The sequence below is a fragment of the Aedes aegypti genome, chromosome 3 (genome assembly GCF_002204515.2).
Source record: "Aedes aegypti strain LVP_AGWG chromosome 3, AaegL5.0 Primary Assembly, whole genome shotgun sequence".
In the NCBI taxonomy this organism is placed as follows: domain Eukaryota; kingdom Metazoa; phylum Arthropoda; class Insecta; order Diptera; family Culicidae; genus Aedes; species Aedes aegypti.
In genome coordinates this window covers 315,319,170-315,463,348 of record NC_035109.1, presented here as the reverse complement: position 1 = coordinate 315,463,348, position 144,179 = coordinate 315,319,170, and the positions used below count along the sequence as shown (strand labels likewise).

Genomic DNA, 144,179 nt, shown 5'->3' with positions numbered 1-144,179 from the left:
TCCCCTGTATTTAAACAATGTCAAATATGGTTAATATCATCCTCCCAAAGTTTGAAGTGATTTGAAAAAAAAATTTGACTGTGCACGCGCCATCTGTGAATAGTCAAATTTCTTTCAAAACTCTCCAAGCTTTGGGAGGATGACATTTATCGTATTTGATATCGTTTAAGCATATCGGAGCGACAACTTCAAAATTTGCAACAGTCTAATGCACATGCTTGCTAAAATTTTCTTATAGCACATCTTTATCAAGTTGTAAACGAATTAAGTAACCATCAGATTTGCATTAAGCGTACGAAGGATATGATACCAAAGCATCTTCTTCTTCTTCAGACAGAGCCTGCTTCACAGCTTAGTGTTCATACGAGCGATTCCAAATTGTTGGGCATTTTTTCGTGAATAACGGTTCCAGACATTCCGTGATTGATGGCATAGGTATAGCGAACGCAGTCAGTCAGTGTGTGAAATCAGCGATCCGTACATTGCTTCAATTCGACACAAAAATCAACAACGAAAACGATGACGCCGAGCAGGAGCAGCTCTTTTGCCATACGTCGTCAATTAGCGGAATTGCGTTGGGTGAGACCGGCTCAGACAGACTGTCGCACGTTGTGGACACCAGGTAGCTAAACGGAACGGACAGAATTTTAGGTTACAACATGAGTATGCTTGGAAGTTTTACAACAGTTGGGGTGTCACATGAGTGCATGTCAATTGAGTACTTATGTTGTGTCTTCTTCGAAGTGTTCCCTATGTCTAGAATTTATTGTTCAGTATTGAAGAAGTTCAAGTATAATAAGTACGAGAAGTTTATACGAAACAAATAAACACCTTCAGTCGGATGCTTCTGACTGTTATAAGTTGCAACGGGTATTTTTTTTTCTCAACGGCAACCAGAACTCAAAGATTTCTTCTACGCTCAACGTTTAGATTGTATTTTATATCTTTCTAACCCTTGAAAGAGATTGAGAATGCAATCGAAACGTTGGGCGTATAAGAAATATTGTAGTTTTCTGATTTCCGTTGAGACTGAAAGTCGCTAGGGAAATCCCGGTGCAAATGATCAACTTCGAAGATATTTTGCGTTGAAAAAAACGGGGGTGGGACATTTCGCATAAAGACGTTTCGCATACATAAGGACGTTTCGCATACATAAGGACGTTTCGCATACATAAGGACGTTTCGCTTACATAAGGACCTTTCGCATACATAAGGACGTTTCGCATACGGACGTTTGGCATAATCAGAATTATATGCCTTCTTTGAAATGCTACCTGATCTTGTATGAAACTGCTTTATGCAAAACGTCCTTATGCGAAACGTCTTTATGCGAAATGGATCATATTTTCCGAAACATTATGAACTGTTTCTTGCGTTGCGTAGTATTTCGTATATTGATTACCGTAATTTCGGGTGAAATTGATCATTTTTCACGGTTTTTCTGGTCTGATTTTTTAAATGTTATCAAAACCATACAACTAAATGCAGGAAAACAAGTACGACGATGAACCTCATTGGCTCATGTACCGAAATTTTCTAACAAATTTGATGTTAGTGCTAAAAATCATCTCTTAAATAAAACATCGGTAAATCCCACTTCGGGGTGAAATTGATCACTTGTCAATATGATTATTGTTAGCTTTGAAATCAACTCTACATCCTTAATTTGGGACGCAAACCGGACCCAATGGATCCGGATTCCGTCGCTCGCTCACAAGGAGCATGCAACAGATTCAACGGATCCAACACTACTCTCCCTTGAAAATCAAACTCCTTTGAGAAGATTAACTCCGAATTTCATTAACCCGAGTGTCATCACCCTGAACGCACTATTACACTGAATGCTCTTATTCCGAATATATAATTACCTTGTATGACATCGTCCCGTGATAATGGCATTCGAAGTAATTTTCTTCCATTTTGTGTCGCTGCTTTCTACGTTGTTAATTTTATTATATTCCATACTAGACTGGCCCAGCTCAGTATGGGAGAAAAATAAAGTTGTATGATTCCACGGGGCACCCCCCAGGATTATTTCTTGGGGTTAGAGGAAGCCTTTCTGAAAAATTCAGCTCATTTGGTCGTTCCATGAGCTGACGCATTTGAATTGAAGTTAATATGGGATTTTCAGCTCAAACATATGAGCAACAGCACATCATCTACTGTTTGGTTCAGGAAAATTAATGATCGCGTTCAATTGGACCCAGAATGTCAAAAACACTACTTGATATAATAGCGAAGAATATTGTAGAAGATTGTAGCATGATCAAAATTAATAAAGTTGGTGTTTTAACCATCTGAAGTATATCATGCAATACTGCTTGTATTTCTTCAACATAGCTTGAAGGTAACCACTAAGCGCATCATAGCCACCTATGACGCTGGGCGAGCTGAGGCACATGTCGCATGCATATAGGTGACTGTACGGGAGTGCTGATCTAAGCCTAACTTTCAACAACTGAAAAAGTAATGAAAATGAGATTAAATCCAGATACAATCTTCTGCAATTATGTTTTTTAGGGTATCAACTAGTGTATTTGTCATTCTAGGCTTAATTGAACACGAACAATTAGTATACGGAACGAAACAGTGACATAGGATCAATTTTCAATATATTTGAGACGAATATCCCATACAAACTTCATATCGATTGCGCCAGCTGGTGGAGCAACCAATTGAGTTGAAATTTTGAGAGTGCGTTTTTCTTATCCTAAGGCTCATATCTAGGGGGTGCCCCGTTAAGTTTTACAACTTTTTTGTTTAAGGGCCAGTCTATTCCATACACTGCTATCCATAACCTAAAACTTAACTTGTAAAGGATTCCTTGACGTATACTTCGCTTCGATGTACAACAGGTAACAATCAATTGTATATAATGTAATCAATCGTGAGTACATGGGTTCACCAAGCTAACCAGAATATTTAGCTACAAGAACTAATTTGGTTACATGATGAAGTTAGCTCCGTAGTTCCTTAAAACACTTGAGCCTATGGAAAATCAGTTAATTGTGAAATACTTTGGCGGCATATAAGTGCAATGTGCCATTGAAAACATTTGAGTATGCTCAAAAGTAAAAGAATGCCTCATTAATCTATTGGAAATTAGTGTTTTCAATGGTTACGCTTCCAAAAGGACGTAAGTCCAAATTTCGTCTATCTTCTCATTCAAAACTTCTCCCAGAAGTTACAAATAACTATATAAACCAACTTTGGTACAAATTTTAGTATTCTATCTATCCTGATAATCACGGCCAATGAAAACTCGTTTTAATATCTCAGATTTCCTTTAAATTAATAGACTTACACATTCAAAAGAGCGTAACTTTTAAATATCTCAGATTTCCTTTGAATTAATGGACTTACACATTCAAATGAGCGTAACTTCAAAACGGGCCATCCGATTTTTTTTAAATTTTGCCCGGACATGCAGCTTAGCTATAGAAATCGACTGGTGAGTACAGATTTGATGGAGATTTTTTTCTGATAATAACGATCAGAGGAGCATCGTGCCGGAGAGTACACAGCTGATCGGCAAGACCATATTGGGGGTGTGGGTTTGAATTCCTCCGGTGGTGTATCTTATTGCATTGAAATTTTCCTTGACATCCCTGTGCATAAAAGCATATGTACATGAATGGTAAATTGACAAGGAAAGCTCTGAGTCAATGAAAGGATTGTTTTATTGAAAGCCAATTCACAAAATTCAGAAAGCTGGAGGACGCAAAAATGTTGTGGGTTGTTGTTCTCAAAATGTTACACCTCATACAAAATTTGTAGAATTTCCTTACAAAAAGTGTTACGACCCAAGCAACCAATAGTTCGGATTGTACTTAAGCAGTGAACTCCAGAGTTCACTTTTGGTACAAATCTAGTTTCAGTGAAACTTTTTCGCTGATTAAGAGAACACCATGGATATTAAATGAACTTCATTCTCAGAGAAGTAACTTGAAAGTTCAGAACAAGTTTGAACTGAACTTCTTTTGTACTTGAAGGTAACAATCAAACTTAAACGAACTTTATGTAAACTGTAAAGTTCGGTTAACTACTTAAAAAGGGAGCTGATTAAGCCAAAACATGCCCTTTTATCCGAACTTTTGGTTGCTTGGGGAGTTTCAAAAATGGCAAGTTTTGGCGTTAATAATTTCGTGAATGATTTCTTGACCTACGAAAGTGCGAAGATAGGTGCCAACCAAATATTTCGAAAGAAAAGCTGACATATAAAAGAAGGAGAAATATATGATGAACATTTCAACTACGAATTTAATGTACCATTAGTTACCAGTTTACATTAGAGGCGCATACATGAATGGTCAATCCTTCATAAAAGCATGGTCAACATTTTTGCCCTCAAAACAGGATACGGCACCGTATCTCATACTTTTCGGGGTAATGGCTTTCGGTGTAGTGACCCATTCGGGGTAGTGGCGTTCTTGGTAGTGGCGTTCGGGGTAGTGGCTTTCGGGGTAATGGAATGGAGCCCATTTGATCAGCTATTATTACACTGCGGAACATTTATTGTCTCAAGCATCAAAATACCGCTACTTACTTAATTTTGGTAGCTGAAGCCATCACCGTTTTCGAAAATATCGTAGCTTGTCTAGTTTTTTTTGGCTGTTGAAAATGCATTATTTAGCGATTTCAATCTACTTGAATGCAAGTTTACAAACTTGTATGGCAATTTATATGCTTAATTTATCACAGAATTCCAACTTTACGTGTCAAAGAACACTTGAATAGCAATTCAAACCATATTCCTACATGGTGTCCAATTCTGCATTATCGGTGGATTAGATCACTGAAAAGTTGGTTTGAATTGTATGTAAACATGTATAAAAGCAATATTTTATATAATTTTGACCTGTAGCTCTAAATTGTGATGTACTGGATCATTTCTGAAAGCGTCAACAGATTCAATCATCCCAAATTTACTAAAACCACATGATTTGATCCTTGAGTTCAATATAGCAAACAGTTAAAATTCCTTACCAATACCTCACTGAGGTATTTCTGATTGCTTTAAACAATTATACAACAAAAAATATTTACTAGTTATGCATTTTTTCTCGGGCACTGTATGTCACCTCAATATATTGCGTGAAAGGAGTCAGCTGTTTTTCCAATATGTATCTGTTGAGCCGATTGAGCCTTTGTTAACGACTGAGCAACTGTTTGTATAGCTTAATTTATAGCTAAACAGAAGATAATTAAATTGACTGCAACTGCACAACCACGCTCACCATCGATCAGATATCGTTTGAGTTATAAAGTGACAAACATAATAAAAAAAAGTATCCACATTCCCCATCCATTAAAGCCAACTGGTCTGCATGCATGGCGTTCCTGTTTATAGACACTTTGGAAGCTTTCATATTGTGTATGTGTATATTCGTAGCTGTCCGCTATCAGTCGACTTAATTGTTATGTCATTGTCACCGTAACTATTTTGCTGAAGCTGCAGCTAGCTTTAGAGTGCAGGTGAAATGAGTTCCAGCTTTTGAAGGGGCTGGATTTTTGGGGACTGACCGCCGCAAGCTGATAACTGAACAGCACCCCGTCAAACGTCATTTGAACTAGGTTCCTTTTTGGGATGTGCTGTTATGCCATGTCATTTTTTCAATAATTTTAATGAACCAGCATTGTCTTTTCTTCAAACATAGTCATAAATGTTTCTCTTTTCGAGTTTTTTGGTGCAATTATTTGAATTTCAAAACACAATGCCATTTTCTGGAAATAAAGACAACTACTCATCACTTACGGTTAATGTTTTACACCTTACACCTTATTGATGCCCCATTGAAAGGCTTTTACTACAGTGCGATCCGTAACAACATGACAATAAAATCAGTCATTCCGCATCGATGATTCGATGGCCCATCAAAAACAGCTGACAAGCCAATTACGGAGGAGTCTGTAGAATTTTAAGCAGGACATTTCGCACATCTCGCACATTTTCCCTCTCAGTCCAGTTTGAACAGAGAGTGAAATGTGTGTCTAATAAAAACCATAACCATACTTTACGATAAAATTAAGGTTAACGATGGTGAGGGTGAGATCTGAGGAACATTTGATCATCAAAGGGGAGAAGCCGTTAATTAACAATGAACTGGGGAGGAGTGGTGGACTCGAACAGTAGAAGGGTCTGTAGAGTAGTCGTGGCAGCTGGTGATTCTGGAATACCCTTAAAAAAAGAAATTTGACACCCATATTGGTATAATTCCGGACATATTCCTAATTGGCCATTCCCCTAGGGCATCTGGAACCTACTATAGAGTGATTAGTGCATCTAATTCTTCTGACTATGCTTGCTGAAACATCATCTTGAAGTTTGATGCCTAGTTAGATATGGTCTCGAAAAATATATAATAAACATATAAAAAATAAACATACAAACATGGCTGATCATATGTTAAGGAACCAGTACACGGAACTGGCCATATTCAATTTTTAAATGGATCTAGTTTCATGGAAAATTGGAAATACATCTATACAACTTCACACAGCACAAAAATACAAGCAACATCAAAAAAACGTGATTTAAACATGGCCTCGGAGATTTTTTCAAAACCCCCTTCTTTAACGTACGTCCAAAACTACTAAACCATCCAAACTGTATATTGCAAAAGTAAATATCTCAAATGTATACATATAAACTGGAAAACAAGAATATCTAAAACATACTCCGGATAATCGAGTCAAAAATTCCGAATAATCGAGTCGCCGGATAATCGAGTTCGACCTGTAATACAAATCCTACAATTAATCTATGGAGGGCATCCGTAAATTTTGACGATTTTTAATAATTCCTGCACACATTTCTTATACCTAAGATGAAAAAACCATCATCATTTTGAAAATTTTTAAATCCAGTTTTTTTTTGCTCAAAACCGAAGCAATGTTCATAAAAATCTATCACTGTATTGGACTTGCCATCTGCAATCCAGTTTTTTTTTTTCATTTTTCATGATTGCCGATGATTGAATGATGGATACTTGAGCCTTAAGATAAACACACAGGGGAATTGTGGATAAAATTAACAGAGGGGGCGGGTTAAAATGGACATGTTTGTGTTGTACGATAATTACATTAAAAATCTATGCAAAACATAGTACCGTCCCAAATTCTAGATCTAGAACTGCCAGAACCTGGAAAAGTGACCAATAACAAAGTAGGTCTCTTCATTTTCTCACTTGATGTAAATTTTCACTCGTCTAATTTACGGTTTTTATGAGTGAAAATTTCACACGAAATGTTTCAATATTTGCTGTTCAAAAGTTCCCACTTTCAAAGCTTGTCTTGAGGTTGAAGTAAACATAACTTTGATATTTTTCAACCGATTTCAAAACTTTTAGCATCAATATTAAATTTATAAAAACTTTGTAGAACATCAAATTTGGCTAAAATCAAAACAAGTTTCAGTTAAAAGTAATTTATTCCAAATTTTTCCTCATTTCACTAAAAGTCTCAACTTTGTTTGACCATAACTTCATGAATACTCAACCGATTTCAAATCTTTTTACATGCTTTTGAAGCTTATTCAATTGTTTTAAAACCTTTCATACATCACAATTTACTAAAAAAATGTCTTGACCATGTTATTCAGCAAAAACTGCACAAAAACATATTTTTTAAGGATAAATGCCAGTATTTTTTTTTTTTTCAAATTTTTGCCAGTTAAATCTCTAATCTCTTTGCAACAATTTCTGAATTGTTTTGAATCAAAAATATGTTTGCTTATGCTTATGTTGAAAAATGTATGAACTATTCAACTCGTAATTAAGGCAAAATGCTTTATAAATTTAAGTTTTAGAAATAAAATGCAATTTCCGGCAAAAAAAACTTAATAATCCAAAAAAAATGATTTTTTTTCATTAAAAAATCATGTTTTTGGGTAGTTTTTGTTGAATAACTAAGTCAAAACCGTTATTTAGAAAAATGTTTTGTATGAAAGGTTTGAAAACAACTAAATTGTCTTCAAGAACATGTAAAAAGATTAAGAATCGATTGAGTATTAAGAGGGCTATGGTCAAACAAATTTGAATTTTTTTGTAAAATGAGGAAAAATTTGGATAGAAGTATTTTTAACTAAGACTAGTTTTGATTTTAGACAAATTTGATGTTCTAACAAGTTTTTCATAAATTTAATTTTGAAGATAATGGTTCTAAAAGTTTTAAAATTGGTAGGAAAATAACAAAGTCATGTTTACTTCACTGAAGGTCATAACTTGAAAAGAGCACCTTCAAGACGCTTGCGCCACCTCTAAATGTTAATATTTTTTCCCTACGTTGTGTTACAGACTAAAAATATATCACAGTGATTTGTAGTGTGTTCACGTGGAGGTAGTGATGAAAGAGCTCTGAGCCGACTATGCATCCCGAAGCAGCGGCGGTTTGTCCGAACAGTATCATTACGTAATAAAATATGTGTATCTAATGCAGTTAATCCAAAGACAAATTAAAGACCCCGATGTCCCTTGCAGTTGCTAAAAATTTTTTGGCTCATAAGGTAATCTAGAATGCGGTGAAAAGTGTACAGCTATCTGTCAAACTTGGGTACCTTTTGTACTACCGAGGGACCAAATGCAGTACTAGAAGTGGTACACAATCTGAGCCCGAGTGTGACGGACCTGGTTAATCGATCGCCGTTTCCAGACATGTCCTTAGCCTGTCCAAAATACATAATTTACCCTAACCGAATTTAGTCATATATAATATGATAAAACTCAATTATAACATATGTGTTACTAGGGTTACGTTTGCCGGAAATTGAATTCAAACGGCTGTTTTGGTGTTATGAAATAGGGGATTTAGGGACAAAATGTCGAAAGACAAAACGTCGAAAGGACAAAACGTCGAAAGCGATGTATTTCCATGTATCATGTCAAAATTCCGAATTAAAGAATATCATTTGGTATTGCAGTAATGTAGCTGAAAAAGTATCAGCATACTTTCTGCATATGAGCACACCTAGTGATGCTTTTCCGTATCAATATCAACTATGAAAACTGAGTTTAATTACTTTGAAATTGCGAGCTGGAATGTCATCATGGCTGCCAAAACGAATGACAGGCCACTTAGCCTTAATTTATTACCTAACCAGTTACATACATTACTATTGGAAACAATTGCAAACATTTTGATGGATTTCAATGAAATCGAATGAAACGAAATTCTTACTCTTTCATTTCACCTTTCTTGTTCGTTGCTTTCAATCGGACAACCAAAGCCTTCGTGTTTCACAAAATGCTTTCGAAAATGCACAGCCCTGAGTTTACATTCCCATTTCAAAGTTACCCCAAAACGGAAAATAGGTTTTCGATTAAATGAAAAATTATAATTCCATTCAAAATCAATCGTAAAGCAATCTTTCAACTGTAATCGATAACTGAGATACCAGTACTTGTTTTAAAAATATATATAAAAAATGTTCATCACAGAATGCAGATATATTCAGAATTTAATCCGAAAAATTATCAAAGATACCCCGTTTTACGGTACCTCAATACTTTTAAGTATAAACTCAAAAAGTAGATGAAAAAAAGTCGAGTCCAGTACACGACACTGAAGACGGCCTTACAGTTGAGGTCGAAATACGCGTATCTGTCAAACTCTAGTGGAATTAAATGGTATAGTACTAAATTCGGTTTTTTTCCGTACGGCAGGCGTTATGAAACGTTACGGAAATTCACTCTAGTCAACTGTCAACTGGATACAGCTCAAGTAAATAGTCCATTTTACGAAACGACAACAGTATTGATATTGCTGTTACTTTCACATGTTACGACACCGCCTCCCGTCAAAATTTAATTCATAAAATGAGCGATTAGCTGTTTCAAAACGGCTCGTAAAATGGAGTATTGGACTGTTGAAGCATTCCTTGGCCACTACTTGCCTTATCCTTTTGCACGGTACTTACGAAGTGGATACTTGCCATGTTACGACACGGCTCTCTAACGGTTTGGCATCCAAAGGAATCCAAAAAGCTGCGGCTAAACGTGCCATCGATTATGGAATGTTTTTGAGGTCCGCATCGATAATGTACCAGATTCCGAGAATCACTCTCGCCAGGTGGATTAAATCTCCTCTGAAAAAAAGACTGAGGCTCAAGGGAAGCCCTATTTTCCGTTACACAGGAAAACAAACTGGTGCAGCACACCCTAGATCCGGAATCACGCTTCTAAGGGATTACTATGAAACATATGCGGAAGTTATATGAGTTGGTCGAGAAAAACTATGTACAGTGACCCGTTTAATTATCTCAAATTCATGTTTGTTTTACCCCCAACATCTGTTCATATTACCCCCATTAAAATATCCAATATCCCTGGGATTTGACTTTCCAAGAAAGGGGAAATGAAGTTGCCATTTCCTGGAAAATCCCGTGATCCCAGAAAATTCTCATATAAGTGAAATTAAAGCGAATTTCACGGAATTTTCTTACTTAATTTATTCGTATTGCATGTACACTCCCGTGCAAAAGTTTGGGTTCACCCCCTCTAAAACATACAAAAGTGTTCTGTCCATATCTCAGTAAATATACGTCCAATTGAAACTCTTTAAGCCGCATTAGAAAGGCAAAGAGTTATTCTTACTTCGTATGTATTTTTCTAAAAACATTTTTTAAATTTTATTTACAAAATTTTTACTTAAAGTTGTGACATTTTTCAAAAAACACACTTAAAAATCATATCTAATTTCCTCAGCATTGGATCGACCAAAATTTTAAATCGAAGTGGCTTTAGAATCTTAATCTCATATTCTTTGAAGAGTAATTCAAAGTATTCAAAATCAATGAAACAGTCAGTCAAGTCATCGTGCAAAACTTTGGGTTCACTCCTCAGTATGATGCAAATCGTGCAAAAGTTTGGGTTCACCTGAGCCGCACGCACATAATTTTTGTCAATATCTCTACCATTTTTCAATCGATTTTAATAGTTTAAAACTTTTTCGAGTGCAAATAATGATTGTTTTGAGATTTCACAAATTTGTCATGTTTAAAATATGTTCTGGTGAACCCAAACTTTTGCACGATACACCATACTGAGGGGTGAACCCAAACTTTTGCACGATGACTTCAATGACTGTTTCATTGATTTTAAATAGTTATCAGATTTTTCCGCAAAAATTTCGTGAGTGCTCTTCAAAGAATATAAGATTACGATTCTAATGACACTTTGATTAAAAATTTTGGTCGATCTAATGCTAAGGAAATTAGATATGATTTTAAAATGTGTTTTTTGAAAAATGTCACAACTTTAAGTAAAAATTTTGTAAACAAAATTTAAAAAATGCTTTTGGACAAATACATACGAAGTAAGAATAACTCTTTGCCTTTCGAATGCGGTTTAGAGAGTTTCAATTGGACGTGTAATCACAGAGATATGGACTGAACACTTTTGCATGTTTTTTAGGGGGTGAACCCAAACTTATGCACGGGAGTGTATATGTATTTATTAAATACCAGTTGTGGTAATCCCATTATCCCTCAGTATAAATCAGCGTTAAAGAGAAATTTTAAACGTGGGGTTGTAGCGGTACCCAAGGAGGAAAGAATAACTCGGCAATAACTTATGCATACCATATTTTGGTATCATACCCCAATTAGGTATTGTACAGTTATCAATACCTCATTTTGGTATTATAATGGTATTTGAAAAAAATAATAAAAACAATTAAAAATACTTCATTTTGGTATTCGATAGGTATTAAGGACTGCTGGAGGTATTGAACTATTATTGAAAAATTTCACTTTTATATGAAAATCCATCAAGTATTATTTAGGTATTGCAATACCTGAACTAATTATCAGCTTGGTATTTGTAGAATATGCAGAAGGTATTATTTGAGGTATTTTACCTCTTATGCAGGGCTCATTCATACCTCATTCAGGTTGTAAGTATTGGAAATTATCTGGTATGGAATACCTCAATTTGGTATTCAGTAGTTATTTTCTTCTGCTCGGGTAGAAGCGTAGCTACAGTTGTGTTCAGAATCAAAAGAATGAAAGCCGATTTCCATACAAAATTCTTAAGTTTGACATGCTGTAATTTTCTTCCCCTATGAGCAATCGGTATGAAATTTTGACAGAGATATAAATATGCATAAATAATGCAAATATGGTCAATTTAATTATCACAAATTTTGAATTTTAACAATGCCGTTGAAAAAGTTATAAAAGTAAAAGTTTTTCATTTGTAATATTTTTGTTCAGGAACAATTTTGTAAAAAATGAGCATGTTTATAAAATTGAAAATTGACTGGAAATTGTTAAAACGATAAGTAAAGATAAATTTAAAATCTCAAAATACAGCACAAATTTAACTTATTAAAACTACAATTTTTTTGCGATGTCACCTGGTGCTTAACTTTTTATCCGGTACTGTAAAAACTCCAAATTTTGTGATAATAAAATTGGCCATAGGGGAAGGTGTGGTAAAATGAACACCTTAAGGATAACATCTTGTTTCTGATAGAAAAACGAGAAATTTCTATAGATCTATCGCACAACATCAAAAGTAGGGATGTTATCTAAGGCAGCGACACGAATTCAGACTAAAATTGCTAAATTTTCACATATTTTTATCATTAGCAAAAGAAGGTGCAAATGTTCATTTTGCCTGCATTATGTAGGTAAAATACACAGCTGTTGGTGGTAAAATAAACATCTTGCGAAAAACGTGAGCAAAATGAATACTTTTGAAATTTTTAATTGCATTCCCGAGAATAATTAAGGATTCTAGCCCATTCAAAAAGAAATTTAAAGGTATCAGATTTGACATCATATCATAACGATATTCACCTCATTGAAAAACCTCAAGACCTTCGAGCGAAAAGTTACGTCAGTTCTAATTTTCAAACGGTATTTTCTAAATTGTTAGTTGTTGTTAGTATTTTCACTTCAATTTAACTTCGTATCAACCCGAATACTCCGATTTATGTTTCAAATCGTCCGTACGTGATAAAAAAAATTCGTTGAAATTTATTTTTTCTCGGTTAAAAGCACGGTGATCGTCTTACCACCACTTCCCCTATATGTAGTTCTCTGTCAAAATTCCATACTGATTGCTCATAGAAGAGGAAAGTTACAGCATGTCAAACTTGAGCATTTTGTATGGAATTCGGCTTTCACTACTATTAATCTGAACACAACTGTATTCAGCAAAACCAAGCTGAGAGTCGTGGGTTCAAGTTCCACCGGACCGGGATCTTTCCGGGTTGAAAATTTTCTGGAAGGCATAGAATATATTCGTACTTGTTACACGATAAATGTAATCAATTGGAAAATAAAAGCTCTTGGTTAATAATTGTGGAAGTGCTCACAAGAAAACTTTTGGGACGTAATACCAGAAAAAAACTAAAGTGAATCGTGGAGGTTCCAAAGTAGTTTTTCAATCTATGAAATTATGTTTTTTTTAATCATTGTGACTGTATAAGTTCCATAAGTAAATTAGTAAATCCATCACTAGGTGTGCTTAACGTCGGTAATAAAATTGTTTTACTAATGCAATCAGCAGCCAACAGAGCATATCTCTGCACATGCTGCAGCGAATCCGATTTGAGATTTTTTCGGGTGATAAATTTGCTGATTGATTGGTATTGAGCTACCAAAACCGCAAGTCCGACGATGATACAGCACCCAAACCACACGCAACTGCTACGGCTTATGCGCTCGGCAACGCGGGAGGGCCCCTACAACAATACAAACAAAACGATTGCATGACGGTGGAAATTATAGTTTTGTTTTTGAAATCAGTCGCAAAGGCGGCTTCTTGTTATTTGAGAAGATTGTGTGAATCACGGTGATCAAGCCATTAGATAAAGATCGTCATGTCCAACCCTTACAACTCGAATGTAAACCAATGACCCAAGAGTTTTGAACGATGGAATTGTCACTCCTAAAACCGTTGGGTCATAGATGAATCTGGAAGAATACACGATTCATCTTAGTTACGTGACTGGTCGTTTCGCTTTTGGTACCTTTGTAGGAAACCCGTGATCATCTATCCATAACAATGATGAACCTAAACGACCATTAAACAGATCGATTCGGTCACACACATGGGATTCTCCCTTTTCTCCCGAATTGTGGGATTCACCATGAGGGACCAGTTTCGAGTGGAAATGCATCCGAACTGGGAAATCCTGATTTACGCATGCTGTGTGAATGGCCGTTGCGTTGATGGTAGGTGATTTTACCGGATTATCTTTTTAATATGCATATTTGTTATTTCTGAACTTGGTATACCAGTTTTTTTGTGATTTTTAGTTGAATTTTTACTGACGTTTGCAGCTTGTGAGTGTTTACCTCAGTTTAAGAACGATCAATAAACACACAAACAAATACTCAAAAATTGAAACACAGACAGAAACTCAGAGCTAATCATAGAGAGTTTGACGCCAAGTATGTGTGGCTGTTTAGATGTACCGTCAAACCAGTAGTCGGGTTGAGAATGGGTTCCACTTCTAGTACCGCATTTGGTCCCTTGGTACTGCAAAACGTACCCAAGTTTGACAGATCGCAGTACACTTTTACGTTGTATGCCCTAAAATGTTGGACAACTACAAGGAACATGGAGGTCTTTGGTCAAACGGAGTAACTTGCAACAGGGGTAAAAGTTGCAACACATCGACATGTAATCGAATTGACGTTTCTTGTAGCATTGAATAAAATTATTTCTATTCATTACAACGGTTATTGAATTTTGATAAAGAACAGCAGATTTTGGCGAAAATTTGAGTATTGTTTCTATTTTGGTTGGTTTGCTGCAGTGAAAATCATATCACGTAATGGATTGTATAAAAACAAGAATTAACATAGCCATAGTACCGCACTAACCAATTAGAAGTATAGTTATAGTTATTTAATTGTGTACAAGAAGACTAGATAACAATTTTGTTAATTTCATGCCTCAACACTAGACTGGCCCAGCTCAGTATGGGAGAAAAATAAAGTTGTATAATTCCACGGGGCACCCCTCAGGTTTATTCCTTAGCATTAGAGGAAGACTTCCTGAAAATTTCAGCTCTTTTGGTCGTTCCATGAGCTGGCGCAATTGAATTGAAGTTAATATGGAATTTTCAGCTCAAACATATGGGAAACAGCACATCATCTCCGATTTGGGTTAGGAAAATTGGTGCTCGTGTTCAATTGAACCCAGAATGTCAAAAACATTACTGCTGATCTAAGCCCAACTTTCTTCAACTGAAAGGTTAAAGAAAATGAGCTCAAATCTAGATACAACCTTCTGCAACTATGTTCATTAGGGTTTCAACTAGTGAATTTGTCATTCTGGGCTCAATTGAATGTGATTAACTAGTATATGGAACGAAACAATGAAATAAGGTCAATTTTCAGTGTGTTTGAAATGAATATTCCATACAAACTTCGAACTGAATGCGCCAGCTGGGGAAGCAACCAAATGAGTTGAAATTTTGAGAGAGCTTTTTTTTAACCTTACGCACATATCTAGAGGAAGCCCCGTTGAGTTTTACAACTTTTTTGTTTAAGGGCCAGTCTACTCAACACTTACGAAGTAGCTTGCCGTACCATAAATTCGGGTGAAATTGTTCACCGTGTCACTCAATTTTCTTTCTACTAATAGAGCAGCAATATCAATGCATCCTACAGTAAAATAATGTTGTTTGTTTTAACTATTCTGCCCATAAAAGCACTGTCCCATATGGAGTTTCGAACCAACACCTTTTTTCATCGCAATATGTATGGTTTAATATATACTTGACTATGCACATAAAAATTTACATACTTTGTTTGAAAATGTTGCGAAAATATATGAGCTTCGTGCAGTCCCATATTGAAAAATAAAGGCATAAGAGTCTCTATATGCACTTTCAACCCATTTAGCAACTGCAAAACGTAAATTGTGCTCAAGATTTCATTTTTTGCAGATCAGTAGAAGTAAAATGAATAATCTATGTGGTGATGCTTAATGAATAAGGCGTGCAGAAATATACTACAAAATTATGAAAATTTGTATGAGAAAACAAACTTTAAACTTTGAGCGCTATTTTCTCAATGCCTTCTTATTCCATATGGGACTGTTATGCCTTTATGAGCAGTATTGTAGTATTGGATTCTGAAGTTTGTTGTGTTAAAGAATGTTTATTTCTATGAAAGAAATTGAAAATTCCAGAATCATGTTGAGTGTGGTTTTGGCAGACACATATGAACTTCTGGTTTTAAACAATGATTTCGGCATGGCGTCAGCCTGAAATTTTGTGAGGATATTGCATTGTAAAGAATTTGGAAAACATATTCGGGTTCAGGAAGCCCAAATAAAGTATCAAAACTAACAATACAGGTGTGTTCAGGCCTGGATTTGGGGGGATGCCAAGGGAGCAAATGTCCCGGGCTCCCTGATCAAAGGGGCCCCCACAAAGTAGAAAAAATGAAAAACAAATTTATGAATTATTCCTTACATTAATTATATACAATTTCAAATAGGAATCCGATACGACTTCTGAAAGAGATAATGTGATATGATATTATATTATTTTATAGTAAGTATTGAATTCCATACGATTTCTATCTGAATATTTCAGTTTCAACGAATCTCCTTCTATTCCCTAATGAAAACCATCAGGGTTATATCAAAATATTTAAAACCCATCTCGGGTTAATATTAATATTAATACAGTGCTCTAGGTCCTGGAATGGTCTTGAAAAGACGAATATATTGGATATTTCATATGTTTTCTAGAATTAACTATCAGGGTACTGAAACTACTTATCTATCAAACACACCTGAAATTCGACCTATTTCCATATTATGCTGCACTTATTTCTCCATTTGTACCAGATTCTTATAATTTTTATTAATATTTGGATTTTTCTAAATATTGTAATTTTTTACTAATTGCTTAAATTTACTATAATCTTGACGAGTGCTGGGAATGGTAATAGTAGTAGGCTTGAACTTTGCGAAAATCACGTGGCTCTTCCCAGTACAGTAGATCAAAAACGTGAATCTCATCAAGTAGCCTATGTTGAGTGCATGAATTTTTTAAGGCTAAGTAGCCCGTCATTCGTTTTGGCAACAATGATGACTCTTCAGCTTGCAATATCAAAGTGATAAAATTCAGTCTTGATAGTTTATATTGACTTGAAAAAAGTATCACTGTACGCGCTAACATGGATAAAGTATGCTGATACTTTTTCAGCTGTGTCAGTGCAAAACCAACGGATTTTCTTTGATTCTAAATCGTGAGATGAAATAGCACCATTCATCAACGACGCGTACAAATTTCAATGACGACCTACTTCGCCTTAAATCGTTAGTGTCACTGAAGGCTCTGAATGCGGGAAATGCAACGGGAAATAGAACATTTTTCTACAGAAATTTTGGGTTGCCCTTAGCAACGGGTGTTTTGTAATTTTTAAAGGCTCTTTACCTACAGCAGCGATGGACCAAATGCACGAGTTCACTGATTTGACGTTTGAGCGGTGTCGAATTCACTAGTTTCCATGGTCACGTAAATAATACGGCATCGCTGAAACGTCAATGAGTGAACGCGTGCATTGGTCCATAGGCGTGAGTTTCACTGGCTTCGCTGACTGCGATTGGCTTTGTTTTGCTACTGTAGAATGAATTTCATATTTTTTCCCAACCCTGATCTTGACCCAAATCCACTAGATTGCAATTTTTACCAAGCGCTTAGAATTTACCATAATTTTGACCCAAATCTACAGAATTTAAGTGCAATTATATTCTCTTGAAGGGAATGGCAGAGAAACTCCAAATAATAGGCACAGTTTAACAGAAACGAAAAGCTTAGGTTTATTAGGTGTTAACTGAACGGAGTTTGATTATGGAATAAACCAGTTTGTTAATTTTCACCAACAGGTAACTGGTTGTTGCTAGGGGATCCTAACAACTCAATTTAGGGAGGCGACGCCCGATTGCCTACTACGCCAACACCCCCTCTCAATCGGCCAATCCTAGGCCCTGGCACAGCTTCTCCAAGTGTACCGCGTCCACCGGTTTAGTGAACAAATCCGCCAATTGGTTTTCGGTACTTATATACTTCACTGCTACTCGTCCGTTTGCAATGTGGTCTCTGATGAAGTGGTGCTTGATATCTATATGCTTTGATCTCTTGCTTTCACAATTTTTCGCCATACCTATAGCGCCTTGGTTATCTTCAAAGATCACGACCGGATCCGATGGACGCTTCAGCTGAAGATCTGCCATTACTCCTGACAACCAGATGGCTTCCGAAACAGCAGAACTCAAGGACACGTACTCCGCTTCGCTTGACCACGATACAGCATTTCCGAATACAGTGAACACGAAGCCACTGACTGATTTCCTATCTTCTGCATCCGACGCCCAATCTGCATCAGCATATCCGACCAACGGGTCCGCTGATTCGTTGCGTACGAACTTCAAGTGCTTTGCTTTTGTTCCTTTTAAATATCGTACCACACGTTTGAGGCACTACCAATGGTTGGTTGTTGGCTTCTGTTGATAACGGCCGAGGAATCCGACGGGAAAGCACAGGTCAGGCCTAGTGCACAGCATCAAATACATAATTTTCCCCAGAAGCTCACGATACGGTTCCTGAGTCGCCTCACCTTTACGGGAAACTGTCAGATTTCTCCATAGATGTCTTGTTAGGGTTACAATCCGTCATCTTGAAGCGTATCAATAATTTGTCGATATTCATTTCTTGAGAAAGCTTCATAGAACAGTTTTCACGATCGTACTCTAGCTTCATACCTAGGAAACGACTGATTTTTCCGCAGTCCGTCATCTTGAAACTTGAAGCTTTCTTCAAGTTTTCGATTGTTTCAATCTTCCTTCCAGCGATGAGTAAATCGTCCACATACAGAATTATGTAAATTTCGTCTCCTGGTACTACCCGGACATAGAGGCAGTAGTCATGTAGCGATCGTCGGAAGCCCAAGCTCAGCAACCGATCGTTGATTTTTTGTTCCAGCACTTGGGGATTGCTTGAGCCCATACAGTGACTTGAGCAAACGGCACACTGTATTGGGAGGTGCTGTTACGCCTTCAGGAATCGCCATATATAACTCTTCCTTCAGGTCGCCGTGCAAGAACGCCGTCTTGACGTCCATTTGATGGAAGTGGAATCCTTGTTGGACACCCGCAGCGAGAACCGTTCTGATAGTGGCAAGTCTTGCTACAGGAGCGAATGTCTCTTCGTAATCGACTCCAGCCTTCTGCAGGAATCCTTTCACCACCAGTCTCGCCTTATGTTTGATCGCGTTGCCAGCCGCATCATCTTTCAACCGAAACACCCACTTCGATTTAAGGGGCCTAACTCCTTGTGGGCAGCTTGACAAACGCCAGACCTTATTCTCTTCCATGGAACGTAGTTCGTCTCGCACAGCAGCCATCCACATGGCTCGATCAGCATGCTCTGTCAGCTCATCAAACGACTCTGGAATATCTGCGGAAATCGATTCGCCAGAAATAGCTCTATAACCGGTAAAATAGTCGAATAACTTACCGGGGAGCCTGCGCTCCCGTCCGCTAGACCTCGACGACAATTCTCTCGGAATTTCGCGTCTTTCTGTGGGCGAAGGGAGCACGTTTTCCGGTGCTTCAATCGAGTCTTCATCATTTACGTCCTTTTCTTCATTTGCTTGGTCGATTTCATCTATAGTGGCCAACTGGTTATTTTCCCCCTCTTGCTCGAGCGGGAAGTGGACGACCAACGGAACATCATCTTCTTGACTCATTACAGCGTACGGAAAACACGACTCATCAAACTTGACGTCTCGAGCAATTGTTACATGTCGTGCCACCGGGTCCCACATGCGGTAACCGTTGGGTGCGTACCCAACCATGACCATTTCTTTACTTTTGGCATCTAACTTACGTCTTTGCTGCTTCGGAATCTTGCATCCGAAAACTCGAAGTTTTTCCAAATCCGGTCTGACACCGAACCACAGTTCTGCAGGGGTAACACCAGAGGGAAGTGCGCTTGTTGGACTTCGATTCATCAAGTAAACGCACGCAAGGGCAGCTTCGGACCATAAACGCTTCGGAACTTTAGATTGAATGAGCACGGAACGAATTTTCTCTACCAAGGTCCGGTTGAACCTCTCCGCTACACCATTCTGCTGAGGAGTGTACGCAACCGTTGTCTCTAGTTGGATTCCTTTCGTTCTGTAGTACTGCAACTGATTCGTCGAACAGTATTCCCTGCCTTGATCACTTGTAATTCTTGAAATGGGTTTTCCCATCATGGCCGTTACTTTCGCCTCGTAGTCTTGAAACTTCTCAAATACACCAGATTTGCGCTTCAGCAAGTAAATCATTGAGAAATGGGTATGGTCATCGATGAAGCTCACTATGTATCGTGAACCATCCCATGCCGGCGGATCGATCGGCCCACAAACATCAGAATGTATCCGCTCCAAAGGCCGGCTGGTCCTAACACGCGTTCCATTAAACGGTTCTCGGCATTGCTTTGCTTGTACACATGCATCACAAAAATCAATTTGACTTGCTATTTCATCCATACCTTTCAGCATTCCTTTCCGTGCCATGGTCTCCAATCCGCGATGGCCGATATGCCCGAGTCGACGATGCCAAAGGTTTCCGATAGCTACCTCGCAATGATTGACTTTCACTTCTTCTAGCAACAGCTCGAGCTCGTACAGGTTGCCTCGAAGATGTCCAGTTGCCAACAACTTGCCGTTCTTTTTCAAGACAGCTACGCTTCCAGAGAACAAAACGTCGATCCCAGCACTGGCCATTTTTCTGACGGACATCAGATTTTCACGTAGCTCCGGGATATACAGCACTTTCTTCAAGTTAAAGTGTACTCCTTTGTTGCTTGTCGCGTTGATTTCGCCTATCTATTCAGCAAGCATAGCTTCACCTTCCTTAGCGACCTTTATCTCCACACTATTGGTCATCTTCTCCAGCACGGCAAAAACGTTCTTCTCGCCAACCAGGTGGTCACTGCATCCGGAATCAAGCTTGAACATTACTCGTCCAGGCCTTTTCTCCGCAACGTTTGCATCGGCCATGAAACTTACACCATCCTTCTTCGCTGAATTTACTTCCCGCTGGTGACAATCCTTCTTCATGTGGCCACGGCGTCCACATTTGTGGCATTTACCCTGGAATTTCTGGAACTTCTTCTTCGAATCGATCGTGAACGCTGCCGACTTGTCTTCAACTGAATCACCTTGCCGATCCGATCGCTTCCTTTCTTCAGCCAACCGTCGCTGCTTGACAAGATCCAGATTCAAATCTTCCTCAGCAACATTCTCCAGGGCCGTAACAAGCGGATCGAAAGAATCTGGAAGCGTCAAAAAGAGCTGCGACACCAGATCACTTTCAGCCAAGGTTGCTCCAGCCGTCTTCAACTTCCTCACGAGTCGAATTCCAATAAATGCGTCTGCATATCGGCTCCTTCCTTCATCCGCAAACGGGCCAACTGCTTCCTGACGATCGTTTGACTCGCCACGGACTTCTTCGCATAAGCCGATTCCAGACTAGTCCACATCTCCTTCGTGGTCGTCTTCTCTCGAACGATTTCAAGGCATTCGTCCGATAGACAACTCACCAGCAATGCCTTGGAGATCCAGTCCATTTCTTCAAACTTCGTCTTTTCTGCTTCTCCTGGCGGTGCCGTTCTGCTCAACACATCCGCAACGCCTTTTGCTTCGAGAAACAGGCGTACACGGTAGCTCCAGTTTTGAAAGTCTGCTCCACTCCCACGCAGCAACGGGATGTTGCACGTAACGTCCTTAGCGGTGGTGCCCATAACCTCTTGAAGGGAATGGCAGGGAAACTCCAAATAATAGGCACAGTTTAACAGAAACGAAAAGCTTAGGTTTATTAGGTGTTAACTGAACGGAGTTTGAGTTGAGTTAAAATTTATGTTACGTAAAAACAACTTAACATTTTTTTTAACTGTTTGTTTGTATATCAAAATTCATGGTAATTATTTGTATTTTTGTTTCGACAATATATCAATTGTTGAAGTCTAGTCAAAGCGTTAGAGGAGAAATGGAGCTTTACACTTTTTTTAACCTGAAGAGCTACTAAAACTCGAGGCTTTAGCCTGTTAGTCTGTAAATCAAGAAGCAAAGCAATTATATGTAGTTTTTGACGTTGGATAACGTCTTACGGCAACATATGGGGGTACAATTCAGAAAAACGAAAAATTGAGCATGTAACGAAAAATGGTCAGGTTTTGACCGCTAATAACTCAGTCATTTATCGATAGATTTTCAATATTTATCCATGAATCGATTGGAAATTTATCTACGCGTCGATCCAAATGGAGGACACTATTGATTATTAGCAACAAACTATTGAAATATCGTAAAACGTTGACCCCTTTCTTATCTAACCAATCACGTTCAAGCACATTTTTCGGTTCCGCTTCCCACTATAAAAGCGCACCGCACCCTGCTTCTTCCCTCATTCTTCTTTTTGCCGTCAGACTGTGAACACGGTCGGCGAGCAAATTTCGAGAGTCATTCGCGTCCTCAGTTCAGTTTTCAATAGGACGCGAATACAACACGCATTAGAACCGAAGAACCACGCATTTCGGAGCCGCAGCAACTGAAGCCGCTCATTTGAGTGCACCAGCCAGCATAATCGTTTTCGGCCAGAAATCGTCGCTACCAGCCAGTGCTCCGCTGTCATTGCCATGCGGGAGGCTAGCGCGGTCATTCTGGTTCATTAGATCGAGCGGCACAGCCGTCACCGTCCGTGTAATATTCCCTAATTTGTACGATATGGCTGAAGAAAATCGACCAAAGCCGCTTGTTGAAGCGCACATCGTCATCCGCACCGCAAATCTCATCGGGCGAGGCAGATTGAAACCAGTGCGCCGTCAAAATGTGTCCGTGTTACGCAAATTCAACAACTCAATCGGCACTTTTCAGAGCCAACAAATGTGTTTTAAAGAGTTATTTGTATAATATTCCCTAATGTGTTTACCACATACTTGCTATAATCTCTTAATTCATCTCATAGCATCATACAATAATTGATTTATTACGAATAATTGACAATACGGCAATTTGAAGCTGTTTCCGAGGATGCTGCTGCAGTGCCGTCGGGTTGCAATAACAGCATAATGCTAATCTGTACATCCCTTACACAGACATCAGTTTCATATAGCCTATTTCCCAGATAAGAAAACGAAGAATATGAAAGGAGGAGCATCATTTGCTAATCTAAGGGTATAAAGCATCCCTCCTTCGTTGAATCTGGTCTCATTCTGTTTTCGCTTTCGAGCTGGTAAGAGCTCCTCCAAACCTGCTCAGCTCCTCGCCACCAGAGGCAAGCTGTTGTACGAGATGGCTGAAGAAAATCGACCAAAGCCGCTTGTTGAAGCGCACATCGTCATCCGCACCGCAAATCTCATCGGGCGAGGAGGATTGAAACCAGTGCGCCGTCAAAATGTGTCCGTGTTACGCAAATTCAACAACTCAATCGGCCCTTTTGAGAGCCAGCAAATGTGTTTTAAAGAGTTATTTGTATAATATTCCCTAATGTGTTTACCACATACTTGCTATAATCTCTTAATTCATCTCATAGCATCATACAATAATTGATTTATTACGAATAATTGACAATACGGCAATTTGAAGCTGTTTCCGAGGATGCTGCTGCAGTGCCGTCGGGTTGCAATAACAGCATAATGCTAATCTGTACATCCCTTACCCAGACATCAGTTTCATATAGCCTATTTCCCAGATAAGAAAACGAAGAATATGAAAGGAGGAGCATCATCTGCTATTCTAAGGGTATAAAGCATCCCTCCTTCGTTGAATCTGGTTTCATTCTGTTTTCGCTTTCGAGCTGGTAAGAGCTCCTCCAAACCTGCTCAGCTCCTCGCCACCAGAGGCAAGCTGTTGTACGAGATGGCTGAAGAAAATCGACCAAAGCCGCTTGTTGAAGCGCACATCGTCATCCGCACCGCAAATCTCATCGGGCAAGGAGGATTGAAACCAGTGCGCCGTCAAAATGTGTCCGTGTTACGCAAATTCAATCGGCCCTTTTGAGAGCCTACAAATGTGTTTTAAAGAGTTGATTGTGTAATATTCCCTAATTTGTTCGAGATGGCTGAAGAAAATCGACCAAAGCCGCTTGTTGAAGCGCACATCGTCATCCGCACCGCAAATCTCATCGGGCGAGGAGGATTGAAACCAGTGCGCCGTCAAAATGTGTCCGTGTTACGCAAATTCAACAACTCAATCGGCCCTTTTGAGAGCCAGCAAATGTGTTTTAAAGAGTTATTTGTATAATATTCCCTAATGTGTTTACCACATACTTGCTATAATCTCTTAATTCATCTCATAGCATCATACAATAATTGATTTATTACGAATAATTGACAATACGGCAATTTGAAGCTGTTTCCGAGGATGCTGCTGCAGTGCCGTCGGGTTGCAATAACAGCATAATGCTAATCTGTACATCCCTTACCCAGACATCAGTTTCATATAGCCTATTTCCCAGATAAGAAAACGAAGAATATGAAAGGAGGAGCATCATCTGCTATTCTAAGGGTATAAAGCATCCCTCCTTCGTTGAATCTGGTTTCATTCTGTTTTCGCTTTCGAGCTGGTAAGAGCTCCTCCAAACCTGCTCAGCTCCTCGCCACCAGAGGCAAGCTGTTGTACGAGATGGCTGAAGAAAATCGACCAAAGCCGCTTGTTGAAGCGCACATCGTCATCCGCACCGCAAATCTCATCGGGCAAGGAGGATTGAAACCAGTGCGCCGTCAAAATGTGTCCGTGTTACGCAAATTCAATCGGCCCTTTTGAGAGCCTACAAATGTGTTTTAAAGAGTTGATTGTGTAATATTCCCTAATTTGTTCGAGATGGCTGAAGAAAATCGACCAAAGCCGCTTGTTGAAGCGCACATCGTCATCCGCACCGCAAATCTCATCGGGCGAGGAGGATTGAAACCAGTGCGCCGTCAAAATGTGTCCGTGTTACGCAAATTCAACAATTCAATCGGCCCTTTTGAGAGCCAACAAATGTGTTTTAAAGAGTTATTTGTATAATATTCCCTAATGTGTTTACCACATACTTGCTACAATCTCTTAATTCATCTCATAGCATCATACAATAATTGATTTATTACGAATAATTGACAATACGGCAATTTGAAGCTGTTTCCGAGGATGCTGCTGCAGTGCCGTTGGGTTGCAATAACAGCATAATGCTAATCTGTACATCCCTTACCCAGACATCAGTTTCATATAGCCTATTTCCCAGATAAGAAAACGAAGAATATGAAAGGAGGAGCATCATCTGCTATTCTAAGGGTATAAAGCGTCCCTCCTTTATTGAATCTGGTTTCATTCTGTTTTCGCTTTCGAGCTGGTAAGAGCTCCTCGCTACCAGAGGCAAGCTGTTGTACGAGATGGCTGAAGAAAATCGACCAAAGCCGCTTGTTGAAGCGCACATCGTCATGCGCATCGCAAATCTCATCGGGCGAGGAGGATTGAAACCAGTGCGCCGTCAAAATGTGTCCGTGTTACGCAAATTCAACAATTCATTCGGCCCTTTTTCAGAGCCAACAAATGTGTGTTAAAGAGTTGTTTGTGTAATATTCCTTAATTTGTTCGAGATGGCTGAAGAAAATCGACCAAAGCCGCCAAAATGTGTCCGTGTTACGCAAATTCAACAATTCAATCGGCCCTTTTGAGAGCCAACAAATGTGTTTTAAAGAGTTATTTGTATAATATTCCCTAATGTGTTTACCACATACTTGCTACAATCTCTTAATTCATCTCATAGCATCATACAATAATTGATTTATTACGAATAATTGACAATACGGCAATTTGAAGCTGTTTCCGAGGATGCTGCTGCAGTGCCGTTGGGTTGCAATAACAGCATAATGCTAATCTGTACATCCCTTACCCAGACATCAGTTTCATATAGCCTATTTCCCAGATAAGAAAACGAAGAATATGAAAGGAGGAGCATCATCTGCTATTCTAAGGGTATAAAGCGTCCCTCCTTTATTGAATCTGGTTTCATTCTGTTTTCGCTTTCGAGCTGGTAAGAGCTCCTCGCTACCAGAGGCAAGCTGTTGTACGAGATGGCTGAAGAAAATCGACCAAAGCCGCTTGTTGAAGCGCACATCGTCATGCGCATCGCAAATCTCATCGGGCGAGGAGGATTGAAACCAGTGCGCCGTCAAAATGTGTCCGTGTTACGCAAATTCAACAATTCATTCGGCCCTTTTTCAGAGCCAACAAATGTGTGTTAAAGAGTTGTTTGTGTAATATTCCTTAATTTGTTCGAGATGGCTGAAGAAAATCGACCAAAGCCGCCAAAATGTGTCCGTGTTACGCAAATTCAACAATTCAATCGGCCCTTTCCAGAGCCAACAAATGTGTTTTAAAGAGTTAATTGTGTAATATTCCCTAATGTGTTTACCACATACTTGCTATAATTTCTTAATTCATCTCATAGCAGCATACAACAATTGATTTATTACGAATAATTGACAATACGGCAATTTGAGGATGTTTCCGAGGACGCTGCTGCTGTGCCGTTGGGATGCAATATATTTTCTATTGTTAAGGAATGATTCAAATATTACCTAACGCAAAATTTTATTTTAAACATATATCTTTTCTTAATTCACAAACCATTACATTCTGGATGATAACTAAAAGAAGATTGCAATTATGACATTTGACTATAATACAAATGCAGCAAATTAAATGGCGTAGTTAACGTCATGCGGTCGTGTCTTGTACACAACCCCACTGATTTTTTGTCAGTACCTAGAAATCTTTCATAAGTTCGTGACGGTCCTATATCAGGAAATAGAAGAAGCTAACGTTATCCAACGTCAACTTGGCGGTCGTATCTCGGAAACAACCTCTTACTTTTTTGACAATAATTTGCTTTTAGATGCCTGGTGAACATGTTTGAGCGAGAAATAAATATTAGATAACACTTCAACTTTATTTTAATTAAAAAACTAGGATACATCCTATTATTCAACCTTTTTTATACTTTGACTCCAAACGATAACATGTTTTTTTTTAACCTTAGAATGCATAAGATGTTTGGACATGAATGAACGAATTCACGAATCACCACATTACATTTTGGTTTTAAAAACAAACAGTAACGAAATTACTTGTTTTCGAAATATTAGTAAAATAAATTTAAGTATAATAAAACTTTATATTTCAAATCATAAATTTTCAATGGACTTCTATTAGCTGATTGATGTAAAAAACGAGTCTTTGTTTTATTTATTTGATTGGATAACATCAACAGAAAAAAAAAACAGATTCCAATGATGTATAACACATTCTATAACAAACATTCAAATACAATTTCATTATTCACCAAGGAATGAAAGAAAAATAGTTTCAAACTTTCGCCAGATCGTTTGTGGGGCGTGGAAGTCGAAAAAAAAAATATTTAATTTTTTGATTTGCAGCCAAAAGCTTTTGAATAATATACATTTTGAATGCACTCAAAAATTTTATTTTCTGGCCGTTCATATTTACCCGACTTCTGTAATAAAATTTAGATCGACAAACCAAGATGTTATCGAATTAAATTTTGATTTATTGGCAATAACATAGTATAAGAAACGGGTTTTTGTAGTTTTCTAAATTGAAATAAATTTAGAGTGTAATCCAAATAATATATTTCTGCTAAGAACTGTTCATTTAAGAAAGTGGACACGTGTTTTTTACAGTAAACTGTTTATTTTCGAACAAATTCATGAGTTTACCTAAAATACATGGAAATCAACGTAATTTCGATCAAATTCACATAAATTTGAACATTTATTGAGCATTGCTGGAGAATGCTCTTACTTTTCTTTTGATACCTCCCATAAAATTCTGCACAACTTTTTTCGGAACTTTTCGAACTGCTTTTTGAACTGCTGACCACATTTTCTTGAAAAAATCGATGGAGCTTGCTTCTCTTCCATCCTTCTTAAGATGCCGTTTGATTATTGCCCAATATGTTTCAATGAGGCGTAGTTCTGAGCAATTTGATGGATTCGATCATTTTTCTACAAATTCGACTTATTCCTTCTTGAGCATCTCCAAAGTAGCTGAAGCATAGTGAGCAGATGCTAGGTCTGGCAAAAACAATGGAGGCATGGTATGCTTTCAGTAGATGGGCAGAAGCCATTTTTTAATGCATTCAGTTCTGTAATTTTCGCCGTTGATTGAACCCGTCGTGAAATATGTAGTACTTTCATACCGCAGGAGAAAATTGCTTGCCATACCAAATCATTTTTCCCAAATTTTTCTGTTGGGATGTATCGTACGTCGTCAGAAATATCTGTTTTGGCCACAGCGTTGAAAAAATTCAATTTGGACACTTCGCGATTTAAGTCAAATCTCGGAACGGCAGTTTTTCTGTACACCATTTGTGCAGAAAAAAATTGAGAGTCGTAATGTCAATTCGACCCATCGTTTAGAATTTATAATTTTTTTTATGTCAACTTTTGTCTGCTGTCAAAATAAACACTTGAGATCACACTGAAACAAAACTTTATTTGTTTTTATGGAATTTTTACACCAAAATGCTAATATTTAGGTGTCCACTTTCTTAAATGAACAGTCCTTAGCGTTGGGCGATTTTCAATCGATGTTCCGAAAATCGATGTTTTCATTCCGATTAATCTATTTTTTGAATCAATGTTTGAAGCACCTAAAATCGGGTGAATCGATTCTCTTCATTCGATTTTTTGATTCGATTCATTTTGTTGAAATCGTTAAATATTTCTTAATAAGTTTGTGGAGAAGAAACCACATTTTGAACTAGCCTTGAAGTAGTAAATTCGATTGATTTTCAAAACTGATTTAATTGAAATATGTTGAAATCGAACACAAATGCATTTGGTCTCATTTCAAACTTCATAAATTTCAATTTTCATCCGATTCGAGTCGATTCAAAAACATCGATGCAAAGGGTCCGATTAAATCGGTGAATCGATTTGACAGTTCAAATGTGAATCGATTCAGTAACATCGATGTTCTGGACAAATTTGCCCAACGCTAATTTCTGCACAAATATATTCAATAGATTTCTGCAGTCGAGAAATCTACCAGTTATTGCTTTGAATTTCGCTTTATAGGCAATTAAAAAATATTTTGAGTGTAATCAAAAATTTATATTTCTGCCCAAAAATGTTTGCTGGGCTTCTATAATCAAATTAATTTATAGGAAAAAAAGTTTAAAAAATAGGGTTTTTCGAGTTTTTTTGAGTAAAGCAAATTTTGAGTGCAAACAAAAAATTCTATTTCAACCCAAAAATGTTAATTGTGGTTTTGGATCATATTTTTACCAAAAAAAAACATAAATCATAACCTTATAGATTGTTACATTACTTACGTTGCTTAATTTGTGCCTCAAATCCCTAACAAATTATACTAGAAGAATCTTTTGTTGAAAAAATAGGTTTACTGTCTTTTCAAATAAATTTTAAATGCATAATGTTCTCGAATAGTGTCTAATTTCTCTTCTGTAAAAATATGAAAATCGCTTAGAAAACGACGGAGACATGCATTGAAAAAGTTGGACTTTTCACTTTTTCTGGACCCTCAGTTGTAGGCTTAGATTTTCTCCCCCGTGGCAGTAAAAGAGTTGAACGTTTCCAACCGAAAATATTTTCGACAGCATCTACTGTTTCTAAAGGATCAGCTGACTTAAATTTTGTCTTAATAAGTGCAAAATTAATTCTATAGAGCTATCAGATATCGACGACACACTTTAAAGGATTTTGTTAGATCCTCACCATAAACTTTATTTGTTTTTTGCTGAAACTGTATTTATTTTATGGGAACGTAACTATTGATAACAATTTCTGGATTGAAACACAATTGTGGCATACCTTGGGCGTTAACGGGTTAAGGTATTTCTCGTTGAAAGGGAGTTTAAAATACCGGCCATGCGACGATGGGTTTTTCTCGACTTCCCAGGACATAGAGTATCAGCAGACATGAAAAACCGAAAATGATAAAAAAAATATCGTTTTCGCTCGAAATTACGGTACTTAAGATAATGCATATCCTAAAACCAAACTGATAATAAGATCAGGTAAGGTACAGGAAAGTGTACTAGTGGGGTAAGTGAATCATTTGTCCATATTCAGCATAAACACTTGAATTTGAATATTTTGAATATTTTCGCACCGTTGCTTCGTTTTTGGTTATAGTCTCACAGTCACACTGATACCACTGCGAAATTGGTACTGCACATGCACTAGCACAAGCAAACTTGTTAACTGCAAAAAAAAAATCCATTTCAAAATTGTTTTCTATCAATCCAAAATGACGACATAATGGACATGGTACACTTCTCCGTACTTTTTAATGGGATAGAGTAAGGGGATCAAATATTATTATCATATAAAAAAACGGAAATATACATAGTATTTTGACACAATAAAGATTTTTTATTTTAAAATTATCAAAATTTGTAACATTGCACTAATAACACTAATCAGAGTAATATCATTCTTACTATACATGATGACATCACATTTGTTTAGAGAATAGATTATATTTATAATTGGTGATCCACTAACTCCACGCGAACAATTTATTTACTATATTCAAGACATTAAGGTTCAAAATTAATGTTAAGTACATTCAAATGGCACAATCTCTTTTTTGCATTCGATAAAAAGGTGTGAGTTTATTTAGAACAACGACAGTCACAATGAATCAAAAAACCCCCAATCATAACATCACTCAATGGTTGAAACTAAGCCGGTGGCAAAAAAACAAATCACATTCTATGCATTCTTCATAGATCACTACCTATACCTACTTATTTGTCTTTGCGGATGAAGAGACCTTCTGCGCGCGAATTCCACTCGAGCGGAAACCTTCACGATGCACGCCAACCGACTTGCATCCGAGCGAACGCGAAAGCTTTGAAACGACCTAGCGGACCTAGGCCGCAAAGCGCGAGCTCGGCATCGACCTCTACGACGACGGATTCGAACAATCATCGGAGAGTGCAATTCGCTCAAAACAATCATAAGAAGGCGCGAAAGGATTCTAGACGCCACCGATGTCGACGCATTCAAAACCTCGTGCTCTATTATGGCACTCTCGCGTGCGGAGCGGCGCGCGATCTCTTCTCCGGGCACGAACAATTTTTATAGCAACCCGATTTTGAAAAGTCGGGTCGCGATATCTATTCGCTCTCTCAGAGCGACTCGGGTTTCTCTCCATCTCCAAGCCACCCACCACGTTGCGAGCGTCGTCAGCTGTTCGTTGGAAAAGCTCTCGGCGCTCAGCTCCTTCGACGCCTCTCTCGTGGGTGCGGTAAAGGGGCGACGTGACGGCGTGGAAAATGCACCCGAACGACGACGGCGCAGCTCAAGCGCAAAAAAAAGCTCCGCATGATTTTCGTGAGCCCCCAACCCCAAGGAGGTGGCTAATGTGTGCTGTATACACTCTAAAAACCATACCCGCCGTATAAAACAGATTCGACCAGGTCGTCGTGATCACAGTTCATTCTGGGCTTCTGAACCTACGGGTGTCGGGAAGCAATTGGTACTAGTTGGTGGTTTGTTACACGGGCTTTTTTATCCTGCGAGAGAATCATTCCGTTTTGGAACTCGGATTCGAGTGATCTAGTGACCCAGTGATTTTGATCGGAACTTTACACGGAGAAAAAAGGACGAGAAGGATTTCTCGTTTGTGTGTCTTTTTGGATTAGTAGCAGCGTTCAACGACGAGTGTTGTTCTGATCAAGGTGAGCATCTTCTGGGGAATATATCAACAGTTGGAAGAGATTGTGAAGAGTGGATGAATATAACAAACTCAAAAGGACATGTTCTGTTTGAACCATAGTGACCTACATTGCAGCAGTATTTTGGTATAGTAGAGTGAAAGCCGGACGTGTTTAAAATTACAGATCGGAAAAGAGTTTCGATCTGGAAACAATTCAGTAGTTGCTGTAGCTGAGTAAGCTGTAGTAGGCTGAGAAGTGATGGTTGAAGGCAACAATTTAATAGTAATTTAAAGCAGAAATACTTCTTGTGACATTTGGACCTACATCAAAACATGCATGCAACCAGGTTAAGTGTGATGCTAATTTCTAAAAATCAAGCACAAATGCACTGTTAAAAATATAAAATGTGTTTATATTTGCAATATGAAAGTCGTTATAGTGTGTCTTAAGGAATGAACGGAACTTTCAGTACGAACTAGATGTACTGCAGATCATCACAATTTTGTTTTGTGTGATAACAGTGTATGCATTCTGAGCCAACGTTAGTGTTTGAAATTTACTCAGAAATTTGAAAATATCTTTGAATTAATTGCAGTCAATAAGACGGTAAAAAAAGTTGGAAAGATATGTTTGAAATAAGAGAATTTTTCTTAACGTTCAAGGATCCGTCATCGTAATCATCGTCATCATCGACGTCATCAGTATAGTATACAGTATAGAATACAGTGAGCACATTTTCATGTGAATTTTCTTGATTTTGAACGAAAAAACTGCTTTTGAAAATTCAAAAATATGGATCCTGCCCCCTTAAATATTTGACGCTATATTGAATATGTACAGCAAAGTACAAACGTTTTAACAAAAGTATTCAAGCTTTCAGAAATTAAGAAGTAGTGTTTGGTTTGTTGTGTTTTTATATATTAAATTTCAAAATCAAAAACAACTAGTCTCAATCTTGAAGAAACGCTGTTCTGTTTAGTATCAAGTGTAATTCAAGATAACTTTAGCTGATCATCTAGTTTTGTATCGGAAATGTTATTAAAATATATCTTCGAATTCATATTTCGAAACAAGAAACAAACAGCAAACGGATTATGATATGAAATTATCTTGTTAAAAAAATATCGACTTGTGTTCTTAGTATAAACAACTGATATCACCAGTTTTGGTAAAAATTAAGGAATTAGTAGGTATCGCTCATAGAAGTATACGTTTGCGCATCGAATTAGTATTCAATTCTGAAAGCAACGATTGAGACTGATCAAAGATTTAAAGTACAACCCGAGCAAACGTACATAACTGAATGAATAAACAAGTTATTGGCTTTGTTAAATGTAGAATTATAATAACATTGAAAAATAACTGTAATTTATTCCTGAAATAGCATGGTAATGTCAAACTGAGTTGACATAACAAACCTGTACCATAGAGTTTATTTGCAATTCAAATTATTCAATTTCATATAATCATGATATTTTAGAAACATATTTTAATTGTTGTTCTCTTTTGTCATAGCTCTCAATTCAACCAAGTCAATGACAAATTCAGTAACCAACAACTTAATTTGCAATTTCTAAGCATTTTGCTTCATCTCGATTCTATTGGCAAATTGCCAAATCATGTATATCTGTTGGATAATTAAATTGATGGCCTTTTAAAGCAATTTTCTACCCTATTTCCGCCCAACCATTTTGAACTGCGGTCAAAATAGAATATAAATCAGTAAGTGAAAAGCGTTTCTTTTGAATAAATGAACAAGTTGATTGCTTCTAAGCATCCTGCTCAAGATTACGTCAGAACCTTGTTCAGGGTTCTCAGAGTCTCTTTTGCTGTGGACTCAATGTGAATGATATCAAGAAATTGGACAGGATTCTGTTGGAACACCAAGTTTTTTTTTGAAAATCTTGCTCAAGCTAAGTGAGAATCATATCTTGGATTCTGTAAGAAAGATTTACGGAATGATTGCGTGAATTGTGTCTAGAATTTTGTCAGAATCATGACTAAGCTTTGTTCTGAAAACCAGTTTTCAAATCTGTGTGAATGATGTTTGGGATTTTTTTTACAGATCCGTTGTCCAATGTTTCCAATCTAGTAAAAATCATGTCCACGATTTTGTAAAACAAAAGTCCAAATTTTGTGAGGAATTAGCAATATTTTTAAGAAAACTGTCCAGAATTCCGCGTGAATCCCTCTAAATTGTGTGGAACACATAAGCCTGCATAAGCAAAAAAAAAAAATAGATTTAAACGGCACGTATTTCCAGCTCAAATCATGTCAAGCCATTTGTAATGTATTATTCAACGATAAATCATGCAAACAAAGCTATTATAATCAACATTGCATACAAAAACCTACATATTGAACGCGAAACATTTTCTCTCAAAGAAGGGGCTTCGTTGCAGTGCGGTTAGTGTTATCAAGCATTTAGCCGCATCGAGTCAAGGGGTGTGGGTTCGATTCCCCCTTCAGTGCGGAAAACTTTTCGTTGGAAATGTAATTCGACTGTGCCACTGGGCGTTGCATGCTAGTCCGTTGTCTAGTGTGGTGCTTCCTTCAAGAGGCAAATCGTCCACTGGAAGCATTGACGTGTAGTGTCTTTTTTTAAGAATGTTGCAAGCGAAACCGTTCGCCTTAAATGAGGCTACGCAAAAAAAATCAATCATAAATAATGCACATGAAATGACCGAGCTGTCGATCCATCCATGTGCATTATTTTTGACAGAATGTTCAGCGTATAATCATGTAAACCGAATATTCTTGTTTGCAATTTCACTTTCAAGATGCAAGAAGCTTAGAACATTGGCGAGTGTGGGGTGCAAGATCATTAATTGTTTCAGTTTCAATCAATATTGCAAGCATTTTTGTATGCAATGAGACAGTTTACAATATTTATCGTTGTATATTGAGTTACAACTCGTTTTAGATGAGCATCATAAAAGTTTAACATGGAAAAATTTGTGTAAATTTGATTGTTTTGCTAACCAAAACTTTAAGAGAAGCATTAAGATTTCTGGCCTAGCTGTTCAAATGGACCTATATAACAATGAGATATTCCCTCCTATCTTGCTCTCTTTCAATGATAACAGTGCAATCCTAATGCTTTTGAGAAGTCTTTCATTATAGATCAAAACAGAAGAAGTTAATGCGGCTCATTTTTTTTTTTTTTTTTTTTTTTTTTGATAAAGAAAAAATAAACAAATAGAGCCTCTCAATGTCAGATAGGTTCTTTTGAAGAGTTATGCGAGATTCATTTATAGAAAAATACAGAACGGAATGAAAAATTGAAATGAATCGCCTTGGTATGTTCGAGCTTAAGTTTGAAAGATCAGTAAACGAACCAGATATGAGAAGAGTCTTCAAACTCTTCGTGGGTCGCACAAAATGAAGCCGCGGGCCGGATGGACGTAACTGGCTCTGAAGAAGACAGCAAATGGTACTTGAACTATGCGTATTTGACAAAGGATAAATATTGTGCTCAGCAAAAAATCCACGGAATGCATTATCAGAAAATGTCGATATACCATCGCAGTGATAATAAAAACAACCAAATAATTTAGATTTAGAAAATTTGGAACATTCAATCCTTCAAGAACGAAAAAAATTAAAGCCCCGGCAACCATTGTCTATGGTTGATATGCCCCCGAAGCCAAACTATTTAACAAAGATTTGATAAACTGGCAACATCAGTCATAATAAATTATCGTATATTTTTTAAATACATCTAATGGTCAAAATATGAGAAAGAGAGGCATCTAAAAATATTTTTGCACAAATATACAAATCGCAAGAGTTATATATTTCATTAAAACTTTCATTAAAATTGTGAATAATGCCAATATTATTAAGTTTTTACACGAAAACGAATAGCCTTTATCCAAAATTAATTTCAGTTTTTGCTTAAAAAATGTCAAGACTTCAATCAAATGATTTAGAACATTTATAGAAGATAATACAGTTATATTTTTTATTTATGCATTTGAAATTTTGAATTCTGTAATGCATCCTGATTTAGGTTAAATTTTTTTGGAGTACCTAGGGTATTTTAAAATGGAAATGATAGGAAAACTACAAGAAACCTCATCGAAAACATTAAAAACGTAATGATTCTCTTGACATAATGTATCACCTGTTTCAGTTTAGAGACTATTGTGGATATTCTGGGAACATTGTCACCGGATATCGGCTCCGGTTGGGATACTAGAGGAGCATCATACACTGATACCTTTCGACGGCTCAAAATTCAAGATTTTCCATCCAGAAATGCATCAGTGTCATGAATTTTAAAGTGGTTCTGACCATTTTCGGATATATGGTTACTAGTCCCGATAGGGCTCCAAATGGCCACCTTCTGACCAGTGGATTAGAACAGTGTTGTAACAAATTTTGTTACTCTGTTAGCGTGTATTATCGAACAAAATTTGTTATAATTTTGGCTGGTTAGTAGTTAAAATAACAAAAATTGTAACACAATTCCCTTTACACTAAACGAAATTGAAACAAAATTTGTTATAATTTAAACAAAAATGTTACTCATTATGTTTCAAATAGAACAAAAATATAACTCATTTTGTTATTTCCTATAACTGAATTAAAACACAATTTATTATTTTCTTTACATGAATAAAAGCGCACATTGCTTTCAGATTTTTTAAAACGAATTGTGAAATAATTATGTTTTAAATTGAAACAAGTTTGGAACCGCCTTTGTTATTTGATTTTGATTTAATTATGTTACAGTCGCCTCTCCACATCTCGATATTGAAGGGACCATCGAGATAGGGAGAGATCGAGACAAAGAACACATTTTAAATGAATACTAGATTGAAAATCACTCCGTTACCAAGAAAATAATAAACAAGCGGACGTCACCTCGTGCTCCCAAACTGTTTTGAATCAGTGAAATCGGGTCTAGTAACCTTTGATAATAGGAATATCGACATACGGAGAGAAAAACTGGAACGAAAATCAACCAAGTGCACATCGAGATAGGGAGATATCGAGATATGGAGGACATCGAGATACGGAGAGTGAAAATGTATGCAGAATGAAGGGACCGAAAAAATCATCGACATAGGGAGAGATATCGAGATATAGAACGTCGAGATGTGGAGAGTCGACTGTATAATTTCCTCCATCAACTCTAAGTGCTTCTAACAAAAATGAAACAAAGTTTGTTATTCGTAACAAATCTGGATATAATTGTGATATGTACAATGTTGTTGTCATCCACTGGTCGGGTTATAAATTTTGTTTTGCCGTTGACGTGCGACGGCTTGAATTTCATGATTTTTCACATACAAATGAATTAACATCCTCTTATATCCGTCCTGTTCTTTTTGAAACTACGTCCCAACCGTCAGTTTTTTTTATCCGTAACAGAGCCTACTTCTCGGCTTAGTATTGACCTGAGATCATTCTTTGCAAATTCACCATGTTTGCATTTGTATGCAATAATCTCTAAACGTAAACAGGGGATGTTCTGAGAAGTAGACCCGACCATTGAATTACAGCTTAATTATTACAGAATTTGTTACTTAGATTGGACGTTTTTTGTAACAAAATATGTTACAATTTTGACTGGTTAGTAGTTGCAATAACAAAAATTATAACAATTGCCCTTGAATAAAATTGAAACAAAATGTGTTATAATTTGAACAAAAATATAACTCATTATGTTATAAATTAAACAAAGATATAACTTATTGTGTTATCTTCCATAACTGACTTATAACCAAATTTGTTATTTTCATAGCATGCAATAAAACTGACCATATATGAGCAACTACTCTCAGAAACTTTATAACAAATTGTGTTATAATTATAATTATAATTATAATTAAAACAAATTTAAAACAGCCTTTGTTACAATAACTGATTTTGTTTTAATTGTGTTATAGCTTCCTCAACCAACTGGGAGGGCTACTAACAAAAATAAAACATAATTTGTTATTTGTAACTAATTGGGATATAATTTTGTTGTAATCCACTGGTCGGGGATGAATTGAACATTGATTTACCGTTTTGATTCATATTACGAACAGCTTCAAATTCCTCTTCTTAGTATGGGAAACATTTTTAACGAATATTTCAATTTTTGCCGTTCAAAAGTTCTCACTTTTGGGGCTCATTTTAATAGGCATGTCCGATAGTTACATATGGATATCGTAACTATAACATAGTTCAACATTTTTAATGCGCGTATAAAATATATAACTGATTTTGCCTTAAAATTTTATCTGAATCGATTAAACGTTGGCGAGGTAACATAATTTTGAATCTTCGATATCGGCACCCAGTACTGCAAGGGGTAATCGAATAAATACGATATAATTTTACAGATTTCGGCGTAAAACTATCAGTTAAAATCTCCCAAAACTACAGTTATTTAGATAGCCTAAATTACAAGCTGAATTCTCAAAAATAATTGAGTGTGCTATATTTTAAAATATGTTCATTTATGTATCAAACTTAAATTTTGAAAGAAGGAACCAAAATTTCTTTATCTTTTGTTAAAAGCATTTTTATGATTAAGTAGGCTATCAAAGTGTTGCCCCCAATGTTATCCCTTACTGGCTGAATTTTATCAGAACTATCTAAATTAGAAGCTTGTAGTACCGTACGACTTTATAGCTACCGCAGAACAGATTTCTTTTTTCAAAACCGCAATGTAGAAAACTAGTTCATTGAATTAGGGTAATTTTTGGCAATCAAAATTAAAACGTTAAAATCACAGTTAGTTTCTATTGAAACATATCAATGAAAACATTCAAATGTTTCTTTGTTCAATGAGATTTCCGAGACTGAATAAACAATTTCGCCAGGAAAATCATTAATTGAAACAAATACAGTCGACTCTGCACAACTGCTATGAATACGTAAATTCCTCTACTTTATCTAGAGTTTTAAGTATATTACCCTATCGTGTGTAAAGTGTTTACATCTCCATGACTTATTTCATGCTATCGTTGCTGTATTCATTCCAAGTGATCTGCCTCACAACTGTCCAACCATCAATAACACCCCCAAAACAACAGGTGGTATGGTTTTAAACCATCAATCACAAATTTTGCACTTCAAGTATCGTCCCAATTCATGTGGCATCGATTCCATCTTCTCAGAAAGCATCGATAACACTCAACAATTGCACACGCACCTAACTGTGACTCGCAAATAGATCGACAAAAAACTGCATCAACCGTTTCGCAAGCTTCTTGAAAAAAATATGACAAATTGTTCGATTGACGTTCGAATCGAATAAGAATTGAGGTGTACATCAAACGATGGTTTTGCACGTCACCCCCAAAAAACAAAAACCATTGTTCGACCAGACAAACCATTATTTTTTGGTTTCATTGCCAACCACTCTCAGATGGGGGGTGGGCGATAAGATAGGGTTTGCAAAAAAATATCAAAATCACCACCCCGTGTCTGTTTCGTAAGCTCCCAGTCAGTTACACGACAAACGGCACCCTAACGACAGCGGTTATCTCATGTCGCCGAGCGCAGATGCAGGTGTGATTTAGTTATGTCTCAGACAACCTATCTAGAGCAGCGGCCCAAGCGATTCACGGTTCGCCGAATTTCAACGCATGCTGCGATAAATCACTTTTAAGTGTACTTCACCCCAAAACTTGCGTGCTTTCCCTTCCCGTATCGTACGAAGAAAAGTGACTCGATCTTTCGTTGTTTCCATCATATGCTGAACGAATCAACACGAATTTATCCACGGCCCCAGTCGTCAAACGACCGAAACAGAGAAAGGTGATATAATCCCACCGAATAAGCGGACTAAATTGTTCGAAAAAATTTAAAACAAATCAACGGCAACGGGTCGTGTGCGGCGGCGCGGCTCCGCACAAAGTGACGTTTATCCACTTATTGCAGGATTTGTTTTTGAATAATTTGGAACCCTCAAAATCCCTGGAGGGGGGGTGTTGAGTAGATAGAGAGACATTCAAATACGAATTGCTAATTCAATTTTCACACGTAATTTCGCACTGAGGTCGGTCAGTTGGTTTGAAAAAGTGATGAACTGATGCAACATTTTGAGAGCATGATTGCTGGCTTAAAAAATTCCAACATAAGTTATTAGTGACTTAATTTATTGGAATGTAAACATGGCACCTACAGTAGACATTCGATAAAGTGTGGAGCAATCAATCACAATACTTTTTAACTACAGTCGACTTTGTGGGCTTCGTGGCCGTGCGGTTAGCGGCGCCAGTCGTTTAGGCGTATTGTGCCACGGGGTGTGGGTTCGATTCCCGCTCCAGTCGGTGGAAACTTTTCGTCAAACGAAAAATTCATCACTGGGCTACTGGGTGTTCTGTGTGTTGTCCGTTGCCTAATGTTTGTAATCGTTCAGTCTGCACTTTGGCTGAAGACGATGTAAATTGACTTTTTTAAATTGACTTTTTTCCACATCTGGATGTTCTACATCTCGATATATGTTCCAATATCAATGATTTTTTCGATTCCGATTTCTGCATACATTTTCACTCTCCGTATCTAGATATCCTTCTTGTCTTGATATCTCCCTATCTCGAAAAGATTTTCAATCCCAATTTGCTATCCGTATATCAATATGCCTATTATCAAAGGTTACTAGATTAGATTTTAGGAATTCAAAACTATTTGCAAAGACGAAATTACGTTTTGTTTGTTTTTAATTTTCCTGGTTATGGAGTGATTTTCAATCTAGTATTCATTAAAAATTTGTTCTATGTCTAGATATCTCTCTTGATATCGAGATGTGGAGAGTCGACTGTACAAGTTTGATCATTGCCATAGTATCACGCTTATCGCAGATCGCTATATGTCAAACAGGTAAACTCAATATGCAAAGATGAACGTCAAAGAATTTTAATTATTTTATGTCAAATCATGAATCGTTGATATCCATCATACGTTGAAGTTATCGAATTTCATTCGTTATGTAACTGTAAAGTTGTAATTCTTCTAGTACAACTGAGATTCATTTATCTAAACTTATGAATTATATATGAATTCATACATAAGAAGCTTAATTTTTATTTCGTGCCAAATACTGTACATTTATATTTACAACTAGTGGTCCCAGCAAACTTCGTCTTGCCATCAAGTAGGCTGTTGAAAAATGTCATGGAACCTCCCATACAAAATAACATATACGTACTCCCCCGTTTTACCAAATTTACCGAAAACTTCCCTAATTTTTTTCGTCACACGAACACGTCGGAACCCTTCAAGAAGACAACAGTAAAAGAATTGTGCAAATCGGTTGTCCCGTTCTCAAGCCATTTCGTGACATACAAACACCACTCCATTTTTATTTATATAGATAACCTTCAGGAGGATGGATCAAGTATCTTCATACATAAAAAAGGGTGTCCGCATAATTTTCGAAGGTACTTAATCAAAGACCATGTAAACATAACGGTGTCAGAGCAGATTATGTTGTTATTTATTGGGTGCGAATATGATATAAAGAGATATGGTCCCAATTTATAAACCGTGCCCCTGCTGCCAGCATAACCCGAGCAGAAAACAAAAACAACCTAAGAGCCGATTTCTACATCAAACGTAATGATTTACGATTGTAATATGATGCTACGAACTGTGTGCGTGATGACAATTGTCACATGAAGGCATAACTAAATGATGAATTCAATTTACAATTACGGTTCAGGATAAGTTAGGCCGAATGTCGTTGATTTATCATTCACAGTATTGGGCAATACATTGATTATCACGTGTGAAGAAGTTACATCCTCGTTTCTCTGGTATAAATATTGAATAGTTAAGAGAGATTCATGGTTTTGATAATTTCCAAAACAGCCAGATTGGAAATAAATGATTAACAGATTTTAATTAAGGTGAAGATGAATCGAAGCCAAACCTCAAATTTTCAAGAGCACGGATCTGGAGAACCGAACACCCGTTTGAGCTGAAAACTTAATCGATTGGTCACCACCAGCGAGTGACCAATCGATTAAGTTTTCAGTTTAAACGGATGTTTGGTTCTCCAGATCCGTGCTCTTGAAAATTTGAGGTTTGGCTTCGATTTATCTTCACCTTAAGTAGATGAAAAACCGAATTTAGTACTATACCATTTAATTCCACTAGAGATTGTATCCTTTGACAGATACGCGTATTTCGACCTCAACTGTAAGGCCGTCTTCAGTGTCGTGTACTAGACTCGACTTCTGAATTTGAATTGATCAATTCTGCTCAATTTTTCGAAGAACCGAGAGTTCAAAGGTGTCGCATTAGAGTGGAGCTTATTACCAAAAATCTTTCGTCGTCATAATTAACAAAGTAAAAATGATTAACAGCGTAACAAATATGACATTTTTGCGTGTCTCCAGGATCATGAATGAATCTGATGCCGTTCTTAGAAATATTTCAGCACGTTCCAATTTTTAGCTACAGATTGCCATAGCTGTATAAAACACTGGTTTCATCGATGTTAACATAAAATTTCAAGCATTATTTATCTTATTTTCGTAAACTTTCAATTCAGATATACATAATTTGGTTGAAATTGCACGATTAAATTGATTATTTCAATTTAATTTGATTATTTCAACATGCAGTCTCCTCAGAAATTTCTTCGTTTCTCTTATATGGCAAAATATAATACTTTTCTGAACCATCAAAACATAACTTTTGAGCATCGATAAAATTATGAACTTTTTGATAAGTATTGTTATACACCTAAAGTTTGGATTATGTGGCAAATTAAGCAAATAAATTTCTATACAAGCAGACAAACTTGCATGCAAGATGCATCTTCTTCTTTATGGCATTACATCCCTATTGGGACAGAGCCTGCTTCTCAGCTTAGTGTTCTTATGAGCACTTCCACAGTTATTAACTGAGAGCTTACTGTGCCAATGACCATTTTTGCATGCGTATATCGTGTGGCAGGTACGAAGATACTCTGGGAAGATACTCCCTGGGAAGTCGAGAAAATTTCCAACCCGAAAAGACCCTCGACCGATGGGATTCGAACCCACGACCCTCAGCTTGGTCTTGCTGAATAGCTGCGCGTTTACCGCTACGGCTATCTGGGCCCCAAGTTGCATGAAATTGTCAAATTTCGCATTTTCAAAAGCCAATACTTCAAAAACTAGCCGTGCTATGATATTTCTGGAAATGACAATTGATTCAGCAGACCTTATTAAAGTAAATAGCGGTATTTTGGTGATTGAGACATAAATGTGTTCCGTAATGTTATCGGTCTCGAAATAACATCCTGTGAAAATATTAGAAATAGTTTGTGAAGATTCAGAGGTGGCGCAAAAGGCGTAAGTGCATTTTCGTCATTTTAAACGATTCTTTACAATTTTGGTATGGTTTTTAGGTTTTTTGAATGATTTTAAAACCCGTAAGAGCAAAAAATCACCTCAAAATTGCGATTTTTTTGACGAAACATCTTCCTGTGATTTTCGCCCTTGGAAAGATTACGCTGCATACTTCCATAAACCCGGATGGCGATGAAAATGAATGGAGAGAACTTCATGCTAGTAAAGTGAAAAACAAAAAAAGAGAAAGCGAAAGAAGAAAGAAAACATAAAAATGTGGTGTAGGGCGGATTAATTAGGTGAGAGAGTATAACTGGTATTAATTCAATTTAAACTGAAGGAACAAGAAAATATCTCTGTGTATATATGGAATGTTGTTATATAAATTGAAATAAAAGCTTTTAAAACCAATGAAGCAAGTTGAACCAAAGTTAATTTAGAAAGAATATCAGTTGAAACACTTCCATCATCCAGAGGTATTGACAAGAATTTCTTTTATAGTTCTGAAAAAAGTGTTAATCGTTATTCTTACATGATCTTCGTTGATCTTCATGATTTCTGTCATTTTTAATATGGATCGTGCCATGACCTTCTTTTTAATTCATTTAAAATGATCGCTACAAATGTCTACATGATTTCTGAACTTATTGCCAAAACCTCAAGCATTTGCTTTAAAGAACGTCTGTAGGAGTTTATGAAATACTAGTCCAGCAAAACATTGCATTTCTATCGATATTTTACAACCATTGCAAATTGAACATTCAAAAAAATACGCTTCACAGCAACATGCATGTACAAAATTTGTAAGGTTTTTTTTCAATAAAATGTTAGATTTCAATACAAATAATGTAAAAAACCTTTTTTTTCTGTATATGCAATGACATGTTGAATATTCTTGAGGTTTTCATGTAAAATTGCATTGAAATTCTACAATCACTGGTTGGATGAATAAGTTCAACATAACTTTGAAAGTACCGTAATCCGGGGGCAAATTGAACTTTTTGCCATAATTTCCTTTAAAATTAAAAAATTGACAATTTTTTCGGTAAAATCAGTACTTCATTGATCTCTATCAGTTTATGTAATCGATTTTTTATGAAATAAAATTTTACATATTATAAAATTAGTTTCAATATCAAAAATTGAAAATGACATTGAAATTGATCACTATATAATAAGGCATATTTAGGTATGTAAAATTTCCCTATCTACTAAATTTGGGTCACCTGAATCTGAAAATGATGTCAAAATGCTTACAACTCGCGTAAATCATAATTTTACTGCAAAATTAAATTATGTAAATCTGCCTAATACGCCTAAATGTATGCAATTTCCATAGAAATAAGCATGTTATTCAACAATAAATGGTTTTACGAGCAAAACACTATTCTTGTAATGCTGTACGATTTCAAAAATGAGTACAGCAGTTCACACTAAAGCTAACACAACATTTTTAACACTCAAAGTTCACATGCAGGCTTAGCGCCAGCGGATTGTTTAATACCGACATTTCCAACAGTATTGCTAACACCCTCAAAAACTGTGAATATTTCTATGCAACCCTGACTCTTATAAAAATGAAATAGATTGAAACCATCATAAGACATCTATAAACAAGAAAACATGGAATGTTTCACCGAAACAATTTCACCGCTTCCTTGCCGAAATTTTCCACAGCGACTCCCATTTTGAATGATATTTCTTTTCAACGGAAAAAGCACTTTTTTAAGCGGTTCCTTCCAGGAGTTGCACATGCATCAAGATAGTCCAAGAAATTTCTTTTTAGCAGCGAATCAGGGTTTAAGGGACGAAAATCTATTGAAAAGAAGTGCAGTTTTTTAATGCCCTATTCCAGGTGTAATTACTTGGAAATGTTGTTGCCTTAATTTTATTCCTTTACCTTGGTACTTCTGCCAGCGCTGACTTAGAAACGATACTGTCATCTTTCATGAAGGGAACCATGAAAAATCAATGGCATATGTCTAGCTCATCACATAACAAATTTGCCTGGCAAGATTCTTGATTGAATCTCATGATAAGATCTTAGCGACTACGATGGTTTTATAATCTGAATTTCGAAAGAAGCTCTCCTACATACACTGAGCCAAAAATACTTAGGGTTTCCATACACCGTGACTTATGAACCAGTCAAATTGTGGTTTCATTGAACGCTCAAACATTTCAAAAATTAGATCATAAGTTTCGTAAGTGAGATCTATAACTTTCTTGAAAACCATGATTTGAAATCACATTCATATCAATTACTAACATAAGTGCTTTCGATTATGGTTGCATGTTTGACGAATTTGTAACACATGCTAATTAAACATGTTGATTTATGTTCTTGCCTGGAATAATAGGCATACATTGTTTTCATCAAGACGGTAATTTGTAAAACAAACTTTGATTGACTTATGAAAATTAGTAATAAAAATTTCAACCCAAATCATAAGTCAAACTTACAAGTTTCAACAATAATCATTGTGGCGTAATTTAACATAATTATTTATTCTGAAATTGTTAAGTTTTTTTGCCTCGGTAGTAGTAGTGGGTAGTACCAACGCGGTTCATCGTAGATAGATCCTATCCAAAGGATTTTCGCAGATTGTTCCTTCTGGTGCCTTTCAATTATTCATCTCAAGATCTCTGAAAAAAAAACTTCAGAACATCCTCACAAGTTTATTTTCCAAGTCTTTCGGATGATCATTAGCGGATATTAGACACCTTAAAGCCACTCGTTCTCTTTGTAATTCGAGATGGTCCAAAACTTCTCGATCGGACGAATTTTCGACGAGCTCGGTGGATTGTAGTTTTTTTTTGTTATAAAAACAACTTGGTTAGCTTTGTACTAGTCTAACACATATCGTGCGTTGTGACAGAATACCAAATCCAGCCAAAACAGCGTCTTCTTTTCGTTGAAACCGCAGGAAGGTCAGCTAGTGCTCCTAGAAGAGCTCTTCTTGAAAGATTTGCCCATTGGCGTTACCCGTTGCAATGAAAGGCTGGCACATCTGGCCAAATCTATAGATGACCTGTCTAATCAAGTACTTTTTGGAGAATTTGTACTGTCTCTTTCTTAGCTCCGCAAACCAGATTGAAATTTCCGATAGCTGTACATCGTGGATCGAAAGATTCGGTCATCACTTGAACGAATTCAACGCCTTCCTGGCCTTCACCGAGTCAGTTGTTTTCGGTGTTCTGTCACTGCCTGACTGTCACTAGGATGTTCTGATCTGCTCGAATGACTTCACCACTCGGGATATCGTCGAATGATAAACCTCCAGATGATTCCCGGTCCATCTGTTCTAGGTCCGATGATATTGACTCAACACGCTTAAAAGTTACAAGCCAATCAATCTCATTTCTTGAGTTACTTATGTAACTTATAGTTGCTTGGGAAGATTATGGATTAACTTGTGAATATCATACACTCAATCCCAGCATTACTTCAATTAACTGATACGAACATACCCAAAACACGATCATGAAAAGAGGACAAACTTCAACTGGAAATCTTGAAACTCATTCAGCCTTCTTTGCCAAACCTTTCCTTTTCCACATTCCCATACAAGGATTGTGCAATCCAGCTATCAACGGCGAAGGTTGCAATCCTCTTATGTTGCAACCTTCATCACGTGAAAGCCCACCATTAGGATCTGTCTAATATACCCAGTAGTTACAAAAAAAGCTCCAATTAATCTTGAATCATAATCAAAGCAGGATCGACCGGTTCACCGGCATCCTCAGCCCCGAGAAGGCATCTCGTCAAACCCACCTGACCCAGTTTCCACCTGACCCAGTTTCCACCTGACAAATGAGACACTAGTACGTTGCCGCTACTCCAATTCGCAACACAAATTGCAACTGGATCTATTGGCAGTGTCCTCCGACTCTAGGGGCAATGCTCTCCGGGTCTCCATTATCGGTTATATAATTCCGCAAACACGTTGAAGTCGTTGCTCTCGCGACACCCCAAACCCTCGCATAATCGATCCCGGGCGGTGGTGGTGATTGACATGTTAGAGTGAATTTGCTGTCGAACAAGACATCGCACGTTGAACTCCGCGCGGCAATGTCCACGCCTCGATTTGCAAAAAAAAAAACTCGTGCGACCATGTGGGAAATTTTATAGTAGCCCCGATCAAACGACGGGGACCGAATGATTGTTATGATTTATTGACTCACAAATCGTCAGTGGTTGGGATTAGCTATTGGGCACCTTTTACTGGACTATTTTCTTTCAGGTCGGTGCAACCGGTTGGGTGCACTCCGCCAAAGTGCCCCAATAGATCGTAATGAATTAAGGGGCGGTACCGCGAGATATTTCGATTAATAAAATGTGGAGCATGTTTTACAAGTGACGCACGACTGTTATTCAATCGACCAACAAAGTAGACAGAATACCAAAACCAGCCGGCGAAATTGGACCCAATCTCGATTAATAGGTAGCCAGATCGAACTGTTCCGATCAGGCCATGTGGGATCGATTTCAAGTTTACCAATTTGCCACTCAATTAAGCCATTTTTGGAAACACATACAGCAGTGGGTGATCTGCTTTTGAATCGGATTTTAACCTTCGCGGTTCCATTCTCGTGCTCCGTCCGTGCAGAGGCTTGTTGCTACAGATCAAAGCATGCCGGACGGCACGACGCGACAGCGTGTAAATCCTTTCGCTACCCTCAAGATCGTTTTCGCTTTCACTGGATGACCTCTCGGAGAATATTGCATTTTTTTCATGGGTGTGGCTAGGGGGCGAGGAAAAAAAATCACTACTGGAATAAATGTTGTATTTGAGGTGAAACAGTTTGGAATCTAACTTCTAAGATTGCACTGAAACTTCAAAAGCAATAATCTCGTGAAGGAAGCATCCAATAACAGTGCACTTTTTATTTTGGCTTTGTGCCTTAGCAGAAAGCTTGAAATAAGAAGATCAGGAACCATCTTTGGATTCCGAGATGTTTCAGCTAAAGTTTTTCGAAGAATGTCTCCATCAATCACATTCGTAGAATATTGCGTCACGATAGGTTTCTTGGAAAAACTTTGAAGTTCATCAAACAATCAAGCTTCTGGAAAAGATCTTACCCGAAATTATTCGAAAACCTGATCAACAACCCCCAATAGATCTTGAAAAAATCTATCAAACATATGATATTGAATTCAAAATGTTTTTGCAAAGAATATCACCAGCAGATTCACTACATCGATATAAACGTATTGAGAAATTCCTCGAATTCTTTGAATGAGGCATGGATTTTTCAAGAGAAAGATCCACATATTTCTTCTAGGAATTCCTCCTGGAATTCCTCTTTATGTTTCTCTAGAAATTTATCCTTATAATCTTCAATAGTTTCTCCAATAACTACTGCAGGGATTCTTCTAGTGTGAAATCAACAATACCTTAAGTTATTTTATCTTTTTCAATAACTCTAAGGATCGTCCTAGAAGATCCCAGAAAGACCCTCCCTTCAGCAATGCATTATTTCGAGAATTTTTTTCAAAGCTTAGGCTCCAAATATCCAAGACTGTTACAACTTGCGAAACATTGCCGATCATGGACTGATACGGATGCGATGTTTTCCTTTGCTTGTTTTCATGCTTCAAAATCAATCGAGATCGAATTCTGCAATGCCTGGTTATGATTCATAAACTGTTACACTCTCTTAATATGGTTCGATCGGCTTATTCGAAACAAAATCCAAATTCTGTGATTATTTTTAAATTGTAGCAAAAGCAAACCTGGAAATTTATCAAGTATTCGTCCTAGTGGGCTCTTTAAGAATATTTTACTCCATATTCTTCAAGATTTTTTTTGTCACGCATTATCTACTCCTGCACGAACTATATCCAACTTTCCTATCTAGTAATTGTTCATTAAGAGATTACTTTTTTTACTTATTTATTTAATCCATCCAGGTTTAACTTTAGTAATTTCTCAAGATAATCCTATAGAAATTGCTCCTGATATTGCCATTTTCCTTGACCACTGGAGTCAAAGGTCGGTTTAGCTTCCTGTCTCAATCGTGGATTTCCACTACACCCTACAAAAATCACCTTTGGTCTGCATCAATCACCTCGCTTTTTTCACCTTGTCCACCAACAAATCAATATAGAGTCAGAATTAGGACGAATGTGACAACTAATACATTCTAAAAGCAATTTGAAGTTTAGCGGATATAATTTCAATTCTATATTATTTTCCCGATCGTTTTAATTGCATGATGCATTTTTATTGGATCCATTACAATATTATTTTTGTAGCAAAGCATTCAACATGTTAAAATAAATAAAAATGCATTATGCGCCATTCATCAAAATTAAGAACTGCGCCCCCCGACTTTCTAGGTTTAACAGCAGCCATTGCACCTTTTGACCTCGTCCTTCTGGTTTGACTATCATCAGCTTCGCCGTTTTGCTACATACTTTCACACGAATCTTTATCACTATCGCCCTTCTGTCATACTCAGTTTCAAATGCGCCCTGCTGCCACAGTCAATCTCAAATGCGCCCGGTTACCGCAAGGGGGAAGATGGGCGAAATTGACATCAGAGTTCGTACCGAAAGAGAATATCAAATGCGCCTTTACGTTTTTTTTCACTTATTTTGCGAAAAACGTTATTTTTAAAGAACAGCTGTGCACTATATGATTGTAATTTATCAAATTAACTGTTAGGTGACCAAAACTCAGTTTGTTTACATTTGTCAGTTAGGCCATTATTCTAGTACTGTATATAAATATCATAGACCAATCCAATAGTGGTTTCCGCGCTCGTGTACATACACGTTACATGTCACCAACACTACTTATAGAGTACTGGCGGAAAGATCAGCTGTTCCCAGCAACTTCAAACGGCAGTATTTTCAACCAGCAAATTTGCGCACGTGTTCGTGACACCACTCGGCGAGAGCTCAATTGCCTGCGTAGTAGGCTAAATTTTCTTTGTTTGCTGTGAGAACTGTCACAACATTGTTTTTGTTTGCTGTGAGAAAGCAAACATGAACAGAATTGCAGCCGATCATTCACTTCCTTGTTGGACTGACGTTGACCGAAAGTACAAATGACGTCAGACAATGTTAGATTGATCGTGCATTGGTATTAGTGGAGACGTTTCAAATCAGCTGATCGGGAAGCTCTTCGACAGTTCTTCTATTGAAATGTCAAAACCAGTCCTCCACCGATGTACACAAATGCATAGACATTGATCACATTAAAAAAGGCCTAGATCCTAGGCCTATTGCATCGAAAACAGAAACCGGAGGAAAGTGAAAGAGTAGTTGATTTGAAAATTTTGACATATTCTAGATTGAAATCAGCAGTGGTTATTGGTAAAAACCGACTGTTTGGTAAATGACCGTTTCGAATAGTTGTGTTTGTTAGGAAAATCCATCCAAAATAGTTCTCTTGGGATTCTGGCATCAATTGGTCCATAAACTCTTCAAAGGATCCGTACTTAAATCCCGATTTCTTAAAATTTTCATGGAAATTTCTGTGTTTCGATACCTTTGAAAACTCCTCCAAGGACACTGTAAGAGGTTCTCGGCAAGAAAATTTCTCTAAGAACATCTCCAAACATTGTCTTCGGTAGAGATTCACCGAGGAATTCCTGCAGAGATATTACTTGAATTGTTCCCAAAAATTACTCCATGAATTGTTCCAGAAAACTGTTATAAAAAGTTTTAGCTACATAAAAAAATGCAAATTATCTCAGATTATTTGATTACTTAGGAACTCCCCTTTAATAATTTTCTGAAAATTTCTTTTCGGATTATATACGGAATTTCTGCACATTATTTTGTGAGATATCACTGAAGATTTTTCCAAGAACTTATTCTAGAAATTCTCCCTCGAGCACTTTTAAAGATATCTATGAAAGTCCCTCGATCATTTTCACAATAATATCGACAATTGCCAAGGATTCCTTTGGCAAATAATCCAGGAAGTTAATCAAAAGTACCTCTTCAGGTATTCTTTCAAGTGTTAAATTTGTTTTTTCTCATGGAATTAAAACAAACTTAATCTTTAACAAAATCTAACTGCCTACTCCCGGCATCAGTTCTGCGATATCTTCAAATAAACAAACTGAAATGCTTCCAAGGACACTTAGGAAATGTATTCAAAGATTTTTCATACAATGTTCATTTCGAGTTTTTTTTATCATATTTTCATTTATACCTCTAAGAACACACCAACAAACGGAATCTATTTTGTTTAGAAAAGTATTACTCCTTGATTTACACAAATTATTGTATGGAATATTTTTAGACAAAAATTCTGTACAAATTTCTAGTGGAGCTCCTCCCTTAAGAATTTTCTGGATTGGAGTATCCTGAAAAATTTCACATTATCGGAAAACGTTGAGGCTCAACCTTGCAATTGTAGAGAATGATGTTACAAACACACTTTAGCACGAAAAGTTCTCTGAATAAATAATGAATAAAAGAGCGGTTTTAGTGACTAATATAACAAAAAACCTAGTTCTGCAAAATTTCGTGATTCCCGATATTTTTCTATTTTTTGCGGATCCCTCAGGGTCCGAAAAAATCATTCAGTCCATGTTTTTATGAAAATTTTACTTACAAATTGTTTAAATATTTGAAAACTTGTATGTATTTTGTCGCATATTCTTCATCAAACCATCAAAAGTGGGTATTTGACTCATCTTTTGTGCGTGATGCACAGACCAATAGACCAAACCCCAAACTTATTTTTTCAGAGTTTCCTCTATGCAACAATTTGTTTGTAACATACTTATCTACCATACTTGAGGGGCCCAGATAGCCGTAGCGGTAAACGCGCAGCTATTCAGCATGACCATGCTGAGGGTCGTGGGTTCGAATCCCACCGGTCGAGGATCTTTTCGTAATGGAAATTTTCTCGACTTCCCAGGGCATAGAGTATCTTCGTACCTGCCACACGATATACACATGCAAAAATGGTCATTGGCATAGTAAGCTCTCAGTGAATAACTGTGGAAGTGCTCATAAGAACACTAAGCTGAGAAGCAGGCTCTGTCCCAGTGGGGACGTAACGCCAGAAAGAAGAAGAAGATACTTATCTACCATTTGGAGGTTGAGTTTCTAAATTTTCTGACAAAGTAAAATTTTGGAATACCCTATTCTGGATGAATTTGTAAAGAATTTTCAGTTGAATTTATGTTGAAAATTCTGGATGAGTTTCTAGAAAAAGAAAATCTTGATAAGTTTCTAGCATTCTTTGAATTAAGCTTAAAATAACTCGAAGAAGAGCTCTTGTGAAAATTATTGTTGACATTTTGATGCAGTCCAAAGAAATTTCAATTTACCTCAGTAAGAACTTCGGTGATTCTAGAGAAATTGTTACATTAATGGAGAAGTTTCTAGATTATTCAATTCTAGAAAAAATCTCAGAAAATATGGATAATAATTCTAACTGAATTTATGGTGGAGCTTTTCTGAAACTTATTTCTAAGAGAACTTTTGAAAGCAATTCATCAGAAATTCTCCAAAAAATTTCACGGGAAAGTGATCAATGGAAGAATATTTAATAGAATTCAGTTCTAGAAAAAATACCACAAGTAATGTCTGAAGAAATATCGTGGAGGTAATCAGTGTTGGTAGACTCATACTCCAATCCCAATCATTGAGTTCTCTCGCGAGAGAGAGAGATCTACTTCGCAAAACTCACGCATGAGATTTTGATGCTAACTCACTTGCTTACGCTCATGTCGTCAACAATTATTCAATCATAAAGTACATCGAAAAACTGTCAAAACCCAATGAAGGAATCTTTTAAGAAACTCTTAAAACTCTCTCTCTCTCTTTCTCTTCGGCAAATGATCGTAATATGAAACTAATGGAGTAATGGACCTTGTGTTTTGAAGCAAAATATTTGGTAGAAAACAAGACTGCAACCCAGAGCAACAACCGAAACCCAACAACAACCTGGAGGAATCAAGAATCCCAAGACAATTTTCTGAAGCAATTTCTGTTGAATTGTTTGAAAGAATACTCCAAAAAATTCTTCGAGGGATATCTGTAGGAATTCGAGAGCTATTCCTGAATGAAGTGTTAATGGATTCTTTCTGGGATGAGCTTTATGAAATCCTTATATCCTTGGCCGCGTACAATAAGGTATTAAGGAGATTATGCCGTGTGGCTAATTTACCAGGGCAAATTTGTCGGTCAATGGGACTGCAATCAATCGTATCTTCATATTTTTTCCAAGCTGTCGATTGGTCCCATGACTCAGCCTATATATTGAAGCTAGATGCATTTTTGACTTCACTTTGCTCACTATAAAAAAGTAGGGTGAATGGATATCCTTCACAGTTTAACGTGTCATGCAAAAAGTACCTATGTTTATAATGATTTTTTTTTTTTGAAAATTTGTTAATAAACATTAACAAATCCAGGACGGAAATCCTGGCTACGCCCATGGTTTTGGTTTATGTACCATTGTTTGGCATGAATCCCGAATTTTGCTTTGTTTCATGGCTTCAGATCACCTTCAGTCGTGCTACCTTCGTTTCCTTCGGATTCAACCAAAAATAAAAGTGTCCTTACAACAAACCGGAATCAACTCACCTGATACAGTACTGCTCCTTCTGTGGGTACCTTAAGTTAAGTGGCTTAACACCCAAAGTGGGCTCGCCACCGTTCGTAAAATAAATCACGTGCCCGGGTGGTTATCGAAACCGGTTGGTTGGTCAGTCGGAAAGTTCTTCCCGCGAAGGTCACCGCAATTGCGCAAGTGACGCATGGTCACGTGTTCGTGATTCGGTTCTTTTTTACTTTGACAGGTGAACCGTGCAGTTTGGGATCCGAGACAATATTTTAAATTGAAATTCAAGGATTTGGAAAGGAGTTACCAGTGCGCGAGGGTTAACCTGCTGTTCCTATACTTTGTTTGCTCCGAAACCATGTTAAAAACTGGATTGAATATGTGTGAAAGTTGTTGGCTGGATGTTAATGGATTGGATAAGCTGCAATTTGCTCAAAGTAATTAAAGCTGAGATTCAAAATTTATGATAAGCTTGTTGCAATAATCATGCTAGAATTTGTGCCATGACCTTGCAAAGTTCTTGTGGAATCCTGACCAGATGTTTAACTTTTCTAGTAGCTTAGTGTTACTAAGAGCACTTCCATTTGAAACTGCAATTCAGAAATTATTTTCTGAGAACATTAACCGCTTAAGACTGTCACTGAAATTAAAGTTTGTCGATTGATTCAATTCAAGCGATATATTTTCACATTCAATGCAGCGTGTACATACTACAAACAAAGCGTTTTGTACAACATTGAATCGTTCTGATTTATTCTTTGATATCTAGTTTCAAACGTCCTGTAACCTCAAATATTATTCAAATGATATATTTTACTTAAAATCCATCAACAGCATCTAGGTTGACTTAAGCAGATTTGTTTTTTTGTCATACTAGGTTTTCTAAAACCCCAATAGGTCCCCAAAATTTCAATAATTATTCTTTGCATTACAACACATTTTACTGCCAAATGACAGAAAATGCCTCAAAGACGAAGAGAACCATACTGCCGAAAATACAACTACTACGTTGCGAAAAACGAAGGTGCTTAACAATATTGTACAAACACTTTTTTCTGACAGATTTGATTGCGACAATTGCTAGCTATCGCAAAGTTTGACGGAACCGGTTAAACTAGTTTTTCCTATTATATCCTTGTAGTGAATGAAACTCGTGTAATTATGGAGGCTCTTTGAAAAGCATTCGATTTTTTCCCCCATATGTTATGCCTTTCCCAGTTTCAAATCTCCGAATGGTCTATGAACATTCTATCTAGCCCAAAAGCAACAAACTGATAAAATTCACAACAGAAAATTCATTGTAAAATAACACATCCAAACAGGGATGTACCGTGTAGGCAGCTGGATCCTATTCTCGAAACTTTTGATCCTTTTCGGCAGCGTGTTTCAAAAGCTACTGCTCACTCATTTTTTACCATATTATGCGTCTTACTGATGTTGCAAAGTTCCAGAAATTCAGACCAAAAATACCCCAAAGTGAATCATGGAAGTGTGCCCAAGTAGTGTGCAGACGTTTGTTCCGCCTGGAAATGCAATTTGTCACAAACTCGTCAATTAGCATACCACAGCAACAACAACAACCACCACTTCCGAGCTGAACATCCATTTCGATACCCATTAGGTATTGGATGCGCATTGCTCAGCCCGTTCAACGGAACGAAACCACATGCAACGCCAAATGCGACGAAGATGCGCCATGGAAAATCCCAACTCCAAAGACATAGAGCCAGATAATAGTTGTTGCCGCCAGCCAGTTATACATGTCCAATCGGTTGGTGTTAGTTGCTTCCAGCTCAGCAAATGATTGAAGAATTGCCTGCCGTGTGCAGACTAGATGGCGCCCGGGTTGCAGACAGGGTGGCCAGGTGATTTTTTGGAGTTATCGACAATTCAAAGACAAAAATCTTTTACAACGTTGGCAACTCCGTCGAAATGGTGTGATTCAATCTGGCCGAACCGGTTCCGGTTTCGTTGCCGTTCCGGTACCATTGCGTTTGGACCTTCAGGCTTGTGAATCTGTAGATTGGTCAAAGATAGGTAGGCCTGGTCACCCTGATAGCAGATGCAACGTCGAGCTTTTGTCCGTTAATGATTCAACCCTGGACATACCACCCATTCACTACTAACTTACATTGTCGTCGTCTTCGTCGGTTGATGCATGTGCATCACTTAATCAGTGAAAGGAAAAAAAAAGACACTTGTATCGTTTCCTTCCACCGCCATAGCAGACAAGTGTGTTGGGTTGTCTCAGAACCGAGGTGATTTAAATAAATTATACACCACTGAAAGTGGGAATTACCAAGCGCCTTCCAACTCGATTCAGTTTTGTTTTTTGGACGGTGGAAATACCCTTGAATAGCCCGAATTTTCAAACAGGAAATTCTCGTTGGCTTGGCAAAAGTGGTCCAAGAAAAAAGACTGACGTTGTCGTTTGGAGTTACGTAGCAGAAAAAAGGGTAAGCCGTCGATGGTTTGCTGTAGTGTCCGGTTTTCATGCATTTAGTTTTGAAGTGTCTTGGAAGTTCCTTCTATACTTAGGTATACCCTTATTTAAGTGAAGGCAACTTGTTGCGTTGAAGGTGAAAGTCGGGTTCAGCAATTCATAAGAAGAGAAGAATTCTTCTTCGTATGCAACGTTTTGAAGTTCAATCCATACGTTCGTGTTACGTAATTTTTATCTTCATAAGAGATTCCGGAAAAGTCGGATACAACGTATGTACTCTATGAGCCCTACTTGTAGGTATGTTATTAATTTGACTGCAAAACTATAAAACTGTCTCGCTTTATGTTGTACAGAAAGCAATACCTAATTATTAAAGTATCTGTTTGCATAATGCACAGCAATGTACTTACGTCTGTTGCAAACTGGGGGGAGTGGTACCGTTTAGCACGGTGACAAATAGGCAGACTTGGAGAAAGACAGCAAAACGAAACGTTTGTCATCAATCTCAACTGTCTTTTGCACACAGCGGATTAATTGCATGCATGTTCGCGAGTTGGGTTTATGTGCTACAAAGGAATTGTATTGCACGGCTAAGAAATTTATTAGAAGGAAGATTTTTTGATGTCCTGCAAAATAGTCCTGTCTTTATTAGTAGTAATAAATCCCAACTGGGATGCATTATGAGAAGTTATACTAATTATAAGAAAGCGGCTGTCTATAAATTACGTAATAACTTGCGGGCTAATAAAATCTCATCCCTTTAATTGCAATCAGTATACAGAAATACGAGAATTCGCAAATTATCAAATACTCGAATATTATGTTCTAATTATTCATCTCTGACTCTCGAATTTTTTCACAAGCAGTTAATTGATATCCAACATGTTGACGCATAAATCAATATTAATGATTCTGTTCTTCTCATTTCATTTCAGGTACGTTCTCAATCCAAGCACATTTACACAATCATAGTGAGTATCAAGGCCTTAAACAACTTTGTAGTAAAGCATAGTTTACACCGGTCACTTATTGTAGTAGTTATTTATCAAAAAAGTTGCAACTAGCAAATTTTATCAGCATAAGATTATACCTATACAACAAAGTTTGCCAAATTAGATAACTGTGACAAATGCTCTTGTGTTTTCCACGATAGTTTCATTGATAAATTTGACACCTCTCTAAACATTATTCCACTGCAATATTGGCTCATATTAGGAAGATTTCCGTTTTGTGCGATTTGAGTTCAAAAGAGCACACGAATTTAAGGTTTAAGGAACTTTTAAAATAATAAGTTGCACCCTACTATTCATGTAACTTGTCTATCTTACTGATATAAATAATTCTAAACAAATCAATCTAGTACACACATTCAACCCTGGGAGGGAGAAACCAATACCAAATTTCTGTACGTCATAGTGAGCCGAGATTCCGCTGTCACGAACTGTCACTGTGAGCCCAGATCTCATACATTGGACTAACATAAAAAAAGCGCGTAACTGATTAAAACACATTTTCGTATATCTTCAAAAGTGATAAAAATCGAATGAAAATCAATTCATGCATATAACGCAAGTAATGTCACGTGAGCACCATTTAATCTGATTGAACATAAAGCATTGAAAAACGCATCGTTCTACTTTTTCCAATGACAATGAGTATTTAGTGCATAGAAAACTGTGGCCCTTTTTTCATGTTTGTCAGGAAAGATCGAAGGTGCACAACAAAAGGAAACTACCGATTTTCTCGAAGCCTGCCTTGATTGTTGTTGGCAAGCTGGAGTTATCTTGCAGTTCAAAATAACGTTGTCTTATATTTCGTGTGTAGTATCGGTGCCTCCCTCCCAGATTCAACCCATTCAACCATCCATGTTCACGAATTTGACATTTGCCATACCGAGGCTCATCATACAAACTTGTTGTAATTTAGATACAACACACGCCAACTAATCATCCACCAGTGTCATCTTTAGCGCAAATTAGGTGTGCTACTGTACATGAAACCTGTCTGAAGCAGTAGGAGTTGAAGCACGCGATGAATTGACTACACTCTGTACAATCAACGACTGAAAGTGAAATCAACTCTTCCAAGCCGAAGCCTAGACCCATCATGACTGTATGCCACTTGATTTGAGCGGCACTTGATGAAGGTACCAATCGTAAATGTTGAGTCTACCAGTATACTATGGCTCTGGCAAGAAAGATTCAGTAGTATGCTGACAAGTATCGGTCACTTTTGACAAGTGACTCCTCCAACTAATTGGCCGGAACTGGTCACTTGGAACAGCGCCACCGGCCACGAGGACAGTGAATAAGGTCAGCGCTCACCGTTTTATCAAACATGGTTCAATGATTAGTTGAGGGGACACTCGAATAGGAAGTGTTTAGGTGACTACCGGAGAAATCGATGTTGCTCTACAGGTCCAACAAAATGATCATACATTTTCATCCTTCAAAGACAAGTATATTTTATTCCAATATCGCCAAACTTTTTATGACATGGTTCGGGTCTTGATACGATCCAGAATCTTCTCGGGTTGGCAGTGTTCTAAACCATGGGCATAGCAAGAGCCTCAGAGGAAAAGGATAAAACTTTGTCCAAAACTATCGAAAGGCTTCCTGCAACAATAATATTTATAAAAAAAATAGCGTCGTAATAACTCTTGGAGTCCAATTAAAAATCTTACTTCTACCAAAAATCTTCCTAGACATCATTGGAAGATTTCGTCAAGAATTCGTTGTCAGCAGAAATTCAGAAAAAAGGGCTGCTGTACACATTCCTCTACATGTTTTACATGAGATTTTTTTCAGGAATCATTCCAAGATTTATGCTAGGATTGATGTGAGTATTTTTCCTAATATTTTAATGAGTCGTCATCATCGTTTTGATGATCGATTTAATGATTTTTTTTTTTTGTAGAGAATGTTTTGCAGTTATTCAGTATTTGTTCAATAATTACTTCTGGAATTCTTTCTCAGTGTTTTAAACAAATTAATTGAAAATAAATTCAAGGTTTCTGCAAAAAAAAACTTAAGCGAAAAACCACAAATGATAGTAGGTCTTAAAATAATAATCGAATGACTAATAATATTGATCAAATGAACATAGCTGCAGAATTTATTTTAATATTCTATCAGAGATTCTTTTGAATATTTTTGAAATACTTCTACAGGAATCTTTGAAGAATTCAACTTGGAATTTAACGACTCATTCATACAAGTATTTCTTAAGGTAGAGATTTTAAATAATAATACATTCAGAAATTTTTCAAAGTATTACTTCATGAAATTCTTGCTGGAATTTGTTGATATATCCTTTTTCACATTTTTTTCAAAACGTTGATAAAATATCCTCAAAGTTTGTCTCATGAATATTTTTCCAGTTGTATATTTTTAGACTCTCCCAGGAAAAAATCTACAGCATTTTCTACAAAAATTTCTAAAGGGGTAGAGATTTAAAAAAAATCAAGCTCTTCCGATGGAATTTGAGTGTTTCAGAACTGGATTTTCTGAAAATCTGCTAATGGAATAATTACAGCACTGGTTTTAGTTGCGTAATGACTATTCCCATACTGCATACTTTAGTGCAGGAAAGTAGGCCGTTTCATGACAGATTAACGTGATGAAAAACAGCCTATTATGATGAGAAATAGTAAAAACTACTATTCCCTATTGATGGTTTCGCCGAAGAAACCATTCCAGCATCTTATTTTTAGCCCAGTTCGTATAGCCATGTAGACTCTTCATAATAAATAGAATCTTATTCTCCAAGTTGCTGTTGTTAAATCCTTTTCATTAACCTACAACAATAGAAATAATATAAATCTAAATTAGTAAATGTTGTTTTTTTTATTTAATTTTTTAAAACCAACAGGGAATACTTCTGACGTTTAAGGCCGCACGGGACGACATCATAATCACCCTATCCATTTCAAGAAGCAAATCCCAAGAACCACTGCATATATCGATGCGAAAATGTATCACTATGATTCTATATATATAGTGCACAACCCGATAAATTTTCAGCTTCATCGGTTCACTAAAACTCGAGATTTGCTTTTACAAAATTTTGATGATTATTGTTAGAGTGAGACGAAAGATAGGGAAAATAACACGGTCTCCCGTGTCCCCTTAACAAATTTTCAGTATCACGAAGCTTACTTTGATTAAGGTGAAGCGGCTTGTAACTCAAAGAATCATTAGAATCATCATTGATGTAACAGTAGTAGTGTCGCCTTTCCATGTATATTTTCAAAACAAACAAACAAAAAATATAACATTTGTGTTAAGCATATTTTTGTGTAAACATATGGAAAATTTAGTAGATTGACGAGTATTGGAAATCAAAATCAACTGTTCAATAGTACATATCAAAAGAAAACATTACAATTTAATGAAAGGCAACGGAATTTCTCTGTTTTTTATTGGATTTATCGCATATTTTTGTTATGCATCGGTATGGTTTATGTTTGCAAGGGATGACGGTGTTGCCAGGTGATTGGTGACAGATTTTTCTAGCAATTGTTATATGCTTGTTTTCGGAACATTTGCTGCATATTATAAAAACTTATCATTTTGCAAATAGTTTTCCATCACAAGATCACTGATTTAATAAAGTTTTAATGATTGTTGTGATCAATCCACATTAAATGCTATGATTTTACAAATAGCAACTCTGACATCACTGCGCTCAACGATCGCGATGATTGTGCAAACACGATAGGCGCGTCCCGACGCATCGCACTGTGGAGCTTTTCAATTATGTTGGGTGGTCCAAATTGATAAACACTTGGTATGATTTTATGCTTCGTAGAGATGGTTTCTGTAATTTGAGAGAATCGAAAAACAAACAACGTATGAATTTCAAGTTTCTATGCTTTGCCCAACCTTTCCGCACTGAAAATTGATACAACAGAAAAAAAAGCACTCAAGCCTGTGGCTTTGGGAGTCTTGGTTTAGCCTCAGCATATGTCCACTTCAATTTAAATAAGTAATACAGAATTAATTCTAAAACATCTGAATTTCTCAAGAAATTTCATCTTGTTCAAAAAGGTAAAAATCTCGGAAAACATGTTCGTGATTGTTTCGTTGACATTAGTTATCATCACCAAGGCGTTCTTGGATGTTACTTTTCGACAATCTGAAATATTTCGCTCCCGCATTACGCGACGTTGCGAAATATTTAGAATTTCCAATTTTACACGATTTACTAAGAGAATTAAGCTGTTAAGTGAATACCCCTATTGAAAGTTTGACTTTTTCACGAGGGTATGGACAATCACAGATTATATGATTGAAAAGTAATCCTTGACTTGTTTGCTTTGAATCACACGCGCATGATCTGTGAATATCTGTCAGATTTTATTATAGAGATGGGCAAAAAGAATCGGAGCCAAAAGAACGAGTGACCCGTGGCTTTTTTCTTTGACGAGAGTCGGTTCATTTCACCAGCATGGATCAGACAAAAAGTGACCCGGAAAAAGAGCGAACCGGTTGTTTTCCCCTATTCTCCTTCGTTCGTTTCTCGGTTTTATTATAACGCTTGCCATGTGCCTTGCTTTGCGCGCCACTCCATACACGCAAGCAAAGTTTTCTGCTGCACCGTGCTCTCTGCGGTCTCAACATAGGCAGACACATTTGATCCACCCATTTGCACAGAAGAGATATATAAGATAGAGAGAAAAAATGCCCACTTGAATGGCAAGCACATTTTTTGCTTCTTTCGTTTGGTTCGGGTAGGGGAAATCAGCCGAGTGTATCGTGAGTTTCTGGGGAAGAATGTATGAAAAATGAGAGAAAGAAAGATACGAAAGGTACGACGCATGTCGCGCAACATTGAGTGAACTCTGTAGCCAGACTATTGAACCCGCCTTGGAGTGAACCAATGTTTTGAATTTTACTCAGGTGGAGCAGATCATCGATGGGTGCCACTAGTTCTCTCTTTTACTCTTCCACTGTTCTTATGCAGAGCAAATGAGTATGTCACTATTTGTGCTGCATAAGAACAGCGGGAAAGTAAAAGAGAGAACTAGTAGCACGCATCAAAAATCTGTGCCACCTGAGTAAAATCCTTAACATTGGGAGTGAATCGCTCTTTTCCCGTTCGCTCTTTTTTTTTTTTGGGAGCCACTGAACCCTTTAAAAAGATCCGTTTCATTATAATGAGTAATTATATCGGATCCGTTCCCTTAAATGAGCCGTTTTACCCATCTCTATTTAATTAAGATTTATGCTTCGACAAATTGAACTCTAAAAATCGAAAGTTCGAGCTATCTCAATTCTTCTTCCTCGTCTTCTTCTTCTTTCTGGCGTTACGTCCCCACTGGGACAGAGCCTGCTTCTCAGCTTAGTGTTCTTATGAGCACTTCCGCAGTTATTAACTGAGAGCTTACTATGCCAATGACCATTTTTCATGTGTATATCGTGTGGCAGGTACGAAGATACTCTATGCCCTGGGAAGTCGAGAAAATTTCCAACCCGAAAAGATCCTCGACCGGTGGGATTCGAACCCACGACCCTCAGCTTGGTCTTGCTGAATAGCTGCGCGTTTACCGCTACGGCTATCTGGGCCCCTTCCTCGTCTTCTTGGCATTAACGTCCTCACTGGGTCAGAGCCTGCTTCTCAGCTTAGTGTTCTTATGAGAACTTCAACAGTTATTGACTGAGAAGCGTTTTTGCCAAAGTTGCCATTTACGCATGCGTATATCGTGTCGCAGGTACGATGATACTCTATGCCCAGGGATGTCAAAAAAATTTGCATTACGAAAAGATCATGGACCGACCGGGAATCGAACCCAGACACCTTCAGCATGGCTTTGCTTTGTGGCCGCGGACTCTTACCACTCGTCTAAGCAAGGCCTCTTGTAGCATTAAGGGGACGATATAGTGCAAAGGTTAAAAGTACATGTTGGTCGTCTAGATAAACTATTATAAGCTTCTGAAACGATAAATATCCTAATATGCCAGACATTCTAATAAACATGCAAAAATAGTTAATTACCATATAATGCTTCCAGTCAATAACTGTGATGTGGAAGTGCTCAAAGGAATACTAAGCTGAGAAGCAGGTTCTGTCCGTAGTAAGTAGTAATTCCAGAAAGAAGATGAAGTCTCTGCCCCAGTGGAGATGTAATGTCAAGAAGAAGTACCCTTATTCATTTAACAAAGAAAAAGATCTTGAGTCAAACAAAAAAGAGAAATTATGCAACCCTGACCGCTTACTTGGAGTACGTTTGTATGCACTTCTCATCTGACCCTACTCCCATAAAGCAACCTTTACCCATTCGGCTTCACAGTTTGAGGGCACGCACTGCTCACCTAAACAGTGCAGCTCAGCTGAACGTTGTAGTTCCACCAACCTTCCCCCAGTTGAAGCCCGAGAACCACGGTTGCTACAATTCCCACCTGGGCAGCTCTGGGTAGCCTATGCTACAGATTCCCACATAAATTTCCACATTTGTTCCATCACTTGGAGGGTACAAAAGTGCAATCACTATTGAAGTGCACCAGTCGAAAGCGAGAGTGAGCCCTCTCTTCTTAAGCCAGAGGTTCTCTATCTTTTTGAAGCTGCGACGTTCTTTAAAATTTTACAAACGTCCCGTAGACACTAGAAAAAGATTGCCCTCAAAATGAAACTATTTGAAAATCTTTCAAAGATTTTGCTTTGAATCAATAGATGTTCTTTGTAGGCACCACCAAAGGCACGTTTGTTATCCACGCTTCTAATGCTATAAGCGATAATAAATTTGCACAAATTTGAGAGATCTTGCAAAAATTAGGTCTCACGCCCTCTCTTGGGGTCCACGTACCCCCGGTTGAGAAACCCCGTGTTAGACCATTCGATCGCGGTACGGAACGAGCGCATTGATCATACAAATGGTAACATGGAAAAACTGTTAAGCACCACGTTGGCTGCTGAATCTAGTACCAAGTAGCAGGTGCAATTACAAAGCTCAGTGAGACTTTTTTGTTCGGCTTTTTCCACCGCAAGTAGGTAGAATCGAGAGCTTTTAACATTCCTCTCAAGATCGTTCGTTTCACGTGTGAGACGGTGACGCGATTTATGTTCTATGCGGCCTCCCGGCCATAGTAGCTATGCGGGTGGTGCTGGGGGGACACCGGAGGTCAGAGGAAGTGTTTGAGACTTGAGGGCAAGGTAGGGTCACGTACAAGTTGGAATGCCGATTTTTTCTGTTTCGTTGCCTAATCTCTGTAATCGTTTGTGCTGCTCAATGGACCCCGCGAGTTGATAATAAGGCGTGTCGTGTGTGGGTTTAGCAGGGTTTAACGGATTTTGCGCTGATAGCGTGATTGTCAATGGAGTGTAGTAGATTGGGCAATACGGTGGGAATGTTCCGTTACATTCGAGTTGTCTGTGAGGTAATGTGTGAAGTTGGTACGGAGCGCTTGGTTTTAATCGGCTAAAATCAAGTCATTCATTTTCAAACGCATTTTCGTGCAAAATGATTCAGATTTTCAATTTTACATCCATCATACGAAATAAACGACACGGCATAATCCTCAACAATAAATCAACAGGTTCAATGAAAGGGTGAAGTTTGCATGAAGAAAAGTGACTAAATATAGGAGAAAAACAGCGCGCATCGTACCTTCTTACACGAATTCTCTCTGCACTTAGAAGTGTTTTTAAAAACTACTTAACACTTCAGTCGTCGCGCTGTTGTATTTCTACAACACTGATGAAAAAAGCTCGCTTTTCGCTCACAACAGCAGCGTGGTAGTTCTGACGGTGGCGAAACGCGCGACGACTTGAAGGTTAAAGCAATAAAACAGTACTTCTCAGTGCTACTAAAACAGTACTTTTCAGTGCTATTTTTTCTACTATTGATCCCTTTACGATCCTTGTTAGGACCCGTGCCTTTATTTTTCGTTGGACCCGTCAGCGAAAGCTAGCGGTGGTAATCCTTCTTGGACACCGTCTTGGAAAAAAATCTCATAGAAGGTTTCGTCTTCTTTCGTTTATTCACTAAACATGGTTGTAGCTACAAACAAAAGGAAGGCTGAATCTCTGAATTCACAACTTCCTTCCAAAAAAGTGGGATTCAAAACTGTCACTAAACGTGGCGAGAATGTAAGAAAGGACGTTTATCCGGGATGCGCGCTTGCTTCCAATGGTGAAATGGATAATGTTGATAATTGCATCGAAATGAGCAACCAGTTTGATGCTCTAGACAAATTTTCCGAACACCAAATCGAAGCAGTCTCTAGCCCAGGAGCTTTGATTCCAGTGAGGAAGCAAAGAGTGCCGGGGATTTAGGCAGGAGATCTTGAATCAAGCGGGAATCAAAGATTCCTTCCAAATCGCAAAGAAAGGAGACTGTCGCGTTATGCCGGAAACTCTTAAAGATCGCGAACTTCTTCTCAAACATCTCGAAAAGAAGAAGCACAAGTTTTTTAACCTACGACAAAACTGAATGTTTGTTCAAAGTAGTCTTGATTTACTTGGATTTCACCCAGTCCAAGGAATTCTCCGAAAAGGGCTTTCTCAAGAATATTATTCAGTTCACCCAAACAAAAGTGATCTAAATAATATTAAAGCTTTAGAAAAAAGCAAGACTTTTGTTCGATGGGAACATAGGAACATTTCCAGAAACCTGGCGGAAATTTCCAGAACCCCACTCAGAGCCGTCGGTGCCAAAAGTGGAGTCATGGAACAAAACATTTCCGCATGGATGCTAAATGCATGATTCGCGGAGGTTCTTCTCACGCTAAGAACGTCTGTCCTGTAAAGGATGAAAAAGTTTGCACGCGCGAATTGCGGTGGCAATCATGAGTCAAACTTTTAGGATTGACCCCCCCACCCCCTCCCGTACCTACTTCAAGTAATATGTCTGCCACTGATTTTAATTTTCTAACTGAACAATTGAATTTAATGATTGATGCAATGTTCAAAACCACCACTATGACTGAAGCAGTTGGTGTAAAGTTTACTAATCAAATTGTTATTGGATTACGTTTTTCTAATGGATCCAAATAATAATTTAAATATTATTAATTCGAATGCTCGTTCTTTGAATGGTAAAGAGGACAAGCTGTTTAATTTTCTAACAGCTAATGACATGCATATAGCATATTTAAAACCTAGATCCAAACTAAAAAAGATCCTAACTTTTGTGTTTATCGTGATGATCGTCTTGATGGGGCATGTGTGGAAGTTGCTATCATCATTCATAGGCGTATAAAACATCAACTGTTTTCGTCATTTGAAACTAAAATTTTTGAAACTTTAGGTGTTTCTGTTGAAACACAGCTTGGTAAATATACTTTCATAGCTGCCTATTTGCCTTTTCAATACTCTGGACAGCAAGTTAATTTGCTCCAAACTGACTTGCGAAAATTGAATCGCAATAATTCAAATTGTTTTGTCGTTGGTGACTTTAATGCCAAACATCGGTCATGGAATAATTCTCAAAGTAATTCCAACAGCAGAATTTTATTTGATGAGTGCTCTTCATGATATTTCTCAATTCAATACCCTGAGCGCCCTACATGTTTTTCCTCTTCTAGAAATCCTTCTACGATTGATTTGGTTTTAACTGACTCTAATCATCTTTGTAGTCAACTGATTACTCATGCTGATTTTGATTCTGATCATGTCCCTGTTACGTTTCAAATAACCCATGAAGCGATTCTCAATCCTATTAGCTCCACTTTCAATTATTTTCGAGCCGACTGGAATATATATGAAACATTTATTGACTCTAATCTTGATGTTAATATTCCCTTACAAACAAAACTTGATATTGAAAATGCTCTTGAAACTTTAACAAATTCCATTGTTGAAGCCAGGAGCATTGCAATTCCAAAACGTGAAGTAAAATTTGAATCCGTGATTATAGACGATGATCTTAAACTCTTGATCCGTCTTTAGAACGTGAGGAGAAGGCAATTTCAACGCACTTGCGATCCTGCAGGATCTCCAGATAGAAATTAAGGGCCCTTACTCGACTGGAGTCACTGTAAACCAAAAATTTTGCTCGACTCGGCTCTGACACTCGAGTTTATCGGCAGTTGTCACTCTATGTGACTGGATTACTATGGGAGTCGACGGGTGACATCTGAAATATGCATGCTTACTTTGATCGACAATGACTACAGCCGAGTCACATAAATCCACTCGATTTACAAAATAGACCCCTAAGGGGTCTATTTTGTAAATCACGCAGATTCATGTGACTCGTCTGTAATCACTGACGATCAAAGTAAGCAGGCGTATTTCAGATGTCACCCGTCGACTTCCATAGTAATCTAGTCACATACAGTGACAACAGTCGAAAAACTCGAGTGACAGAGCCGTGTCGAGCAAATTTTTTGGTCGACAGTGACTTCAGTCGAGTCATTTTGATCGACTCGACTTATAAAATAGGGCCCTAAGGGGTCTATTTTGTAAATCGACCAACTTCGTGTGACTCTCCTACAATCACTGTCGATCAAACCAAGCATGCCTATTTCAGATGTCACTCATCGACTTCCATAGTAATCCAGTCACATAGAGTGACTACCGTCGAAAAACTCGAGTGACAGAGTCGTGACGAGTGAATTTTTTGGTCGACAGTGGCTCCTGTCGGGTCATTGTGATCGACTCGACTTATAAAATAGGCCCCTAAAACACGATTTTCTCAATTAAAGGTAGGTTTGCTACTGACAAGAAAAGGAATCGCCTATCTCGATGCGTGAAAAATTTCTTTTCAGAAATGGTTCAGAGAATCACATTTTTCTGATCGCAGTACGTAGTTCGGAAGAAATGTCATTTCAAAGGGGGCCCCCTGTAGGAAATTTCTTGAACCATTCAGTCAAGGAATTTCTTTACTTTTCTTGAACGAAACAGCATACTTAGCTTAAGAAACAAACATTTTGAAAATAAATATTCTCAATTGGATCCTGTCTTGGAAGGGATTTTTGTAAATAATCTAAAATTTTGAAAAAACCTCAAAAGCCAATACTGGCATTGAAATATGAAAACAAATTATTACAAACTAAATGCGAAAAAGCTCAAAAACTTGTTAGTCCTGCAGTCTTATGAACTATACACTAGCTTCCTCTATTGGGCCTCCAAATGCACTCGCTTCTTCCTTCCAATCCAGGATGATTCAAGATTCCCGATGTGCAGTCTGCAGACTGCGCTTTTTATTTTGCCATAGCCGAACAAAAGCACATTCACAACTCGGGAAACGCAAACGTTCGAACACATCTTGATTTAACTAGTTTTCACTAGTAATCCTTTATGAGAGAGATTCGCGGAAGCTGACATTTCTGTCAAAGTGTGAGCCAAACGAACATGCGTTATGTTTGTTTTGAACTTTTCTTGAGGAGTAATGTAATCCGCTTGAAATTATTTCGGTATAAGTAATTTTACATGAAGCAAAAAATGAAATATTTTTCTTTTCTCAATTTGTGTCATTGCGATTTTTAGTTGTTGTTTTTTTGGCTGTTTATTAGTTTGGGTATGTAGCTCAAAGAACTATAACGAAACAAAATACACTTTTTAGCAATGAGGAAGTCATGTCCGTGTTACAATATTATGCTCGACGCCTAGCAAAATCAGCACTGCTGGTCTGTTGCCAAATCATTCCATTTTACTTCCGCTTATCTCTCTATAAAGGATCACTAGTTTTCACCACACCATCACTTTTACAATGCAAAATATATTTCTTGAAATCATTCGCTGGTGGCGTAGCGCCACCATCCGTTTCAATTTCTCACCGGTCGAATTGAGAATAAGGGGTCTATTTTGTAAATCGAGCGGTTTCATGTGACTCGTCTGTAATCACTGTCGATCAAAGTAAGCATGCATATTTCAGATGTCACCCGTCGATTGCCATAGTAATCCATTCATATAGAGTGACAACTGTCGAAAAACTCGAGTGACAGAGCCGTGTCGAGCGATTTTTTTGGTCGACAGTGATTGCAGTCGAGTCATTTTGATCGACTCGACTTATAAAATAGGCCCCTAAATCGGAATCGAAGTAAAAGCGACAGAAAATTTCAAACGCGGCCACGCGCACCCACCGCTTGCTGCGATCCTTTTATAATTATCACGGTCGATACCTTTGTATGTAAACTCTATGTATCAACTTACTAACATAGAATCGAAACTTTGTCTTTGAGCAAGCTTTTGATCTTCAAACAAATATTCTAGCCAGTCATGTTGTATGTTGTACCAATATGGACTAGCAGAGAGACCTCTGCAGAGGATTCAAAATAAAATTTTGAAAATAATTCTAAAGCTTCCTCCCTGGTATAGTACAAATGAGTTACATAGAATATCAAATGTTGAAACACTGGAACAAATGTCAAATAAAATAATTATAATTTTAGAAAAAAAAAACCGTTGCAATCTTTTATTACCAAAATTAATGCAAGTAGATCATATCCTGATTGGGCTCATAACCCAAGACACCACATTGAACCTGGCTTGAAAAACTACGACGTTACATCGCAGCCCCATTTTGCATAAAATTGAATAATTGGGCCGGTGTGATAAAACTACGCCGCACAGTAGCCGCCTTGTGCCGACAACACGTCTGTGAATCAGCTGAGACTGGCTGGAGCTGTAGGCACATGTGCTCGCCGACCGATATGTTTCTCCGCTCGTTATCGAGCTGATCAGCTGATCATCGTTGCCCACCCCCCGGGGAGGCTGTAATTTCATTGACTTGTTTATAAGCACTTGCTAAACCCCAAGATGATTGATAGACCCCATACGGTAGTCGGGCCGAGCTGCCAAACAGTAGTGCCGGTTCAACGTCGCCCCGAGTATGTTACGACGATGACTACGACGACGACTATCCGCGGGAGTGATTTTGATCAGTTGTGTGATGGTAAGGTTTAATTGGCGATGATGGTGTGAAAATTGGACCGAAGATTGGTAACCTAGTGCAGACATAGTAACCAGCTACAGTAGAATTCCGTTTTTTGGAATGCTCCATTTTTGAAAACTCCTCGTATATACATTCACAGCATAGTTCTGCAATATGTACGGGAAATTTCCGTAATCCGACCGTTCCGAAGTCTGCTCTACATATCATTTCAGGCGAATGACGTAACAACATACAAATGATATTCTTTAAAATCATTTTTACAAAAGAAAATCGGAGAAAACTGAATTTTGGCATGGCTCCATTTTTGACATCTGATAATTTTTTGTAATTGTCAAAAACGAAACCCCTCTGTACTCACATGCGGCGATGGTGATGTACGTGGTCGTCGTCGTACCGGCTAGGATGATTACTGCAGATTATTGGTCTGGCAGTGACGTGACGTGACACAATCGCCGCATGTCATCGCTAGTGACAGGTGGTTGTCAATTTAGAGTCATGCGTGATTTGGCACATTTTTTGTCCGCATGCGATGCATTTGGAAAAGAATTGAATTACACTGCTTATGATCGACATTTATCGATTAGAGCAATTATGTTCAATTGATTGTAACAGTGTTGCCAATGTTCGGAAAATATCGAATTTCAAAAAGTGAATGACAGTGACCTACTATCACTGTGGTCCAGAACAGTCAAACGACATACGGTTACGAACAATTTGCACCTCATCGCGTATGAAATGGTCACAGAACATGAAGACTTCGAACGTAAAACGAACTTGTTGCACAGTGCAAGCCATCGGAAACGTCTAATTAAACGAGAAACTCGTAAAGAATTAATAGAAATGCATCCAGCCGTTCATTTTACGGATACGGTCTGCGAACGAAATCGGTAAAAACCCACATGGTCTGCGGGGTTTTATTAATTACCGCTCATAACATGTCGCGGAATTCCTCGGCATTCGAAGGGTCGGGTTTGAACGCGAGCCCTCAAGCTGTCGTCCCGTGATGATTGAGCAATCTCCAGGTCTAGGTTGCTATTCCGCGGTAGAAGCTAAGTGAGACCATCAACCATCAACTTGTTTGCGCTTAAGGGTGATATTTACATTGAAATTTTCTCACTCTACGGAATCGGCATGCTAAGGAAAGGTTAGCTGTTTTGTTCAAGCCCATGGCGATGGATGACTTGTCGAAGCTTGAACGCGAAGTGATGACAACGCGTTCTAGGGGATTTCTTCTAATTTGAAGCGCTTTTCCTGAGGGGTAATAGTGGAGCGAGTAGTTCGATACCGTAAAGCGGGGTAACTTTGATAATCCATGACTCCAGCTATAAATAGGAGGAAAATTTAACACTATTTTATAACTTTTTGTTATATTATCCTTAGTAATTAGGATATTGTAAAATCTATTTTGTCTCCCGAGTGGTTAGAGTCCACGGCTACAAAGCAAAGTTATGCTGAAGGTGTCTGGATTTGATTCCCGGTCTGTCCAGGACCTTTTGGCAAAGAAAGCTTTCAGTTAATATCAAAGGAAGTGCTCATTGAACACTAAGCTGAGAAGTGGGCTACCAAGAAAAAAAACAATTCTTCGTTAATCACTATCAGTTTAGATCTCGCAAATATTATAATCTCCTCCTCAAAGCCATTGGTAACCGAGTGTTTTTTTGTTTTTAAGCAAGTGGATGGGCCAAAATGAAAACCACTGGGAGATAGAGGAAGATGATTTCTTCAGCGTGGCATTGTTAAAAACTGTATAAATCCATTCGTTTGCTCAGTAACAACATGCAGGTACACACTTGGTTACCAATGGCTATTGGGGCGAGATCATAAATTAAGCGAGATTTTTTTTTTTTTCTGTGAATTATCGAGGTCTATTTTGTAAATCGATCAGATTCATGTGATTCTTCTGTAATAACTGTCGATCAAAGTAAACAGGCATATTTCAATGTAATAAGCAATTATTTAAAGCGTTGCAATATCAATCGCTCTGGGTGGCATTAAAATACATTACGTGCAAATAATCAATACCCCATAATTGGTACACTTTTTTGGCGAATACTAGGAATACTACTACCATAATTGCTGCAAAAACAATAATTTTTGGAACCAATTTATAGAAGCTTCAAGTCAATTTAACACTAAAACTGATTAATTCATTCGTTTCGCAAGGCTTCAGCTAGTAATCAACCTCAACAAGTCATGCTTACGTTTTAGAAGGGCGGTTAAAACCTGATTCTTATCCTAACTGTTTACTTATTGCGTCCATAATTGACTTAAAACTACAGTTGGCTCTCCACATCTCGATGTTCTACATCGCGTTATCTCTTCGTATGTCGATTTTTCTCTCCTTAAGCCGATATGATAAATACAAAGGGTTACTAGACTAAATTTTTGGGATGCAAAACAAATCAGGAACACTAACGTCTAATTATTTGTTATATTCCTAGTTACGGAGTGCTTTTCAATCTTGTATTCATTAAAAATCTGTTCATTGTCTCGATTTCTCCTGTCGATGGTTCCTTCGATATGAATTTGATCAACTAAGGGGTTTATTTCATAAGTCGAGTCGATCAGAATGACTCGACTGGAGTCACTGTCGACCTGGGGGATGCGAATTGAATATCAACAAGCAGCCAGGCTGCTGTCAATCTAAAATATTCGTAAAAATGATCGGAGTATGCCTGGTCATGATTTCGTCACGCTAAAAATTGATATACAATTTATGTAACACAGAGACCGCCAACTGCTAAAAAAAGGTAGAAATTGGTCCAAATTATGCATAAGTCTTTTACAACTGTTCTAAAATATATTTCTAACTTACAAACAGCCAGAAACTTTCTGATTAAGTTTATTTATTTGTTTTATTGTCTGCATTCAACTAATGAAGTTTTGTATGAAATATGTTAGGTGTGCGCTCTGAATGTGGTTTCCTGCGAAACAAGCAAACAAACAACGGTTAGCACTCGTGGAAAAGATTGTGTTCAATTCGAACGACAAAAATGTTCGAGTTCGCACCCCCTAGCTGTCGACCAAAAAATTCGCTAGACACGGCTCTGTCACTCGAGTTTCTCGACAATTGTCACTCTATATGTGACTAGATTACTATGGCAGTCGACGAGTGACATCTGAAATATGCCTGCTTGCTTTGATCGACAGTGATTACAGACGAGTCACATGAATCTGCTCGATTTACAAAATAGACCCCTAAGCAAGGGGTGGATCACTTCTGATGCATCTGATAAATTTGAATTATTTCATGCATTCAAATGCATTTAAATGCACACTTAGCAACTTCACATTCCATGGCATGCTCCAATGTTTATTTGCTATCCTAGTCTGAATGTCAAATTAATTTTCCCACAAGCTCTTCTGCTCGCCCAAGAAAAAAACGAAATTTCGTGCCTTAACCGATTATGACGATCCTTCGATCTGATTGACATAGGACTGACCCGCCTAGGATTCACAGTTCGGAACACTCAAAAAACCGTACTTTTTGCCGGCTGTGGAATGGACGCTTCTCACCAGCTTCTGGCACTCTTCGAATTCATTGAAGCGTCGGAAATTAGCATTTTGGGCTTCACTTTTCTATGTGCAATATTTATAATCCTTCGTCCGCTAATGACCAGAGTTTGATATCCAGTACCGCTATCTTCCGTCAGTCTGTAAGTTAGACCACGTAGTGACAGGGTACCCAGAAGCGAATTTTATGGTGAGAGTTGTGGTCTTGAAGACAAGGTCTGTTATTCGATGACCCACACACTTTTTAACCCCTTTACATAAACTTGTGTCCCTAAATCCAAACGTTGCAATGATTCGACGTTCCGGTGAAGAAATATTCATCCTGTATGAAGGAGAAGAACATCAACCTTAGGAGGTTATAGTTCATTTCCTGTCCCCAAGATCCCTGAACAACATTAAAGGAAATAAAACAAGTCATTAGGACAAACAGTTTCATATTTGTTTCATTCTGTTATCCTAATTTAAGAATGTATGCGCATTTCTATTTGCCACCAGTAAGTCGAAGTCTGTAAGTTTATCGGGAAGTAAATTCTGAGAGTTCTGACTAATCCAGATTTGTTCACAGGAGTTGAAACAATGTATCGTACTGCTTGTCATGGCCGGACGCTTCAAAAGGCGGACAGTGGCCTTTTTATTCTTGCAGTCGATCACCATTTCCCCTCTGTGCATCTACCATATCCATAGATCGTTATTAAAATCCTTAGAAAATCAGATGCCTAATGACTCCAAGGTCTAGAAATGGCACCAATTAGGCTTCTAAGTTTAATTTATTTTGTCGCATCAATCTTGATCTTGATCTAAAACGAATAAAATGTGTGATTAATCGAATAAAATGAGTGTGGAGGTAGACAGTTTTGAAATTACCACGATGACGCGTTGCTATAGCACGATACAATGGTATGGTCCATGGCTATGTTGATAAATTTATAGAAAAAATGCATTTAATGCAAATTGATGTGCATTAGATGTGCATCGAACAAGTGATCCACCCCTTGCCCCTAAGTAAAGAAATGCCTTTTACGTGTATTTTTACATTTATGGTACAATTTTGAGTAAAGTAATTATCTGCAAAGTACTGCCATCTGGTGAATAAATAAATACGCGTTAACATACATGGAACCAACGCTAATATTTCCATTCGAATTGCAGACCACCCACGTGCAATCAAATCAGCAACAGCAATCACCCGTAGCTACTAATTATACCGTTGGTTGACTCAACATTTTGACGACCAATCAAGTGCAGAATTTCCCAGTGGCACCTGCCAAACACCTTCTCTCTAAAAAAGGAGTGCTTTCTTGGGCCCATACCATGATCGTTATCGACGACGTCTACACCATAGCAGAGTAAGTACTACGCAGGTGGCACTGATCGCTATCGGCGTAGCGCAAGTTCTCCGGTTGGGGTTTGCGCCTATCGACGTATCTTAGTATCTGCGTCTGTTAGACCCCTGAAGGAGACCACACACGACTTTTCCTCCACTTGGAAAAAGGCTCATTTTCATCAAATTTAGGTTATCTGGCGCGATACACCTCCAAAAGCGTTGACAGGTGCCGTTGATGAAAGGTTGGCAATGATCATCAGAAGCATTTCAATTATTTCAATAATTAGGGCCTCGCGCCAGCACGCCAGGTGACAGTGTGGCAAGAGCCTAATGAGCGGTTCACAGACAGATTGACTGACAAGTGCTATAGTTTGTGATTTGAGGCATCTTGATTACAATGATGTTGCAATGACTTTTCGACGCTAGTAAAAGGTGCGAAGTATGCCTTTAGCCAACTTCTGTAATGAATGTATACCTTTTTATACCCTAGACGATTTGAGTTAATCCACAGATTTTTTCTAAAATAAATCTATCGATTGTTTCATAAACCCCAAGTATATTAGCAAGATATAAAATTTAGGTAATGAATCTTTGAGCTGTTTAGTGGAATAGCTATACTGCCGTGAACCGCAAGTCAGTCCCATCTGCATTTTCGTCAAAATTGAGTTGAGTTCAGTTTTTAGCACATCTTCCAATGCTCTTTCAGCTGCACTAATGAAATAATATGATTTGTTCGGAAAAATTCATAAAAAAAACAGCAAGCCAAATTGTCCCACAATGAAAATTAGTTTTGATCATCTTTATATTTTTCTCGGAAAGATATCGTAGTGAAAAGCAAGTTGTGAAAGTTTCATTGAGATTTGAACATGTTCCAATCCTCTGGAATTTTTTGAATATTCGTATGGAAAACGAGTTTGAATACTTCACAGCCCATTTTCTCAATGCCTACTTTTTGCAAATGGGACTGATTTGCGATTCACGGCAGTATAAGTAAATATAAACCAAATTCAGTACTAAGGCATTTAATACTACTAGAGTTTGTATTCCTTGACAGATACGCATATTTCGACCTCAACTGTAAGACCGTCTTCAGTGTCATGTACTAGACTCTAAATAATTCAATAAAATTATTCACTATCTATGTTCTTCATCCACTAATGTTTTATTTTATTTTTGCAGGTATGACGTTAAGCCCTTCGCCATTCCACTGACAATCATCTCACAGGTATTATCAAAAGTCAGACACTAATAAGCGAAAATCACGACAGTACCACAAAAATTAAGTAAATCATAATGGATCAAAATTTAGCAAAGGAATTCTGACGATAACCACAAATTTCCTCCTTGTCAAATTGAATAATAGCCATGTAATAACCAATGCACCCAACTGCACTTTTCCCTAAACGACCAAACCAAAGCACACGCAAAACTCAGTTAACAGGGCAGCTCCATTGAACCAATTGGTAAATGCCAATAAAATTCCTGTGCCAACTGTTACAGTGGAATGTCCATTCCAATTAACTTCAAAACTGAACGCCAAACTCGCGTGGACTGAGATAGATGCAGATGATTGCGCGTTATGCAACCGACAGGTCGCCCATCCGGAGCGGTGAAACGAAAAAGGGAAATGAATATGCAATAGGGTGGCCGATAATGATCAACCTACGAAAACCTTCAGTCAGAATTCCCAAATTTGCTCAATAGGACCCCCAGAAACTACTGTGAAAGTTTGAGCGAATTCCGCCAACTCTACACACTTAAATTATTTTACGGATTCCTGTAAAATCTCAACAGCTGAACAGTTCGGTGAAATAAATAAACGGAGTATGGTAAATTTTTACAGTATTCGGTAAAAAATCACCGAAATCCGTTAAATTCCGACGAAATACGGTGTTTTATTTCACCGAACTGTTCAGCTGTTGAGATTACGGTGAAATTCACCGTAGTGTGTTTAGTTCGTAAAAAGGGTTTGACGAACTAAAATTTTATATGAAAAAATCAACCAAATGTATGGTAAAAACGATTCCAAACATGTTTTCAACCATATATGGTGCTGTAGGGGTACAAACAGGCATTACAATCTCATCTGATCACTTTGATCATCTTCGGATGGTGAAAGATATTATCAGCAATCCAAGAGCGCTTTGATATGATTCCATATCTCTATCAGATGATGATCTTGAAGCTTGTTCGGTGACATATGGGCATATTTCTGTTTTAAATTAGATTAAAATGCTATGCTGAATAATTTAGATCCGTTGATGAAACGCTGAAGTTGGAAGTGATAAATTATGGAAAATAGTGCTGAAACTGATTGAACTTTGATTGAATTATGATTTTAAATTATTCTAATGATTCCTTGTATTTTGCAAAGTCGGGATTTTTCTACCTACGAGGTACGGTTGGAACAAAAAAGTATTACAGAAACAAATCCTCGGTGGAAAATTGTATAACAGAACAATTAGTAACTCTGAAACTCATGCCAAATGAAATTAAAGCTTCTCCCACCACCACCGTACCTGCTAGATGAATATTGCTTGGGCCAGAAGATTCATCAGGAATTCCTGAATTCCCCTTCAACAAGAAATGCGTTCAGTTTCATGGGAAAATATCAGTTGTTTTATCTAAACTTTTATAACATGTGACGTGATTTATAGACAAATTTTATCTGCTTAGGTGCAAGTATGTATGTATTACGAAGGAAACTTTTATTTCATTTTATATAGAAGATCTTATTTTTCACAATCCAGATCCATCCTTTTATATTTTCTTCATTACTCGAGAAAGATTTTTGCTCAAGTATTCCCTGATCCTAATGCTTAAAAGTTGCGTTTGTGGTCTTCGAAGGAAATACGAACACATTATGTGCGTGGCCGCAATAGAATCCATCCAAACCTATTAAAATATAAAAATAGGAAATTTGATTTCCTCAAGGAACGAATTATCTACTTATCTTCAGATAATTTTCACTTCTATTAGGTCAGAAAATACCCGGACCTGACAGCCGGGCTGTTTCGAATCTTTCTGATGCACGGATTGCTCAGATGATAAGATTTCATCTTGAAACCTAGGACAGGACGTGACAGCTCAACGAAAACTGCCCCGTTGTTTTTCAGTCTATAACCTTGACGATACTAAATCCAGTGTTACCAGTATCCTTTTGAAGCAAATCTTGTGAACAAATTTAAATATCAAAACTCATAATTTGATTGTTTCTTGCACGGTTAATTCATTTAGTACAACAGAGAATGCTATATTTTTAAAAAATCAGGGTTAAATTCAAAACTAGCGACATTTTCAGAGAGAATTGACATAATTAGCATTATATTAATTACAATAAAGTATTTTTTATGCATTTTTGCATTGAAGGAGCCCATGCTTTGAAGTTGAGTTCGAATATAAATAGATTTGAAACAAAAAGATTTCATGAAAACTTTCCAAACTTTTGTTAAAAATTCTAATTTATGAACTAGCAACACGGCCGGGCTAGCAACAAAGTGCCCTGTTGCAATTCAACTCAACGTTGTGAAAGTAGGCCTTTGCCAAAACGACCAATGGGAAGTGGTCATTTTTGACAGGCAATTGGTTTCGTTTTTGTACTTTGACCAGTCACGTCTTGTCTTAGCTTGAAACAAGAGAGTCAAAGATGAAGATCAAAATTCGATCAAAGAGCTCCAAGATAATATCCTAAGATTTGATCCGTATCTTGCTCAGAAGATCGAAAGATGAGATTAATTGCAATGGCTGGGTACAAATGACTAATTTTGGAGGGTGTAGCTAAGGATTTCTACAGTTTGATTATTCTCATACAAAAATGGGAAGTTCCGATCAGATGCAATTTTACAATATGAACTTTAATAAGCTGGCTTTTGAACCGTTTGGACAATCAATAGTGCTTCCTTTTCCCGCTACTTTTTCTTAGCGCCCTTCTTACCAGCAGTGGCCTTCTTTTTGGACTTCTTGGGTTCTTCCGCTTGCGGAGCCTTAAAATCTTCAAACTCGGACTCGATCACCTGAACGCCCCGAGTTTCCTTCGGCCTCTTTTCGTACATGGGTCCTTTCGGGGTCCGAAGCTCCAGCTCGATCTGATTGGCGGCACCCTCGGACCGGGTTGTCTTGTTCTTGCCCAACTTGAGCACGAAAACGTCCACGTTCGGATCGTGCCAGCCTTTCTTGCAGATTTCGATCCCACACGGATGGACGGTCGGGGGTTCCTCCGGATCGCGAGTTTGCATGCAAATCGATCTAGTTTGATCCGGCCGTTTGCGGTAATCTTCCGCACAGATCGGACGCTTCTGTTTGCACATCAGGAAATCAGCTGACCATTGCCGGGCGGGGTACTTCAGGTTGCCCCGGATGACCGGAAGCCGACAGGCGTTCTCCTCGCGTTGGACGTAGTTTTCTTCTAGGGCGTAGACTCCTTCCGGGAGTTTCAGCGACGTCTGTAAGAAATTTGTAAGATTTATGAGGGGGAGTTAATTTAGTTCTTAAACTGTCAAACAAAAGGGAAAAATAGGAGAAGGGGTGTTTGTGATGCATTTGGTCGGATGATCCCTTCATGAAAGCTTACCCAGCATCCTTTAGTGCAGTTGTTGTCCTGTTCATCGTCCAACATGACCTTTATTTCCGAGTTTTTCTCAACCCGAATGGAAATCGCATTCCCGTTCATTTCGGCCGTGTATTCATCGTATGGCGAGCAAATTTCTTCCCGACTAGAAACCGATGCCGGCGGAGTCGCCGGAAGTGACACCAAACTCGGTTTCTCGCAATCCCCACAAAGAACCGGATGTGGATGTGCCACTTCATCGAACGCCACGCATTTCATGAACTGCTCTTCGCCTTCTTGGTCAGTCACTTTGAAGCACGTTACTCCCGGTTGATCATCCTTAGCGCCGAGCTTGATCTTCTGAGTGATCCTGGTTCCGAGGCACGAGATCCGAACGGTCACAATGACACAACCCCGCACAACCTCCTTATCATCCTGCAACGGATACAGCGATCGAATCGTCTCCGAAACTGGGAAATTCTTCTTCGATATCGAATCATCCGATAAGGCCGTTCCAATCGAGGCCTCCGAACTGCGCCTCTCATTGACGTTATCAAAATTCTTCGCCAGGTTGTTAAGCATTTCATTGGCAGGCTCCGCCCACTTCCCGAGAACCTTTTTGCCCCCATCTTTACCCCTTTCAAGGGCGGAGATTTCGAAGCTCAACTCCTGCTCCCGCAAACCGTCCACGTTCAGCGTGAACATGCAGTTTTCGCCCAACTTGGACGTGCTTTCGTCCAGCTGTGACCCGAAGTCCTTCTCGCACACTTCGCAGCGAGCCAGATTGGCCAGCTGGAAGCGGATGCAACGTTCCGGGCAGGTCCCGGTGGATTCGGTTTCGTCAGCTTGCTCGGCGGAGTGCTGCTGGGGGTCTTCGGTGCCTTCCAACTGTTCGGCCGAAAACATTTGCAAATCTTCCACGATGAGCTCTACCATGAATATCCGGTTAGGCGACATTTTTTTCGAAGGGGTGCTTCAGAGCAAATGTAGAATTTAGAATTTTGGAAATGTGAATTTGGAACGAAAAAGGGGAATTTGGACTTGATGCTGTCTCAAAAGATGCTAAAATAATGTCATAGTTTTGCAGCGCCTACTTGCTCAGACTTGATCTCTATACCTGTTACTTGTTCTGATGTCCTAGGTTCAGATCTAGAACGTTCAGATCTTGAGACCTAAAGATTTGATTACACAGTGCGTTAAATGCACGAGCATTTGTGCAAGCTGTCCTGCACAGGGCTCCAGAAGTACCTTCAGTAATTCCTCAAGAAATTATGCCTGGAGTTTCTCTTGACATTCTTCCAAAGATTTCTCCAAGCAATATTCCAGGGATTCCTCAAGAAAAATCTCAGGGATGTACAGGACTGCAGATCTACAAGCGCAACCAGGGTCCTTTTGTGGTTTATAAACATCATTTATAGCTGTTACAACAGAATGTTGTGTCAAATTTTGAGCTTCTGGTTGTAACTGAAACTACTTTAAATACAGATCATCACATCTTTTGGCCTAAATAGTAATCGTTTGCATTCTAGCTAACCTATACACAACGCAGGCTAATGGGATAAGGTTCTACAGAGCTTTGTGGCCAACGACCATTTAAGATTATCCAAGACAGATTCAGATCCACTTGCGTAACCGGCGAACAGTGGTTTATTAATACGGCTCACAGCTCTGAAGTTTTAAGTCCAACGACTGATAAAAGTTATCTAATAAATTCAATAAGATCAGGTCTTCAGTTCTTCAACCGTAACCAGTGAACTATCTGCGTTTAATTAATCCAATTCGTACTCACAAGGTTCACATTTCATTCGCAATTCTGAAAACCGATACTCAAATTGGGAGAATAAACCTTACTCATTGAAATAAGCAAATTTCTTGGTTATGCTAGTAGTTCTGAAGCCCGAGAACATGGTGGATGTCAAAACTTAGTAGATCATGAGTTAGTAAATCTGTGTGAGTCTTGATGTGAGCATAAAACTCATACATTTTCCTTCCGTAAGGTCCATCCAAAATTGTTTTGTAGACCTGGTCTACAGCACGCAATACTTAGTACAAATTGATTTCTTTTACGTAGAAGTACCCCCTGGAAACCCATAGAATCGCAAGAATTCGCTTTCAATTAGACGCAGACTATGATCCAGTTGACACGTCACACAACAAGGTAGAAGAATATGTGAAGACCTTCATTCTGAGCAGCCCAAGGAAGATGTGATGATCTCCTGAACTGAATTTTACATCCATGAGTCTTTACTATGGACCGATGCACGATTTCACTAATTTGACGTTTGAGCGGTGCCGAATTCACGGGTTGCCATGGTCCCATAAATAACACATGGCATATGGTCATAGGTCCATACTACTATACTACTTTCAAATAACATCAAGCATTCATTCATTGCGCTGGTAGACTCGTAGACCTATATTGCCGAGTGTTTTGGATGTTAAAGCATAAAGTGACTTCAAAACTTCATGCTGTTTATATCTGAACATGCATTAGAGGGATTAATCTAAAGATTACTCATTATGGTTGTAAATCTAAAACCTCGAATTTCAGAATTCTTGTATAATCAAGGATGCCTATAGATCTAAAAACCTATGGTGTCCCGAGATGAAAAAAAAATCTCGTTAAGGAAGATAAAAAAAAGCGAAAAGTGCGCTATCCAAATCTTGGGATTTTAACACTCCTTAAACTAACATTGCAATAAATTGAATCAGCATTACTGCACGACACTGTTTACCTTAGATCATAATGACCCCAGTTGCGAAACTATAATAATAGACCCCACACAAATACGTACCCCGTGGCACACTGAACTAAAATCTGTTAGCCATGCACGGCCATTTCTCCACTATTCAAATTTCTTTCATAGCATGAAGTCCACCGGATTGCCAAACACTTAGCACAAAGTATATAGCATTGCTACCCACCAGTGTAGAGGGGCTGGACTTCAACGCCCACTCGCATGCTCCCCTTAAATGCCATAATTACAAATGGTCCCCCATTCATGCTTGCTTTTGCAACGCCACCCTCGCTCTCCCCACCCCCATTCATCATACGATTGCTCTTTGGCTAATTGGAACTTAATTTTCAATCGCCCACGATGGATCGTTTGCCATACAATTTCTGATTGATTCGGTTGAGAAACATTCCCGGTGCGATGTAGGTATGTACACTGAATCTGCGCTTTACGAAATCTTTTTTTACGTGAATCCAATGTCACTACAATGAATTAAATTTCAGGAAATTTAGATAAATCTCGATTACTTTTTCAAATCGACGTAAGTAACTTCCATACGGTTTTGAGAAAATTAGTTCATAAGAATCACAACCTGTCTTCTAAAACTTTTAAAATAAATCACCTTTTTAACATTTTTTCGACGTGTACATTGCTTAAATTTTGCATACAATGAGCTCGCGTTCAAAAACTATGGAGTTCCTATTATTTCACACAAGAATTTTATGACAAAATGTTAAGCCGTTTTGTTCAGTTACTTGCGACGTTTTTCTACCAGTGTAAAATCGACTCAAGTAGTGTTTTGTTTTGATTCGTGGTTAAGTCACTTTGTCTCTCCATACAGCGGGGCGGCGAAAGTAGTGGTTCGGTTGCGAAAGTTGAAAATCTTACTTTCGTCGTTTTGTAAATCCGGAAATTAAACGTTCTAAAAGTGAAAAATTGAGTTGGTTCAGAGCGAAACGTGTAGAATTTCATCTGCGAAACACGTAGGATCGATAAAGTAAGTTTGTATACGTTTTTGACTTGAGTCTATATAAATAAGTTTTCGAGAAATGTAAAACCATTAATATGAAACTGCTTACGTTTGTAGATCATAAGGCCTCTATTCCAATGAGTCCTTGGAGGACTAAAATATCACTTCAAATCAATGCATAACTCCGTTGAATTATATGAACTGTTAAGGGACTGTGCCATTATTAAAAACTATCAGTAGATCACTGGTTACGCTTGTAGATCTTGAGTTCAATGAATTTCTTGGAGGATCTAAAATATCCGTATAGATCTATCCAATACACGGTTCACTTACATATATGCAGGTTAAGAAGCTATGGCATGATTGAACACCATCAATATACTACTTCTTACACTTGTTGGTCGTAAGGCTTATATTAAGTCCTTGGAGGACCAAGAATATCGGCACATATCAATACTGTGCCCAAAAAAATATCAATAAAGCTCTGCACTGGTTCCGCTGGTAGATCCAACCATTTCAATCAATGAACCCCCGATCTAGTTCGTAAATTAAGGATCCAGTGTACGTTGACCGCCCCACACGTCAGGGGGTTCTCCCGCGGTGAATATCGAAGCTGACTCAACTCAACAAGCCAGCGAGCAGAGCTTGAGCTTGCAGATGAGGCATAAATTAATTGAATTACGCATTCCGGGTCCGGGTGACGGGCAGCGGAATCTGCTCCAGCACTTGACGAGAGGAGGTGCGTAATGGCTCTCCTTTCAGATGTAGATTGGGTCATCTTGCATAATCCCGTGTATACGATCGTCATCATCGTCGCATAGGGAATGGCCCATCGACCGACAGCTAATGCAACAACGATCGTTGGCTATGTGGCCTCGTCGTTGAAGGGTCTAATTAGGGGGCGATCATCGAAACGACGACGATGTACTGCATGCTGCTGCTTGAGCAAGATGAGTTTGATTTATTGGATCGTTCTCCGATGGGCGGCGGAGGAGGTCTTCGGTGAAGTTGCTTCAACTCTGAATTGGATGGAGCTCTTAGCTTAAGATTCGATTAACTACGAGCATTCGAAGTCCAAAGTGACCTCCACGCGTCCACGACGCGCGGTGGGTCTTGAAATTGGTGTTGTTTTGAATTTGGGACGGTTATTTGCTGGTTCATTTCAGCAATTTGGTAGATCATTATTAGTTTCATTGTTGCAACTGAAGTTTTCTTTTGGAGGCGTTGATTTGTGAGTGATTTTCACATGAAGCTAACTATGTCTTCTTAGAAACCTTTTACGAGTCGTGGTGATTGGTTCTTTCGACCATTTGACATTTCGACATTTGGTATTTCGAGCTTTTGTCCCTAAGTCTCTTGGAATATAGTCTTCAGATCTTTGAGCCTTATCGATGATCCTCGGAAGGACTATGCATTTTTTTTTGCATACCCATAGAGTTCCAGGGAGATGAACTACGTGAAGTATATTGACTTCAGAGTCATCCAAGAACTTCCTGGAATATAAGTCCTCAAGTATAAATGTGTAATAAATTATTTCTAAGAGACACATAGCTCAATGTGCTGAATGAAAAATGATGAAAATCCTAGGTTACTCAAGAACTCCTTAGAATGTAGTTAACCGTATGCACAAGTGTAAGTAGATATTGGTTGGATATACAATGGTAAATGTAGTAGTGTAATGCATGATCAGGAATTAATTGGACTAAATGCTAAAATTCAAGATTTTCCGCAAACAAAACTGAACTCCAATATTCATGTACCGTTCTGATTCAAATTCCGGACAGCTTCAAATTCCGGACAGCTTCAAATTCCGGACACTCAACTTTGTATGGGAAAGGTTTCAATTGAAATGTTTCAAAATTTGCCGTTCAAAAGTTCACAATTTAGAGACTCATTTTCTCAAGCTTTTAACATAGCAAACCATGAAAATTTACAATGCTCAAGTAGTTTTCACGTTTTTCTCACGGCTGCTAGTGTTTATTTAACGATTTAACATTTACATCTTTACTTTTCACTAGCTGTCCGGAATTCGAATCAAAGCGTCCGGAATAAGAAGCAAAAGTGATGTGGTGTCCGGAAAAAGAATCATGAAGAGGACACACATTTCCATTTATTTAAATTTATTGGTGTTGTGGAATTCAAATCTTCTCGTACCATTCGAGAGGTAAGTATCCTGATAGCATAATAACGGAGAGATATCTTATAGATTGCTTTAATTTATATGCTTTTAGATGGCTCATACTTCGAATTGAGCTTAAGTGTCCGTAATATGAATCAAAACGGTACATGTGCATCAACCTGAAAACCTGAAAACCAAATAATAATGGATATTTCTTGCATTCCATGATCATATTTGCTAATGCTGCCTTTTGCTAATACAGTTTCCGATCAAAATTACATCAAATTGTACTGTTCATTAGTGTTAGACTCGATCAAAAAATTTCAATTGAAAACAAATAATTCATCAAGGAGGTACCGATGGCAGCACACAATCATATGCTAGTTTTGAAAGTTTTGTTCTAACTTAGAACTGTTCTAAGTCATGTTTAGAAAATATTAAATGTTAATGCTCAATTTCACCTACGGTCAGTGACATAAGTTAGTAACCAAATGCATACAAAATGCCCAAGTTTGTGGTGCTGTACCTCAGCTTCTAGTAGTCCGAATTGGCTGAAATTTTGATGACGAACTATAAATAACTTGAAATTTTACCTGTAAGGGAATTATTACATTGCAGTCATTTTACATAGAGTTGCAGAGGGTTGTTTAAAGACAAAAGTAAATAACCAAGATATTTTTTAATTTATTTCGAAAACGGTAAGTTGTGGATTGTTGGTCTGTTCCACAAAGTTGTTCAATTTCAGAAGTCACACAAATTTGCAGAACACACCAACTTTCCAAAATTTCCACATGCGAAACCAGTGATTCCTCGAATGTTAATGAATAAGATTTACAACCCAGGAGAACCAAACAAATATAGTCTATCAGGTCTTGGTTTCAACGTCAGGGTCATCCAAGATTTTTTTAAGTATAGGATTTATGATCAACAAGCGTCACTTGCAATCTCCTGAAGGTAAATCATTATGGTTTATCCACACGCAGGCTCACACAATTAAGTTCTACGAAGTTTCGGTAGGACTATGGTTCCGGATGATCCGAATATTATTTTAATCAACCATTTAGGAAAATTTACACCCAGATTTTGAGTGTTTCCGAGGCAGAGTGCATGTTGTTTTCCTCCGTGTTTCGCTCTTGGTTTCGCTACTACATCTACATAAGGACACTCATACACTTCAACGTGATTACCACTATATTGAAATACAATCAAAATAACGGTATTATTGTTGAAATTGTGTTGTCAAAATCAGCACGAATCTTCTTTATCGACAATGCGAACATGCGACAAAATGTAAATAAGGATGGAAACAAAACACTAGGGAGCCGGATCCTATTCTTGGCACTTTTGATCCACTTCGGCAGTGGAGTTTTAAAGAAAGCTACTGAGCTCATATTTGGCCACAATATGCGTCCTATCGAAGTACTTCTTATTGCAAAGTTTCAGACGATTCGCTCGAGAAAAACCCCCCATGCCAAAGTGAATCATGGTGGATATTTGATCTTAGATTAATTTTTCAACTGTAATTTTGTGAAAGTTGTTATGGTTCGTCCACCTGTACCCCAAAAATGCAATAAAACTACTGTATTTCAATAATAACTTCAGTTTAATCATCCACTTTGCACTTCTTCACCAAAATCGCATGGACGAAGACATACCAAGTGAATCTGATTAGCTATCGACTGAGCCACACTATATTACAAATCAAAATTCTTCTCGCCCCCTGTGTGACTTACTTCATTGGGCACTTATTTATACCATGGAAAACCTTCGTACTTCTTCACTAAAGGATGGATTTCATTTCAATCACACGTCTAAAATTCAGAAATTTTAAAAAATTCCCTCGATGACCGCATATAATTGAGAACGTAAACAAGGTTTTTCATTCGTCCGTACTGAGAAAAAAAAACTTGTACGCATAAATTGTTCGGCGTAGAAAATAAATCATTGGATTGTGATTGTTCTCGCTACACTGTGAGCCATCATGTATTTGTTCGGTCAAAAGTGATTGTGCTTATATTTTTGGAGCTGTATTTTGGTGGGGCCAATGAATTTTAAGGGAAATCCACATATTTCATCATGCTGTGAAAATGGATAGGGATGCCCGAGGATCTTAAAAATCTCAGTAAAATAATCATTTAATTACAATGTTGAAGTGGTGTGTTTTGAACAAGCAAGGCCCGGTCCAGAGCACTAAACTGATTATAACTCAGCTATAATTAAGCAATACTCACCACCCTCTTAGCCCTCTATCGGAAATTCGGTTTTGTAGTCAACATGCTGTCTTTTATGTACATTTAAATATTTCCATACATAAATTTTATGTTGTCTCATTCGAACCATAGCTTTGATTGGATCAAGGTTTTGCTACCATTCAAATAAGTTAGTTATTTACGACTGCTCAAATACCTTTCAGTTCGCATTTGGTTTTCGTCCTACGCTGCCGCGTTAAATGTTAGCTTCCCTAATGATGCCACTACTGCGGTGTACTTTTATGACCTGCGGCGCCAATACCTATTCCCAGTCAGTTAGTCTAGTCCGTGAAATGTCAATTTGTTCCAGTTTTCCTACTCCTGTGCACTGCACTGCACGAACATCACACGATCTTGTTCACGTAAGAATAAACTGCTGATGGCAGACAGTAGGCCATGCCGCGTAGTGGCGGGTGGCGCAGCAAGCGGAATTTGCAAGCAACTTTGTAAGTCATGCGCGATCTGTGCGCCATGCCTTCTTGGACCAAATCTCAGGAGTACTTTTTGAAAAGGGCGTATGTGTGCTTGACAATCTTTCCATTATCAGATTTGTTGCAAATTATGATTCTAAATATCAAGTTTCCACATGACTGTACGAACTGGACAGATCTGTCAAAAGTGGCAATACGCCCAATTGAGAAAATCTTTTACATTTGTAAAGATTTATGCACATAATAACGAAAAGTACTCCGTTAGCTGTCAAATACCTTCTCGTACTAATTGAAATAGTCTGGCACTTGCTTGATGAAATTTATAACCCAGTATGGAACCTTACTCCGAATCTACAGGTTCTGATTCTTAAACAATGTCGTTAGTACCGTTGATCTAAAAAACTAGCATCGTGCGTAACGCCGATCCCGCCTTAGTCGGAGGTGCCTCATTCACGTGCACCATAAGGTCGTTCACTTTGTAACGTGACTGGTTTTGAGATCGAAAGTGACGAACCTAAGTACGAAACGGACGGTTAATGCAAAACTGGAGCAACGAGCAACGAGTAGATAAATTCTGCTATAAAATTGCACACATGCCTCGCGTTAAGGGTATGCGAAATACCGAATGATTCCGTCAAATACGCTTCGAAACGAAATTCCGCGGAATTCCACGGAACGCGCACAGGCGATATTTGTATTTTGCTATTTCGTTTCGTTTCGCCAAATTGTTAAAATATTTCCACGGAAAATTGAAAACAAACGGAATAAAACGGAATTTCGCGAAATTCGAGTTTCATTTCGAACAAAAAAAAAGACAAAGCGTTCGCTTCTACTCCTAGCTAAAGTCGAAAATGGGTCCGTATTACGGATCAAATCGACTCATATCATGGATCAGAGCACTATAACAGCAAATTATCTGCGAGGTAAACGAATGGTGTGCTAGTGAAAGCATACGTTTTGGCGTTTCTTTAGGAATTGTCTTCTCTTAGATTCATAACTGGTCGGTGTTCAGACAGACTGAACCAAGGGTTTTTTCATGGTTCCAGAAAAACGTTTCCCAAGCATGCGAAATATCCAAATATTTGTGTTATTTGCTGTAATAATGGAACTTATCTTTTTGATGATATATCTGGATAAAAATAGCATAGGAAAAATCACATTTGATTGAGTCCTTAACGTATCTTTAGAACGCCAAAATATCATCCTTCCGGTCTGTCTGAACACCGACCAACTTTGGTATGGGTTTCAATGCCCCACAAATATGAATCAACGCTTCTAAGCATATGTATGACATTTTATATCCAACGAATGGAACAAAAGTGTTTAAGCATGTTATTGTTGATTGCGATGCTGTATAGATTTATGGTTCGCGTAGGTAAAATAGGTTCTGCGTAATTGGTACTCTATTTGAGATATTCTCTGTTTAATCCAACTCTGACCCATATCTGTGTGCTATCCATAACTGTTGGATGACAGTAGTATTGACTGGTCCGCAGGATATGATAAACTGCACTGCCGTTGTAAAGTTTCCAAAAACGCCCATTTGCCCTAAATTCCTCGCGGCGAATAGCCCAGGAAAGGAACAACTGCGTTTGATGAACAACCGCAATGTTATCTTCCATAAGAATGAAGAAAGCAAAACCACGGTTTCCTCCGGGAAACATCGCGTGTTCTGTTGAGCAAATCCGTTAATATATCGCAAAAACTGTTTGTACACAAATGTAAAAAAAAGCTGCGGAGCGTGAGTCCTTGATGTTCTGGATTTGCTCAGGTGGTGCAGATTATTGATGCGCGCATTAGTTCTCTCTCTTGCTTTCCCGCTATGACGTCACTTTTAACACAGCATAAGAACAGCTCTCCCAAATCAACGCGAGTTTTTCCGCGATGGCGACAAAAAATCGCCGCGATTTCGTTGTTGTGTCATAAAACTCTACATGTAATAGCGAAATCGCAGCGATTGTTTGTCGCTGTCGCACAGTGCGTTGCTCCATAGACAAAAATAAAATTTCAAGTTTTTTTATTCGGCGATAATAAGTATCCACAAGTGTTTATAGATAACATCGGCTAATGAAACGTGTCTTATTAAAAAATCTTATAAATATTTATAAAGCACTAAAACGACTACAACAAGCGTCGAAAGTGATAGTTGTCGGAGTAGCAGAAAAACTTAATTTTGTCGCATGTTTTCAACATTACTTTCAACTAGAACGGAAGGTGTTGGAACCAATCCATTCAATCAACATTTGAAAGAGAACATGATTGAAGGTTGGTAAAGTATATTTGATGGGATAAGCACATCAGTTTTAACTTTGAATATGAGAAATCGGCACGATGAGTTGACTATGAAATCAAACTTATGAAATACTAACATGTAACTTTGGTAATCGATTCAAAAAAAGTTTCACCGAGTTCCACCCTAAATCACTCACAGACATGATTCTCAGAGTGTCCTCTAAAAGGTCTGAAAGATACAGCTGCAACTTCCTGAAACTCTTCGAGATTTTCGACTATTTTTCGGTATACTCCTTAACCAGCACAAGTATGAAAATGAGTTGTTTGTGATAAAAAATCCGAAAATCTCGCAACGCTATGTGGTCAAAGCTGAACTAGGCATTACACCAGAGCAAGTTTATGTTTAAAATAATGTATTTTAATTGAAGTGTCCAAGATTTAATAAAAATTTTATGTTAAAAAAAACTTGAAAAATTGAAAAATATGCGCATTTTTTTGCATAAAGGCGTATAAGTCACTTTTGCAAGTACGAATGTGAAGAGACATATTTGCAAATAAATTCTTACATCATTATAGGCGACAATAGAACAAATTACAAGGTTGTTCTTTGAAAGTAATGGAATTGACGCTTTGGACAGTTTTGCGATTATGTGTTTACTATATGTCATTTATGCAAATTGCAGCTCTTTTGACCAGATTTTTTTTTTCCTATCATACCAAGGTGCTTAAATAGCTTGATCTTCCAGTTTTGATTTTTGTCCCACATCTCCATACATTCAACGCACTGTGTGTCGCCGTAAAAAATCGCGTTGATTTTGGTGATCCCAAGCCACACCTCAAATCTTCAAGAGCACAAATCTAAAGAACCAGACGTCCATTCAAGCTGAAACTTCTATCGATTGGTTACTCGATGGCCAATCGATCAAGTGTTCAGCTTGAACCGTTGTCGGGTTCGTTAGATTTGTGCTCTTGAAATTCTGAGGTATGCCTTCGATTTATATTCACCTTAAACAAGGAAGATGCATACATAATTTTATATCGAAAAATGAATCTAGGTTTATTCACGCTGTACCACACCACCAACTCCTCTCTCCTCTTATAACGTGACATAATTTCCTCACGACCCCCAATTAATAAAAAAAATGCGATTATTGATAATATATCATTACAAGTATAAGAAGCCAAATGCCGCTAGGCAAAAGTTTTAACATTTTCAATACCGACATCAAGTTTCAAAATTCGCCATCTGTCGATCGATTTTGATGATTTATTTCAGGAAAAATCACAAATCAGTTATAAATTTGATTCATGCATTGCATGCACCATCAAAATTGGTTCCGGATATAGATTCAAGTTTGGTGGGGTGCCTAGGGTATTTCACAATGGAAAAGCGCAATATTTTTTTTCGATTTTCGCACATCTAAATCCAGAGAAAAAAAAATGAGCCAAACATTAAATTTAGGTCAATGAAAAACGGATTGTCTGAACGAGTATGGGTGAACTTGTCAGCCTTTTTTGCGGTTCCTCTATGCTATGTAGTCCAGGTTCAAAACCTTTTTTTTTTTTTAAATTTTCAAATATTTTTTAAAATACTCTCGAGGCTCAAAATTTAGTGAAAATGTGGTTTTGTAGCAGGGATGCCAGGTTGGAAGACATGTCTTCCATTGGAAGACATTTGAGTAGTGTGGAAGACATTTGGAAGACGGAAGATTTTTGGAAGACTTTTCACAATTTGTGAAGACATTTGGAAGACAATTTTAAGTTATTGGCATTTTAACAATTCCTAGATTTAAAAAAATATGTGAGGTTGAAAATTAAAGAGATGCTCTATCTTTAGCTATCCCTCTCCGAATTCCATTGATTTCTTTAGATATTTATCTGACAATTCGGTCAAGTATTCTTCCAGAATTTCTTCTATTAACTCTTGCAGAGATTTGTAAAAACATTTTAGTAATGACTTTAAATATTATTCCAGAGGTTCATCAAAGGTATTCAGGGATTCCTACAATCATTTTTTCTTTGATCTGTCTCAGTGATACAAATTCATAAAAAATGTACAAATATGATTTTTTCTGAGATTGCTACAATCGTTGCTTCTTAAATTATCCCAAGGGCTTTCGGGATAACTGTCAAGATTTTTTCCACTGGTTTCTTCGGAAACTCCTTAAGAATTCCTTCACCAATTGTTTCACAATATTTCAAAAAATATCTGCAAAAATATCCTTAATAAATTTCAGTGATATTATTTCAGATTTGTTTGGGAATACCCTTAGGTATGTTTCAAAGGAATCTGTGGAGTACTCTAGATACTTTGGAATGAACCTAATTGTAACCATCCTAGTAAAAATCCCGCAGAAATCTTTTTGCTAATTAATCAGGAGATTTCCTCCAGGAATGCCACAGGGGACTTCTCCCAGGAACTCCTCTAGAGTTTTTTTTTTTCCTCTGGCGATTTGCTTTTTTGCTTCCTCCGGGGCTTTCTCCTGAAATTCATTCGGAGATTTTTTCCGGGGTATTTCATCCAGTAATTCTTCCGGAGATATCCTTCAGAGTTTCCTACTGAGATTTCGTCCAGGAATTCCTTCGAAAATTATCTCCCGGATTTCCTCTAGTGATTCCTCTAGCAAGAATTCCAATATCAATTCCTTCATGGATTTCGTCCAGCACTTTCTCCGGAGATTTCATTAAGAAATTCATCAGGGTATTTCCTCCAGAAATTCCCTCAAAGGTTTTTTTTTAAAGAATTAATCCGGAGATTTACTCCAGAAATTCCTCAGGAGATTTGCACCACCGGAGACGTCTTCAGAATTTCTTCGTAGTTTCTTCAGAATTAACTTCGCAGTTTCTCTAGGAAAGAGCCCTCAGGATTTTTTTTTTCAGAATACTTGGCGGGAATTCCTTCGGAGGTCCATCTGAAACTTCTTCAAAGTTTGTCCGAGAATTCTATAGTAGTTACTACGGGAATTCTTTCGAAGCTCCACCGATAACTCCTATGGGTTTTTCCATGGATTCTCATAGAATTCTTTCAGTGTTCCTTCAGAAATTCATAGGATTTTCTGCATACATTTCTTGGAGCTCTTTCAGGATTTCCTTCAGAGATCCTCCAGGGTATTTTCCAGAGTTTTTCCGAGATTATCTCCATAGTTCCTTTAGGAATTTTTCGAAGTTTTTCTATATGCGGAATATTTCGTAATTCCTCCAGGAATTGCTTCGAAGCCTCTGCAGGAATTTCTTTGGAGGCCCTCCAGAAATTTCTTCAGAATTCCTCATGGATTTTTTTTTCGGAGTTCTTCATTGAATTTCTTTGAAGCTCCTCTGGGAGTTCCTACAGATTTCATTCGGGAATTCTTTTGGAACGGGAATTTCTTCGGATTTCCTCTGTATTTCTTCCTAGATTTTTTTCCGAAATTCTACAGGAATTATTCATAGTTCCTCTAGTAGTCCACTTCGAATTATCCTGAAGTTACTTCAGAAAATTCACTACATTGCCTCCGAGAAATTCTCCAGAGTTCTTCAAAAAAATTTCAAAAGTTTCTTTGGGGATTCTCTGGGGATTTCATTATGAAACTTTTGCAGAAATTCCTTAGAGGATTTTTAGGAGAATTTGACGGACATTTCCACCAGGAATTTCTCCGGGGATTTTCTCCAGAAATTGCTACCAAGATTTCCACCGGGGATCATCAAGATCTGCTCCGGGTATGTTCTCCAGGAATTCTTCAGGGGATTTCCAATAACAATTCCTTCGGGGATTTTGTCCAGCAATTCATTTATAAATTCCTCCGAAGATTATCTCTAAAAATTCCTTCTGCGATTTTTTCAGAAGATTTATCCGGAGATTTCCTTCAGTTTTTTCTCTGGGGATTTGCACCAGGAATTTCTCCGGAAATTTCCTCCAGGAATTCCTCCTCGGATTTTCTCCAGGGATTTCCTCAGGAGATTGCCTCTAGGGATTCCTTCGGGGATATAGCCCTAGAGCTCCTCAGTGGATTTTCAATAGCATTTTCTCCGAGGATTTCGTCCAATATTTCCTCTTAGGATTTTTCAATGAAATTCTCCAGTGTTTCCTCCAAGAACTTCTCCGAGGATTTCCTCCAGGAATTCCTCCAGGGATTTCCCACAGAAAACCTTCGGGGATTTTTTCCAATAATTCCTCCAGGGATTTCCCACAGAAAACCTTCGGGGATTCTCTCCAAAAATTCCTCTGGGAATTTTGCCCAGAAATTCTTTCGGGGATTTTATTGAGAAATTCGTTCGGGAATTTTCTTCAGAAAATTCCGCTGGGGATATACACTAGGAATTTCTCCAGAGATTTCCTCCAAGAATTTTTCCGGATGTTTCAACAATTCTTCCGGGAAAATCCTCAAGCACTTCTCCGGGGATTTTCGCCAGGAATTCCTCAGGGGAATTCCCATAGCAATTCCTCCGGGGATTTCGTCCAAGAATTCTTCCGAAGGTTTCAAAAATTTCTCTGGAGATATCTCCAAGAACTCCTCCGGTGACTTTCTCCAGGAATTTCTCAGGGGCTTTCCAACAGCAATACATTCGAGGATTTTGTCCAGAAATTCGTCTGCAAATTTTATTAAGAAATTTATTCGGCATTTCCTCCAGAAATTCCTCCGAGGATTTCCCTCGCGAATTTCCCCAGGAAATTTCGCCCGGGAATTTCACCCGGGAATTTTCCCCCCGAGAATTTCAAAGATTCCTCCGAAGATGTCCCCCAAGAACTCCTCCGGGTATTTTATCCATTAATTCCTCAGGGGAATTCCAATAGCAATAGCTCCTGGGATTGCGTTCAGAACTCCGCCTGGAATTCCTTCGGAGCTACAATTTCGCTTCTTCCAAGCATCACCAACATGTTTGTTTTTGTGATCACGTTTGAAATTGATCAGATAAAAAAAACACCGCATGCGCGGGCGGTTTGGTTTATGTTTACTGGTCTAATTAATTTTGACGTATTTGGAATAAATTGGGACCAAAAAATGGTCCACCGTTTAAGTTGCCCTTAAGTTACCATGATAATTGAAAACTTCAAAGTGGAAGACATTGGAAGACATTTTTCCGTGCAATTGGAAGACATTGGAAAAAATCACCTGGCATCCCTGTTTTGTAGTCAGTTTTAAACAGAGAGATGGCGTCCATTTTTTTCACTATGGAATTTGACAGCTTGAGCTGTGCCTCCTTATCGGGAGCATAATTTATACTCCAGAGTCAAATTCCACTCACACACCTATATTTTTCGGATGTTTACCTTTTCCTACGAGAGAAAACAGTACAAAATGCATGAAGCGCAACGAAATCGGCTAAAGCTGATGATGGTAATGAGCTGCAGAAAAGCAAATGTTTCTTCGGATAATCAAACCATAAATTACAGACAAAAAAAGGAAGTGTGAATCAATTTCTTTAGAATGAAAAGCAAGTAATGCGTTGAATTTATGTGCCGTGGTTCATTTCCCCACATTCGCACCAGCTACTTTGTTGATGTGCACATTCGTATGGGTGAGCTCCGCTATCGTTTCATAAGAGGCAACAGAAAACGAGCTACTTAGCAATCCCTTGGTTTTAAACAAAGCATCTGAAAATGAGATAATATCAACAATCCTTAATTCTTCCAGAAATCGTCCAGAAATTCCTTTACAGATTTTGGAATAGGATCATTTCTCCTATATTTGCTCTTCAAAATAATAGAAATACCTTCAGTATTTTCAACAAGGTTTACTCTAAAAGTTTGCTTTCGTTCAGATCTGATCCCTCCAAGAATTAATTCACAGTTTATGCAAGGCTTTTCCGGAAAATTTATTAGGAACTTTTAAATTAACCCCAACAGGCAATCATGGTTAAGCTGTTGCCGCAATATCTCTTGGAGTTTATCACTTTTGCAGTTCGTTTAAATTTATCTTGATTGATTTCTTAGGTATGTGTTGATGGATTCTTTTAAATTTAATTTAATTCAATACTCCAGCAAATACTAAATCAAATATTCCAATGATTCCTCTGTTCTACTTATTTTTCTTCTTCTTTCTGGCGGTATGTTCCAACTGGGACAGAGTCTGCTTCTCAGTTTAGTGTTTTCATGATCACTTATCGACTTGTGTCCCCAATCTCATTCATTCATGCCACAAAGCATAAAGTACAGCAATAAAAAAAATGAATATCATTTTTCCTTGTTTTATGGTATATATTAGCATAACATCACATCCACATGATTAAAAAAAATGTTTCGACCCACTTCTTAGTTGTAACATTTAAGGCTAAGTAGCCCGTCATTCGTTTTGGCACCAATGATGCCTTTTCAGCTTGCCTTTCAAAGTGATATAACTAAGTCTTGATAGTTTATATCGACTTGAAAAAGTACAGTGCTGTACGCGCTAACATGTATAAAGTATTCTGATACTTTTTCAGCTGTGCCAGTTCAAAACCAACTGGTTTTCTTTGATTCAAAATCGTGAGATGAATCAGCAACAATCATCAACGACGCGTACAAATTTCAATGACGGCCTACTTCGCCTTAAATTAAACCCACTCATTGCCTTGTGTGAATGTCAGATATGTTGAAATGAAACCTTATAAAGCTATTAAGAAAATTTCAAACAAACAGAAAAGAGTTACCTACCAAAACATGTAAGGATTCCGCTGAGCAACACTAAGGTTTCCATATGGTAGAAGATTTAAAAATACGTTTTTTATGCCTATGGTCAAATTTTCAGCTTTTGACAAGAAAAAAAAATTAAACGTGTATGCCGCGAAACAAATTCAAAAATTTCGTTTCGTTTCGAAAAATTCCGTGAGTTATTTGATTTCGTATCGAGTTACACGAAACATTTTTAAATTTCGTTTCGTTTCGTCATTATCAGCGCAAGATATTCCGCGTATCGTTTCGTTTCGTATCGACATGGAAAAAATCCATATCGCATACCCTTACCTCGCGTTAATTACAGGGTTTTATAACCTCAAATGTTACCTCAGCGATCCTATGAGTCAGGCAGCGTTCGCTCCTCAATCAATTGTTAATTGTCGGCGGCCAATGCGTTGGTCGCACGAGACTTTTAAAACCGATCCCGGGAGAACCGTTGGAAGAATTCGTAATCGGTGGTTTCGGTTGCCGTCTTTGGCAACTTTGTTGAAAGAACGTGTTAGGAGTAAAAGGACAATGAGGTGATTATTTATCATTTTGTAATTGAGTCAGAATTGAAAGTGAAACCAACTTAAGCGGTTTTGAAAGATTCTACCAGACCTGATATGATAATCAGGAAACTTATTAATCATCATTCAATTCCGCAATTAATATCACCAACGGCCTACTATGTCATTAGCGGACAGATAACGCCCCTAAAGCGATCATTAATGATATGTTAACAGATGGTCCAAGTAAGCACTGATGGACATTGATAGAGATCAGGTGTTGGATTTCGCACCGTGTCGTTCGAGATCGAAATCTTTAATTTAGAATGAGTGGTTATGACTTTCAAATTCTAGGAACTGATAAATAATTTGTCCGTTCCGTTAACCACTCCCACAACGAAACCGTGGGAGCAGAAAGGTCAAGTTCATCTCGTTCGTTCATTTCGAGCTCCGTTCGAGCAACACCTCCAATAACGGCCACAATTGAATGTCACTTTCGATGGAGGCAGCAGTGCTTCTCTTGCCGAGATAATTATTTACCATAGTTTGCTACGTTTTTTTATGGAATACGTCACGAACAGCACCTTTGGCTTTGCGATCGATCAGTCGTCGCGGTTTTTCTTGATGGGGGTTCCATCAATCCTCCGCACTACATTCATGTCGAGCTCGACTGGATGGATACAACTATTTCAAGATCGCTCAAGAATTTCAACTCATTAACACCGAACTAAATAGATGGCTGGGGCTGGTAGCCGAACAGCCATATATCGGTACAACATTTGGAGCAATTAACGGTCGGTAATATCTATGGGGTGGTCGTGTTCTCATCGTAATGGAAGTGTCACAATTTGTACTAGTTGCCAGGCGTAATGTGGAACCAATCAGCATTTCAGAATAGATTTATACCGTTTAACGAGCGCAGTGGGATTAATGAACCTTCTTCAGAACGATCCGTCCAGCTGAGGCGTTTTGAACCTATAAACTGTTAATTACTTTGCTACGATCGCACAGAATAAATCAAGCGTGTGCTGGAATAAGGGCGTAAGTCGCCAAACTTGCATCTTGTCACCTTTATTTGCAGAAGAGAGGATCGATGAAGAGAAATCAATCATGCGACTTACGCCCTTATTCTAGCACACGCTTGAAATATACTCATCGCCTGCTGAGATCAAAGAGAACAAAGGTCATTTTCAACGATATTACTCCGAGGATTTCTGCTGATTGCGATAGTAATGTTAACAGCCAACCAGGCATTGCAGAATTCGTTCTCATTTGGTTTTGAAGCACGATCGAAGCAAGTAAAGAAAACATCCTATATGTATCGATGCATGATCGGCAATGTATCGCAGGTTGTAACAAGCTTGATAAATGGCAACAGCGAACGAGAGCCCCACACAGAAAGTACTGATAAAATCTGTTTCTCTCGCTCATTTACCATTGGAGGTAAGTGTTTTATTTAACTGACATGATAAACAATGCCTGAACATCCTATAGCAATGGTTCCCACATGTTTGGAGCTTGTTTAGATGGGTTTTATCACGCACTGCCATCCCCGCGATAAAATCAGAACTGTTGCAGAAGATGATAAACAAACTCTCATGATGTGTTACGGAGAGTGCGAGAAATTCTCAATTTTCTCAGAATTCAACCCCTGCAGCTAATCCAGTGCAAGCGAAATATATTTTTTCCCTGCGAAAAAATTGCGCTCCTCGGTAAAATCTAGAATGACCTTTTTAAGGAATTTATGCATTTCATGATGAAAGGGTTTGTAATAAATGAATGATGTTGTGCTGCAAACATGTATGAGGAATTAGTTACAGGCAACTATTATGAGTAAAATTTCGAAAAACTATTGAACAGTTGGAAATTTGTAAAAACTATAGCTATTGATCAGGAGAATATTGGCTTCAACATAGTTAGCTATCAGTCATTTGAAGGGTTCTATTCCTAATCCACGAGAACCTTGGACAGATCGACTTATGTTATCATTCTAAAGCGTATTCCCATTGAAATTTCATGCGAGATCATTGATGAAAAAGCAGGAAGGCATATAAAAAAGATATATCTCTTACATTATCCTTGACGAATTCCAGAAAAAATAAACTAGTCTCATCTTGGAAGATCCATTGCTGTGTATGTATTAGTTTTTCTTCATTGATTTGCAGCAGTGGCGCGAGAAATGGGTAGGACAGGTAGGACATGTACTACGCACAAAAACACATGAGTAGGACAGTCAAAGGATTGTCCTACCCACGATTCATCCGTTTATTATCCAGAAATAGATCGGGAAATCAGAACATCCTAACTGGTTGTGAATACAAACGGTTTGGTCTATTTTTGTTAAATTTGTGTAATGAAATTGTTTTCAGATGGATAAAAATATAAAGGATATTTATATTACCTAAAAAAATGATAACAAAAAATGATCCAATGAATGATCTTTTTGAAGAATTGGACTCTATTTTAATGCAAGTTTCTAAAATGTATCTCTTTTTCAGAGAGTCTATGAAGTATCTATTTTAATCGAAACAGTGCATGCCTTGAATCCTGATGCAAAATTGTACAGGCTCCAAAAAACCTTCGTTACAGATTTCCCGAAGAAAAGCTTCAGGAATTATCATTTATTTAGAATAATTTCATGGTGTCAGGGTACAGATTTCTGTACTTATTTTCCCAGAAAATCTTCCAGCAATTTTTCAAAGGATGCTTAGAAGAATTTCCCCATAATTTGCTTCAGGAAATCTTTGACAACTCCAAAGCTTCTACTTTCAGTAATTTTGTCAGGTATTTTTTTAATTTTCCAGAAAAAAAATCCTTGACATTTCCCTGAAAGAATTCCTGAAAAAACTTTCACGACTTACTTGAAAAAATCCCAAAGAAATACTGGAGGAATTTTTGTAGAAATCTTAACAAGAATCTCTAAACAATTGCAGAATGTATCTTTGGAGAAATCCTTAGTAGAAATCTTATATAAATTCTCAAAGACAATTTTAAAGAAAACCCCTAGAAATTTATGGAGAAGTTGATTGAATTTTAGCAGATGTTTTAAGCGGGAATCTAAGAGGATGTCCCAGGGAAATCGATTGATGAAACACTGGATACAATCTTGGAGGAATTAGGACTTTCTTGAATTTTTTTAACAAAATTTTTGGAGGATTCAAGATAATTTCTGAAATAATCTTTGGAGAATTTCATTTCTGTCATTCTCTTTTGGAAAACTCTGGCTGAATTCTTGATGTATCTTAAACAAAATTCTTGGAGAAAGTCCCTAGGAATATCCGTGAAGAAATTCATTGGGAAATACTCACTAAGTAATATCTAAAAATTTGGACTAATACCCGAATAAATTTTTGATAAAATTCCTAGAGAAAGTAATGAAAAATACGTACATTCAAAATGTCACCAGGAATTCTAAAAAAAAGTCTTAGATCTCACAGAAATGTCTGCTCTGATGCTATGAAGAATCAATCTCTTATAGCCTGTCTCCTATTAGGTTTCGTTTCGTTTTTTTTTTTTTTTTTTGTCTGGCAACTATTATCTAATTTCCTATTTTCAAGGCACTCAGTCCCTACCAGCCCTGTAAAGACGAAAAGCTTTCTTAGTCTTATACAGTGAATCAAATTGTCATCGAAACAGCGAAAAACAAACAACAAAGCAAGCTCGCTCACAACCGTTTGTCCCAACATTTGCAGAAGGGATACAATCGAAAGCCAAATTTTCATGACAATCACAGGGCACAACATTGTTGCAACCTTTTCAAACTCGCGATTAATCCGATATTTTAAACACAAAACCAATTTGTGTAATGGATGCTGTTCGATAATATGTCAATGTTTATCAACACGAAGAAAATTCTCGAATGTTGCAATGCGCAGCTTGGAAAATCGCAGCTCATGTGGTAATCGATCATTGTCATATTCTGTTCAAGTGGTGATAAACTGATGTTGCGGAATAAAATTGTTGCAACAAGAAAAGGAGATGACAATGTCTTTATTGCTGCGTGTTAGGTGACAATTGATTCGCTGGCCTTGTGGTAACGACTGGCATGACAATAGTCAATTTTACGAAACGGCAACACTGATGATATTGCTGTTATTTTCACACGTTACGACACCGCCTCCTGACAAAATTGCATTCATAAAATAAGCGATCAGCTGTTCAAAAACGTCTCGTAAAATGGATTATGAGGGGGTTACAAAAGAAGCAAGGGGTCAGTGTCAAAATCTTATTTTGAGAAAATCTACTTTGAAGTTTTTCAGCAATGTTTTATTCTACAAATTGTATGGGAAATAAACTAAAACAAGCCAGTCTTCTAACATTTTTTTTTCTGTCAAGCGGAAAAATCATCTGATAATTTCGTTAGAACGCTTGAAAACAGTAGACTTTCCTCAACTCAACTGAACGCTGTCACTTAGGGATGGTACACAAATTATGTCACGCTAAATTTCAACTTTTTTGACCCCCTCCCCCCCTTTGTCACGTTTTTTGTATGAGTCCTCCGAAATTTTTGTAAGGCTTGTCACACTTGGCTTGATCCTCCCCCCCCCCCTCGGAGCGTGACGTAATTTGTGCATGACCCCTTACACCTCTATGCGTTTGAATACCTTAAATATAGAATCCTTTTATTTGCAATCCAGGGTTAAAAAATTTCTTAGCTTCACTGTGCACAAAACATTTGCCAAAGTTTGTCCTACCCATTGTTTCGGGGTACCACATCAGGGGTAGCATAAAAAATGTATATTTCTCGTCTCTCCTGATCCCAGAAAACCAAATACTGATAAAATTAATACCGCGTGGTATTCTTGACGTGGCGATTAGGGTTCTAGATGGTCTTTGTCTCATCTGAATCCTCAAATCGTTCATCCATATAGCTTTGAAGTTGAAAATTGTTGCAAGTTACCCTGTTTGACGGTACTCCACCAGTGATTTATCCAGAAGTTTTTCCAAGGAAAATCCTAATTCCTTGAATTATTCCAAAATTTTTGAACGGATTTTTTCCATGAACTCGCTTGTTTGTAGTTTTAAAAATTCCTACGGTAATCCAGAAAATGTCCTCACATCTTCGCAAAAATATATCTGAAGTGAACCGTGTTACGAAACTAAACCCTCACTTTAAAGAGCTCAACATTTCTTCCGATTGTGGCGTAAGATTAATCGTTCGAACCGCAATCTTCCAAGAGCCATCGAGTTCCACCACAAGCCATCACATGTTTACAGTTCGTTTAACAACGGTGCCAACTCCGCAAATGCTGATTCTCGCGGCCTCGCGGCCACTCTGCGGTCACAAGTCGGTCCTTTCACATGTGTTTACACATTCCACTGTAACTCCATGCTTGATGAATCATGTCACAACTCATAAAATGACACCTTTTTATGCTCTGCCACAGTATGGGCCCATACCTCTAGTGGTTCAGTAGGCCATAACGCAGCAATCATCGAACCACGAGCATCAAGTAGGCCCAACCGGATCACGAGTTAAATACACAGAGAGAGAGAGAGGGAGACGACTGCCGGGCGATTATGATTGCAAAAAACAAAAATATCCATTGTTGATAAATGTCTTTTCCGCTCTCTGCGCCTACTCCGATGCACAACTGGGAAGTTGTCTTGCTTCAGTTTACTTAGACAAAGACCTCCTCGACAACTAGCCTTGGGTACCCATAGCCACGGCGAGGTCTGAAGTGTTTGCAGTGGTAGTTGGGTGCCACACGGATTTGAACTTGATTGTTCATCATATCTCCGTGCATGCCTGAACAATTTGACCGTGTATGTGCGGTGGTTGCTTGCACCACAAACAGTCAGAGGTCTCACGATGCCGAACAACAATCGCGAATTTGTTATATCGTTATGAACACATGTGAGAAGGTAAGAACTGTAATCAATCTGCCGGTACGGCACTTCGCCTTGCCTGCTGTGATACAAGGGACCTGCGGCTTCAGAAAGATGGCAGATCTGTTCAGAGTAGGAGGCGTTGTGTTTTTCCCACACATAATTAGAGCGTGTGCGATCCCGCTCTGTTTCGAACAGCGCAGTAGGCTAACGTGATTCCTCTTGTGATATACACGAAAATTGGGCTTTTTGTTTTTGTGTAAATTACTTCCCGCTTAAGGGAAAATGAAAGCGCTGGGGGGATTAGGTCATTAGCCGTCGCACGAGTCGAGGCTGGAACCTGTGCCAAGGGGAAAGATTACGTCAGGTGAATGTCGTGTAGCTGCAAGCTACCTACGACCAAACCGTATTGGATAATCCAGATCCGAACACATTTCTCTTCGATTGTCACGTTTGAACACCGGTATAAACGTGGTTTGCGTGGAGCTGGATATACATGCGCAGCCGGCTCAGGTGACGCTTGTTAGCCTGTGAGAGAAATTGATTAGTTTTCGCCATCTATCAGTTGATCGACTCCCCTACTTAGCCTACTGCGATTCGGTAAGGCTGTAAGGAGCCTTTCGATGTCGTGCAAAGTTTGTCGAAGGAAGGTTTTTTTTTCAATGGGAGAAAGAGTGTGTGGGATCCAAGGTAGTAATCTAGTGTGCTTCGATTTGCAACGCCATCTGATTCCAATTTGTCCCAGGGGCACAGTAATCTGATCCCTCTGCGGGAAGGCAATTTAACGTCATGATGAGATGATTGTCCCTCCGGAGGTTGATTAACATAAATGGGAACGAATTGTTATTGATTTTGACGTAATACACTCGGCTCCTCACATCACATTAAACTGGAACTTCGAAAAAGGGGAAGTTTGTAAATTGATTGTAGCTATTTGAAGTCTGATTATAAGAAATTCATTTGAAGTACTTCAAGTTATAGTCGTCCAAGAATTACTAGGAGTCTATACATATCACTATACAAGCGCCAATTACAGACATACTACTCTTACGAATTCGACGAATAGTACTTTGTATCAAGCATTTTTACCAGACTGAGACGTGTCGACAAACAAAGCCTCATTTTTCATGACGGACAATCATCAACGAATAAGATCTTCACCTCAATCAAGAGAAGAATTTAAGATAAATTCTAAACTAATCATATTTTTCTGTTTTTTTTTTCTATTACAGGTACGATTCGATCCAACATCACATGATGAGAAACCGTATGAAGGCGTCAAAAACTGAGTATTAAAACTTCTCTAGACCAATGTAGCAAAACCAATATGACAGTATCATTTTTGGAAAAATCAGTGCAAAACTTCCATGTTTGTGTTAAAATGTGTGCAAACTTAACAATTTCAAGCATCACTGTAAGCATTACAGTTTGCTGAGTGACAGCTAGTTTTACATATATCGCAAGTAACATTTTAGGTTTTGTATATATTTTGAAACGATTTTAAAAGCAAAACTAGTGTAACAATCATCATAAAACCAAAATTGTTAATAGGAATCGCTTGTAAATTTGTTAGCGAACATCTACATTGTAATGTGAGCATAAATGTGAAGCAATGAATTCAATGAGAACTATTCATAAAATGTGACAGATAACAACTTGATCGATGATCTCCCATAAAAAACATCGTCCATCGATTGCCGCCATTCAGCGTCAATAAAACGCTTCCTTTGCTCCAACGAGCATCACTTGATTATGCACAGCGATTTGATCAGCATGCGGCGATCTTCATCTCGTCATCACATCAAGTGTTGATCCGTGAACATTTTACTCGCTCATTACAAGCCAACTCCATAAATCTATTGCTAGTAAATCGCGCAGACATTCAGCAACATACTTACAACTCAGGTGAGAGAGAGAGGGCAAAAAGTGAAGCGCCAAGCACCATCAATGGTCTTCTGCTCCACGTGTTCCTCCCGGGGGCCCTAACCTAACCGCGACTTGTTGCACTCAACTCAACCGAGCTGTCCGTTTATTAAGACATTAGAGTCATCACACTTAAATGGTAAAAGCTGTTGTGCGGTGAGAGAAAAATAAACTGAATGATCTGTCGTGTAGAAGCCGGCGGTAATGATGGCACCGCCGGTGATATAATAATGTATTAACTTTGTCACCGCGTTCCATTTCTTATACGATGACAATAGAAATGAGTGCGATTTGATTGGTTGAAATATATGATTTCATAATTCAACATCGTTCGAATGACATTAAGCCGACATGAAGGCGCAATTTCTCACAAAAGATGCTTTCGTTCCTCTCTGATTTAGACACTTGCAGATGTACATCACTTTGTTTTAAATAATTGATAACACTATACATATGAGTCAGTGAAACAAATTGTAATTTCTCGGCCTATTTATCTCGGAGAAATTCCTGCAAGTAATTGATTGCAATACGCAGCTGAAAATAAATATCCGTTCAAACGGGAGTCCTGTAAGGAATATGCAAGAAATTTCTTTATCAATTCCTTTTTGGCAGCAAATTAGGCTTAAAACTATAAATTTCAGCACTGCCCTTCAAATATCAGTATTATTTATTACTAAATCACATTACTTTACCACATTTATTTTTTATTACAATATCCTTGGATAAATCCTTGTAATCAGCATTTAAGCAGTAATCAAAGAACTCCATTAAAGAAATATCTACAAGAGTTCTTTAGACATCGTAAAAAAAGAGATGATGAAGCAGTTCATTGCATTTTCTAGGGAGTTATGGTCAGTTTTGGTGATCTGAAATTTCTTGCAATTCGAGGAGAATCATTGTATTAATACTTAAGGAAGCTCTTGAAGAAATAATTTGATAAACCCATTAAGAACTTCTTAGCGGAATCCATGGAATATTTTCTACCACATAATGATTTTTTTCAGATTTTCAGAAGAATCGCTGCACAATATTTTTTTGGCTAATTCCCAGAGGTATTCCTGGAATAAGTATACTGCATTATTCTCATAAGGTGCCGCTGGAAAAAAAACAATGAAAATATTATGGAGTAATTTTCAAGGAAATCAGAAAAAAACTTGAATATGATCTAAAAGAAATTCGTTGAAAAGTTCATAGTGGAACAAATTTAAAATCCTGAAGAAATTTGATACAATTCCTGATCAAGCGAATCAATGAGTTCTTAGATGTATCTGTAATGAAACCAATGGGGTGCGCTTGGTAAACCCAAGCAACTGGATTCGTGATTTTTTCTGTGTCGCCGGGGTAACTTCATAAGATCATCGGTATTATCAACTGGTGAGCTCGTTTCATGTTTGTTATAACACAAATTTGAAGTCGCATAAAAGTTCACGTAATAACTCGTTTATTCATACAAATAACATCAAACCCGCAAAACACGTTGGATAAAATCGTCAGATTGATGAGTTTCCTCGCACAAAACGCTTTTTTTCTAAGTTCATTTGTACATTTTGTTTCGCCTCGTACATTCTCACAAAGTACAACAAAAATGTCGAATTTTTGGCTGCCTCCATTTATTTTTTCAATGATAATATGACCATGTTACTATTTGTTTCTGTAGAACAAACGTAAAACTTTGTTCATACTGAAGATTGTTTTAAGATACGCTTTTAATTCTTCTATAAGTGTTTATAACATGATTTTTCTTTTATTAGTTTTTCTTACGCAACAATTTTTTTGGCTTCTTACAATGTAAGGGCGTTTTTAGGCATCATAAGGATGCTTTGAGGTGTATAAGTTACTACATAATTGCTTGGAATCAATTTTTGGTCTAAAGTGTGGCAAATGCTCGAATCAGCGGGGCAAAAGTTCGACCCATATAAGCTCGTATGGAAATTTACAAATTACCCCAAATTCAAATATTATCTTCAAGTTTAGCGGAATTTGCCTGATCGTGCGAAAAAAGTCACCAGAACTTTACATTTTCACTTAGTTTTGCAAAAACTGCTTTTCTTTGGGCATTGGGCAATTTTTTTTTTTTAATGAAAAATTAGTGTGTATTTATCTGTAAACATAAGTTTATGGCTGGTATAAAGTATGTCTGTCGTAAAAGTGTCGGTATTTTGTGTTTCGGTCAGCGTACTTTTGCCCCAGCGGTAGGGCAAAAATTCGTTTAAGACAATCAGCGAAATTATAGCAAATATTTTGAAGGTTCACTGTATGGTATTTATTTCATTTCAACTGCTATTGATTTTACGAAAATTTTGATCATTGCATCCCAGACAACCAAAATGTACGTATAACGAAATCACCTGGAGGCTTTGTATGTGCAAAATTTCACTTATAAGATGTCGCGAAAGGGCCTTCTACGTACAAAAGTGGAGGCGATATGCGTGTATATATTATGTGATGAATAATAACATACAATGCGAGTGTATAAATATTCTACCGAACTAACCTGTGATCTAATGCGACTTAACTTATGATAACAAATGTTGATTTGACAGCTGCTACAGATTGATTCGATTTACTTTGTACGAGTGTACGGGACGAAACAAAATGTACAAATGAAATCAGAAAAACAGTGTTTTATACGAGGAAACTCATCAATCTGACAAGTTTATCCACGGTGTTGTGCGGGTTTGATGTAATTAGTATGAATAAACGAGTTAACTAATAAACTAAGGTCGAACTTTTCCCCTACCTGATTGGATATGAATCCACCAGCAAAATACCTTCCATCCTGCTCTCTTCAAACAACTGTTATCGTATAAATTTGCTGACGACAACTTTATTTGAATATAACACAAAAGGTATTATTCAATCCTATGTTCAAATTTTGGTTTCGAAAGGTTTTAGAGAAATGAATCGGTCGCTATAGAAATAATGAGCAACAATAATCCGTATTTTCAAACTTGTAAGCGTTTTTTTTTTTTTTTCAGTTCAATTAAGGTTCAAGATCAATGTGACAAGTCAAAAAGGCTTCAAGAGGTTTGAAATACACATTAATCTTGAACCTTTATTGAACTGATACATTCAAATCTTAACATTTAAAAAATTCTAGTTTCAATCGAATTGGAAAGGTAAATCCTGCTTATAGTCTGCTTTTAAATCCTTGTATTCTATTCTAGATCTATAAGATTGGGTTGGAAACCGTCGTCTTGGCAATATAAAACGAAAAAATAGATTTTTAAATACGTTTACTATTTTCCCATAAAAGTGACATTTAATATCTGAGAAAGTTGACCAATGCGTTTTGGACGATTTTTAGGTTTTGATCTACCTCTGTATGAAAGTGCGCCACAATAATCGGTTCATAAATGTTATCAAAGCAAGCATTGTTAAGTTATCTATAGTAGTTTACGGAACAAGTTGCAGAATGATGATTTTTACAGCACGAGTCGTAAATTTATCCGATAATTACGACGAGTGCTGTAAAAATCGAGTTCTGCAACGAGTTACGTACAACATTTCGCAATTTCGTAGAAGACCACTTGATGGTATCAGAAATTATATCGGAATGCATTCACCATCATTTTACAATTTCTGAAAAACTGTTGTGTTATGATTAATTACGAAACTCAAAACAGTTGCTTAATGAAAAAGAGTTGCGTAATGAATTATCACAGCACTGGTTTCAGTTGCGTAATGACTATTCCCGCACTGCATACTTCAGTGCAAAAAAGTAGGCCGTTTCATGACAGATTGGCGTGATGAAAAACAGCCTATTACGATGAGAAATTGCAAAAAATCCTTTACGACTGTTATCTCTCATGCGCAGAGTTTGGAAAAGTTCTGAAATTCACACTACAGTAGGCAAGCGTAGCAAATCACAGTCAGCGGAGCCAGTTAAACTCATGCGTATCGCTGCTGTAGGTACATGCCTTCAAAATAGCAAAACATCCGTTGCTAAGGACAACCCAAAACTACTGTAGAAAAATGTTCTATTTCCCGCTGCATTTTCTGCATTTACAGCCTTCAATGACACTACTGATTTAGAAAATGCATGTACCCAATATAGGCTACTTGATTAGATTCACAATTTCGAACTACTGTATTAGAAGAGCCACGTAATTTTCGCAAAAACTCAAGCCTACTACTATTACCTTTCCCAGCTCTGCTCATGAGAAAGGGCCGTGGCCCGCCTCAAGTCTGATGGCTATTTACGCCCATTTAAGATATGTTATCATATTTACGTGTTGAAAAAGCCTCAATCCCTTGAAAATAAAGTGGGGGCAATACGGTTGGGTGCATCACCCCGATTTACCCTATTGCACACTTCGAAAACACCCACATCCTATTATTGTACACTTTGAGTCCAATTATTGCACTCATCTTTTTTTTTTTCTTTTTGAGTCGCGTTGACCCGCTAATGTAATTGAAAATGGCGTGATTATACATTTCATACAATAAATGTAACGAATCACGACGAGTCTACATGATATTTCGTTGAAATAATGATTTTGTCAAACAAAAAACCTGTAAGAGTGCAAACTTGTACTTTGCGCTGTCAGTTTTGTTTACATTCTACCCTGAACGAAATCTCCTACCCTCAACTGAATGATTTGAGCCTCAATCATTGCTGTCAAAATCATTTGTTTGCAAATCGCAGCGTATGAAAATCATCCAATCGAAAAGTGTTTTATGTTGAAGCAAAATATGTTTAAAATTCAATGATTATCACACATGAATAAAATAAATTCTATTCCATGATTTAAAAAATATCTAATTGAAAATAAGTAATCAGCCATTGATGTTCCGACAAGTGATTATTTATTTTGATGAGCAGGGCAACATAAAAATAAAATATCAATCAACACACTAATGAGCCGATTGTAATATAGCAGCTCGAAGCAATCATGAAGTGTCCGCATTATCCACACCAATGTCCCTGGATCGAGCCCCGTATATTGGATATGAGCGATTCTTGGTCACCTTGAAAATAATGAAGAATTGTCAAGTTCCTCTGCTGCCGCCATATTTTTGTTTAGATTGACAAGGATTATTTCCAGTCAAGGTTCATTTGCTTTCCGAATGAAGTTTTAGACTATTTTTGAATGATTTTTTTATTTGGGGCATGGAAAAAATGGCAATCCATCATAAATCGCATGATATTCATTTGTGTTGTTAACGTTCAACTATCAACACATTGTCATACTGAAAGCATGTAATAATGAAATCGGATGATTTTTTTTTTTCAGCTGTATCATATTGTTCAAAAATCATTCAATTCAAGGCAGAAGCTTTTGTTCAGTGTATAATAATGGGCATGAAGCTCTGCACAAAAATCTTTTTTTTTTTTTTTTTTTTTTTTTAAATTTCGTTATTAGTATCATCCCAAACATTACATTCATTTCTTATATCTAGGTGTTCTGTGTTATTTGACAACACTATCATCCTAATGTGGTAAAACAAATTTAAGATTTAGTTAACATTTTGTTAACAACATATTACATTTCATTTGCCGTAGCAGTTCAGTTTTTTTACAGGTGAGTTTATTTCACCTGCTTATAAGAGAAAAAAAATGTTTTCAATATACTTAACCTAACTTAACCTAAACATATAACGCATTAATCGTGGCAATAGAAGATTGTAACGATTTTTGCCTGAAATTATTAATGATTGTATTTGATATTTGTTCCAATGTTTCAACATTGGATATTCTATGTAACTCATTGGTACTATACCAGGGAGGAAGCCTCAGAATCATTTTCAAAATTTTATTTTGAATTCTCTGCAGAGCTTTCTTCCTGGTATTACAACAGCTAGTCCATATTGGTACAGCATACAACATGGCTGGCCTGAAAATTTGTTTGAATATCAAAAGCTTGTTCTTAAGACAAAGTTTTGATTTTCTATTAATAAGGGGATAGAGACATTTTACATATTTATTACATTTGGCTTGAATGCCCTCAATGTGATTTTTGAAAGTTAAATTCTTATCTAGCATGAGCCCTAGATACTTAACTTCATCTGACCAATTTATTGGAACCCCTCTCATCGTGACAACATGTCTACTTGAAGGTTTCAAATAAAGAGCTTTTGGTTTATGTGGGAATATTATTAGTTGAGTTTTGGAAGCATTAGGAGAAATCTTCCATTTTTGCAAGTATGAAGAAAAAATATCCAAACTTTTTTGCAATCGACTACAGATGACACGCAGGCTTCGTCCTTTGGCGGAGAGGCCTGTGTCATCCGCAAACAAAGATTTTTGACATCCCTGAGGTAGCTCAGGTAAGTCAGATGTGAAAATATTGTATAATATTGGTCCCAAAATGCTGCCTTGAGGAACACCAGCTCTTACAGGAAGTCTTTCAGATCTGGAGTTCTGATAATTAACCTGAAGTGTACGATTTGACAGATAACTTTGAATTATTCTAACAATGTATGTTGGAAAATTAAAGTTTTTTAATTTTACAATCAAACCTTCATGCCAAACACTGTCGAATGCTTTTTCTATGTCTAGAAGAGCAAGACCAGTAGAATAGCCTTCAGATTTGTTGGAACGGATCAAATTTGTTACACGTAAAAGTTGATGAGTGGTCGAATGTCCATGGCGGAAACCGAACTGTTCATTGGCAAAAATTGAATTTTCGTTGATGTGGGCCATCATTCTGTTCAAAATAACCTTTTCAAAAAGTTTACTGATGGAGGAAAGCAAACTGATTGGACGATAGCTAGAAGCTTCTGCAGGATTTTTGTCTGGTTTTAAAATTGGAACAACCTTAGCATTTTTCCATTTGTCAGGAAAATATGCTAATTGAAAACATTTGTTAAATATATCAACTAAAAATGATAAGCTACTTTCTGGAAGTTTCTTGATGAGGATGTAGAAAATTCCATCATCGCCAGGAGCTTTCATGTTTTTGAATTTTTTAATAATAGTTCTCACTTCTTCCAAATCAGTCTCCCAGGCATTTTCGAAAACGTTCTCTTGATTGAGAATATTTTCGAACTCCTGAGTAACTTCATTTTCAATTGGACTAGTAAGTCCTAAATTAAAATTGTGCGCACTTTCAAACTGCATAGCAAGTTTTTGAGCTTTTTCGCAATTAGTTAGTAATAATTTGTTTTCCTCTTTCAATGCCGGTATTGGCTTCTGAGGTTTTTTCAAGATTTTAGATAATTTCCAAAAGGGCTTAGAGCCAGGGTCTAATTGAGAAATTTTATTTTCAAAATTTTTGTTTCTTAATTGAGCAAAACGTTTCTTGATTTCTTTCTGCAAATCCTGCCATATAATTTTCATAGCAGGATCGCGAGTGCGTTGAAATTGCCTTCTCCTCACGTTTTTAAGACGGATCAAGAGTTTAAGATCATCGTCTATAATCACGGATTCAAATTTTACTTCACATTTTGGAATTGCAATGCTCCGGGCTTCAACAATGGAATTTGTTAAAGTTTCAAGAGCATTGTCAATATCAAGTTTAGTTTCTAAAGAAATGTTAACATCAAGATTGGAGTCAACATACGTTTTATATATATTCCAGTCGGCTCGTAAATAATTGAAAGTGGAGCTGATAGGATTGAGAATCGCTTCTTGGGATATTTGAAATGTAACAGGGACATGATCAGAATCAAAATCAGCATGAGTAATCAGTTGGTTACAAAGATGACTAGAGTCGGTTAAGACCAAATCAATCGTAGATGGATTTCTAGAAGAGGAAAAACATGTGGGGCTATCAGGGTATTGAATTGAGAAATATCCTGAAGAGCACTCATCAAATAAAATTCTGCCGTTGGAATTACTTTGAGAATTATTCCATGACCGATGTTTGGCATTAAAGTCACCAATGACAAAAAATTTTGACTTATTGCGAGTCAATTTACGCAAGTCAGTTTGGAGCAAATTAACTTGCTGCCCAGAGCATTGAAAAGGCAAATAGGCAGCAATGAAAGTATATTTACCAAACTGTGTTTCAACAGAAACACCTAAAGTTTCAAAAACTTTAGTTTCAAATGATGAAAACAGTTGATGTTTTATACGCCTATGAATGATGATTGCAACTCCCCCACATGCCCCATCAAGTCGATCATTACGATAAACAAAAAAGTTAGGATCTCTTTTGAGTTTAGATCCAGGTTTTAAATACGTTTCGGTAATAACTGCTATATGCACGTTATTAACCGTAAGAAAATTAAACAGCTCGTCCTCTTTACCATTCAGAGAACGAGCATTCCAATTTAAAATATTTAAATTATTATTTGGATCCATTAGAAAAACGTAATCCAATAACAATTTGATTTGTAAATTTTACACCTACTTGGACTGCTTCAGTCATAGTGGTGGCTTTGAACATTGCATCAATCATTAGATTCAATTGTTCAGTTAGAAAATTAAAATCAGAGGCAGACATGTCATGTGATTTCCCATTGGAATTTCCGGTAGACGAAGAAGCGGAGTTACCTGTGGCGGTAGGGTTTATTCCATTTGATTTGAAACAAGTATGTTGGGTACCCATGGATCGAACAGGGGAGGAGTTCGAATTTCCTGCTACGATATCGGCAAAGGATTTACCGTGGGTAGATACATTCGAAATAGAAAGATTCGAACGGCTACCCGACGGATTAAAATTTGTTTGTGAATGAGCATGATTATGATCTTCCTGATGGGTATGATTCATGATCAAGCGATCGTTAACTGAAAAATGAGCATTGTTCGATACTCTACCAGGCAAATTCCGGAAACGACCGTTATCGTAACGGATATTATCTTTCATCTGCCTGGCACGAGCCTCAATGACCTTTTTGCGTGAAGGACAATTCCAAAAATTGGACTTATGGTTAGCCCCGCAATTACAACATATGAATTTGGTGGTATCTTCCTTCACTGGACAGACGTCTTTGGCGTGAGAAGAACCTCCGAAAATCATGCATTTAGCATCCATGCGACAATTTTTTGTACCATGACCCCACTTTTGGCACCGACGGCACTGAGTGGGGTTCTGGTAATTTCCTCCAGGTTTCTGGAAATGTTCCCATGTCACACGGACATCGAACATAAGTCTTGCTTTTTCTAAAGCTTTAATATTATTTAGTTCTTTTTTGTTAAAGTGAACTAAATAAAATTCTTGAGAAAGCCCTTTCCGATCAATGCCAGATTGGGTTCTCTTTTTCATAATGATTACTTGGACTGGGGAAAATCCAAGTAAATCATTTATTCCATTTTTGATCTCTTCAGGTGATTTATAGTCACTTGAGAGACCTTTCAAGACAACTTTGAACAAACGTTCAGTTTTGTCGTCATAAGTAAAAAATTTGTGCTTCTTCTCTTCAAGATGTTTGAGAAGAAGCTCACGATCTTTAAGAGTTTCCGGCAAAACGCGACAGTCTCCTTTCTTTGCGATTTGGAAGGAAACCTTGATTCCCCTAATGGAGTTCAAGATCTCCTGCCTAAATCCCCCAAATTCGGAACAACTGACCACGATAGGCGGCACTCTTTGCTTCCTCACTTGAATCAAAGAGCCTGGGCTAGAGGCTGCTTCGATTTGGTGTTCGGAAAATTTGTCTAGAGCATCGAACTGATTGCTCATTTCGATACAATTATTCATTTCACCCTTGGAAGAAAGTTCGCATTCCGGAGAAACGTCCTTTCTTCCATTCTTGCCACGTGTAGTGACAGTTTTAAAACCCACTTTTTTGGAAGGAAGTAGTGAATTCAGAGATTCACCCTTCCTTTTGTTTGTTGTTGATACCATGTTTAATTAATAAACGAAAGAAGACGTGACCTTCGAAAGGTTTTTACCCAAGACGGTGTCCAAGAAGGATTACCACCGCTAGCTTTCGCCAACGGGTCCAACGAAAAATCGAAGGCACGGGTCCAAACAAGGATCGTAAAGGGATCAATAGTAGAAAAATAGTACTGAAAAGTACTGTTTTAGTAGCACTGAAAAGTACCGTTTTTAATTTTAGCACTGAAAAGTACTGTTTTTGTAGCACTGAAAAGTACTGTTTTATTGCTTTAGGTAGTTTTTAAGAAAACTTCCAAGAGCAGAGAGAATTCGTGTACGCACAGCACGAAGGTACGATGCGCACTGTGCACAAAAATCATTATTTCTCTTTTACTCCTTCACAAATATTGTAAACAACAAGGCCAGTAAAAGTCAAATTCCCATCCAAAATCAAAGCAGTGCAGAGCCCCATTGCATATTTCGCGGCGTTTACACCATAGTTAAAAAAAAGTAGGCTACAGCTTATGGCAGTGCGCCAATTATTGAACAATTTAAATTTACAAAGAAAAACCTAGTTTATCTTAAAAAATTATCTTGCATTATGAATTTATAACATAATTTTTCATTTAATATGAAAAACAATTGACATCCATTTAGATTAAACTTTTTATACGGTATTATATTGCGGGTAATATTTAGCTCATGACGTAACAATTTGGGTGCTAGTTGAACCACGCTGCATAAAATAGTTTAATTTCGCTTTAAATACGTGATTTGGAACTTTTCAATGAGAAACAAACTTCTGGTAGCTGGAATGGAGTATAAATTAGTGTTTACCAATATCATAGGGTTTTGAAAAGTCAATGGCATGTGTGCAATATATAAGTGGTATGCAATAATTGTCAATCCACCCTACTTAAATTTCAAGGAGTTGGACTTCGTGGCCTTGCGGTTAGTGTTACCAAGCATTAGGCGCATCGATGCAAAGACTGTGGGTTCGACTCCCGCTTCAGTGCGGAAAACTTGTGCCACTGGTCGTTGCATGCTAGTCCGTTGTAAAGTGTGATGCGTCCTTCAAGGGCATAACCGTCCACTGAAAGCATTAACGTGTTGGTGTCTTTTTTAGATAAAATTTTAGATAAATATTTAATATTGTACAATATGGATCCGATTCTGTCATCCCATTTTCAGAACACTTTTTTGGTATCCTTCCTTAACACAGAGTAACAAAAATGATATGTTTGCATGTCTCAAGGATCAAATTATGTGTCTCTATTAGATTCGGGGCTGCTGTATCTGATACCGATCTCGGAAATGTTTCAGCTCGTCACAATTTTTAAGCCATCAGTACACGCTTTGCCATATGTGCAAATATTTGCCAAATTTTGACAAATTATTTGTCATGTGCAGGGTTCTGAATCATCGTATCAATGATGCGAAATCTACGATTTTTCGCACGTAAGGAGAATGCTTTTTCGCTTCCTCACGTGAATATCTTTTTTCGCTCACACTTATTTTCCCTAGAGTTACGATGGAGGATAACCGAAAATCATTCCACTCCGGGGATAATTTCTTTTTCCCCCCATCATATTTTCGCTCACCAACTTCTCCCGAGAATTATCACTATGTGGATAAACAAAAACTGGTGCCGCCGACGGGATTCGAACCTACAACATTGCTAAAAACAGCCGCGATGCGTGCACTCTATCCATGCTACCACATCAACTTGACGAAAGTAGCAGTTAATTTGATGCATAAAAGCAACTGCTGCTTGTGGCGATGGACACATGAAAAGTTCTCCATGGAGAGGAGAATGATAAAATAAAATTCTCACAGCTGTGGAGTTGTGCCATTATCTATTTTCGCTTTGCTTTGTAGACGGATAATTTCGCAGGGCAGCTTTTCGCTGAAAATTGTGGTGATGGAGAAATCTATTATCGTGAGAGTGAGTGAGAATTCGGAAGCTTGGTCATGTGTGTACTGACCAAATATATTTGCAAAAACATTGTTGTACAAATATTTGTCTAACTTTGTAAAAACCAATACTTGCAGATATGGCAAAAAATACACTTCGAAAGTATGCCGAAATGAATTTTATTTGGTCATGTTTGCAACTCCGTTCAGTTTTTGAGTGGAAAACATGTCAAACGTTTGTCCACCGTGTACTTACATTTGGCAAACAATAGCCAAATGACAAACATTAGGCAAATGTCTGAAACGTCAAATAGCCAAATATTTGCACTTTTGGCAATGCGTGTACTGATATTTTTAGCTACAGGTCGTCAACGTTGTATAGAACACTGTGCATAAAAATGTTTCAATGTTGTCGACTAGTGTAATCTTTTGCTATTTTTATTATACCTCTGTTTGAAACATAACATTCGTCCAATCGCTCAAAACTCTTGAACTAGATAAGTGAATGTGCTCTCAAGGATTAAGCACAAACTTTCGATATCGGTCGTCTGACTGAAGGTGCCAAATGAATCAGAGATTGTAATCTACGTTCGAACCAGTGCGCAATGGACCTTAGAGGTTAATTACTGCAAATCACTAAACAAAAGGCTTTAAAATCTACAACTGACCGACGATCTTTGTTTTTTGGCTCTAATGTTATATTCACTTTGACTGAAAAGATCACGGAGAAGGCCATGATGTTAAAGCCCATCTCCAATCAGAGCACCGCATGCTACGTCGCGAAAATTGATTCGCTGAGTGATAGATCGGGACGTTTCAAAGATCTCCATCGCAACCGTGACACATTAGAAAGGGTACCCCAGGGCAACCCGAACAGTTCAAGATCATGCGTGACTGTCATGCAATTGATGATGACAGATTCATCATCACAAAAAATAACAAAAGCAAACAACTTTCGATCCTTTCGCAGAGTTTTTAAATAAAGCAACACAGCTTAAAAATGCCCCAACCCAACACACAATCGCGCGGCTTGCAAACTACCTGAGAAGGGGTTTACCCCCTTTGGTAGGTGCTTATGAACATTTCCCATCGTTTTGCTTTTGGAGTTTACCTGCGAAATTGGTGTTGTTGGTTTGTTCAAACATAAAACAATCGTCGTTGGCGCGCTCATGGGCATGTTGCACTTGCATTTTTCCACTCGAGATGCCTAGTCACCCCGTCGAGTCTGAGCTGTTGTGTGGCGTGCGGTTCAATTGATTAGTTTTCAGCTTATGCTAAGTATGTGCTGTTGCTACCACGCCGCTGTAAGCACATGATTATGCCCGAAAGGTAATGAATAATTATATGGTTTGCATATTATACGAAACTAACTGCTCTTTGCGGAGTCTTAGGATTGCATGAGCAATTAAGGGGTATGAATAAATGAAACCTGCATTCTGCCAGTTTGGGTACAGAGGGCAATTCGGAAATACTATTTACATGGCCGGTTGATTATTATTATTATATTAGGGATCCATTAGATATCTAATGAGATTTATGTGGTTTTAATGTATGTCAAACTTCCTAGAGTTTTGCTCAATGGTTGAGTTAACCGATTATGCAGCTTTAGGTTAATGATGGGATACGCATTACAGGCGCTACTGTTGCTTGTTCAGCAATATAAACTTTCAATATGCATTTCTCCCTAAGGGGATTCCCAGACCACCTCTTCATTCACCTTCAATTCATCCTTCTTGACTAACTTCTTACTCGTCCTCAATTTTCTCCTGACTTACCATGTCTTATATATTCAAAACTTAACACACTCGAATAATCTCAATTTACTCTAGAATCCTTCTCGATGCATTCATAGATTTATCTATATTCATATGGACATAAACAGTTCTTTAGTAGTTACTTTCAACATACTGTTGATTCTCCTCTGTTGGATTCACTTTTGACTTATTGTCGACCTCGTTACAACTGTCTCACTAGAGTTTTGAGATGCAACCGAATACCACCGATTTAAAATTGAGTCGTGCTTTTTTCCTTGATTAACGCTAGACTCTTTCTCAACTCTCTATATGAATTGATCTCTACCTAAGCTTGACCTGCTCTCATCATACTCTCAACTCACCCACTTTCGATTGTCTCACATTTTCCTTGATTTTCTCTTGATTTACTTATTGATTAAGGTTGTGCTACTTTTTCCCGAATGTCGGTTCCCCGAATGACATTTCCCCCGAACGCCAGTTCCCCGAAAAGTTTTTGGCACTCATGATTGTCGCAACTTCATACATTTCAGGGTGGTAAACTCGATTTCCGTAGGAATCCCAAGAATTTAAACGGAATAATCTGACAGTGAAAGAATAGATATTTTACTACGGATTTTAAAAGGATTTCTGGGAGAATCCCAAAAGAATCGGAATAATCCTGAGAGAGTCTTAGAGTAATATCCAAAAAAGTCCTAGTGACATTCACAAAAGAATTACTGATGGATTTCTGGAAAAAAAATCGGAGAGTTTAATATAATAATTTTGGATTGATTTCCGGAAGAAATCCAGAGTAATTTTTGTACGACACTCCTAAAGGTTTCTGGAAAAATCTTCAAAAGATATTCAAAAGATTCCCAGATCTTTTAAAAGAATTCCATCCGTCTGGAAAGCAATCATAGAAACATTTTCGGAAGGATTCCAGGGAAATTTTAAGGAAAGCCCGGAAGGATGTCCATAAAAATCCAAGAGGAATATCCGAGATAATCCAAAAGAAGGGAGATTTTCGGAAGAATCACAAAGCGATCAGAGAAATAACTATAATAGTTTCAGCAGGATTTCCGAAAGAAACTAAGAGGATTTTCTGATAGATTTCTGGAAGTATTCCAGAAGGGTTTTTCGGAAGCATCTCACAAGGATTCTAGGAAGATTCTCTTAAAGATTTTCTGTAGTATCACAAAGAAATTGCAAGAGGAATTCCAGAAGCATTTTCGGAATAATCCAAAAAGAATTTTTGGACGGAACAGCTCGAGATAGGTTTATGACGAGTTCCAGGAAGAAACTCAAGAAGATTTTCAGAAGAATTCCAGAGAGAAGTGGAATTTCTTGAAGAATCCTCAAGTGATGCAATTTATAATCTTAGATGAACTTCCGAAAGAATCCCAGAATAAATGAAAGAATAGAAAATAATCATTAATGCATAAACTTCAGATTTTTGTACGAAACTCCGAATGATTTCTGGAAAAACCTTCAAAAGATATTCAGAAGATTCCCAGATCTTTTAAAAGAATTCCATCCGTCTGGAAAGCAATCATAGAAACATTTTCGGCAGAATTCCAGGGAAATTTTACGGAAAGCCCGGAAGGATGTCCATAAAAATCCAAAAGGAATATCCGAGATAATCCAAAAGAAGGAAGATTTTCGGAAGAATCACAAAGCGATCAGAGAAATAACTAAAATAGTTTCAGAAGAATTTCCGAAAGAAACTAAGAGGATTTTCCGAGAGATTTCTGGAAGAATTCCAGAAGGGTTTTTCTGAAGCATCTTACAAGGATTCTAGGAAGATTCTCTTAAATAATCCAAAAAGGATTTTTGGACGGAACAGCTCGATATAGGTTTATGAAGAGTTCCAGGATGAATCTCAGTGAAATTTTCCGGAGAATCTAAGGAAGATTTTCAGAAGAATCCCAGAGAGATGTGGAATTTCTTGAAGAATACTCAAGTGATGTAATTTGTAATCTTAGATGAACTTCCGAAAGAATCTCAGAATAAATGAAAGAATAGAAAATAATCATTAATGCATAAACTTCAGTTATTCGGTGACTTTGTCACAATTTTTATTTTTTCCCTGTCCGCGTTCGAGAAACGAATCTGGCCATGGTGCATCAACCGCGCTACATTCGATGAATCCTATGCACCAAAAATTGTCGGCGCTATCCATCAAATTCGCTCATCAAAATCATTTGGGTGAATATAACACAGCTCCAGTGTTAAAACTAAAAGCCCTGTGACATTTTTGTCGACAAAGTGAACGTCAAACTTGATCAAAAATGTCAAGGTTCATATTTGGAAAAAAAATTTTAGTTAAAGTTTATTTATGTTATAGCTGTTATTTGAACTAGAAAAATTGCTACAGTACCGTAAATTCGGGTTAAATTGATCAGTAGGGTGAAATTGATCACTGTATCACACGATTTTGTTTCTTCCTAATGGAGCACAAATGTCAATGTTACCTGCACTTAATGAACGTTGTTTATCGTAACTATTGTCGAATTGTGTGTTGTGAAGTTTTTTGCGTTAAAGAATATTTATTACTATGAAAAAAATGTTGAATTTCAAAATCATGTACGGTGCAGTATAGGCAAACATCCATAAACTTCTAGTGCTAAACAAGGATTTGAACATGGTATGAACCTGAAAGTTTGTGAGGATGCTTAAGATATATCCCCAAACCAGGTTAGCTGCGGGGAAGGTGGAAGTGACAGCTGGCGAGTTGGCTAGCTGGCGGGTTTGTGTACATTGTTTTTCACTCTACCGTTTCTATGAGGTTGTTAGGGAATGTTTACTCCAACAAACACAAATACAGTGAAGTGAAAATTTTCTCCAGCATTGACGAGCTGTTTTGTCGCGAATCAAATTTCCGTCGATTCCGCGGAATTTGTTGTGTTTTGAGTTGCAGAAAAATTGATTACAAACTTGACTAATTGGTTAACAACTGCATGTACCTAATACATGTAAATGTGGAAATTTAGAAAAGTTCTGCGGCTGAGAGCCACCCACAATCGACGGTCCACCGATGGAAGAGAGAATGTGCCACGGTGTTGCTGACGGTGACGGTTGTATTCTTGTAACTTTAACTCGTAAGTTCATAGTAATTCTACTATCAGTGCATTTACAGTGAACACAGTAAAGGAAATTCAGATACTTTACCGCATATACCACACAGATATTGGTGTACAAGAAACATTCTATACCTACTTTGTCACGCCATGCAACTGGTATCCAAACAACCAAAACAAAATCGCCAGCTGTCACTTGGCATTTCAAAATGGCGGAATGGGAAATCTAACACATTGGACTACCTCCCTTCTAGATACCTTGGTTTCTGCTTTCCGTTGCCGTTCCTAAAGCTAAGTATGCTGTTTCGCTCAAGAAAAGTAAAGAAATTCCTTGACTGAAAGGGTCAAGAAATTTCCTACAGGAAGCCCCCTTTGAAGTGACATTTCTTCTCAACTGCGTACTGCGATCAGAAAAAAGTGATTTTCTTGACCATTTCTTGGGAGAAATTTTCCACGCATCGAGATAGGCGATTCCTTTTCTTGTCAGTAGCAAACCGGCCTTAAAAGCTTAAAGACGATGGTGGTGCTGTTCTAGATTGGCGATTAGTGCATCCTTGTCGAAGTTGGTACTAATAACTTTAGAAAAAGATCACCACAATCATTTTACTGTCAAATTTGGTAAATCAAAGCACAGAAAACCGTATAAAGTATTCATTTCAATTTCAATTCAATTGATCAGCTTGCCCCACTTCTTTGTAGTTATTCTTACAAATATGGCGTACCGTAACCCGGGGTATCATTGATCAGCGGGGTAACATTGATCGGAATGACTCATCTCGTAATAAGTTGGTATCATCATTTATTGATGAAACATTTCCAAAGCATGAATGTTGCTTCTCTTTCTTATATTTATGAACTATTAAAAATTAAGATTTTTGCAAAATTTGCGTTAACTTTATGCGTAAATTTGTCAAGTTTGCGATACAATGATTTCAATGGTTAAGGATGACACTACCGAAGATTCATGTCTCAAATAAGTTCTGCAAGCGATATGAGCAAGGAAAATGCGGTTCTCACTAAAAATGGCATCGCCAAAAACGATTCCGCTGTCAAAACTTTTATAAGTATGCTCAATTAGGCAACATTAACGAATTACTGTTTAGAATGTGGAATTCCCTTAGGAAATTGCCTACCTTTAGGCGTATTCCGCTGTTCGAGGTGTTTTTAATTTTAAAATAACTCAAAAAGTAAATGAGATGTAAGCGTTTGGACATCATATTCGGCGTCAGGGGCCATGATTTAAGTAAGTAACGACATTTTCAATATTACCGAACGTTGTTTACATGGATGATCAATGTTACCCCATATCAGGTCAATGAAAAAGTCACATAAAACATTTTTTTAAACATGCTTAAATCTTTCAAAAACCAAAATACAGTATATAGTCACGAGCTATGGGTGGCAGTACTTGTTTTAGAAAAATAAAAATCAGAACATTTGCATTTTCGAATTAAATATTTAAGAAATATTCTAAAAACTGATCAATGTTACCCCGGATTACGGTACCTTGTTTATGTGATTATCGTTTTAATATTCTATATTACATTTATTGAAATTCTAACTAAAAAAACTAAAACTATTAATGATTTTTTACAAAATCATATTGATTGATAAGAGTCTGCAATCAACTTTCATTACGAACCTATAGGAATAAACAATCTAAATGCTCTTCACAGCTCTTAAACGTCAATACTGTGCATTAATATGATGAAAATGTGTATTATCCTGACAAAACTGCAATTTCCATTTCAAATTTGTAAAATATTTTGTCTAAGAAAATTGTTCCCTTTCTGTCACGGTTCCGTTTTTGTCAACTGAAAATCGCCGATCGTGTTGATAAAAACGGAACATACCTGTATTGAGTTTGATTGAATTATAACTAAACTGCTTAATACAAGACCAACTCTCAATTAGTCTACTATCACCTGAAATTTTCTACTCATCCGACACGATTTTTCAGCAAACCACGCACAGCAACAACAGTTCTGTTAACAATTACTTTCCGAATTATTTTACATCACTTAACCGGCGTTCAAGTCACTGCACTCCAAAGGCCGCCGCCGACGAAAATGGTGCGATAAGGGGGCGTGCGTTACCAAGCAAGCGCACACCATAAGCAAAACCAACACGTGTTCTCTGGTTAATAATTAGGGCAACCGCAAGCGCAGGGAGTTTCCTGGGTAGCATTCGATTGGCAGCACCTAAAGTTAGTGGACGTAGAAGGCGCTGCCAAAGCAAAAGTGGTTTCGAGCACGAAAACGAGAAGCGAGATTTACCCACTCGATTAGGTTTACTACGTCTATGATATGGACGACATGCAACGGTCGTTTGCAATTGCAAGCTGGCCGCTTAATCGCACGCCGCACTAAGGAATATTTGACGAATCTAGCTGGCCAAAGGTCATTTATTAAATTTGCTCAAGGTCCAAACGCTTCCGTTGCCGTTCTGCTATCATTGCGTGTGGGTCTTAAATGTATGGAATGATCGCTTATTTATTTCAAATTATACCTTTATCGTTTACCAAAACGAATCCCTTAAACAACCCTTTCTCATATCCAAAAACCCACTGTTTTCTTGTGCAGCCGGTGCCATTATTGTTTGTTATAATAATGGAAGCAATAGTACTTACAATTGAGGATGCTACTGATCCTGAGTAGCGCCTGTGTAAGTACAGATATTCTTGCAAGAACGAAGTAACAACTGCGAAGGCAGTAGCGTGCCCGTCGTCCTTATAAGGAATGCGAAAATTTTCCCGAAATACTTTTGGCCGGCTAGATTCCATAGTGCACCGGCGCGTAAGGCGCCCTAAGGTATTCGCCGGTCACTCTCGGTGGCAGTTCAATGATAATCCATCACTGCGCGACTTGACCCGTGCCGACTAGGTATTCGATAGGCCATTCTGACACGCAGGAATTTGTAACGATTTCCGATTCGGATCCGATCAATTTAGCCTTTCGTGCGATATGATTCGTTCCGGTCGGGTAGAGGTACCAAATTTCGGCTGCCCGCCCCCAATCAGAAAATCGCGGAGGAAGTGCAGCCTTGGGACCAATTAGCACGAAGTTCGGCTCGGTGCGGCGACTTGGTCGTGAATCGTCGAATGGCCGAATAAGGGGCCACAGCAAGAAAGGCACCTCGCGGTGAAAATGCTATTAAAATGCAATTCAAGATCGTAATCTTGACCGCTTGGAATCGATTTTGTTGGCTTAGCGTGCGCGTCTGTGTGGGTAAACTTCGGATGAAGGCACTTCGCGAGGTGCACTTGGTGGAAGTTGGAGGACATAATGATCGAAGCAATAGATCGTTACCGTGATTGGTGTTTCAACGCGGCGCAGTATTAATTCATTGACAGTACAATTTATCGCAATGGTTTGGATCTTGGCCTCTGGTCCAGCCTCCGATGCTGTGGGCGATACTTCGAGGGAGATAATAGGGTTCAAAGTGTCTCCCCGGCAATCAATCTGTGAGATCCGACAGAGCTCGACTGACTAATGATGGTTGATTTTGCTCGATGAGATCTGATCAAATTATAACATTGCGGACACTAAAAATGGGTAACGTAATTTAGAGTCGGTCAAGGCATAAGTTATTAGATTCTAGATGAATTAGGATCCGTGTACAGCGAATTCTAACAACAATAAGTTAGATATCACTAACATTGATGCCTTATTGGCTACATCGTAGAATCATGCCATTACCATTATCGGTCCTAGCGTAAGAAGTAGTACTTCTCCAATTGACCCGAACTTTTAAGGTTCCCAGGTACTTTTCTACTAAGTAAAGCCAGCGGTTTCGTGGCCTTCCACGAAGGCGCTGACCTCTACCTGGTTCCCTACTGAATATTAATTGTTTTGACCTTCGAGCCCAGCCCACTCAAGTCTACCGTATTTTACACGCTTAATTATATTCGGTTTCTTATACACTAGATATAACTAAAAGTATTAGAGCGGCAACCTGGAATCAAACCAAGAACCTTTCGATCGATAGGCCCGAGCGTACACCACGCGCCTATCGACGCCTTGATGAGGAGTGATGCTAAAACGAGACATAGAGCGTTCGTATTTCAATAATCGTTCAACCTTTCATAAGGCAAAATGCATGAATTTCGATAGTACAGTTCGCTGCCTGTAGTGATTCATGCGTCTGCGCACACATATTTTTCTAGTTTCCTATTGAGTATTGTCCGCAGCACTTTACACTCGAGAACATTAAACGCTTTTCGATCTGCCCCTTTCAACGTCAACGCTTCATAAACGTAGATATCCACCAGAAGAATTAATGTTTTCTATAGGGCAAATTTTGTTCCCGATATATTCTATACTTCTTCTTCATTAACGCCCAAAACTTTTCGATCGTACAAAGTTCTGGTGTGTTTGGCGGGTTCGCCTCCTTCGGGACAACATTAGCGCCATTCGCTTCGTACCAATCCATTACAGGCTTGGCGCAATGGCACGAAGCGAGATCCGGCCAGAACAGCGTGGGACCACGGTGAGAGCGGAGGAAGGGCAGCAAGCATTCCTCACGATAAATCTGCCCGTTTATGATGCCGGTTATAACGAACGGCTTGCTGTACCGGTACTTCTTCGCAAATTTGTCCATCTTTCACTTCCGGAACTTCTCCGGATCCTCCATGCGAGACGTATCGACAAAAAACTCAAGGCCGGGGATTTGTTTGGTGTCCACTTTGACCAGCCACTCACGGTACAGCTTCCGCGCACGCAATTTGGCCACCGTGCTTTGCTTGTCAGTCTGGTTTGGCGCCTTCCTGAGCTTAAAAACACGTAGCCCAGCCCGCTTCATGGTCTGCTGGACGAACCACTTCGACGGATTGACCTTTTCGGCCACGTCTCGGGAGGAAAGGTTCGGGTTATACTTAACTGTCTTATCTTCCGCGCCTTCTCTGGGTATTCCGTTTTCGGTTTTCAGCCGCTTCCAACGCGCCGCTCGATGGTCTTCGTCTCCTGGAACATCTTCACAACGCGGGACACGGTGGAATGGTGGATTCCAAGCCTTTTACCGATCCATCTGTGCGACTGACCGGGATAATTGATCACCGCGCCCAAGATTTGCTGGCGTAGCTCTTCTTGTTTCGAGTGTATCTTGACACACATCTTATACACATGTATCTTAAGCACACATAAGCATAACACTCTAAACTAGTATTACCCAAAATGTCATTAATTTTTACCTACGCGATAAAAAGTTACACCCTAAACAAAGTGGCGCATTTTTTTGTGCCCAACCATTATGTCAGATTTACCATTCCGCCATTTTGAAATGACAAGTTTGTTTTATTCTTTAACCATATTTTTTTTATTTGACAAGGTTCGCTTATCATGTAGCTTGACTAGTTTTCAGTTAAATTTCACTAAATCTCTTTATAATTCACGGATTATCAGGTGTAGGGCGACGGAAAACACGTATTGAATGTTCCTTTAGACTCACAGGGTACACATTACGTATTTTGGAAGATATTGTTCTCCATGAAATCATCTTCTTTTGCGATTCAAAACACCGGAATACTACATTAAAGAAAAAAATTTGTAGTGAAAGTCTCTCAACTAGAAATCTCAAAAAAAAACTTAAGCTACACTGCCCCATTTTAATGTAGGTATTTTACAAATGCAAAACATGTAATATTTTCAGAGTTGTCCATTCCACAAATTCGAAGGATTTTTTTCTGTGATACTTAACTTCAGAATTGATTACACTCGTTTTTTCTTTCGGAGTGCTAAAACTGAACAAAACATACTGATTTCAATTACATAGAATAACAGGTTTTAAATGACAGAACCGGAAACTATAATATAAAAAATATGTAGTTGAATTTCACAAAAAAAATCATTGGTATTTCATCTACAAAATCGAAGGAAAGGTTTTGAAGTCGGCCAAAATTATAATTAATAGAAATTAAAATGCTTTTTGATTTATTTTTATTCTTAATTATTTTAACGCTATTGACTAGTTCAGCACTCAGAACTTGACAAGTGAATTTCTTCAAATACATGTGACTTTGTGAATAGTTGCTATTTTTCTTCGTGAAGAACTTATCTACAGTTCAGCTTTATGAAAATTTCGGAGGGTTGCAAGGTTGGATTTACGAATATACAGAAATGTCATTGTTTGCTTAATTTTTCTCCTTCATATTGAAGGCTCAAGCGTCTTAGAACATAACGGAGCCAAAAATATGTTTTATTTTGAAATATAATGGTTCAATACAAACTAATTCATGTTTCTCCAAATTCTGTACGTTTTTCGGAAATTCTGAAAATGTTATCTGTTATTTGTTCCCGAAATCTTTTTAATCCATTGTAAACGATCGAAGGTACGTGTAAAACTGGTACTTAGAGAAATCTACAAATTTGCTCAAACCAACATTATTAATTTATAGCACAAAACGCCCGTTTCAAAACACTGCGCACTCACCGCGTTTGAGGTTTACTTTCATTAAAAGCTATACTAACTTGCTATGACCGTGGAATCGACATCGGTTAAAAAGAGAACCAGAAAGATGGATGGTTGTAATGTCCATTTCTGGAGCACAAACCGCGATCATTCGCGCACCTTTCGAATCGGTATGTCCGTTGCTTGGACCAAGGCAGTGCAAGGTCGCATCCAGCGCCACCGGTGGCAAAACTCTTCCAATTTCATCACCCTGGCTGTCAAACCCAGTGGGTGACCGGTAATAAAAGTAATTTTGTTTGCTCTAGTAAACGAATTGTACGACCGATCGACCAACGTATTGGCAAGCGGTGAGGTTAGGTGGCAGCGCAGACAAACAGACGTAGCATTGGTGAAATTCGCATCGATCACGTTTCGAAACGATCATTCAATGTTTCTTAAGTTTCATTCCTCACAACCAGAGACGCACGCATTGTTTTTCGTCGTGTTTAACGTTTCACACTAGCGCCTTCTACAGGCCTTGCTGCACATGATCGTGTTCCGTGCAACATGGACGGAGACGGAATTCAACTCAATTTTAGATTGTTTCAACGCAGTTCCGTAGTTCAGCCCAATTACTCAATTTTAGCTAAATTTTTTAGGTAGGTTGCCTTTAATTTAATTTTGACAACATTCGTGAGGAGGAAAGAGAATACCGAGAGATTTTGGGTTGAAAGTATAATCGATATACTTAATTTTGGGCAAAAAAAACATAAAAAATAAGTATTTTTTTCTCCGTGTGGCAAATTGAGTGTGTGAAGTAAGTGATGAATTTCAAATGAAACCGTCCTAAGTATAATGTCTGTTTGTCTGTGATGGAACCATGGAAGTTGAGTCCATCCGCGGCAGATGCTGCAGAGCATTGTCGCTCGCAATCCAGTCAGCGATCACGTCAACCAAAGTCGTGATCACGTCGTAAAATAGAGATTCCGATCGCGATGGGCACTCGCTGAGTTCGGATTATTTTTTATTTTGTGAGGATTTCGACACCCAGTTTCGATGTCCTTCTGCAATGCAGAAAAACAGTGGAGAACAGCGATCTTGCTTGGGCCACCATCAGCTGACGCAGCTATGGGTGCATGAACATGATCATGGACAATCTGATTTCTTGCTCAAAAGAGACAAGGATAAAGCATACTGTTTATTGAATCGGCTAATGGTTTATATTCACGAAATAAATGTTCAAATCGAGGTTCACATTCAGTTATGGTATCTGATCTGAGTTAAACTAGAATATGCTTCTAGGGAGTTCTGTTCTTCTCTTGGGAGATGTCATCGTCGAAGATGTGACGAATGGTTCCGTTCTCAGGCCTGCAAATCGCTTGCCAAATCATGGCCTTCTTTTCGAACTTGTAAGCAAACGCGAACTTGAATCTTCCCGGCAAATCACCACGTATACCCGAGTTGGAAAGAATAACTCGCAATAACTCTTCTTCTTCTTTCTGGCGTTACGTCCCCACTGGGACAGAGCCTGCTTCTCAGCTTAGTGTTCTTATGAGCACTTCCACAGTTATTAACTGAGAGCTTACTATGCCAATGACCATTTTTGCATGTGTATATCGTGTGGCAGGTACGAAGATACTCTATGCCCTGGGAAGTCGAGAAAATTTCCAGCCCGAAAAGATCCTCGACCGGTGGGATTCGAACCCACGACCCTCAGCTTGGTCTTGCTGAATAGCTGCGCGTTTACCGCTACGGCTATCTGGGTCCCTGGTCGAAATAACTCATGCATGCCATATTTTGGTACCATACCACAATGAAGTATTGTTCAGTTGTCAATATCTCATTTTGGTATTATAATAGTATTTGAAAAACATGTTTAAAACAATAAAAAATACTTCATTTTGGTATTCGATAGCTATTGAGGACTGCTGCGCGGATAAAAATCTGATCCCCACACCATGATTTACAAATCATGAAATTCATAAATTGGTTAGGTCATAATATCTGGATCTCAAATCATGGTTCTTGGAGTCATGATCATGATTCCTCATAAGCGTAACATCCAATGTGAAAACACTAGGCGGCGCACTTTGCTTCATCTCATTCGTATCGATCACTCTAAGTTCAAGTCGACGAAGCGGTTGAGTGGTAGAGCACGTGGCTCACAATCGGAAGGTTCTTGGTTCGAATCTCAATGTATGCAGTTTTTAACTTTTTTTTTATTTTGTCGATCATAAACGGATGCGCGACTCAGCATTTTTGGCATTTGAATCATGATTCCGAGCAATCAGCTACAAAAACCTAACGCGTGTGTTGCGTTACGGCAATCTGACTCATGATATCATGAGTCCAAATCATGGTGTATTTTCATAAGACGAAAACACGCTGGAATCATGATATCATGAGTCATAATCTTGTTTTTGGATTCTGATTTCTACCCGTGTGGAGGTATTGAACTATTATTCAAAAAATCGCTTTTATATGAAAATCTATCACGTATTATTTAGGTATTACAATACCTGATCTAGTTATCAGCTTGGTATTTGTAGAATATGCAGAAGGTATTATTTGAGGTATTTTACCTGAATACCAAACTAAGGTATTCCATACCAGATAATTTCCAATACTTACAACCTGAATGAGGTATGAATGAGCCCTGCATAAGAGGTAAAATACCTCAAATAATATCTCATGCATATTCTACGAACACCAAACTGATAATTAGATCAAGTATTGTAATACCTCAATAATACTTGATGGATTTTCATATAAAAGTGAAATTTTTCAATAGCAGTTCAATACCTCCAGCAGACCGCAATAGCTATCGAATACCTCAACGAAGTATTTTTAATTGTTTTAAAGGTTTTTTTCAATACCATTATAATACCAAATTGAGGTATTGAAAACTGAACAATACCTAATTTTGGTATGATACCAAAATATGGTATGCATAAGTTATTGGGGAGTTGTTTGTTCCTCCTCGGACCGGGTAGTCGCGATGTGTATTTTTTTTTCCCGGAAAGTTACTTAAGGCGAAGTAGGCCGTCATTCAATGATTGTTGCTGAATCATGTCACAATTCCGAATTGAAGAAAATCATTTGGTATTGCATTGATGTAATTGAAAGTATCAGCATACTTCCTGCATGTAAACACCTATAATGATACTTTTCCGTGTCAATATCAATTATGAGGACTGAGCTTTTTTACTTTGAAATTGCAAGCTGCAATGCCAACATGGCTGCCAAAGCGAATGACGGGCTACTTAGCCTTGAAATCGAGTTTGACGTATGTTTCGTCATCGATCAAAGTGCAGCCTTTGTGTTTTGTCAAAACACGGTCATACAAGACCCTTGCACGCTTTTTGGTCACGGGATTCTGCTTCGTGTGCCGGTTCGGACATTTACCTGATGTACCTGATCTCCAACACTCCTCTTCATCACACAACCTCTGAACCGCACAACTGCCACCGAGCTCCATCGGTCCTCTAAGCTCCATCTGTCGTCTAAGCTCCTTCTGGCACCGAGCTCCTCCTAGCTTTCCCAGTCTTGAGCTTTCCCAGGTCAGCTGCACCATCGTCCTCTTGATCAGCCGCACCATCAGCTCCTCTTGACTTCCGAGTTCCTCCAGCACTTCCGAGCTCGTCCTCTCCGATTAGTCAGCTTTTGCACCTTCAGCCTCGTTTTCAGCATCGTGGCCTCTAACTATTGAGCACCTCGTCCAAGCCACCTCTCGTCCAGACTCCACCTCCCGTTCACGCTCTACCTCCTAGTACAGGCCATGTCTCTTCGTCCAGGTACTTTCTTGTGGTCCCTCATTGGAGTTGCCTCAGCGTCCTCCAGGCGTTCCTGGGCAGGTCCGTCCCACTCGGGCTCAGATTGGGTACCACTTCTAGTACTGCATTTGATCCCTCGGTAGTGCAAAAGGTATCAAAGTTTGACAAATCTCAGCACACTTTTCACGGCATTCTAGATTACCTTATGAGCCAAAAAATTGGCGCAACTGCAAGAGACATGGAGGTCTTTACTTTGTCTTTGTTTCTGGGCCCATAACCTGATGAAATAAAATGGCTGCAAAACAAGGCTTCTGCTCCACACCGCAGGTTACTGACTTATATTGCTACCACGTCAGCACCGCTCTTTTATTCCATGTCTGGGTAAAGATATCTACAATTCATTCACTTAAAATACTACCTCTACAATTCTTACCCATAGACATCTCCACTGCCGGATGTGTGATGTACCTTTTCTCCAACAAACAAACTGTTGTTTTCGGCATCTTCAGTACTTGGAACTGAACCTCTCTGGATTTTCCAGTTGTTTGTGCTCAATATTATTGTTTATTTCGTGTTCTATTTAACGTTAATTGGGTCCTAAAATTTTCAATGAAATCTTGTTTTTATTTAATAACACGAAAAAGCATGTTACTGTAACTACTTTAGCAATTTTTTCCCGCTCAAATAATGGCTATATCATGTTTAAACTTTAATTGAAAAATTTGGTCCATAAATGAACCTTGACACTTTTGATCATGTTTGACGTTCGCTTAGTCGACAAAAACACCACAGGGGTTTTAGTTCGACCACTGGGGTTGTTCCTATCTGACATTTCGTAAGGGACACGGAAAACAAAATACACCCGAAATTTGAGTTTAAGCCAAAGGATGTGACAAAATCTAAACAAATGTTTTTTGGGCTCAAACCAACGGAAAACATTGGAAAATTGAGTAAACATGTGTTTTTGGCCTAAACTTAAGCGTTTGGCACTAAACTTAGGACAGGGCTTTAGGACCCTATTCGGAATACGACCAACTGCTTTGATCAAACTTGAACCAGTTGTACTCTACAGAAGTTTGAACAAACAACTGTCAAATATTTTTGATTCCAACACTATACGCGAAGGGCGTACCCATTTACTTTTAATCAGCCTCTACTCCAGTTTTATTAGCTAAATTCTAGTCCTGTTCACGAACAATCCATCTGTTAAACGTTCATTCCCGTTCCTGATCTCACGGATTCATCCAAGTGGGCATGAACTCGACATGACTAAGAACGACAGCACTCCATTCTATGACAACAGCGCCGACGACACGATCATACCCGACGATTAGGTAACAATCGACCCTTGCCACCGGTAACATAGTGCACCCATGAGCACACTTTAGACCCCCTAGCCAAGCTCATAGACAATAGAAATCCATTACCGTCTAAACAAACTGGCTGCAAAATTGCTTTATTATTGGAAGATCACGACCACTGCTCGCAGAAACCCTAGACCGTAGCTCCGCAACCTCACCGTACGAAACGTAAAATATTCCAACTTGGTAGACGTGACCATAAATCTACATAACACATCCATGGACCCCTTCGTGGAGCCCGTGCTAGCTGCTCCGCTTCCCATGCCGTCCATTTCAATATATTCAAATTAATTTGCCTTTTCCACAGTGCATAAATCGAAACTGGACCATTTAGCAGTTCTTCACACAGCGGAGCGGCTTTTGTATGACTGCACAGCCACTTTACAATAACAATCATCCGAACGTGGTCCACGTCGTTCACGAGTCGTGGCATGGACCGCAATTGCTCCACTTTATGGGCTCAACAATCGATGATTGGAATTCAATCGGATTATCATAACGATTTTATGGGATAATTAGATTAACTGAGCGGACAAGGGGGAGGTCAGAACTGAGATATACGGGTAGATCCTGGATCAATTCAAAAGCGCTTGCTATGATCGGCGAGGTCCTTGGGAAAGTAGCGCACCTGACTGGATTGATTGTTTCGCGAGACGAAGTAGTCCACTGGAATGTCAGAAACAAGCAAGCTGCATCCAAGTAGCTCGTGATCTATCGCTTTTGATAGCAGAGTTGCCAAGGTTGCTGTGCTATAAGGTGGGCCGATCTCGATAGTTTCAGGCGCAACTTTGTTACATTCAAATGATGGTGTAGAAATGTGCTTATTTCATCAATTGTGTTGACGCTTTACGGAGCCGAAATTTATGTGTTGTACTTGGACGCAGCCAAAATGCTTTTCAAAATATAATTAAAACGAATATCTTACCCTGAAATACTACAATGTAAAGCCATGCTTGATATTATTAATAGCCACCGTTCGAACGCGATCATAATTCAATCCTTACAACCCTTAACAAAAAACTATGCTTGAATAAACATGACCAACACCGGGCGCGCGCAAAGACACAAAACCCGCGGCAAAGCCGCAAAAATGCGATCGTCTGACGCCGTTCGCCTTCCTCTCGCTCGAACGCCACTGTCGTCAGTTTTTCTTCAGTTGTTAGAATGAATTATGAATCAAAACAAACCCCGCGGCAAGTCGCAGAGCCAAAGGGTGCATAGATCGTACCGCCGCAGCCACGCCAGCCAACATGTGACTGCACTCGCGTTGACGGCCTTTAGACACCGCTTCCGTCGCCATTCCAGCCTCCTGACCTGACTTCTCTACACTCTGTTCCAGTGTTCTACAATTTACATTAGATTACCCCTCCGTTTCGTGCGCCTATGCCTCTCCTTCTCCTCGCGCAGTGCAGCCGGTAAAGACGGAGAGAAGCAAAATCTGATTCGGTAAATTGTTAACCATGCCTCTGTATGGTCGTTGTGGCGGAGCACACGAGTCTTACAATTTAAATTCATCTGCTGAGGTAGCGTATTGCATTTCTGCAACCGCATGCATTGTGTTTGCTCAACCCTGCGCGGAATGATCTTGGGCGCCCAACCAGCGAGGTCACAGCAAATTCAATCCGATCGATCAAAGCAACCATGGGCAGCGCTGTGCTAATTGACGCTACATCATAACTGTCAAAATAACATGAAGGGATGCCAGATTACCGCGTGAAACATCCGATCGCAATGCCAACCATTGAGCAAACAATTCCCACATGAAATTTTCCACTTATAAATGATTTGAATTTCAAATGCAATGCACTCACTACAAATGTTTCCTATTCTTCCACCTCTTGCAGATGATGCTGTTCGTCGTAGCATCAGCGCTGGTTGCGCTAGCGCAAACCGACGCCGTCAACGTGGCCACCTCTTACAGCGTGATCCACCACGGTGAACCGCAGGAGCGCGTCCTTCACAAATCGCCAATCTTTGCCCCATCCACCCACGTCGTTCACACTGCCTCACACTTTGCGTAAGTCCCGTTTTTCACACGACTCCTATCCACACACAACCTTAACTTAACTTCTCCACTACAGCCCCCTAGTTAGCGCCAAGACCACCAAGTACACCGTCCCATTCCTGAGCGCCTACAACAAGGTCACACAGTGCCCGGCTCCACCACTATGCAACAAGTCTCGCTACCGCACCCTGGACGGATCGTGCAACAACCTGCAGAACCCAACCTGGGGTACCCCGAACCGCCCGTACGGTCGTCTCCTGACTCCAAAGTATGGCGATGGAGTGTCCACCCCAACCACCTCGGTCACCGGCCAGGAACTGCCCAACTCCCGTCTCATCTCGCTGGTTGTCTTCGGCGATGAGGATGTTCCCGATCCACAGTTCACCCTGGCCAACATGCAGTGGGGACAGATCATGACCCACGACATGAGTCTGCAGGCCGGCGGTACCCAATCTAGTACGTATCCCCCTCAGAACACCTTCCGAATAGTTCATGATATCTAATGACTCTTCCAAATCCACAGAGAAACACGCCACCAGATGTTGTACCGACGATGGCAAGCTCATCGGCAAGTCCACCGCTCCAGCCACCTGCTATCCCATCATCGTTCCGGAGAACGACCCCGCCCACTCCCAAACCGGAACCGAATGTATCAACTTCGTCCGTACGCTCACCACTCGCGAGGACGCCTGTACCCCAACACACCCGTCCGAACCGGCCGAACAGCTCACCACCGTCACATCGTGGCTGGATCTGTCCATGGTCTACGGAAACTCCGATCAGCAGAACGCCGGGATTCGTGCCTTCACCGGAGGTCGCATGGCTACCGTCGAGCGCGGTGGATACGAGTGGCCACCAAATAACCCCAACGCCACCACCGAATGCGATCTGGTCTCCCGCGACGAAGTCTGCTACCTGGCCGGAGATGCCCGTGTCAACCAGAACCCAGGCCTGACCATCATGCAGATCATGCTGCTGCGTGAGCACAACCGCATCGCCGACAACCTCCAGAAGCACAACCCACACTGGGACGATGAACTGCTCTTCCAAGAAGCCCGCCGCATCAACATCGCCCAGTACAACTACATCAACTACTACGAGTGGCTGCCAATCTTCCTCGGAAAGGAGAACATGCTCAAGAACCGTCTGATCTACAACGCCAAGGCCGGAGACTACATCAACGACTACGACCCAGCTCAAGATCCTTCCGTGCTAAACTCCCACGCCACCGCTGCCTTCCGTTACTTCCACTCCCAGATTGAAGGACGTCTTGAGTAAGTATACCGCAAACCTCCATCCCAGATATTTTCTAACCACTTTCCCCCCAAATAGCCTCGTTTCCGAAATCCGCAAGCCAACCGGATCCCTGCGCCTCAGCGACTGGTTCAACCGTCCATCGATCATCGAAGCCGGCGACAACTACGACTTCCTGGCCCGCGGTATGGCTACCCAACCCGAAGAGCTGACCGACGTGAACTTCGATGCCGAAATCAAACACTTCCTGTTCCGTCGTGGACGTCCCTTCGGATCCGATCTGCGTGCCTTCGATATCCAGCGTAACCGTGACCACGGTTTGGCCGGCTACAACGACTACCGTGAATTCTGCGGCTTCAAGCGCGCTCACTCCTGGGAGGACTTCATGGATCTGATCTCGCCACAGGTAATTCCCTAACCCAAGTTTCCAACGTCGCCAAACCTAACCTCATCCATTACTCCGTAGGACGTCGCTAAACTGCAGTCCCTGTACGCCAGCATCGACGACGTGGATCTAACTGTCGGTGGTTCGCTGGAATCGCACGTCAACGGAGCCCTGGCCGGTCCAACCTTCCTGTGCATCCTGACTGAGCAGTTCTACCGCACGCGTGTGGCCGATCGTCACTTCTTCGAACGCGGAGACAAGGAAAACGCCTTCACCCGGGAACAGCTGGCCGAGATCCGCAAGGCCAGCATGGCTCGTATCTTCTGCGACAACGGTAACCACGTGACCTCGATGCAACCGAAGGCCTTCTGGCGGCCATCGACCCACAACCAAGTCGTGTCCTGCGCGGAGATCCCCGAGGTCGATCTGAGCATGTGGAAGGATCTGTCCTACGACAACAGCCTGCACTCGTTCCACTACTTCCACAACTTCAAGAAATAAGCCACTGAACTGAAACACACAGAGAGATATTATCACGTGCATTCCACGCGTACTTTACCACTTAGCGAAACAAGCTCAAAGCTATGTAGTTTATTCCTATGATGCCAGATTGTTTGCTAGTTGTCCCCTTACTTCCCTAAACTCCTTTATTATCCTCCCAAAACCCCCCTAAAATACTCCTTAAGAAATTGCCTAAATTTTGCGTTCTTTATCGTTTATAATTGTGTGTGATAAAAAAAATCTACTATTTTGCGCATATTTCCGACTACGAAAAAGTCAGCAAAATCCGCCTTTATTAGAACCTATTGTTTGCCATAAAAACTGATATTGTGAGTGCAATTTGCAGAGTCGAAACGAAAACACGAAACCTCGACGAAACACACACACATACGGACACAAATATTGATTAAATTATAAAACAACCACATTCCCACGAAAGTGTAGAACCCATTCGCTGAATAGAAGAACAATAGCATCGTGTAGGTAAAATGCCTACAGAGAGACCATTGTAGATGAATGAAACCAACACAAACAAGCAATACAAAATGAAAGCCCCGCCTGCCCCGCGTTGAAATATGTAGTGCAAAGTTACTACTCAATACGAGCTATATAGATAATTTAGTAGTGCTATGTTTTTTGTTTAGACTTATTTAATGTATAGATGAGGACGAAGAAGAAGAAAAAGTGTACATGTTGAAATGTAACGCACGTTTTGTTGTGAATAAAGAAATAATTTAAGAAAATAAACCTTTTGTTAGTTTCCTTTGAAAGAAAAACAAAAATATTCATCAGCAGACGAATAAATTACCATTACCAACCAATTATACTAAGAAGCCACACTCTGACCTGAAGCAACGCTGTAGTCAATATATGCGGTACATGGAACGAACTCACCAAGTCATGTTTCGATGGATCAATTGCGTTTTTCACCGTCAACTACCTGAGTGACTTTTTCGGCTATGGACCAATGCTCGAGTTCATTCGTTGACGTTTGAGCGGTGCCGTGTTGAAAGGCTGTCGTTAATCCAACCTATCGTTTTCTAGTGAGTTGCAATCTTGGATGCAATGATGATGTCACGCTACACGATAAGCGTTCAACTGCAGCTCACCAATCCATCCCGAGGTGGATCCCCAAGTAACAATTTAGATTCTAACTGGCTTTATTTATTTTTATCATAGTTTTATCGTAGATTTGCATATTCTTCAAGATTTTATAGTGATTTTCACCCAGTAGAAAAGATCTTGAACCGTTTTTGGTTTTAAATACTTCTTCAAGAACACTTCGGATGCATCACATAAAACTTCATTTTCAATAAGAACAAGTGACCTTGGCAACAGTTTTATGAAACTCTCGTGCTTATCTGTAAGAATGCGCTCGAGTGAGATTAAGAACTCTTGCCCGGGAACATCATAAATTTCTCCCCCATCAATCAACGCATTAATATGTACATTATATTGATTGTAGGATTATAAATCCTATCGGTTACGGGAGCGCCTTACGTTGATTTTCGATCTGTGCTTCACGGATGTCGTTGTTGAACTCACGACGCACAACTTACTAATAACGCAAACAACCAGTTCCAGTGGCCTTCCTCTCCTTGGTCATGATATAGGAGCGGAACTGGACCACTGGACACGTCCTTGCAAGGTGGACTTCTGGATGTTGTTAAATGTCCGATTGCTTTCCCTGCTCAACATCAGGGCGTCATAAAGAAGTTCCACAGCTGGAAATACTTACCTTCAGTCATTTTGTAGCTTTAAATTTCATGCCGTAACAAAATCTAGCATGAACGCTTTTCTCCGAAAACGAAAAGTGTAAATAAACAAACGTCAAAATGTGCCTTTCTTGAATAAAACGTACGAATCTTATCGCGTTCTTCAAGAAAATCAGTTTGTCTTCATCAAGATCGCCTCAAGCCTAAGAACTCTCAAGCGATATTTGTTACGCTTTCCCGAGTTCAGCAAAATTTATCATGGTTGAGTAAAACTACCGCCATGATTGTTATTATAGATGCTTTGGCAGGGGAGCCATGATGGGAGAATCCATGTATGCTGGATTGTTCAACATTTTCGGGCACCAAATTGATGAAATTGTTTTTTCTGCAAATACAATATTGTCGAGGCGCATTGTGCGTTTCAGGTGTTTCATGCATGATATTCACGATGGAATAAGCGTGACAACCGAAAACACGGATAGGTATCGAAAAAATCCGAAAGTTATCATCACATATGTTTTAATTTGCATTTTGTTTTATTATTGATTGACAATTTTATGAAGAAGTATTTATAAATTCGTTAACCAAACCAACATGACAAACATATTGTGAGTTTAACTTGTCTTGAGAACTACTTGTGAAAGGTTTACTGAAGTGTTGAGGATTGTCATAAGTGATGATCACAAGTTTTAAGAGATACTTGACAGTTGCTCTCCATCACCGTCTCTAGTTGGGCCACTTTAGTCTTATGAGCGGTTTATCATTGGGTTAGTGTAGGATTGTAGAATTACTGGTTTTATTTCTAGTTTTATAGAATTGGTGTAAGAGGATACTTCAAGAATAGCATAAAATTTACTTTGCTACTTGGGATCGTACTATGGTGTACTATGGAAAATTCTACCAAAAATCCTAATGCAATTCTTCCGGATATTTTAAGACGATTTTACCAAACATTCTATTACGAATTTACTAAAAATTCTTTTAAAATTCTTCCGAAAATAACTCTGGAATTTATTCCGGAAATACTTCTGGGATTCTTACAAGAATGACTCTAGGATACTTCCGAAAATCACCTAAGATGCTTTCAGAAATCCTTTTAGAATATCTTCCGCGGATTCTTTTTGAAATTATTCTGTGATATTTACGTCAATATCCTTGAACTACTTCGGGACTCTTCCAAAAAACCTGTTGAAATTCTTCCGGATATCTTTGGAGGATGCTTTTAGAAAACCTGGGATTCTTTCGGAAATCTTTCTGAGGATCACCCAAATGCTTCCTGCTAGATTTTTTCGGGAATTCTTGCAGAAATGCTTCCCAAATTACTTCTAGGATCCAGGAGCATCCTGACGCAGGGCTGGAAAGCGTCAATGTAAATAGCGAGTGTCATGCGACTTTTACATAGATGCTTCCCTCACTGTCATCGGACGGTGAGACAATGACAGAGATTTTTTTTTTTTAATTATCTTTCATTTTTCCGTCGCTACGGCTTGTGACGAAATCGTGAACTTGAGTATTTTTAGTATGGTATGATTATTATTTATATCGCTGGAATTATGGAAGGATATCCATTTAACTTGTCGAACACATTTACTTTCCGAAACTCTCTAAAATAAGATAGTAATTTTGATAGCAAAACAACATTGAAATTGCTCTCGTGACAGCTCCGTCATTGCGACGTGACGAAATGAGCGCATGAAATATAGCTTCGTCTAATGACAGTGAGGAGACTTGATTCGTCAGTGTCGCGTCAGTCGGTCATGAAACTTGACAGCCCTGATCCTGAGTTTATCAAGAAAACTGTCTGTGATTATTCTTTCGAGCATCTCCTTATGATTCTTTCTGAAACTTTTCTGGAATACCCCTAGATTTCTTTCAAAATATCTTTAGAAGATTCTTCAAGATGTTTCTCTATCGGAAGTTTATTGAAATTCTACGCAAACCGTTCTGATATTTATTTCCAGAAATGCCATTGGTATTTCTCGAAAAAAAAATATAAAGTACTAGAAGGATTCCCGATAGCATACCAGGTCGATTTGCGAAAGAATTACAGAGAAATCACTAAAAGGTTTTCAGGGAGATTTCTAAAGGAATTATTCAAGTATTATCGTAAAAATGTGAAAGAATCCCATGAGGATTTTCGAAATTTATTTTATAGCGAATTTATTTTACAGTTATTTCGCAAGAATCCCTAAATGGTTTTCAGGAAATTCACAGGAGTCTAGACTAATTCATGAATATTTTCCAGAATAATTCCAGTGCGTTCCAGAACTCCAGAAAAAATTACAGAAGAATTTCAAAAGGAATTTCCGGAACTATTTAAGAAATCCAGAAGATTTCTGGAAAAACTAGAGCAGGATTTCCATTAGTATTGAAGAAGGATTTCTAGAAAAGAGCCAGGAGGAGTTTTCGAAAGAATTTCTGAGAAAATTCTTGAACAATTTCGGAGTTACTGATGGATTTCTGGAAAACAATTCAGAGGGTTTAATATAATAGTTGCGGATGGATATCCAGAAGAAATCCTGAGGGAATCCCGAAAGACTTCTGAAAAAATATTCAAAACTATTCAGAAAAATCTTAGACCTGTTTAAGGAATTCCATCCCTCTTGAAAGCAATCATAGAAATTTTCGGCAAAGTTCTAGGGAAATGTTACGAAAGAAACCCGGAAGGATTTCCTGATAAGTGATTCGATTTATAATTTTAGATAAACTTCCGAAACAATCCCACAATAAATCGCGACTACGAAACAAAAAGAGATTTACAAAGCACTCGCACTTATGGAAAACCTCGTAAGGAACTGTCATCGTGTGCGTGAAAATAAGCAAAAAATATATCTCTCCTTGTTTTTCTCACAGAAAACCGAGGAAAACAGCAGCAGTTTCGTAGTCCCGAAATGAAAGGAGAATAAAAAATAGTAATTAAGGCGAAGTAGGCCATAATTGAAATTTTCGCGTGTCATTGATGATTGTTGCTAAATCATATCATAAATCCGAATCAATTAAAATCAGCTTGTATTGCACTGGCGCATCTGAAAAAGTATCAGCATGCTTTTTGCATATCAGCGCACATGGTGATACATTTCTGGATCAACATGAACTATGAGGACTTAGTTTTATTAAATTGCGAGCTGCTATGCCAAAACGAATGACGGGCTACTTAGCCTTAATGCATGGCGCTATCCATCAAATTCACTCATAAAAACCATTTTAGTGAATATAACAATACAGCTTTGTGACCATGACAACGAGTGAATTTGGCACTGCTCAAACGTCAATTTAGTGATCTAGTGCATTGGTGCCTCTGTACGTGTCATAAATTCTTTTGTTCTGTTGATTTTTACTGTGCGGTGCTGCCTCACTCTCTCTATAGGCCTTTTCATGTGACAGGTCCGTCTATGCATTTGTTTACATCGGTGGAGGACCGGTGCTAATACGGGACTGTCATCTCCATAGGAGAACTGTCAAAGACTTCCCGATCAGCTGTTTTGAAACGCCTTGTAAATAGGCCTATTGTAGCCAAACTGGCAACAAGGGATTGTTCAAATATTACGTAACGCAACAGAGGGAGGGAGGGGGTCTGATATAGTGTTACGGTTCATACAAAAATTTAAAAATTTCCATACAAAAGCTGTTACGTGGGGGAGGGAGGGGGTCCAAAATTGGCAAATTTTGCGTTACGTAATATTTAAATGAACCCCAAGTATTACTCTATGAGCCTCTGTACATGCCATAATTTCTTTTGTTCTCATGACTTTTACTGTGCGCCGTGTGTTGGTGCTGTCTCGCTCTCTCTCACGGGCAACTTGAAAACAGGGCGCACAGTAAAATTCAAACGTTTTATGGCATGCAGGCTCATATCAAAACTCGTTCGTCTTCATATGTCAATAGCGTCATAGATGATCGTGGTAACCAATACATAGTCCTACACTGCCGTGAATCGCAAGTCAGTCCCATCTGCATTTTCGTCAAAATTGAGTTGAGTTCAGTTTTCAACATCTCTTCCAATGCTCTTTCAGCTGCACTAATGAAATAATATGATTTGTTTGAAAAAAATAGGAAAAAACAGCAAGTCAAATTGTCCCATAATGAAAAGTAACCGCATATCAGTCCCACTACACGCAAACAAATTTTGTTGTATAATCTACCGAATCCATGGTAGAATTAAGAACTGCACCAACAATTTTCAACCGACTACAAAAATCGGTTAAGTTTACTATAATCTGGTCAAAATCACTGAGCAATGCAGTAAATTTGACTATGTCCATAGTAGCATCCACTACAAAGCATTGTATTTCAATCCGTGACACCCACCGTACAACACAGTGTGGTCAAAAGTATGATGCTAAACTTCTCAAATCAATAATCCCGCATAAACCTGAACCATTCGTGTACTGTTTCCGAAACCATCCACAACAATTTGCGACAATACTTGGATAATTTCGTATAGCGTCTAAAATAACAATAAGTTCACTGTACCCGAAACAATTTCGACAGTACGGGGAATAGTTATTGGACAAATAACAATGTGGGGAATAGGCGGTTAAGTTAAGTAACCATTTCAAAACGCCGATTTTCGCGAACAAATATTTTTGTTTACAGTTTATCGAATGGTCGATATACCATCCACATTTTTGCCAAATCCACTGTAACACAAACAGTATGAGAACAGTTGAACTATACAATTGGAACAAGAAAAAATACTGTAAAGCAAATTATTGATTTATGGTGGATAATGGTATTTTAACACTATACAAAGTTGACCATTTTGTATGGAAAATCGAAAAAGTTGCAAATGTTTTGTCCAATACTGTATCTTTTGCCTTACCTTGGTAGAGTGACCAACTCCATTAACGTAGCTGGTGGTATCAAGAGTGCCTGCTTTTCGGCCCGAGAATGAAACGTTCCTGCATAGGCAAGTAACACCCTTCATGCTCTTGACGGTGATAACCTACACGGGATGTTAGAGAGACTACGAATCGATTGAAACGCACGGAACAAGTAGATTTGTTGATATTACTACTTACCATTAGGGTTTTGCTATCTAACCGCGAAACAGGATAGGCACTTAAGAATTAAATTTTAACCGAAAAAAGAAATTTTCAACCGTTTAGCTTCGGATCAGATAAAACATTCTGTTTTTTTCTGTTTTGATCTGAGTTTTGACAGAAGCGCAACGACTGCAAAGTGAAACACACTAAAAAAATACAGAGATCATTACATCTATATGATTGATAACGATCAAAATTTCTTTTGAATATTTTTGGTCGAGATATGAGTATCTTTCCATAGCATGATTCGAAAAAACTCGTTTTGTCAAATCGAAAGAAATGTGTGAAAACAGAAAAAAAACATTTGTAAAAACTTATGCAGTTAGCGTTTCTTTTTCACAGTGAGCATAATATTTAACATCGCTAACTAACACAAATGCACTTTACTATATCCAAAATTGTAGAAATTCTGTAACGTATAGTAAAATGCTTCTATGTGAGTATGTTACGGAAATACAAGCACGAACTATTCGGTGAACAGTTGTTTTACATTGCCACTATTTATCACGAATTGGATGTCCCA

General features: G+C 38.3%; 2 protein-coding genes across 2 annotated transcripts; one reads left to right on the top strand and one right to left on the bottom strand.

Moving 5' to 3' along the window:
• Positions 1 to 31,475: 31,475 nt before the first annotated feature.
• On the top strand, positions 31,476 to 137,643 carry LOC5567513 (peroxidase). Its single transcript, XM_021849339.1, has 6 exons — positions 31,476 to 31,733; positions 134,596 to 134,768; positions 134,833 to 135,212; positions 135,280 to 136,030; positions 136,089 to 136,416; positions 136,477 to 137,643. Exons 2-6 carry the CDS (start codon positions 134,596 to 134,598, stop codon positions 136,894 to 136,896), a joined length of 2,052 nt encoding a protein of 683 aa, XP_021705031.1. The 5' UTR covers positions 31,476 to 31,733; the 3' UTR covers positions 136,897 to 137,643.
• Positions 78,475 to 81,667, bottom strand: LOC5567347. The gene is made up of 2 exons (XM_001657321.2): positions 79,223 to 81,667; positions 78,475 to 79,094 (listed from the first exon to the last, which is right to left on the bottom strand). The coding sequence occupies exons 1-2, from the start codon at positions 80,153 to 80,155 to the stop codon at positions 78,561 to 78,563; spliced, it is 1,467 nt and encodes a 488-aa protein (XP_001657371.1). The 5' UTR covers positions 80,156 to 81,667; the 3' UTR covers positions 78,475 to 78,560.
• Positions 137,644 to 144,179: the final 6,536 nt, after the last annotated feature.

What these genes read in the sequence shown, in the direction of transcription:
- LOC5567347 (XM_001657321.2), bottom strand. Translation starts at nt 80,155, where the DNA reads ATGTCGCCTAACCGGATATTCATGGTAGAGCTCATCGTGGAAGATTTG. An exon ending in ACTGCACTAAAGGATGCTGG is followed by an intron (nt 79,095 to 79,222) that starts GTAAGCTTTCAT and finishes AATTTCTTACAG; the next exon opens with ACGTCGCTGAAACTCCCGGA.
- LOC5567513 (XM_021849339.1), top strand. Translation starts at nt 134,596, where the DNA reads ATGATGCTGTTCGTCGTAGCATCAGCGCTGGTTGCGCTAGCGCAAACC. An exon ending in GGCCGGCGGTACCCAATCTA is followed by an intron (nt 135,213 to 135,279) that starts GTACGTATCCCC and finishes CCAAATCCACAG; the next exon opens with AGAAACACGCCACCAGATGT. An exon ending in TGGATCTGATCTCGCCACAG is followed by an intron (nt 136,417 to 136,476) that starts GTAATTCCCTAA and finishes ATTACTCCGTAG; the next exon opens with GACGTCGCTAAACTGCAGTC.